Source organism: Xiphophorus couchianus, chromosome 19, assembly GCF_001444195.1.
Source record: "Xiphophorus couchianus chromosome 19, X_couchianus-1.0, whole genome shotgun sequence".
Classification (NCBI taxonomy): Eukaryota; Metazoa; Chordata; class Actinopteri; order Cyprinodontiformes; family Poeciliidae; genus Xiphophorus; species Xiphophorus couchianus.
Window position 1 is genome coordinate 8,325,849 of NC_040246.1, and position 121,896 is coordinate 8,447,744.

Here is a 121,896-nt window from a genome sequence, read left to right on the forward strand (position 1 = left end):
TGAGAAACACTCAGCCGAATGGTTATTTTGGCAAATAAACCAATTTTTTAAATGTAAGTCAAATAAATTCTGCAACTTTCCAGGACATAAAAATCCCTCAATTTGTTTTAGGTCGGATATTTCACTAATAGGAGGAGACTCTCTTTGACTCTCTTTCTCTGTGCATGCTGAGATTTATTTCTGAGATATCATAAGCCGCTTGATTCATACGATGGAGAACGTGACATCGTATGAATGTCACGTTCTTAAGTGGTGTTAAGTGGTGTTAATGATCTCATTCAACACCTTTGCAGAGCTGGTAGTTTCATATAAAAAACTGTCTATATCAATGCTATTTTTTGCAGCCCAACCCACCTGAACAAGTTTATTCCAACCTAAACTCATTGCTCTTCAAAACCCTACTGTCAATGTCTGAATTCCATTTATTCCATAGACAGTTTCATGAATTTATGGTGAATATTGTTTTATTCACTGGTATTAATCTCAGCAGTGCACAGAATGCACTTCAAAGTGCATTCTGTGGTCTGCAATGATTTAATTGGTATACTTTTGAATTTGTCTGATGCAGTTTAGGAGGCTTTATCTCTAAATGAATTCCTCTCTTGCAGAGTGCGGACAGCTCATTAGCTGTTCTTTTTGCCTGGCTATTTTTAGTGGCCAGCAAACCAATCATTTCTCTTTTTATTCTGCATGTATGATGGATCCATGAACTCTTTTTTCTTTAAAAAAAAAAAAAAAAGAATACCTAATTAAATGTTGTTCAAAAATAGCAGGAATTAAAGGAAAACCTTTAATTGTTGATATAGGTTGCTTCTTATACAAAAGCAAATCTTTATGATGAAGACGATATAAATGCCAAAAAGAACACAGAGTTTGATCTTATAAGAATAAGTAACTAAAATCCAATGATTCACTGTCAGGGAGCAATAGTAATTTGAGAAGCATTCACCTTAATGAAATCTGCATCTGTAAATGTTACCAAACACCAGACTCAACCTTTAATGTTAATTTCAGCTGGTAATTATACAATGAAAACATTGCATCACAACACCCCATGAACAACTCACACTGAATCCAAAGCCCTGCTGCTTCCTAATTAAAGTTATTTGTGGAATCGCATGGTATTTTCCCAATTAGGCTATAAAAATAAGTCATTACATCTCAGTGTGCTGTATGACTTCAAAGTGCTTGAATTTTATTTTTTTTCTATTTCTGCATACAGTACATACACTTTTTTTGCGTTGTGAACATTCTGCAGAGCCTCTTAAAGAAAAGCATTTTGCCACTGTACTCTCACTGGCCCAAAGGAGAAAGGACAGATTTGTTAAAGATGATAGAAAGTTAACAGCAGAGCAAATAAAGACATGTTGCAATAGATTCCAACTTTTTGTGATTCCAACTTTGTATGAACAAAGCTTTAGACTACATATGTCAAAGTTAAGCTCCAAGTTCGGACCCGGGGGCCAAATCTGGCCCACCATAGCTTTTTATGTGGCCCTCTAGAGGGACACATAAATAGAACATTCAGGATAACAGTTGTATTATTATTACCAATCAAATCAAATTAGTTTTTATCTATATACTACCAAAGTGTGTTAGTGTAAAAAGTTTTACACCACTTCTGTTAGAAAAAATGGGTTAAAATATCAGCAAAGTATTGTAAGAATCTTCTGGAAAGATACCCACAGTGTTTCACCCTTTACATTTGGAAATGTAATTTTGTCAAAAATGTATTCTAGAAAGCTAGTATAAAGTGGCCATATCTTCCTTTATGCAAATGATTAAATATTTTAACACCTTCTGTTTAGCTGATGAAACTTTGTCTACCATAAGCTAGAAAGATTTTGCCTCACTTACTGTCAGAAAATGGGAGAATTGTTTCTAAGCAAAAGATTTAAATGAATACATATTTATCTACTAATAATGTCGGTGTCTCTCTGTGTTAGCATACTGTTCAAGTATGATTGACCAATGGATTCGTCAGTCATATGCAAAGTTTAACTTTTATGTAAGTTTGCCTTGACTGTTCCTTTACAAAGCCAACCTATTGTTTTCACCTTTCAGCTTGGCTGAAATTAGTTGAATTTGAAATGAATCCTTCTGGTGTACAGCAATAACAGCCCACTGTATTCACCAGTCCTTCCTCTGTTCTCACCTTGAACATTTCCATATCCGTCTTTCCTCCTCCTTTTCTCGATCGGACTGCATAAGGTTGTAACTTACTAAAGGATGAACTCGAATGAAAAACCACACACTAGGATAAATTAGAGCATAATGTTTAGACATTTCTCCACTCTCCTAAGAGGGAAGATAGGGGGAGTGGTAGAGGAAGGAAGAGAGCCAGGAGGTAAAAAGCAAAGAGGAGGCGTGAGTGAGGGAGAGTCCAGGGGCTTTGTACTTTATTTGGTTTATGTCTCAATCTCTGTGTCTGCATTGCAGTCCTATCATGCTTTCATAACTTTTTCCTCTCTGTCTGAAATAAAAAACTCTCTTTTCATTTATTGTATTTTTGACACTCCTAATTTCGGTAAAATAAACATAACAGGCATTATTTGTATTTCTACTGTATTTGTATTGTACAAGTTCATCACTAAATTGATGCTTTTAATTGATCCACAACTTTCTACCTCAGATGTAAAGATAATGTGACACTGAAGACCGGTTCTCATAGCCACTCTTCAAAATGGGAAAGACAATAGTACATGCCCAACTAAGGCAAGTTAATGCTGATCTTTAAAAGTAAGAACATTCATACACAAAATAGATCTGCCTATAAGCATGCCCATATTCACCTTCGCTCAGTCTGCTCCCTTCCTCATGTTTCCAATTACCTGATTTCCTTTACCTGCATCTAATGTCATTCTACACTCATCTCTCAGTATTTAAGTTCACCAACTTACATTGCTCTTCATTGGTTCCCTTTGTTGCATTTTCTCTTACTCCTATTCTCCATCTGCATTCCTGGTCCTACCACCCCAGCATACTCCTTTGTAAGTGATCTGTTTTTTTTTGTTTATCAAAACTAAGTTAATCTCCACTCTTTTCTCTGCTTGTCTCCTCTTATAATATTATATCGGAGCCACGAGTCCCCATGACAACAGTCTACTTTAAAGCTTTCCTTAGGCTGCAAGTATTCATGAAGGTAGCTGGAAATGAAAGTCTACAGAGTATTCCATATTAAAAGCAATTTTCATGCGCTTTCAAATGTTTATGATAGTAACTGAAATGTTTCTGAGAGCTTTCCAGAGATTGTCCTGTGGCTACAAAAACGAACTTGAGTGTCATCTTATTAACTTTCTCTATAGTGTTGAAACAAAAGGTCAAATGAGGGGGCATTACCTGAGAGAGATGTGCTTTGTCCTTGAGAAAGAAAGTGAAGAAAGAAAAATTAATTTCCCTGACTGTATAGTTGACAATTCTTTGAAGGCAGTTAATTAGTCATGGCCACAACATGCAGTGGGGGAGAGTGCACTAATTCCCTTAGTAGCCATCGGTCGTGTATTGGGGGATTTGATCTTATAACCATTTCTTTAAGCTGTAATTAATTCACTCCCTTATTTAAGTTAGACTAGCTGAGTCCTCTGGCTGTTTAAACCTCATGTTTAAATTTCACTCATGAGTGGGTTTAAATTATTAATATTTTTCAGATTGCAAAGGGGGATGGGAGGTAGTGGGATGAAAGCTGACCTTTCAAATGCAGTGATATAACATATTATTGTCTTTCAGAGGTGTTTCTGTTTAAAAGTTCTTTCTGCCATCTACAGTATATTAAACACAATTAATCATATCAAGACTAGCAGTTCACAGGGCTGAACAACACATTAATCTCTGTAGCCAAACTATTCTAGCACTAAACTGCAGGTAAGTGAGACCCTCAACGTCAACAACACCTGCGCAGTCTATTACATCAAAGATCGTAATCAACTAAACAGAGAGGAAAATGGGCCCACCAAACAAGATTTAGAGTTGCTTTGTGACTGAAACTTTGATTAATTCTTCTTAAAATGATATCAAAGCCAATTAAAAATATAAATTATTTCAATCCAAAGCACTCCACTGCAGCTCTGGATGTGTGCTTGGAGTCATCCAACTTCCATCTCCTCTTATCAACTCTGACCAGCCTCCCTGTCCCTGCATGGACACAGCATGATGCTGCCACCACTATGTTTAACAGTGGGGGTGGTGTATTAAAGGTTTAGGTTTCCTAAGGCGTTTTGCATGCAACATTTTAATCTCATCAGAATGTTATGTTTGCTGAATTTTTTTTAATAGAAAACGGCAAATTGATTTATTGAGCTTTCTTTCAATAATTTCATAATCGTGTCACTTGTCCATGAAAGTTAAATGTGTTTTAACAGATTGTTGCAAATCAGCTGTCAATCTCTGCAGCTCCTCCAAAGTTGTCTGTTTCTATGATTAATGCTCCCCTAGTTTTGCCTGTCTTCTTCAGTGGACATCATGTCGACCATATAACCATCAGATGGTTAGAGGGAAGAAAATTGTTTGATATAATAGTTTTTTTACAGAAGAAAGTCCAGATGAATAATATATTTCTGTTGAACACTGTGGATATTTTTTTTATGCCTTTTACTGTGAGAACACAAAATACTTTAACAGAATTATATATCTTTCCTTCAATCTTTGCCAGAGTTGAGTCACTAGATAAATCCATTGTGAAAAATACCAAACACCTTTGAGTTCTCATATTTCATGTCAATGTAACAAATGGTTCATAAAACCGGAGCTCAGATTTTTAACTAAAAGTGTTAGAACTGAACCCAGACTGAGACTGCAAACTTCATGTACTTATCTGATTTACACCATTTTCCTATTTGCATCAAATCCATGATCTCAGACTTTCTTTATGACCTCTGACACAAATCTCTTACGATAGAGCGGCGTGATCTTCAGAGTAAGAGATTAAAATTTCCCCAGTGTATGAATCTTCAGCAGAGTTGATTTAGTACCTGTGACTCCTGCAGAGCTCTGAGAACTGTGATTTGTTGATTTAATCCGTCATCTTGTTGGAGACAAATAGCCACCTTTGGAACTGATTGATATTCATCATCTATATACAGTCCCCATACCTTCTCAGCATGTTTCAGTTTTGTATATTATATATATATATATATATATATATATATATATATATATATATACATATATATATATACATACAGTACAGACCAAAGGTTTGGAGACACCTTTTAATTCAATGAGTTTCCTTTATTTTCATGACTATTGACATTGTAGATTCACACTGAAGGCATCAAACTATGAATAACATGTGGAAATATGCACTAAAAAAAATGTGTAAAACAACTGAAAATACCCCTTATATTCTAGTTTCTTCAAAGTAGCAACCTTGTGCTGCTTTGCACACACTCTGCATTTTCTTGATGAGCTTCAAGAGGTAGTCACCAGAAATGGTTTTCACTTCATAGGTGAGCCCTGTCAGGTTAATAAGTGGGATTTCTTGCCTTATAAATAGTCATGAAACTAAAGAAAACCCACTGAATTAGAAAGGTGTGTCCAAACCTTTGGTCTGTACTGTATATATATATATATATATATATATGTGTGTGTGTGTGTGTGCATGTTTTTAAGATACAAGATAATTCAGCATATCACAATGAATTGCTTCCTTGAACATGACGGTGAGTTTACTGTTCTCCAGTTGCCGGCAAAGATAATGTACCTCAATGAAAAAGTGTTAATGTGGAATGTGGTGGAAGATGAATATTCATCTGAAAATCTACCACTAATGTTTGATGCTATCATGTAAATACATATCAACATTTCTGAGGAATGATTCTGAGATCTTGTTGAATTTTTGCCATGGAAAATGAATCCAGTGCTGAAGACAAGAGGTTGTCCAACACAGTAGTAATGGGATCTAGATAATAAAGTGACCAACTATACATGCTGGATTTAGTGATCATTTTGATAAACTTTCTATTGCTCTACATAAAATCAGTTTTTGTGGGTCAGCATTTGTAGCCTTCTTTGTTGTTATATTTATATCATTTTCTCAGTTTCTGATGCATCTTGGCTTAGCAATTAATTATGCTTGGCCAACAGCTTCTAAGTGAGATTTGATGAACAGTGATTAGGGTTTAAAGTCATTCCACATCCAACTTTTCAGTAAATTTGAGCAGGTCTGTTTCATTACATCCATAGGATTGATGGAATATCAAAGTCTTGCCACACCATGCCCTTTCCAATGAATTAAGATCGTGACTGCTGTTTTAGTTTCTATTTGCTTATTGATCTGGATTTTCATCAATCTTGAGCACTGAAGTATTGCTGAGAGGAGGGTCGTGATTCTTATGCCAAATAGCGCTGCAGGTTATAAGTTATAGTCACAGACAGTCGTTTTCCCGGTAGGAGCCCAGACTTGTTCAATCAGACTGGGTCTAATGTTGTAAATCCAGACCCAGAGCCTTTGATGGATAAGTAGAGATTGAAGTGATGATAGCTTTAATACCAACAGGCTGACCTACAGCTTAATCACAATATGCTGTTTAGACAGACTGGCGTCAACAGCAACATCTACTTACCTCTGATACACATACTCTTCATCGCGTCTCCTCATACATGGTGTTGTCCACATAAAATGCTTTCCACTGCCTTTGTGTGGATCACACCACAAAGAGCACATACAACATTTGCTCTTACTGCCTGTCTTGATTGTCCCTGGTGAAAGAGGGGGTTTCTATTACACTGACCTTTCAATATGCTGAATTAGCACATCACGGAGAGTGTATTCCTCTAGGGGAAATATCCATAGGCCTACCTGAAGATATTACTAGTGATCCTATTTTAGCATGACTGCAAGTCTAACCTACTATATTGATTGAAGTTTTACAATAAAGGACTTTTCTGTACTTTCTAAAAGCCATCAATAACTAGTGATGACTTTAACATTCTACCTTAAGTTCATATCATGTTGAGGACAAAATCAGCGTTTCACACCGTGTTTAAATTAAAACCCTACAAATGACCTAACTACTAATTAAAGTTTTTTCATAGCTGCCAGTTACGTAAAAATACCAATTCTGAAGCTGCAGCCCATATATCCTTTTGTCATTTCATGTAGTTAATGGTGAAAGATTTTGATTATTAATGTTATCTTCAGAAGGAGATGATTCAATACTTCGGAGGGGAGCAGCACGTATCGCAGCAGGAAAACTATCCTAAGAAATCAGTATGATTATGTGATCATATTAGCTCTTCAAAAGGATGTGACCCATGGTCTCTAGCTGCTATGCTGGGTGTAATTCTCACCACTTTAATTTATTTATATGGTGATTTATCCTAGTAGGAAAGAGAAAGTAAGGGTAGCTTAGTGTGTTAGTTGTTTTTGAATACCTACACACTTTTTCTTTAGGTTACAATACCTTACCTGTAAAGTCCCTTTCCTTTTCTTTGTTTGTTGTTATTGCTGTCTTTATGCGTATTTGCTTCCATCACTTTGCTCTTGATATATCTGAATTTCCACGAAGTATATTTCCAGTTTTCTATTATAGTTTAGAGACTTTGCAAACTGGCACCCTGGAGAAGGATATTAAGAAACTTTGGGCCTGATCTATAAAGATCCCAAATAAGGAGGGACATATTGCCTTTTGCAATCTATAAAGATCACCTTCTTTCAATGAGGATTTTGCATGTTCTACTAGCTGTCTTCATGGAGTGTTGAATAGCATAGCTGTAAAAGTAACATAAAGTAAAAGATCATTATGCTGGAGGTACAGTGATGGAAACAGTGATGAAAGAGTAGAACAAATAATTAAACAGACCATGAAGCCACACATGAATAGGATAATTTTGAATTTTACTAAAATAGCCTGTGAAGTCTCTAACAATGATAATTCAGCTAGAACTAGAGGTCATCAAGTGAACTTGTGAGGCTGAGATAACAAATGACACACAATTAGTACCAAGGAAAATGTACTATGAGGCAATTAGCAGACAGTGTAGTAGTTTACGCATTTTGGTAACATCAAATTACATTTAACAAGCATTTTTACCGATGTCAGGATCTTAATTTCTAATCATTAGTAATTATGTGAGAAGTTTATCTTTTGTTTTGTGCCGTTTAAAAATGTTTTTTCTAAATAACAGCCTTCTGTTTATGCATAGTTCATGTGAATAATTGGATCCTGACATGCTATATCACCATCAAAAAGTGTTTTAAGAGTTTCTGTAGGTTGAATTAGAATCATTTGTACATGGTCTCCTTGCATTGTGATCAGAGGCTCTTAAGCTGTCTTGACTGCACATGGGGTTTGGTTAGAGCAGGCTTTTGCTGCATTCCCATTATCAGGAATAAATATGCTGACAGGACATGCATAATGAATGAGAAGCAGGGGGCTATTGCAATGCGCCGTTCTGTGTGACAGTTCCCTTTGCCTCACCATTCAGTCAAAATGGACATTTACGGATTCTAAAAGTGACACCGCAACACTGGAGGCCCCTGGAAGGAGGCAAGAAGAAAAACAAGAAGAAAAAAAAACTTAGTGGCACAGAGCTATTCCGGCTGCTACTTATTGTTCCCATTTCTATTTTCACTGCCTCTCCAATCCTTTGCTTTGTCAGTCAGCCTCTGGCCCTTTAGCAAGCAAGCATCCTTTCTCTCTCCCACTGGGTTCCTATCAGTGAAGCCTGGCACTAAGCGCTAATTACCCCGTCTATCTCGGCTCCAGTGACATCCATGGTCAAGAAGAACCCTGCTCCCTGTTTTGCTAATCTAAAGCTGCTAAGGCAACACATAAATGAGTAGCTGCTGCCAGCACTGGCCTATTAGCTGCAGACAACAGTTGACAAAAACACACAGCCAAGCAACCGCAACAACTCTTGGCACAATTCCCTTGAGTGGCATGCATTCAGTGGATTTGTGACTCACATATTGTCATCTGTATGTATTCTGGATACTGTGGATGATTTGATTTGATCTACTGTCTTTTCTTGTATGTAGATTATGAATACAAAATCCTATCTAGCAGTGGGTTTGCAGTTTGCTGGCATGCACTCCCTGTCTTCTACGTTGCATAACACTAAAACAGAAGTTAACTTTTAGATCTATTCAGACATGTTGTAGTACTACTGTTGGTGAAAAAAAATATTGAAGCGTACAGCTTTTCATAGAAGTTGTCACACCCACATTCCTACCTTCACAAAATGGAAGCTTCTGGTTGCTAACTTGCTCCAATTAGACCTGTGGGCCCTCAAGAGAATTGAAGTTATTTCCAGTGGCAGTTCTTTCCCAGGGTAAGTGGAGAGGTCCCTTTCCAATATGCTGGGCATGATAATAACCAGTTACAATGGGGAAAAAATGATTTTGTCAAATATGTTAGACAACCTTTTGTTTGCTTTCTTCCAGAATTCTGACTTTTTTCTCAGATTTATGTCAGAATTCTTTTCTGGTCCAGTAACCAAAATCTTTTCTGTACAACTGTGATTTAAAGTTAGCTGAAAAATAAATTAAAATGCAAAAGCTATATATATATATTTTATTTATTTTGTGCATGATAAAAGTGTCTTCTGTTCAGACTGAGAAAGAGAGAGGCATAATAAAAAGGTTGCACAATATGAAGAGCCGTTTCTTTCTTGATGTCCCCCATGAAAATAAAATAAATATAAAAATATATATTTTAATTGGGAGATTATTTTATAAATCATAATGTATTTCTCAATTTAAGATTTTAGTATTATTCCAGGATAGCCATGCTAAGTTCAATCATATTAAAATGCCTGAAACAGATTATCTGTTGACTGTGTACTCATTTAATATTTGTCTTAAAATATCAGTACTCTTGTTTGTTTTACCTATGTCAAGTCTTATCTTAATACGATAATAACAGCTCATTAAAGTATTTTGTGCTGTTCTTATATTTTAGTGCTGAAAAAAAAAAAGAATACACCAAAATCTGTAGGTCAAAGATCCACAAATAAAAGGGGCTTTGAAAATTACCCACAAAATTCTGATCGGTGCATTTCAGTCAACAGGTATGCCATCCCCTTTAATGAGGGTTGGCTTGTAAAGGAACATGCTGTATTTTACTTCCCCTGAAGGGAAAAATATTTCAACACATTGTCAGGTGTGCTGATCTGCATACAGGTATGAGAAAAATGCATTTGTCATTCCCAGCCACATGGGGGTTGTTCACTTGTAGGAATGTAAAACTGAGCAACATTGTGGTTGCGACAGTGCACGCCATAGTTCACGGTAAGTAGTACTGAGGATGCAGGAGGCAATTAAGGACCCTACCTCTTTAAAACAGTTGCTGACCCATGTTGCATTTTGCAGTGCAGTGACTGTTGAAAATATCTGTTTGGGTCAGCTCCGTCGTCTAAGTCAAGGTGATGTAAAAGAATCCGAGTCCTGTCTAAGTGAAGCCCTGCTGATTGCTGACCTTTGTGTCTTTTCCCATCTATCATCCTGAGCAAAACCTGTATGTGTGTCAGTGGTGAAGAGTGCTTGTTTGCCTGCTGGGTGCTGCATTTGGAGGTGGATGTGCAAGCGAGAGACTTTGAAGGATTTGTCTTTGTCACAGAGTTGCGTGAATGAGCATTCTGTCCTGCTCATATTTACTCAAGCATGTCCACTCAGACAGGAAAGCTGTGGCAGTGGCAGTTTAAATCCGTTGACATTGTCTGGGCTGCAGAAGTGTCTTTGTTGAGGACTGTATCTGTTAGGATCCTGCCATCTGCAGAAATAAAAGTAGCAGCTTTCATAACAGACAGCAAACTACTGTAGATTCATCCAAAGTGCAAGGAAGCAGAGAAGGAAATAAAATTTTAGTAAATTAATACAACAGACAGGCTGAGGATAAAAATGTGGATTGGTTTGAAGCAGAATTTAGCATCAAGTTAGTGGTAACTCTGGATGGCCTAAACCCACAGCTCAGGTAAAAGAATCTGATAACAGTAAACCTTTTAGTCAGTCCCTCAACACCTAACCTGTTGCAAGATGCAATCCTTAGAAAAAAGCCCTGTTTGGACACCATCTAGTAAACACAACAAATATGTATGTGAAAGAAGGTTTTCACTTTTTAAGCTTTTGGGCCTATGTGCAAAACTTCTTTTTCTTATATAGAAAACTATAACTATGGTCACCCTAAACAAATCATGCCCTCATTGCGTTGGTAGAATCATCCTGTGGGGAATCTTTCCCTTTACAGGTATGGGGGAAAATAGTCAGAATTAAAGGGAAGATGAATGGAGCAAACTTCAGATAGATGTTTACCTTCTACCTGAACAATGAGCTCTTACACCCAGAGCTCCAATGGAACAGTTCAGACCAAAGCATATTCACGTGTTAAAATTTTGCTATCAATTTCCAGATTTACGTTTACTTCAATTTGACGTAGTACTGAAAAAATGCTGCATATATTTATGGGTGTCAGAGTAAGGCAGAGAACGTTGTGGTGACAATATAAATATACACCATGCCTTACAGATTACTACTTGTGGAAAAATACTGACAACCGTTTGGCATTTTCATTTCAAAATTATTCACTCCTTTTTGCTGCTCTGTCATTTGAATTCCTAGTAAAATTGTTGAGGTTATTATATCAGAATATATTCAGGGTATAATGCTTTAGAAAAGTACAAAATCAGGAAAAATAATGTCCCTTAGATAGATAGAACAAGTTTTATCTATCTTAGTTGTTCAAAGCTTACAATATACAAGTTTCCACAAACTTTGACCAAACTAGTTCTGGAATAAGCAAACTACAGCAACCTGTTTTGAAATACAGCGGCATTGAGTAATTGTCCACGAGCTGCTAAAAATAGATCAGGCAAGATTCAGCTTTCCAATATCTGGGGAATGCAGAGATTTAAGTGGCACCTCAGAGACAGATTAGTGGTGTTCCTGTCTCCAACTGAGATGAGAATGGTGCATTGCAGCTGATAGCAGCGCTCAGACAGACAGATATGTTATCAGAGTCTGAGGTATCCCCCAAGGTCCCATATTAATGGCAACCTTACACTATGGGTCCCTACATTGCAGTGAATGGTTGAAATATTTCTCCTTTTCTCTCCTCTTTCTCCCCCCTCTTAATTTTTTTTCCTCTGTGATAATGCCTTGCTCCTCATCCCTCACATTCTTCTTTTATAAATTGCTCCTCCTCCTTTCTCATGCAGTGATGTACCAAATGCACTCTTGGTATATGTTTGTGTGCCAAGCTTATCAGTTTGGGCTGGTTTACTACGCTATAAGGTAGACAAAGATGGAGGAAATGGAGATCAGAACTCATTGTTAGTGGGCAATGAATTCTTAATTAGGGCAACAAATGGTGCAGTGCTTCTCGAGCGACCGGAGCTCTCCCACAGCAGCAGAAATTGGCGGCCTGTCACCCGAACTCCTTTGTTTTAGCTGATTATGTGTGGGGCTGCAGCAAACATTAAAAATGCTTCTATGGCATCCATCACACACAGAATACATGGACACAGATTTGTAGTTATATTCTCACCAACTTTAAACAGATTTCAAATTTAAAATGTGTGTTCTTTTGTATTGTTTTACCAGAAAAAGCTTTAAGCAGAAGAGCCATTACTGCGAGGAATGGCACACCCCAGCAGGGTGTGAATGTAATACTCTAATACATCTAAGGATAATGGGGTATACAGCTGTTTGATGCAACAATTTATGTTCATTTAATGAGGACACTATGAATGCAGGCATTTTAAAGTGCTAAGGGACATTATTTTTCCTGATTTAGTGCAGCCTAGAAAGAGAAAGCAACAACCTAATTGGACTTGCAACGAATACTTAGAAATGTATGATTGCTGCAATTTTATAGTGTAATTTTATCATGGGAAATGATCATTAAAGCTTCTTCTGTAAAATGCAGCATGTTTTAAAATTTTCTCACTGCTATTTGAAAATAAGTGCATCACAAAAGTAGATTCATGAATTTATACAGGCAACCTGTTCAGTTAATAATTTTGCACTGAATATGAGTTCTCTCTTATTTCTATTAAATGTTTGCAAAACTCTATTAAATAACTGAACGTAAGAGCTGTGGCCATATTTTTGTTTTAGCTCTGTGTTCCATGTTTTCTTCACTTTCTCTCATACCTTCTTTTCCATCCACTTTCACCTGTTTCTTCCTTCTTCCCATCTGTCCTCCCAAGTTCATATGGTACATCAAACGTCCCCAGTGTGGCTGCGTGCTGACAGGTAGCCCACTGACAAGCTCCCAGGCCATTCTGAGGGGAGCAGAGCATCCTTTCCCTCGGCCCTCGAAGAGACAGTGTCACAGCAGATCCACTCTAGAGTCATGGCAGACTTTTTCAGAAAATAGATGGGAAACAAACTCAAAGGAGCTTTGCATCTTGGATCTTTAAGGACTTCACACAGAGCTGGTAACAATAGAGAAGCATATATTTTTGACGGAAATCAAAACTACACATGAACAACTCAGAAGTACACCATCACTAGCTGGGTTATGTATAAATCCAACCATAATAACTATCTTTATGAAAGAAACACTACAGCAAATCCTTATGAATCTGGTAGGATTTACCGGTGTTAGGCCAGCACTCGTAAATACACTGGTATGTATAATACGTACAGTCATACATACATGTCACAATACATACAGTTATTCATCATTCATGTACACACTGATGGTGGAAACCTATAGGTTAGCAACCACCGCTGCCTTGAGGACATAACAGCAGAGAGAGCAGGGATTGAACTGGCAACCCACTGACTGTGAGACAAAGTCCTACCATCGTTGCCACTGTTGTCGTACTGTCAGCTGGTTATTTATGGCTAAGGGCTTCATTAAGCAGGACTTATTCTCTTCCACTTCAGCCTCTTTGCTAAACTATACTTTTTTACAAAAGCATTGCCTCAGTAACAGTGTTGTGTTGCACCCCTTTAGTTTCCATGGCTAAGATGTCTAAGTTGCCAACTTTATGTCTTATTGAAAGACATAAAGTTGTATGTCTTTCATACAAGTTATAAAGTTTTTTACATTCCACAACGGGAATGTAAATAAATAAACATTGGTAGTGTACCAAAACAAGTAAGGAATGAGCCAAATGTCAAAGGAAACTGCTCACTCCATTTTTTTTCTGGCACTTTTTGCGAGTTGTGTTTTTCAAATCGAATCACTTCTTTTTACAAACAGTCTACAGTACATATACATCACATTCAATAAATATATGTCCTGATGAGTTTTGTCAGATTAGAAGTACTCCTTGAAAATAACAACCTTTAAGCAGGTATGAATCATACTTTTTACTAATGTGTTGTCAGGTTTTCCCTACTTAAATAATTTTTTCATGAATGGGTTCAACTTTGGTATTGTCCAACCAAAGTGCATTCTTCCACAACTTCTCAGGTCAGTGTCTCTACATGACTTGTGTTAAACTGGAATTTTAACTTCTCACGACTTTCTTTCAACAGTATTTTTTCTTGCTCCTCTTTCATAAAGGTAAAATATGTAGGAGGACATAAACTTGAGTTGTTGAATCAAGTTGTGGATTGCTGGAGCTCCTCCCAAGTTACCATAGGCCATATGGTTGCCTCTTATTAATAACACTACCCAGCCCGCTAGTTTAGCTGGGAAGCTTTGTATTGTGTATATCCTCATAGCTCTAGAGATGTTTTATACAGAATCCAATTTCGGATGATTGTTTGAAGGATTTCTAGGTGATGTGTCAAATCTTCAGATAGTATTTTTAGTCTAACACTGCTTTAAAGATTCCCACAACTGACTTCTCTAGTGTGCTATTTGTTCTTCATGTTGGAGCGTTTTTTCCCAAACCTTCTCAGAACAACTGTTTTTGTCAAAGGATTAAATTTTAAACAGTTGGAATATTTTGCAATGCTATCAATAGGTAAGGGATGTCTGGAAATACTTCCAGTCAATTAATATTTCATAACCTGCCTCTGGTGAGGGGCTGAGGTTGGAATAGGGTGGGTTGTGTTTAATAGAAAACCTTCCTCTACTCATAACTGTATTTGTGAAAGAAGTAGAGGTGAGTGTCAAGATGCAGTAAAACTACAGTACTGGCCCACTGCATCTGCTTGTCTGTAATTATCTTTACAAACACGCACACCCCAACCCACACACACACAATTATTTCTATATACATAATGAGGCCACACAGACACACACATTCACTGTAACACACACACAGTGTCATCTTCAAAGACACCCAGAAGCAACTTAGCCAACGTGACAACAGCCCTAATGAGCTTGCCTGAGTGGGTGACCGTGGTGCCTGGTGAGAGGAGTGGTGTCGCCATGGCAATGTGGAGGCGAAAGCTCTGAGTCATGGGGTCATGCAGGTGTTTTAGGCAAGGGAGGGGATGCCTTAAATTAGTTTTCTAATTCGTACATTTCTCCTTTATCCTTAGATAGAAAAGTACATATTTAAAGCCACATCCATTCATTGGCATCTTTAGAGAAATCATGTATCCAAATACATCTCCAGTGAAGCTTGTTTGTGTGGGTTTTGCTCTCTGAGTAAGTAGCCATTATTGTGCTTGACAGGCCATACTATGACACATGTAGGAATTTGAGGTGTATAATGATGACTTTCTGCTCCCCACTCTTTCATGTTCAGCAGCACAAAGAAAATGAGAGACAAAGAGAGAAGACAGGAATAAGACGGTGTTGAGGCAACAAAGGAGGGGGTACAGAAGCAAAACGCATGAAGAGACCTTCGGGGTCCTCAGTGTGCACAGTGATGATATGCAGAGTAATGAACTTCCAAACTTTACACATCAGAAGCGTGACGCTTTGCTTTACGTTGCCTTGACTGTCAGCAATTTTAGCCCTGTATCAGTAAGATGAGGCCATAATCTCCTTCCATCCACTCCATTTTGAGACTTGCTTTGCCGACTTAAAGCCTGCATTTCATTTGTCAGCCTAATGGTGGAATTTGTAAGGAGTTTAAATTCGCTGTGCTGCTGGAGGTGTCATGTGCAGTTGTCAGTGGGAAAGGAGTGGGTTGTTGCTCAGTGTAGAAAATAATCTCTTTAAACTTAGACAAGTTCAAATGCCTTCCCAGAGGTCTAGCATTCAGTGAAGAAGCATAGATCATGTTGCATTATTAATGATACAGTTCATATAAGTCAAGTGCACTGAGACAGATATTTTTCTGACCCACACTTAAAAGATTCCTTGTACTTTTTTCTCTAGTCTCCAAGAGTTGCATGTTTTTTTCAATTACAGGACTTGGATTTGTTGTTTGACCCTTAGCTTGTTCCCCCAGATAATAATAACATTCATACTTCTTTGCAACAATGATTGGGCTCCATAAACAACTAGTTTATAAGCTAGTTATTAAGATTGATATGAAGACTTTGTACACCATAAGTAGAAAGCTGACCCTACCCTAACCCAAAAACTGATTTTGCATGTCGGAAAAGTCTCTAATTTATAGCTTAAGACTACTCTTATTTGTTAACAGCCTAACTCTTATTCATGTATGTGCCCTTTATGAGGGTGTTTCTTTTAAAGTGGTATCATTCTCCCTAGTTTTCTTGCTTTGTGTTTTGCAGTTCCTTGCCAAATAGTGATTGCATGCTAATGTCTGTAAAGTGTCTTGTACCTGCCCTGCAACCATTTCTAAATGGCTTATAAAACGCTAACGGATAAATTATTAATGAATTAAAGGTAGTCTTTTAGGGTACTCTTGTTTTACAGAATTTTTAGGCTCTAGTGGCCTTTGTTTAACAGGAAATTGATAGGAAATAAGGTGGAGAAAAGGGGGGAAGACATGCAGAAAATGGCCCCAACCCAGGAATAATCGTGACTAAAACTAGAGCCTGTATTGATGGTGCACACACTCTACCAATTGAGCCACCCAGGATGCAAGGTGGTCTTGTTTTAAAGTGATACCAACCCCTCTATTTTCATTGTTTTATTTTCTTTATGATGCCTGCATTAATTTTGGAAAAGGTTTCTATGGCTGGCTTAATAACTTATAATTAGTTATTAACTTAAATATTAATTACTTATACTTTTTATTACAGTAAGTTTATTATAAATATCTATCAATAATTTTAATTTAAATGAACTTGTGTCTAAATCTTACTTACTAATAATCTCTGAATAATTAAGTTTAGTAGCTTTTGGGGATTGGTTTTTGTTAATTCTTATATTTTTGATTTGTATTTTTTTTTAGGATCAATCCACAATCACTGGGAAAGGTTGAACAGATTTGAAAGGAGTGGAGAATGATAACAAGCTGGTACTGCAGTGTACAGATGAAAGAGAAGTACGGTGCTGAGACTGGATGACGAGGAGGCGGGGGGATATCAGGCAGGGGTTTAAAATGAGATGAAATGGGTTTAGAGAGGGTGGATAGGTCTTTCGAGGTTATTGTATAAAGTATCCTGGTTTAGGTTGCTCGAAATTGATCCTGCTGTAAAGGTGGCTGTAGCCTGTGTCTTGGCTACAACTTTATTATCTGTCTGTATCTAAATGTGTCACAATTCAATAAACAAACTATTTATGATTTAGCTGTTTAAAAGTGAAAACAGATACATAGGCAATACATACAATATACAAGAAATCCAAATTTTGTTGTCAGTATCTATTTTACTGACCAGAAACATGCCATTTGAATATTTTATCATTTCATTGCTGGATGAAACAATGCACAATATAGTATATATATATATATATATATATATTATCTGTCAGCCTTAGCTATTAGTGTCACTGCTTTGCTCTTTATAATTGGTAAGAAATTAACTCAATGGTTAATCAAATATTTCAAGATCAACAGGATTTTGGGTTCATTTTATCTGTCCATAAGTTACATATATCATATTTCTGTGTAGTCAGTTATTCAAGTGAAAAAGAGTAGAGTCAGAAACAGTCTATGCAAACATGTAAACAGTTCCCAGTGATTCTGCTGTTGTCACTAGCTACTAAGCAGCACCAATTGTGTTTTAGATAATGGACTCTGCGGCTTTTATCCTTTCATGCATCATAGGCAGTTTTTTTTAGCCAAAGAAAAACACTGTGGTGCTTATTCATTTCCACCACTCAAGTACTTTAAAATAGATTTTCATCTCAGTCATGCACTGATTTACTTTTTCCTAGTGCAAATGTTCATGAAAAGAAGAAATCAGAACGCAAGTATTTCATAAATCCAACTATTTTAAAACAATATGCATATATTTATTATTTTTCATTAGTTGTGTATTAAGTATAGTATAGCTTTTAACAAAGCTATACTTTAGTAAAAAAAACACAAGATAATAAGGATTTTAATAATGTAACTGTGAAGTGATAGGAAGTGATACATCCATCCATTGTTTTGTAAGCACCTGTGCAAGGCCTTTGGGAAGGATTGCTATCTCTAACAAACGGTGGACAAAAGTGGGTTCACCATGGTAAGATTTCCAGTTCATCACATAGACATATTAGGAAAAACAATTATGCTCCAGATTTGTTAAATGGATGTAGCTGCTGATGTTTGGAGCATCTAAAATGTCACCATGGACCTCTTGGCGATTTTCTGCGTAATGCTCCCCTTGTCTGGCCGATCAATTAATGTGGAAGTCCTTGTCCTAAGAGGTTGTTTTATATGTTGGTGGGATATGAATTTATCTAGAACTTACCTGGTATATGATGATGTTCACTGTTCATAAACTTTCTGTAACAGACTTTGGTGATCTTCACAGACCTGATGTATTAATGTTGAGATGCACAAGTGAACTTCAGAAGTCAATTATTGGCAATGGATTTCTGGGTATCAGAGTGAAGAGGGCTGAGTATAATAATATGTCACACTTTTCAGAAACATAAGTCTTCATAAAATATACTTAATGGGGTTGTCATTTTACAAAATGTGGAAAAGTCCAAGGGATATGAGCCATTTTTCAATTCACTCTGCATTCGTGTGTGTTTCTACAGGACACATGATTGTGTGTGAACTCTGACATAGCTTGCACAATGTTGTCTTGGAAAGAAAAACCTCACTATGCATTATCCACAACTTCAGAATAATGCATCTTCACACAGATGCACACATACAAGCACATTTGTGACCAATGTTTGTTCCCAGACCCTTCCTGTGTAAAACAGATAGGATGGTAGTCAATATTGTAGTCTTTAATCAATTAAAGAGGCTCAAGTTTCACAATGGATTCATAACCTGTACAAATATAAAGCTATGTTTTTATTGTAAGCTTGTTTTACAGCCCAAAAATATTGTTTTCTAGGCTCTAGTGGTGTTTACTGAGCAGAGAATAGACAGGACATAAGGAGAAGAGAGAAGGGGAAGACATAAAAGGACTGAGACCGAGATTCGAAACTAGGACAACTGTGTCGAGGACTAAAGCCTCTGCACATGGCGTGCATCAGTTCTACCAACTGAGCTGCTACCCCCCAAATCCCGAAGTATAGTTTTATATATGCATGTCTGGTTTTTATATTAGACTGACGACCTGTCCAGACCTCGCCTCTGTCCAGAACTTGCCACCAGGGCGGCTCTAGCTGCCCTGGTGGCCTTTTAAGGATCAGGGTGTATGTATAATGGGTGTATGGATTCATGAATGGATGAATGGATAGATGAATCTTTGACATATCTTTACTTACATCTATATTTGTAATATAATGATCTCTTTGAGTATTATCTCATGGACCAAAGCTAAATAAAAGAAGAGACATGATCAGGTTCAGCAGGAACAGAGACCTGAATGCAGGGGTTGCATGCAAGCAAAACATACAGGAAAAAAAAAATGCAGAACTTAAACCCTTACAGTACTATAAAACACACGACTCCACCATATTAAACAATATAAAACTCACGTTTTCAATCAAAGATCCAAAGTCCCTTGCTTGCTGTGCTGCAATGTAAAAATGAGGCTCTGCATAAAATACCACATGCTAAGGACCCCAAGGTACAATTAGCTGTCTTAGCTGTTGCCTGACCCAATATTGTCTGTCCAACTATGCCTTCTAGTGGGGATTCAGAACAGCAATATAATATGTTGTCACAGAAAGAGAACATTTTATGTTATTGATTGCAATCTTCACTTTCCTCCTGTGTACTAAAATCATTAAAGTTGTATTTTTCAGTGTCTGATTTCAACAGCCTCACACACTCTTCCTTAGTTCTCTCTTTTGTTTTCACACTCAATGTCACTTTTTTCTCAAGGCAAATTAGCTCTTGGGCTTGTACCACCCTGTTCATTATATTGCAGTCCACCCTTTTGAAATCCGTTGTTAAAAACCCACATATTAGTCGCATCACAGTGTTCAAAGCATGTGAACGAAGTAGCAGCTTAAAGTTTGGAAATTCCCCCAAGAAACTATTTCGTAAATGAAGACAGATTACCAAGTAGAAGAAATAGTTGGCATATTTCTGGGAAATGAAATTGGGGAGAATATGCAGAGCTGCTGAAGGAATGCCAAAGAAGTGGGTGGCTAGCACAGCGCTTGCCCATTTAAGTGGGAGGTAGCGGCTTTGCAGAAAGATCTATTAGCAAAGCCTTAGGCTTCCTGGGCATCAATGGGGCTCAGAAACACAAAACTATGAAAGGCAGCAGAGGAAACCTCAAGATGGCGATCATAATGCTTCTTGGACACTCCGAACTATACAAATATACAGTATATAACGTTAGAAGACATACACCTGACACCAGTGCTTTCAATTATGATATGCAAATAACAGCAATTCTCTTCTACAGGTAATTCATTAGTAACTGGTAAAATCAACATTATACTTGGTAATTCTATATACCTGTGCACCTTTAACGAGTGTTGTTCATTTCCCACCCTCGCGTATAGCGTCCTGGATGTTTTGAAGTGTAGCCCTGCCTTTTTGTAGTTTAGTATTCACAAAAAATCCACCTATTCATGTTTTTTCATAGAGCATGTCTAAAATATTCAAAACAAAATGCAGCATAGTAAACCAAAATACCGAGGCAAAATGCTTCTTGACACACTATTGGCTTGGGTTTGCAAGACAGTCAATCCAGGAGCACCGTTTGTCCTCCTTGCTTCTGATTGACTGTACCCACAAGAGTGGAGATAAGGAAAACTGTAGATATCTGCTTTTGCAATAGTGCCAAGTAGGTTTCCACTGTGTGCACTAAAGTATATCGTCAGCTTGATCACCTCTCACTGATCATTGACCGTTTTTAAACTTAAAAATAAAAATATTTTCTCACACACCATTCCATTCATTCACGTCACAATGACAACAATACAACTGTTATGAATGCTGTTACGGAGGGAAGAACACTGAGTGTTGATGATTTTCAGGAATAGTAGGATAATTAAAGTCAAGTTTGTAAAAGCCCAAGAAAAAAATGCTGGATTGATTCCAGCCTTTGTGAAAATCTCAGTTATAATCAGGATTTCACTCTGGAAAATTAAAAGCACAGCTGTTTTTGTAATAATGCAATACTAATTGTGCTAATTACTAATATCAGATTATAAAGCCGGTTTTAAACATCAGCTCAATTATCATTTCTTCCTTTAAAAAAAAGTGTAATTCTGATTGACAGCCACTACTCTTTCTCTCACACTTCAACCTGATGGCTCTCTTGCACTTCAACATGATGCAGCATCTGCTCCATTGTTACTGCTCCTGGCTGGAAGGGTATAAGAAAACAATTTCAATGTTTTTTTTGTTTTTTTTTTTACCCCTCCAGGGGGTCTTTTGTGGGCTCTAGTGTCCCTTATATGATAGTGGGCTGACAGGAAACGGGGAAAGAGAGGGGGGAAGACATGCGGCAAATATCGTCGGTTCCGGGAGTCGAACCCGCGACAGCTGCGTCGAGGACTCAAGGCCTCCAAATATGGGTCGCGCTAACCACTACGCCACCACGGCACGCCCCTTCAATGTTGTTTTCATTTCTTTTTACATTATTTTATATTAAATTAATTCTGTTTTTAAATCACAATTGTCAGATAAAGACTTTACCACATTTTATTAGTGTGTATCTACATATTAATGTATTACATCATATTATATGATTTTATATGGGGTCAAAGTAGATATCTTAATACATAATATATTTAACCCACAGTCCAGAAAGCAGATTCTTCAGTGATGAAGAATCTGTTAGAAGAGACAAAACGTTGATACAAAGGAAAAATGTACTATACTTATATCAACCTATTTTATTTAACTGTAGTCATCACAGTCCTAAATGAATTTCCTTCTAGCATAACAAAAAATATATAGTTATTTAGGAATATGTGAGATCATAGCTAAGTTAAAAGTTGATCCTTACAAACTAAAGTGTGCTAATATTAAATGACTTGCCAGATAAGAAACATTTCTTCTTGGTTCCTTAAACCACACACAAAAAAGAAGGAAAACTCAAAAAGTCAGGTTAATTTTATGTAAACTCTCAGGATTACAATGAATTGAACTGCTGCTGGTGCTTATAACAAAGTAGCAAAAGCTTTTGCCCTTACAGTAAGAAAGACACCCCCAGGAACTTCAGATAAAACTGACATATACTGTATGTACTATCCTGCCCTTGCAACTCAGAGCTATCCTCTAGTAACTGAAGTAAGGCCTTTCTGTCTTTACAGTAATATGTGGGAAAACCTTAAATAGATTAGTTGTACTGCAAAGACTTCAGCATACCCTTGGCAAAAAGAACTTTTAGCCTTCGATCTATTTACTATCTTCGATCTATTTAAATCTCACGCCTCAGCTGAAAAAAACAGACTCACTCATGACCTCAGAATGATACCAGTCCTTGTGTCCGTTCTGCCTACTTTAATCATCAATCCGCAGCTTGGTTCACCAGCCGCTGGCACCTGTCAGGATGAAAGACAAGGATTAGAGATGGAGAGAGAGAAAAAGGTTGGGCATACAATACTAGCATCACGTGTCCCGTTGCCAGGGAGGTTGTGTAGGGGTGTGCGGGAGTGTGCAGGCGTGTGTGTGTGTGTGTTTTCGTGGATGTGGATGTGATTTACGTCCAACAGTACTGTCAGGGCCAGCTCCAGGCACAACAGGACAATATCCAGATTTGCTAGTGCGAGTCTGTCTGCGAGTGTGTGGGTTTCTCCAGTACTTATGTGTGGCTTATGTGATTGTGTGTGATGTGTAAAAAAGCTTGGGTCTTGCCTGAAATGTTGTCTCAGAAGAAACAACATCACCACGCATCCTTCTCACCCATAGATTCAAAGCCATAAACACACACACACACACACCCACACACGCACACACACACACACATCCAAGAGCACATCGCTCATGCTTATCCCCTCCCTATTCCACATCTAAAAATAGATTTCTTTTTTCTCAATGATCTATCTGCTTCCCAAAGCAGGAGGCTGTAAGACAAGAATGTGCACTGGGTTAAACACAGCCCATACTCTTGAGAGTGATTGCTTTCATACCAGCTCCCCCTACCCACCCACTCCACCAATATGCACACACACACCCTTGGAGCAGTCCATTCAGGGTGCAGATGGCAGCTAGTGTGTGTGATACAAGAGACCCTGTGCACATACTTACTTAACAGGGAATGGAGCTCATTGACATGCAGGCAGTGCATTTTCTCCAGTCCAGGAGACTATGCATCACTGTGAAGCCGGCTGGAAGGCCATGGGGCTCACAAACTATAATGGCCGTATGTGAATTTCACCTTAACTTCCACTCACCCTGCAATGCCCTTGAACAGGTTAATAGCATGATTACAGTCGGCATATATACATACCAGGAAATAGTCAAGCAGATAAAGACCTCAAACGAAAATAGAATAGATCATAGCCCCAAGATTTTACTGAAATAACAACAAAAGGTCATAAAATCCACTATGTACATTGATGCCTTTTAGTTGATGATTTAATATGTACAGGTTCAATGTGATTTATGAGTGACAGCGGCAAACATGCCGGTAGGTTGTGTCCTCATTTTGGGAGAACAGTGAGCCAGTTGCTCTGGCAGGTAATGAGAAGGTCATTTTGCTGTGATTCAGTCAGTTTGAGTCTAACAAGCCAGCAGGATCATCCAGCAGGATTAGCACAGGCGAACAATCTCTTCAATGTGTGCAGCGTGACTATGCGTCAGTGGAATCTGCTGATTAAAGGTACCTTTCAAAGGTTGAACAAGATAAATAGGATATAGTCTTCCCACAGTAAACTATCACATGGCTTTCTGAAGTTAGATGATTTTGTTTTATTTGTGCATACAGTGCTGTACAGTACCATTAGCAAATCTTGAGGTCTTTCAAATTTGTCATAACAACCCAGCAAGCTTACTTTTTTGTTTGGTTTTTACATAAAAGATCAAGAACAAGTGCTGCAAAATTTTTGAAGACAAAGAAAACTATGTACAGTTTACAAATTTAACAAAAGTCTGATATGCATTTGAATTCTACCCAATTACTCTGATAACCTTAAAATTAAATCTATTGTAAATGATGCTTTCATGATTACATCAAATAAGAAAATAATTCCATCTAAAATAAATGTACCTGCTCTGTGAAGTTTTGTAAAGAATATTAGGAACCAAAAAGTAAAACAAAAACCAAGGAACACTGCAGACAGATCAGTTCCTTGGTGGTAGCAATTTTAAAGCATGGTTAGGTTATTAAGCAATATTGTAAGCCTTGAATATTTCATAATGCACTGTTCAATTCTTCCATGACAAAGTTTTGGAGAATTTTAAAGTAAAGTGAAGTCATTAAACAATAGTTTACAATGTCTCACTGTACACTGATCAATGCATCATTTAAAAATGGAAACCCGTCTTCAGCTCAACTGTAGGGATGCACTGAATGTTTGGGCTAATATTGATATCCATGATAAATATTGCTGGTTATGGCCAATAACCAATATTTACCAATATCGTATCAATTATACATATTTCACAACGTCTCGGAAAAAGATGATTGCAACTCTGACTTCACTTTTCCAAGCCACTGTAACCTTTTGCCCTATTTATGGTGTGACTTATGTGCTGTGGTGACATAAAACACACACAATAAACCACAATTGCTCCCTCATACTCCCTTCTCAATTAGTCGCACCGTTTGTGTTAACATCGTCGTTAAAGTCACACACTGTTATGTTAATTACTGACGTTGTCACCCGTCATAAATTTGGATAATTCTGGACACCGTGTGCCTAATCAGAGGTCTCTACGCTTGACCTGTAGGAGCCTTATGTGTGTCAGCCATAGCTGCACTCTAACAAAGTACCATCTATCACTGTGCTCAGCCAGGCTTCAATAATAATTGTGTTAAAATAAATGGGCCATGATTTTGGAACACAGAAAGACAGAGTGCACGCGGGAGAGAGAGCAGGAGAAAAAAAAAAGGAAGACCAGCAGAGACAGTTCAATAATAAAGCCACGCCTGGAGAAGCAAGAAGCAGGGCAGTGCAGTGAGACAGAGGCTGCGAACACAAAGCGGATTGATGTTCTGCCCCTGGACAGGGACAGTTCTGAATAAAGATGTGTCTGTTACTAAGGCAGGGAGGAAGCTGTGGCCCTAAGGAGGTGAGACAGAGTGACACAGCAAAACTCTGCAGTTGTTTAATCAGTTTGCAAGGAGTGGGATTGTGAAATATAAAGCACGTTTTTACAGAGGTAGTGACAGTTTTTACTATTCTACTTTAATTTTATTTTGGAAAGTGCCCAAGTCAAGGCAAAAAATTTAAGAGATTCAGCCGAAGGAATGTCCTGCTAAATTTAGGTGGAGATCAAACATATGCTCAAACAAGAAAGCTAATCTCTGAGTCATTTTCTGTTTCATCACCTATAAGTTAATATTATGCAATCTTGTAAAACTCCCAATGTTCATCTCACAATGCGCATATGTTGTATCTAATATATCTGTCTTTTGTCTCTGTGACACTCCAGGGAGTTCATGTAATAATAAACTGACACACAGTAGTGCTTAATTGTATCATGGATTGAAAATATCAGTTTGTCCTCGACATTTCTTTTGCAAGTATAGCATTTCATATTTATCAGAAGGCTTTGTGGAACCACCTTTTGACGGATTAACCCTAAAGCATAATTCTGCCACTACCATGTTTCACCATGGGAGTTGCTGTTTAGGCTAATATGTTTTGCTAGTTTTTTCCAGATGTCAATTTTTTTTAATATGACGGAAAGTTAAATTTTGATTTCATCTGAACAGAACCTCTTCTTCTGTGTATTTTTTATGTGTCCCTTTCACAGCTTGTGGCAAACTGCAAATGGCTTTCCTTGTGACTTTATTTCAACAATTGTTTCATTCTTACCAATCTTCTGTGAAGGCTGGATTAGTGGAGTGCACAACAGACTCTCTCATCAGTGTTACCACTGATCTTTGGGCTATGAAATTGCAATGTTGCACATTAAACTTTACAGAAACTGTAAAGCATGGCAACTTAAAACACAACAATCAAAATGTTGTTTTGATCTGAGGGAAAGTTTAAACAATTCCACCATTCAAGTGCATCTCTGGCACATTAAAGAATAAAAAACCCATCTACATACAAAGAGACAATGCTGCACTTACACACAGTACACACACATAGGGTATAAAAAAGACAGAGGTACACACTGTGGCACTGGAGATTTTCTGAAAGACAAAAACACCTTCTTCCAGCGGGTTTGCATCGTGAAAGAGATTATCACTCTTCGTCTTTCAGAGCCTTTCATGGTGTGATACCGCGTATGGCTTGGATACAGAGCAGCAATGTGTTGCACTGCCTGAAGTGGGGTTTTGAAGTCACAGATAATCTCCTTTTGGAACATGAGACACTGTTGCTTTTCATTTGGCTCAGTTAAGCCAGACACCAAATAAGGAGAGGGAGCGATATTGCGGATCAAACAATTTGTGTTGAATCCCAAAATTTTGCAGCTCAATAAAGTCTCAGTAGCTGCAAAATTGTTGTCTATTCTGTTGACTTCTTTTTGGAGATGATGGATTTGGCCATATTGGACAAAGATAATCCTCAAGAAGCTCTAATCTGAAACAATGAAAAAAGTATTCATTTTTAAATAGTCATAGTATATTCTTAAATGCATGGCATTGAGGTTTAACTATCGCATTGGTTGCATTTGGCAAGAAAATGTCCAACTACTCATTCAGAGAAAGTTAAACATATGAAAAAACAAAATGCAGTTTCATACCCACTGAAAGAGTGAGATCCAGCATGTCAGTCTGTGTAGGCATAGTCACTATTTTGTGTTCATTCTAAATGTGCAACATTGAAAAACACGGTTCTTTTCATGGGATCTAGCATGCCATGAATTTATAAACCTGCCAAGTTCCTTCTTTCTTGTTTGAGTATCCATCTAAATGCAGCAGGACCTTCCTTCAGCTAAATCTCTTTAACTTTTGCCTTGACTTGGACACTTTCCAAAATAAAATTAAAGTAGAATAGTAAAAACTGTTGGACTGGCACAGATGTGTAAAAAGCTTTAAAAAATAGATTAAACAGTTATTGTAGTAGCATCATCTCATACTTATCATTTCAGAAAAATCTGTTATTTAATTTGAGTATATTGTTTAGCATGGAAAGTCACTGGTAGCTAATGCTAGGAATAACAACATGGGTTATACAACCTCAGAGATTGTAGGCGCTTTGGGGTCTATAAAATATGGCTTAAATTAAAGCAGAGAAAATTGCAGATGCTTTAATATGTAACATATGTATTTTCCCTGATATAAATCAGACAATTTGGTTTCTCTCAGTTCTGTCAAGATGCAAGAGAGGACTAAGCAAATGTATTGCTTGTATTGGACAATTGATTTAATTGTACATACAGATAATTCCTGCTATAGGACACATAGCTTTTTAAATGCTTTATGACATATTTAATTCTATTTGATCTTAACATTAACGAGGCATTCCAGTTTTTGTTGTTTACTGAACCTTCAGAAATTATAGTAGCTGCAGTTCACCACAGCAAATGAAAAATGATGCCAAAAAGGTGAAGAACTCAAAACTCCTTGAATTTTCCGTTTCTTGCACCCTTTTTGATTATCCATGAGCTTCTTTTCAATCAACTAATCCTTTGTTTCACACCACATATACTTAGGTTATGTTTGTAATGGCAGGAGTGAAAAATGTTTTTATTAGTATCACACCAAACATCTAGCTGGTGTATAGATAGCATTTAAATGTTATTATGGAGAATTATTGACCCTGAGATGAAGGGGTTTTTTCTCCTTTCCTCTCCCTCTCTTATTGTCCCTGGTGACAAGATTAATATAGATCCTTATATTTATATTGTACTTAAGGGAAACAAGAAGTCACTGATTATTAATTAGAGGCTCCTTGAAACTCAAATCAACTTAACTTCAACTCATGCTTAAACAAAGAAAGTGATTAAATTCCATTTATTTTAAATCAGTTGTGAGGGATTGCACTAATTGTGTCACCAGTGATTTGGTTGAAAACAATTATTTCTTAATGTAGGATGTTTTCCCTTCTGAATCCATGCATTCAAATTAAAGTTTGGAGTTTTCTTTAAAGTTCTTAGTGATGCAATGCTGCGGTAAATATTTTTCTTAAAGCTTTTTAATTTTGCCAGTGTAGTCAATATTTCCACCTAACACTGTAAATACTTATACAGAAAAAGTCAAACAATGTTAAACATTGAGTATGTTTGCATAAATTAAACTCTTCCAGTTCTATAGGGCTAGACTGATGCCTCAAACCTGAACATCTAGGGGGAAAAAACTGTAGATCAACAGTTATTTATATTTAATTTCATCTGCTGCAATGAAAGAGAATAAATCATGGAGTCACTTTACCCGATTCAGTATCTTACATGTTAGTAACGGCTTGTGTTTTATGTAGAATGTCACTTGTAAGCTCTTTTCCCAGCCTTTATTTGTATGATAATCTTTGAGAAGAAAACGTGGAGCCAAATCACATTTCTGCATTATGTCAACAAACTTTGCTGTGTGGAATACCAAGAGCTGGATTAGGATGAAAAGTGGAGAAAGTGACACTTCAGGATGCTGCAACATGGTTCATATAGAAAAGAAATCAAGATTATTCCAATTAGAAAACTCAAGAAGCAAACAAACAGCATTTAAAGAATGGTTGCATGATATTGTACAAGCATCACTCAGTGCTACTCCTTTTGTGTGTTAGAAACAGTAGATGCTTAAAAAGAAGATAAGCTGTAAGAGAAAGTAAACAACAGACAAAGAGACAGAAACGGGCAGAGTCCTGAGCATACATGTCCAGCTTTGTTAATGGGAAGGGGCTGCGCCTCGACCCTGCCACTTTGAAAAGAGCTCCACACCATCAGCCACGCTTTAATCTTCAACAGGTGCATAAACACAGGCTTTATAGGCAAAGACACAAGTAAGGGAGGAAATAAAGGTTAAGTGTTAAAAACACTTTACTAAATGGAAACCATAGCAACTGCTGCAGGTATAAAGTGATTGTCTTATTACATAACATGGCTAAATTGGTCATCTCTGTAATATGCATCTAACAAGCTGATTTTTTTAAAACTTCGTCACCATAACGTACGTGAGTTATTAATTCTTATGATGTCATGATTTTCTCTGTTTCTGACACGTTATTAACTGTAACAGAACTCTTCCAGGGAGAAAGACTCAAGGCAAATGTGTCAACATCATCCAGAAAATAGTTTTTTTTAATTGAATGTTCCACCCGACATTTTGCAAGTTGTGATTTGAATGAACTTGAATCTTCTCTTGAGTTGTTTAACTAAAAGATGGCATAATATGTTAAAATGACATAATAAACAAAACAAACTAAAATGTTCAGCTTCCTACAAAGCATTATATATTTGATCACTTCTAGAAAGTATTCCCTACTCAGTGTGATTATGTTTTGTTTTGTTTCTCTCCTGTTTTGGATGACTGGCACACACACAAAGCCTGATTATGATGGAAGTTGTGTGGTGTTAAAAGTAAATATTTTGTTTCCACTGTCACCATATGCTTCCTCACCATAAGGGATTGCTTCAACATCAGTAACTCAAATCTTAGATACATTTTTAATATTTAGCAATAAAAGATCAACATAATTCTATTGTATTCTATTATAATTAGGACTGAATTAGAAAGCATGCAATTAAATCTGAATCTGGCTATGTGATTGGATTGGACTGGGATGAATTAGATGGAATTAGAACCAAATTGTATTCTATACATTAGGACATGATTTCGACTAACTAATGACAATAGTTGCGAATGAATGCTCCATAAATAAAATAATCTAAACTGCAATATCCTCTTCTTAGGAATTTTGTTCACAATTACAAGAGTTCATATCCAGGTTTACCGGATGTGAGCTATGAGTTTCTATGAGTCTCGAGTGCTGAATGCCAAGTTGTGTGTGTTATGAAGTGTGGTATGTTTGCTGTCTCGATAGCTCGAGGTGATACACGGCAGGAGGGCGCCAGATGAAGAAAACTCACCAGACACAGCTGCGATCTGGCACTGACGACCAAACGTGTTATCAAAGAGACATGCACAGTTGAAGTTGCGCAGCATTTTGGGATGGGAACCAATTAACAAAAGAAAAACAACAGTTTTATGGTCTGCTATGATTACACCAACAGTGTGTGATTGACGACATGTTTTGCTTTATGTGTTTATGTATTTTACGGTTTCGCAAACAGAGCCAGAAAGATCCCAGATTTCTTTTCTTGAGTCATCTAATGGGTTTTGAGAACCCCTTCAGGCAATCCTCGTTTTCTTCCCATAACCGGCAGCTTGGCATCTCAGCTTTCTGACACAAGCAACAACACACTGAGCTGGTACAGCTCGATGCCTGTCAGGCAATCTTGCCTCTGCACTAAAAACCATGCAGTAGGTGTTAAAAGCCTATTTATTAACTAGTTAAGAGACATCTGATACAGCTGTTCTTTCAGTCATATGAAAAAAAAATAGAACAGCCTGTAACAGCCTATTTGTTTTCATGACATATTTGGAGATTTGGATATTTAGTATTTTAACAACACTTCTGATTTGCAATATAAAGAGGTTTGAAGTTTTTTTTGTAAAATGTACTAGAAATAAACAGTAAGACTGAAATAATTGTCTGAGGCTCCAGAAAGTAGATTGTAGCATCATGTTAGAAAACCCACTATAACACTAAAAAACTAAGAAATGTAAAATGCTGCCAAGATCTAAGAATCATAGCCTGTTCTAACCTTTAACTCTATTAGAATGTGTTTTTGGTTTTTTTTTTTTTTATATGAGTAAAACAAGGTTAATATTGGGTGTGTACCTGTAAATAAAGTGTTTCTTCATAAATAAGTAAATATCTATGTCTAATGAATATTAGGCACTAATATGTGAAGATTTCTTAATAAAAAGAGATGTATTAAGAATTTTTTACAATTTATTTACTACTAAAAAGCAGTATGGGCTTTTTAGACTTTGAACTAAAATAATGCTGGCAGTTTTATGTAAAATATAAGATAGAATAGCAGAGCTCAAATTTGCTCTGAATAAGTATCCATCCATCCAATCAAAAAACCAACCAAACGGGGCGTGGCCTAGGTCTCAACATGGAATAGACGTGTTTTGAGGGAGCTCCGACTCAACTCCACCATTATTTCACCCTTAATAATAATATTTTAGCTTCTGCCTATCATATTCGTAGTACACCGTTCCACTATGAACAGGACGACCAAGCCCAAACTTAATAAGAAAGATAAAAGCTCGGCGGAGGAGACCGTGGACGACCGGACCAAACTAGCAAGCCTGGAAGTGGCTAAAGCTAACACAAGCCCCATGTGCTCTCCCGGTCCATCCGCCACCAATGAGGACGTCCTATCAGCTATAAGTAAGCTTAGCAGCACGGTAGACATGAGGTTTGTGGAGCTCAACGGATCAATTTCCAGTCTCAAAGCAGCGCTTTCGGATATTTGTGACCGTGTGACATCAACCGAGGCCGCAGTCGGGTCACAAGATAGACGGATTTCGGAGCTGGAGAAAAGACACGACAGTCTGGCTGCCCAATGCTCTCTACAGCAAGCAAAGCTGGAGGATTTGGAGGCGCGCTCACGCCGGCAGAATATACGTATTGTAGGCATACCGGAGAAAGCCGAGAATGGTAGACCTACGGACTTTGTCTGTAAACTGCTGCCCAAATTACTGGGAGAAAACAATTTTGATCGGCCAATTGAGGTGGATCGGGCACACCGGAGCCTAACGCAGGCCAAAGAAGGGAAGGCGAGAGCCATCATTGTCAGGCTGCATTATTTTCAAGAGAAAGAGCGTGTGCTGCGGTTGGCGAGGGAGAAGAGTCCTCTGCAATACGACGGTCGATCAGTGTTCATCTTTCCCGACCTCACCTCAGCTATAATGAAGAAACGTCAGACGTTCCAAGCTATCAAGGAGCAATGCAGGTCCAAGAGGATTCGTTATGGATTTCGATACCCTGCGCAGTTTATGGTTACTGTGAATAACAACACCGCTAAGTTCGACACTCCAGTGGAAGCCGACAAATTCCTGAGCCGGGAGATCGGGGACTGGCAGTCTGGGACTAAATGAAGCAGGTGGACAGACTGTTCTTTTGTTGCTACATTTGAGATTTTGAGAAAGCTAGAAAGATTTTGTCATCGGGTGAGAAATGGAATTTGTTTGCTTTGATAGGCTAGTTGTGTGGGGTTGAGTGGCTGCTCTGGTTGGAGAGGTGGAGAAGCTTGTTACTTGTCCTCCTCTGGGTGGACGGGTAGTTCCAGCTTTAAGGTGGAGGTGTGGAGATACCGCTCTTGGTTCTGTTCAGTTATGTTGGGTGGTGGGGAGGGTTAGTTATGTTATTGGGAGTATTGTTTCTTGCACATCAGTGTGTTCTGAATTCCTTGAAATTATCTTCACAGTCATGCAACAGTTGGTTACTAAAATATACACAGGTTAATGTTAACTGATCCAGATAAACATAGTAGGGGCGGGGTTAATTTGATTAGTTGGAATGTTCGAGGAATAAACAGCCCTCTAAAAAGAGGTAAAGTTTATGCACATCTGCGTTCACTGAAGGCTGATATTTGTTTTCTCCAGGAGACCCATATTAAGAAAACGGCGGCAAAAGTTCTTTGCCCCTCTTGGGCTTCCCATGTATACCAGTCAAATTTCAGCACAAAAACTAGAGGGGTTGCAATCCTGATTAAGAAACATACACCTTTCATTCACAAGCAGACAATTTCGGATCAAAGGGGAAGATATGTGATTGTTAGTGGGCTGCTGAATTCCATACCAGTGACACTAATAAATATATATGGGCCTAATTTTGATGACCCCATCTTTTTTAAAGACCTTTTTAATGTAGTGCCGGATTGGGTTGGCTCTAATATAATCATTGGTGGGGATTTAAACCTAATCCTGGACCCAGTTTTAGATAGACAACGCCCTCAGTCTAATTCATTCAAGAGCGGTGAATCCCTTAAAAGTCTATTACAATCCCACAATATGGTTGACATCTGGAGACTGCTATATCCTACTGGGAGAGATTATTCATACTTTTCAGCAGTACATAAGTCCTACTCTAGGATTGATTACTTCTTGTTGGACTCTAGGTTACTAGCAGCAGTATCAAGCTGCAAATATCACAATATTCACATATCAGATCACGCTCCCGTGTCACTGAACCTTAAATTAGATTTTAAAAAGGGGGGGTGGAATTGGCGTTTAAATAACACTCTGTTGAAAGATAAGGAATTTTGCTCTTTTATTTCAAACGAAATTAAGTCATACCTGAGTGCTAATGACAGGGGGGATGTAGATGACTCGATGCTCTGGGAAGCAATGAAGGCGGTTATAAGGGGATGTATAATTTCCTTCGAGGCAGCAAGGGGTAAAGAGTCCAAGATTAGGTTGGATAAAATAGAAGGCCTGTTGACCAGCTTAGAAAACTCATACAAATTAAAGCAGTGTCCAGATACATTGAATAAAATAACAGCTCTACGGTATGAATATAACTCTATTATGTCTAGGAATGTTTCTAAATTACTGGGACAAGTCAAACAAAAATACTTCGAGTTAGGTGATAAACCTCATAAGCTTTTAGCCCGGCAGCTTAAACAATCACAGGCTTCTAGAGCCATACATCGCATTAAGCTTGAAGATGGAACTTTTCTCACAGAACCGGATAAAATCAATAACTGCTTTGTGGACTTCTATGCTAGTGTTTATCAGTCACAGGGAAAATTAGACATTGAAAATCTGGAAAGATTTTTTGAAAATTTGAATTTGCCAAAACTTCCATCAGATTCAGCTGAAGCTCTGGAAGCCGACATAACTTTACAGGAAATTGAATCTGTTATCTCTGCACTTCCCAATAACAAAGCACCGGGTCCTGACGGCTTCAGTGTTGACTTCTTCAAAGTATTTAGTTCAAAATTATCACCTCTACTTTTGCGTATGTTAAACCATTCTAAGCAAGTGTCAAGACTGCCCCCCACTTTATACAGAGCCAATATTTCGCTCATTCCTAAACCTGGCCGAGATCCGGAGGTTGTTTCATCCTACCGCCCAATTTCGTTGTTACCTCTAGAAACCAAAATTCTTGGGAAAATTCTAGCCAATAGACTCAAAGAACATATAGGTTTAATCGTCCATCCGGATCAGACTGGCTTTATGCCAGGTAGGCATATGTTTTTTTAACCTGCGGCGTCTTTTCAATATTTTATATTCAAATCATTCAAATGAGTCCATTGTTATTTCGCTAGATGCACAACGTGCATTTGACCAAGTAGAATGGCCTTATATGATGTATGCTCTCAAAAAATTTGGTTTTGGACCCTTGTTTACAGAATGGATTAAAATAATTTATTCACACCCAACTGCTTCCGTCATTACTAATCAGAATATCTCCTGTCCCTTTGCTATTCATCGTGGTACACGTCAAGGCTGCCCCCTCTCCCCATTTCTCTTCGCAATCATTATTGAACCTCTGGCCGCCAGCATTAGGCAAAACCCCTTAATATCCCCTATTGAGATGTTTAATTGTAAACATCATATTTCGCTGTATGCTGATGATATACTTTTGTATGTCTCTAACCCACGGAAATCGCTGTCTCCTCTTTTGACGATGATCAACAGTTTTGGCAGTTTCTCAGGTTTTTCTATTAACTGGGACAAAAGTGAACTAATGCCACTTACCACAGATGCTGATTTGGTATATTTGACGTCCACATCGTTTAAGATAGCTTATGACTCCTTTACATATTTGGGCGTGTTGGTAACAAAAAAACCAGAACATCTTTTACGACTGAACTGGCAGAGTAAAATTCTTCAACTCAAGCAGAATATTGATTTCTGGAAGACGCTCCCACTATCCATGGCCGGTAGGATCAATGCCATTAAAATGGTGGTATTACCGCGATTCCTTCATTTATTTCAATCTGTCCCATGTTTTATAGGTGTATCCTACTTCAGACAATTAGATTCTATTATTATTCCCTTTATTTGGGGCTATAAAAGAGTCAGAATTTCCAAAAAACACTTATGTAAACCAGGAATGGAGGGTGGGTTCTCCTTACCAGATTTCAAGCAATATTACTGGGCTTGCCATTTATACATCCTGGTGTGGTGGAGGAAGGGCCCACTCCCGTCTGATGTGACCTGTCCTACCTGGTTATCTTTAGAGCGTCTGCATTGTTGTAATTCGTCTCTACCTGCCCTCCTTAACAGCCCCATTAAAGTCAGTAAAACACTCTATACCAATAGTTTTGTCATTGGCCATACTATCAGAATCTGGAATCAGATACAAAAATTTATAAAAGCTCCGGAGGTTTACTTTGACACTCCTATCTGTGAAAATCACTCCTTTGCACCAGGTCTCAGTGACGCCGTCTTTCGGATGTGGAGAATGAAAGGCGTCAGTGTGATAGGTGATCTATATATTAATGGAACTTTTGCGTCTTTTGCACAGTTATGCTCTAAGTATAATCTTCCCCCGTCGAGTTTTTTTCGTTATCTGCAGGTTCGGGACTATGTTCAGAAAAATTTATCGGATTTTGGAACTTTAACAAAACATAAAACCCTAGAGGAAATAAATAAATTTGATCCTGTCAGTCGGGGGGCAGTGTCTCACTTTTATAAGATCTTTAATAATATATGTGTAGACACATCCAGGATTAAAAAGGCATGGGAGGTTGAGTTGGGGCAACAGTTATCTGAAGATCTATGGGAGGAAGGTTTGAAAAGTATTCAAGAATGCTCAGTCAATGCCAGACACAACCTCATACAGTTCAAAACCATTCATAGGCTCCATTATTCGAGGGAAAAGCTGAGCACTTTCTTTCCTAGTGTGTCTCCAATTTGTAATCGATGTCGGGTTGCTATTGGTAACTTGACGCACTCCTTCTGGTCATGTGTTCAGCTTCACTCATTCTGGAAGAAGATTTTTAATTTTTTTTCAACAGCTTTTGGAAAAAAATGGGATCCAGAACCTCTTATTGCCATCATCGGGGTCTCTAGTGCTTTGCAACCAGCCACTAAAAGTGTGAAAAGGGCTGTTTTGTTTGGTATGGTGATTGCTAAAAGATTGATTTTGAGATTTTGGAAAAAGGACTCGGTGCCCACATTTGATTTGTGGTTGGGAGAACTAGCAAATACTCTGCATCTGGAAAGACTGAGATACTATAACGAAGATAAGGTCAATGTGTTTGAGGAAATATGGGACCCTGTACTAAAATCCCTTCAATGAAAAAGTGTTTATGACAAACCCGTCACTGTTTAATACCCTGTATAACTGCCCTTTTTCTTTTCTTTTTTCTCGTGCGTGTGGAATGGTTTGGATCAACTTGTGGTGTTTTCATCATGTTGTCTTGACTGTGTAAGTGTTATATGATGTGCTGTTCTGTGTTGGTAAGGGAAGGGTGGGGATTTGATCCTTTATGTAAATTTTTGTATATCCATTTGGAAAATTTAATAAAAAAAAAAAATTAAAAAAAAAAAACCAACCAAACAGTCTCTCCTTATCGGAATGATTACGGGATGTCTGGTATCCATCTTCTTTTGGCCCAGAGATTGATAACACTGTTAGCACTCTTTCACAGGGCAACACAGAGAATACACATACACTCATGCCTAAGGAAGATCTAGTGGTTAATTTACCTAACAGTCATGGTTTGGACAGTAAAATGAAGCCATAGTACCCTGGAGTGAATCCACTCATGCACTATACATCCATAATGCATATACAAAGTTAATAGGGAATTTGTGCAAATTATTGCTTAAAGATTGATCACTGTATTGGTCAGTTTTTAGAGATAAGAGTGCAGGCTTAGAAAATTCTTAATAAGGTTTATTATACCACTACTAAATTTCGGCTTTGAAAAATGTCGGTTTTTTTACTTGCAAACTTAGCCGAGGTCCTGAAGAACAACAAACCAGGTCAAGAGTTGATTAACTGACAATGTGAGTCTGTCAACAAAATGTAGTCATGTATCCTGTTTAACATGATTTCCTCTAGCCAGAACTGCATGGTGCAGAATAAAATTTAACATTGTTATTTCTTTAAAATTACCTTTTGATCAAAAATATAAAACCACATGATTTTCTCAGATATAAAACAGGGCAAAATGAACAGAATGGAAAAGAAAATTGAGTATGAAAGTGCACGCCCAGGTGATTGGTTCTCTGACGGCAGACACTCATTCCTACCCAAAGCCATCTGTCTGGAATTGGACCTGGGGACATCCTGCGTCATCGGTTGTCTGTCCGCATCAGCAAACTTCCTAATTTTTTTTTTTTCATTGCAAGCTTCCCTTCAATTGTGTCCTGTCCACTTGAACAACCAAAGTGGGACACAAGCATTGGGCATAGGAGAAGGGAGAAGCTGGTTGCCTGATTGGAGATGTCAGCCCTGAGGGAACACTCTTAGCCTTTTGACGGAGAAAATGACTGACAGTTAGTGTTTGCTTTGCTGGCAGACACAGGCACCCAGAGGTGGCTGAGTGGGAAGAGCCAGAATGACGTGCCAGAATGAGGACAACAAACAAGGTCATGTAAACTGTGTCACTGTCATCCAAACTCTAAAGGACAATAGGATGTTTAAGGTGATGCTTGCATTTATGAGCACTTTTATTAATCTTTTATTGGATATTTCAGTGGATGAAACGATTAGAAATGATCAATGATCTAGCTGTTGGCTTCAGGTGAAGTAAGAGGCTGTGTAGGTATTGTTATCCCACCAACGTACCAATAATGTAACAAGGGATAATATTGTAATATCTCCTGTAACCCTAATGAATTTGACATCTTTAAATGTTAGAAAGGCAGTTAAAGTAATATCTTTCTGACAGTCTAATAAATATTTTGAGTGGATAGCATGCAATTGGGTCAACATGTTATCATATTGAAACCCTTTAAAATGTGATAAATAAACCCATTCCATAATAATACATAGGACCGCACTTCATAGAATTAAAAGTCTTTCTGTGCAGTTTGATCATCAAAAAGAAGGTATAGTGGGTATCATAATTGCTTGATACATACTCAAAAGCCTTCAGTTCAATTAAATTATTCAGGGAAATGCCATGACCTGCATTTGCCATTTTGATCACTTTGTGGAGCACAATTTATATGTAGGGCAGTGATCATGTAACCTACATGCGGTTGTTCAGTTTAACCTGCCAAAAGCATAACAGTCTTTTACATTATTGGCAAAATGTTGTTTATGACCCAAAAATATTTTTATATTTTTGACAAATGATCACATACAACATTGGTTGCCACACACATATTCACACACATATTGTTCAATGTACCACTAGCAGTTTCACTGATTCTCATCATGATGCTATTTCTACCTTGGTTCAGAGTTCAGTGTCAATCACAATCTCATGTGGCTGCTCATCCTTCCGCCCCCTCGCTCTGTGCTTTGCTGCAGCTAGCAAAGCCTGTTGTAAATGCTTAGTCTAGTTAGCATAGCTACCAGTGACGGCAGATAAACGGTTTTCCTGTAATGATAAGTTGTTTCTCCACCATTAGCACATTTAGCAGTGAGTGAATGATTGACAGCACTAAGACCCTCCTCCTGGTTCTGATTGGTTGTTTTTGGCCAGAACGTTGCATTACTTTAGCTAGCACAGATTAATAATAATCTGTGAATAATTTCACAGATTATATTTCACAGACATATAAACTGTGAAAACAATCAATCTCCCCCACCTTTTTTAATTGTTTGTTTTCACAGATTATATGTCTCATGACAAACTGTCACGACATGTTGCCAGCTTTAACAAATATGGAGAAAACATATTTTTTATTAAAGTTTTATACTGCAGCTTGAATAAAATGCAACAACATAGCAGTTTTTAAGAAGTCTGGATTGCTTCATGTATATTTTGCACGTTATCTGTGACTGTTGCTCGTGGGGAGAGACATTTCAGTAATCCAAAACTAATAGAAAAAATGTAAGCAACCTACTTGCACACTGTATGCGGACAGTTGGATGTAAAATTCATGAGCAGTAAATATTGTCCTAGTATCAGTATTGGACCAGAGAAAGCAAGGCAGTTTCAACCCTTTAAAATTGTGATGCTTTTTATGGGTCAGATAGACTCAAGAAATTGTAACAACAGTTGTGTGTGTGGGGGGGAGAGGGGGGGGGGGGGCAATTTAATTTTTTTGTCAGGGGGCCCAAGATTCCTGGCAGCACCTCTGCTTCCTGGGATCATCCTATTATTTACCCCCTTCACAGATTCTCCATCATTATCAAGTTAGGATTCATGCTGGGCCAGAACAAAACATTAACAGTACTTCCAGTCAGATAAACAAGTTAGTAAAATTAAAAGATTAGTGTAAACGTATGAAAAGTTTAGATCTCTACAAAGACAAAATGCCACTAAAGGTTACCCATAAAGTGTGATGATAGCAGCACAGTTTGGCCAGATGTGTGAGGCCTCCCAACGGGGAACCCTGGTGCTCTGTGCATCAGGATTAATTGAATAAAAGAAAACATAATTAAAATCTTCCCTCAAGTCCTGGAAATCAAAGAGATAAAGAACGAGGGAGAGGATGGAGAGACAGCTTTGATGGATAACCAATTCCAGCCCCCCCCCCAACCTTCCTCTCATTTGCACCGCACACTCACACACCAACAACGTACACAACACACGTTTAGCTCTGATGTACAGTAAGCAATGAGAATGCAATCGAAGGCCACCGTCTCTCAGATCCAGACAGTGTCAATGATTTTCCCGGGTGGCGTTGAGGTATTGAGGTGGGACAGCAGCTGATGTTTGGATTGCAGCAGGAATCAGCCATGCAGCAGCAGTGAGTTGGAGTGGCAAGTTATTTGTCTGCTAAAGATGTTGTGTTCAGAAACAGTTGGTGTTTACAGTTTTTCCAAATGAACATTATGCTTAAGTTTCCTAATATCTCACTGATCTAAGTTACAAGGTGCTCCTTTTTCCAATCCTATTTTGTGAATCTAATCAATTTGCAGCACAACATTATTCAGTTTGGGTGGTTTTAATTTACATACCATTCAAAATGTCTCATCTGCAATCCTTGTTATGACTTTGAAAACTACAAACCAAAAGTTGTTTAACATTCATGAGAGATTCTGTTGGTGGTTGTGTTAACATGTTGCACAAACAGACTTCATCAGAAGGGCAATAGGGTCATAAATGACCCCTTGCATCAAGGACACTCTTTTGTTTCCCCTTCTTTCCTGCAGAAGGCGATATAGAACACTCAAAAACTACTAGAGTAAGCGATAGTTTTCTCCCTCAAGAAGTAAGAACCAACAATAACCTTTGGTCCTGAACTTACAGAATGCAGTTCATATTTACATTTTCTTTTGTAATTTCACTTTTAATTGTATTCTGTATATATTTATCTGCTTTTAGTTTGTGTGTGTCTTTGTTATTCTTTCCCCTATTCTAATTTTGTTATGCTGTCATTTATAAGTGCCATACTGTCTCTTTAATTGTTCTCATAACTGCGAAAATAAAGTTAAGATTAGAAGAGGTATATCCAGACATGATTGTGGAAGGTACTGAGATATTTGATACATTTATATTTGATAGTAAATAAAACTGAATTGAATTACAGTGAACCAACTAGCTTTTGCATAGAGGACAGTCCCACTGTGGAGTGTGCGGTGCTGCAGGCGGAGGACTAACGGGGACAGCTGCTCGCTCAGGTCATGTGAACCCAAATCTCTGTTTGGAGAGAAACCAGCTTGTCTCCAGTTGTGCCTCCTAAGGCCATCAGAGAGCTCCCAGTCCAGCCTGAGCCAGAGCCAGAGCAGCTCTACAACGACAAGCTCTATACAAAACTTCTCCCACAGAACAGTATAATTTAAACTAGCTATTGTTATTCCATCCATGTAGCAAACAATGCAGCAAAAGTACATTAAAATATGCGATTGGAACCCTGTGTTAAAAACGTGTTAGTGAAAGCACTAGCAGGACCAAATTTGGTCGTATGTTTGCATGTTATGGTTTTTGTTTCCTACCTCATCTGAATTGAAGTTTGACTAAATTATATTTTACGTAACTTGATCTAGACTGGACATCTGCGACATCTGTCACAGTTGTTGTGAATTCATATTGTAAAGATAAAATCAAAACAAAAAATTGTGATAGTTTAAAAAAATATATTACAAAAACAGGATCAATCAATTCCCAAATTAATACATGACAGGTCATCGACTCTTGGATCATTTTCTAATATTTTAATGAGTTACCTATCATTATCATTTATGTCATTCTTTATCTTCAGTTGCCATTAGATCCTCAGTTATAAACTCAGATTACTTTTGAACAAAGTATCTACATATGTTTACAGTTTGCAACAAAAATGATTTTCTCTAAATTGACATACTTGATTTTAGCCACCTTAAAAAACAACGCCACCACAACAGCTTCATGGAGCTTAGTGTAGTGAGGAAGTCCAATATCGGCAATTTAAAAATGCTGTGAACTGAACCCTGAGCCTGAACTGATTGGGACACCTCTACCATTACCATGTTATGCACATTATGTTGTTTATCTATGTATAAGTTGGTATTTCTATACTATTTTATGTTGAAAGGTTTAATCATGCTTGCTAAGAAGACAGATGTAAGAAGTTGCACATACAAAAACATTTTTTTGGTTGGTAATTAGATCAGCTAAAGTAATTAGGAACAGGCCTCCACAATGTAGACTCCACCTGTTAGTATTGATTCTAGATTACCATTAAGCAATTTTTCATTCTGCACAATCAGTCACCTCAGGCTTCAGTACAGTAACTCCTAATCTAATGTTCACAGCCTAGAGGTGTCTTCAAGTCATCCCTCAAACAAAACAATTTGCTTTCATGATTTAAATTTTTATTAATTTCAGTTTAATTCTTTTTTTTTTTTTTGCTTCAACAGCTTTCAAATACAACTTGCAAAACATGTTATGGAATCCTGTCAACATTACATTTGATCCTAATTACAAGCAGGCATGAAAAACTCACGAATGATTCACACAGCCAATACTTTCTGCAGAAGGATTGATTTTTAATGATCAAGTGAAATTTTCTACACACATTTCAGGTCAATCACAGCTAAGACACTTTCTGGCACACGGAGTGGGATCTCTGGCTTTTGGGAGGAGGTGTTATGTGGGTGTGTGACTCTGGACGGCTTGAAGGGAGGGTCGAAGATAGGATTTCTCAGTCTAATTAACGCCTCAGCAACAACAGCAGCATACGTTTCTGCACAGATTTTTCCCAGCAGCTCTTTTTTCCCATTTGAAAAAAGCTGACAAGAAAACAGCACAGCATGTACGCTTGAAGGGACGTTAGAAAATGAGGAAACACATGCATGTAAGTGCTGCATTCTGCCATAGCATTGTGTTTGTAGATAAATGTCAAAATGCAAATTGGGTCTTCTTCCCTACCACCAGCATCATGTTGCCAATTTCCTGGACGAATGATCAGATATTTCAGTATGAAGGTTGCTGCTGTCTTAGTCGATGATCATGTGACATATTCAAAGGACCGAGTCATTCTTCAGATGCTCCAAGTGTTTACACTTTACAGATGATTCCTGTTCATATGAGAACTAAAGCTGTCTCACTGGGATTCCACAAAATAGTGACTAAAGGATGGTCTTCAAATCTGAAGACCATCTGAAGAATAGATAGGTACAGATCTGTTCAGTCCAATTATTTTTATATATTTGAGTTCATTTGTGTCATCATTCTATCCAGTGCAGTTAGATAAAAATAAGAATTTATTGTAGGCACAAATACAATCTAGTCAGCTTCTTTGTTTGAATGTCTGCATTTTTACTTGATGCTACATGAAAGACATCAAGAGATGTCAAATATTAAAAGGGTGAGGTTTAAAAAGCAACTCAGACTGTAAGAATATGATAAACTGTTTATTACCATAAGAGAAATGTAGAAACCAGCACGAGGAAAAACAAAAAGCTCTAGTTTCTACATTAGATGGGTCAACCCTAGATGAAAGTAGGAAGAAGAGTTTTCAGTCTGATTACCTTCATGTCTTTCAGGCGATGTGGTCATGTTAGCTTCACTGTTGGTGTGCTTCTGCCTCAAGGTGAAGACTTCACTGACCTTTGTTCACTGACTTACAAACAAGTGACAGAAAAGAGCAAAAATGATCAAAACTGAAATAGTTTGGGCGTCTGCTAAAGATGGATCTTAATCATCATCAAGAAGAGATGTTGAAAAAAACTAAAGACTTCCCAATACATGACAATACCGTCTAAAGTATTTAAATATTTTAAAACCTTGCTATATTTTGTCACGTTACCAATACAAGTTTCAATCTGTTATATGACTTACAACAGATTTTGCAAGTGCCTGTGTTGGTAGTAAGTGTTTTTAAAAAACAGAAAAATGTTACAAATGTGAATTTTAGACTAGTATCAGGTGTTTGGTTTCATTCCTTATTCTTCTGGATGTTCCAAACATTCAAGGTTTCAAGCAATTTGCAGTCACTTAGCAGATAAAACTTACTCACAGCACTCAACAGACAAGAAAGTGGGTGAAGCGCTGCCTGTTTCTGTTCTGCCCTTGGCCCTAAAATGACAACATTTGCCCCTGCCGGGGTTAGCAAAAATGTCACTTTCCAGGATAAGTGTCAGAAGAAAGGGCTGAGGGTATCATAGTGAGTGTGTTCCACCCACGTTGTGAAATCCTAGGTTTCCCCTGGCATATAAATTTGAATTCATCCTTCAAAACAAAGATAGTATATGTTCCTTTGTTTTTTGCTTTCCATTTGTTTGCACTGAAAAAGCTTTTTTTTTTTTTTTTTAAAGCAGCAGCCTTCCCACTCATCTGGCTCCTATTCAAGAAATTTAGTCTTTTATTTTGCACACACAAAATTCCCATAGGAGTCTTATGTGTTTTGGCCCTGAGTACTTCTGTATTCTTCATGTGCTACAGCATTTCAGTGCAGGTAATTTATACGTCTATTATTAAAGTAAATCTTCTGTCTGTCTTAGCCGTCTTGCACTATGCTGCACTGCACCTCGTACATCAAGTGCAAGTCCAACTGGCCGGTGTACAGCTCTGTGTCCAATTAAGACTTGCCAGCCACTGATTTTTATTGGCTGTGTAATGGCGCAGAACTTAAACATTTATCAGGGTCGATGGGCCACATGTAGCAGCTACAAGCTATTAGGGGACTCAGAGGATGTGAGCGAATGTGAAAAGTTTTAGCAAACTGTAAATATTCAAACTAACTGTCATCTGTTGGAAATTAAAATGTCCCAAGGAATAAAAAAAATCTGTTTTTTTTCTGTTTGTTTTTTTTTTTTTTTGCTGCGGTGTGCATTAAAGATAAACTGCTTCAGCAGAAAGATGTAATGCAGCACAACAAAAGATGTTTACACACTTTTTTAAAATTTCTTTAGATTTTTCCCTGGACCTTTATTAAAGTAGCTGCAGCATTTAAGAATTATTAAACTCCTGGAAGTCAAACCTTGGGCCTCATTGAGTCTCCCAAAGGAAAACAAATAATCATCATAAGCATAGTGCCAAAGTAGACAGGAAGTAGCTTAGCAACAACAAGGTCATTGTTTAGGTGTCGCTATCACAGCCCCTAATCTCAGTCCTGTAGAAACTTTTCTGGCAGAACTGATAAGGTGTATAACAAGCCTGACTAAGTTATACCAGTTTTATCAAGAGGATGTCAAGAACTATTGTAAGTACCTTGTGAAATGATACCCAAAGTCTTTGTTCATAGCACAAAGTTTAAGAGATAAGTTTGTTTGTAAACTTCTAAATTTGAAGAAAGTAGTCATAAAAACTATCATTATTCTGTGATTTAGCAAACAGAAATATTTTTGGCCAACCTAAGTGAGTTTAAAGAAGTGAAAGTTTAATCAAATCTAATGTCTGTTTATGAGGAACGATGATCTGTCTGTGTCTGTTTACAGTGGATGTGAATATCTGTTTTCAGCTGTGTGAAGGAGAAATAGCGTCTGCTCCTCTTTCTAATAGATTCACCCAGACTGACTCAATCCCTAATCTCCCTTACCTGTCTGGCAAATCAAAATAGGAATTCACATTCATCACTTTTTAGGTTTGGGTGCATTGTGTCCTCAACCAGGTGCTGACTGTCCCGCTGCGAACCTCTGTTTGACAAATCTGAGTATAATCCACTAATGTTCTTAATCCGGGGGGCACATTAAAAAATGGATGAGAAATTAATCTGCTGTCAGGTCTGTCAGGTATATTCTGTCAGTGCTGGTGCTTATTTTCAACCAATTCCTTCTGGGTGAGCCAATGCGACCTAAACACCCGACCAAAATCAGTCTACCAAATCCCTCAGGATACCCTCTGTCAAATGTTCTCTTCTCTGTCCTTTTGTCCTTGTTTCGGAAAGATTTCATAAAAGCTGATGAATTTTGAAAACAAAGCAGCTGGAGCACAGATGAAATGAACAAAAAAAAAAGTTAGCTCTTCTGTGTCTCTGAGCTGCTATGAAGCACAGTGGTGAGGAGGAACAGAGTAATTGTGGCTTCAGATAAAGGGTCTATTTTCCAGCTACCCTGGCAGACAGAGGTTGAAACTTGCTCCCACTGTGTAAATGCGTTTCTGTGTCCTCCCCCACAAGGTCTCAAACATCAAGTGTGTTTTGTTTCAGTTTTTGCCATATCTTTCTGTGCCATACCATTCTGTGCATACATCTCGCCATAAACAAACTAATTTCATTCCTTCCGGCTGGGTGGATCAAAAAGACCCATAGTTTGCTGGTTTTCTTTTTCTTCTTTCTTTTTTTTTTCTTTTTTTTTGCTTTCCCTTTCAAGCTGTAATCTGTGCAAAAGGCTGAATTAAAGCAGGGCTCCCCCTGAAGGAAGCCCTCTCTGTTAAGATTAGAGAGTAGGTGAAAGAGGAAAAACAGGAATGATATGCCTGCTGTGTGGCAAAGGGATTGCTGGATGAACTGTCAGGTGAAACTTCTAAAGGTTTCAAGGAGAAAGTATGTGCAAAAACAGTTACAGTTTAAACAAGCTTGGTTCTGTGCAGAAAAAAAAGTTATTTTAATATGATATGATTTAGTAGCACAAGTGAAATTAATAGAATTAATTATTTTTAATCTCGATTTGTAAAATTGTTGTGTGTTATGTCGACACAGCAATTTCTTGTAGTTCTCAGTTGAAAACCTTGACATTTCTCTGCGCGTTGCTTCTTGTCAAAGGCATTGTTTTACCAACCAAACACAGCGCCTTTTGAGAAGCACTTCTTAACAAGATTTTTATCCTTGCATTCTTTTCCTGCCCTTTACTGTGTTCAGGATTCTATAAGGCCAGAGTTGTGGCGTGCATTTCTAGCAGTTGTCGTTGACGACACAATGCTCCACATCAGCAGCTCTGAGGTCTTCACAGAACAGCTGAATTTAGGGATTTAGTTGAAGAGTTAGGTGACTTCTGAATATAACTGTTTGCACAACATTTTAATTTGGGGTATCATATTAAACATGTGTGAATACAAATACATAACATTTATTTTATAACTTTTGAAGACTATCTTTTCCAACCAACCAATCCTTCCATCGCAAGACTATATATTAATCTGGCTGGTCAAAGACATCACTTACCCCAAAAATACACTGCAATTTGTGATTATGTTCTGACAATCACAATAACACAGAAAGTACAACCAATGACCTTGTAGCAGTGAAACAAGCATTCTGACCAGTTTCCCACTGTACTGCACTAAATAAGATTTGTCACCCTAAAAAAAAGGTGGCACCTCTTTCTGCTACACACCAGAAAAGACTAGTTTATCCCAGTGTGTCATGACCTGCTCTCCAGACTGTCCTGAAAGGAACAAAAGGGACTCACAATATTATTTGTTAAGCTTAGTCGTCCATCTTACTATTCCTATAACAAGATATGTATATTTGTTCCTACAACAAATATTCCTACAACAAATATACATATTGATCAGACAGCTTAGGCTTATTTTTTTTAGGTTTCCTGTGTGATGTATATGACTGGTTTTGCCTTTCTTGAATATGTTTCAGAGCACCTCTTTTGCTGCATTTTCTGTATTAACAGTTGCTTAAATTTATTTCACAGTTTTTTTTCTGTTGGCCTGGACTTTGTTTGAAGCCATTTTGTGACAGATTTACTTTCATGTGTCTGGTCCATGGTCCTACGGCACCACCCAACTCCCACAAGACTGCCATCCAGATGATATTCTGTCAACAATGTTTGGAATTTATTTCCCGCTCGTCGAAGGCCAGCTGTAAAGATCCAGAGGCTGCTCTAAATCATTATGCTCCTGCCACCATTCTTCACTACTGGGCTGATATTTTAGACTTAAAGTTTAAGCAGTTCACAAAATATTTACCTAGAGGCATAGTGGAGTCAAAGTGCTTTTGGCTTGGTTCTGGAAAGCCGAGGTGCGAGAGATAAACTCCTGGACGCTTGCTGTGTCATACATTGTGCACTTTATATATTTATTCATTTTTCTCTTTCTATGGTATGAATCTTATTTTGACCTAGTCGTGCACAACAGCCAATAAACTTTACTGTGGTAGAATCAGTTAATAAAACTCCAAGTGGAAACCTTTAATGTATTCCCAGGTATTTCCAACAGATGTCTTGTTGGCCGGGGGTAACATTAGGGCTAAAAAAGGAAGCTACTGCACTGCCATAAATAAACACATTTAATAGAAAATAGGAAAACTCTGGATTTTAAATAAAACTCAAATCCAGATGCAGTCTGTCTATTTTTTTATTTATTTATTTTTTTTGCGTACTGTGCCTCATCTTTCAAAATTCTGCTTATTTTGCTGCTTGAGCCTCTTCAAACCAACACCTGTCAGATTATATTTTTGAGACTTAAAAGCTAATAGTCCTACTCTTGGCTTTGATCTCTGCTGACCGGAAAATAACCTTACACCTTCCTGAAAGTCAGACAAGAGACCTTTATTTTTAGTGATAGGGTATCTGGAGCGTCTTAGGTGCCATTTGTAAGGTTTGTCCCCGTTTATTCTTATTTTGGTGCCTTTTTTTAAATTCAACTTTCAATGCATTTAAAACACAATATGAATACTTTAAAGGTTTTAATATTCCAATATTATAGTTTGCATTTGTATTTAAGTAATTTGATTCCACAACACTCCTTCAGATTTGCTAATCGGTCAGAAATCGGAATTGCCTGCCTTTCATGTGCTGCACATTTATTCTTACTAACATGAACTAAAGCTGGCATTGTTATAACTGGGCTTGTTCCATTGTTCACATTCTGAATAGGAATATTCAGAATGTGAACAATGGAACACGGTACTTTTCTTTTACACACCACATAATAATGGGAACACTTCTCTTTTAATGTGTTGATTTATAACCTCTTTTCACCTGTAAAATATAAATTGACTTAAGAAAAACCCGAACTGGGAAAAGGATCTGTGCGTTTCTTGCCTCTCGTTTTCATCTTGCCATATCAAAATTGTTTACAGCCCTTTTGTAATGCAGTGATTAAAGTTTCCAAGGCATTCAGAAAAAAGTGTATTTTTTAAAATAACTTCTATATACATGATGTGATCACATTCTTCTTGAGCTCTTGATTTTCATGTAATGCAAAGTCATCAGGTTGCATAACTGGTTTCAGAAAATGTCCCAACAAGTTTGCTGCTGCATGAATCCATTTGAATGTTTCAGAGAAAATGGCTGAGAATACAAGAACTAGAACAAGAACATTCTGGTTGCACTCTGGATAAACAACTTAATTTTGTGATAGTAACGTATTATTCTTGAAACTGTAATTTTGTTCTACTGCATCCCACCATAGGCTGTTGACTTCATAGCTAATGAGGATGACAGGGTGCTGGTTCACAATGACAGTGATTAATAGGACTGCTTTCGTCTTCTCTTCTTTTTGAGTTCACGACAAAATCTCTGGTCCCTGCTGAGTTGGAGAAGGATGTGCAGGTACAGCTGCTCTTTGATTTCTCCCAGCTTTGCAGAGTCATCTTTGCGAGGCGGGTGGGGAGGGGGCAGTGAGGGTTGGGAGGGAGATGGCGTAGAGATGCCATCCTTCCCCCAGAACAACTATCAACAGCTTCAGATTTTTCATTTCATCTCCAAAGGTCTTCATTTCTTTCTCACATCTCTCCCCCCTCCCTTCCCTTTTTTTATACAGCTGAACACTTTGTGTCTTATTATTTCTCCCCATCTTTTGTTTCTGACCTTCACAAGTAGCACAACGCCCTCTACTCCTTTTGTTCTGGCTGCCTCCTTTGTCAAATTAAAGAGGATGGGATGAGCAAAGTGCACGTATTCAGAGGCATGATTAGCTGTTTGTTATCCCTGTAGAGTAGAGCACATTAATGTCACACTAATAGCCTGTGAATATGCCCTGCGACAGACTGGCGACCTGTCCGGGGTGTACCCCGCCTCTCGCCCGGAACGTAGCTGGAGATGGGCACCAGCAACCCTCCCGACCCCATTAGGGTCAAGGGTGAACAGAAAATGGATGGATGGATGGATAATAGCCTGTGAATATACATTTAAGGGCGTGCGCTAGTTTAATGCATGCTGTGTTATCTCAGAGCAAACGTATTGATGTGTCTCAAGGAAGCAGCACTAGAATTGCAACACATTGCAGAGTGGTGAGATTCTGCACCAGGTGTGTCCTGCAGTAGTGGGTGTGGCTAACATCTTCACTGCAGCAAGACACAACTTCCACCGGATACCTCTGTGATGAAAAGAAGCCACAGCAGGGAACACAAAGTACCGCACCGCACACGTTTCTGGTGTACACGAATCCCATTTTTATTTTCCACAGAAAAAAAAATGTGTGTGGGTTTTTTTCTTCTTCTTTCTGGTTCAGAAGGTTACATTTAAAACCATTCTATGAAAAACTGTAGCACCAGAGCAGATTGTAATTGCCCATTCATTGACAAAAATTCAACTTTGTGCTTTTCTTTTCAGATTTGACCAGCTGTGATTGGAGGGAGTCTTGTTATTATTATTATTATAAAAAAAAAAGAAAAACTAGCACTTCATTTCTATTCCCAGACATTTCCAAAAATAAAAGACAGGGGGAAAAAAATCAGAATATCTTAATTTCTTCAGTCAAACCACAACAAATACATTTGGAGCAAACAAAAATAAATTGGCCAGTATTGAGCATAATCCAAGCAAGGAATCAGCTTTCATGATTATTATTATCATCAGATATTTATATATATATATATATATATATATATATATATATATATATATCCATATGTATACATATATTTATAATTTATATAATGTCTATGTACAAGTATGGCACTTGATTACACGAAAAGCAAGAAAATAAACACTCACAAATAAAAGCAGTGGGCGCTTTGGTGTGTCTTAAATTAAGGAATTCACAGACGTTAGCATTTTGCAGCAAATTCACCAGATACTATTTTGCAAGTTATAGCTATAAAGCAATGGAATGGTTACATATGTTAAGGTCAGTGGTGCAACACAGGCAACAAAAACAAACAAGAAGAAAGAGTTGACCGAACTGATGTATTTTAACTAAAAAGTAAGGATCTATATATATATATATATATATATATATATATATATATATATATATATATATATATATATAATGAGTATATATAGGTCTGGTAGGAATATGCTATATTTTCCCTGTTTAATGGTGCCATGTAAACGAAATATGGGTGGAAAAAAATGTCAGCACATTTGGATACGATCAAGCTCTCATGTGTTCACCTCTTTTAGTGCAAGTTCTTCTTCTTCTTTTGCAATTGCTCTTTTCAAGTTCAGCCCAAGAAAGAGTAAATCTGCGAACACTTCAACATGGTCTCCACGTTTTAAGTAGAAACGTTACTTAAAAAGTTGCATCAGTGCATTAATAAAATAAGTAAAAGTAAACCAACGTGTGATCCACGTTCGTCTTGAAGTCCATAAAATATCACCAAATGAAAGAGAAAATAAATAAAGTAAATAAATAAATCTGCCCACTCTTTAAAGTCATGACATAAGTTTTAGGCGTGCGGAGCTGTCCATCATGCCCATCATGGGTTGATTTTTTTTTTTTTTTTTTTTTTACACGTATGCAGAGTCACTGGACTGCGTGCGGCCAAAGTTGGGCACGCTCATCCTCGGCAGGTCCTTGTTTCTGATCTCATAAATGGACTTCCGCCGGGCTTGCACGCCCCGCACGGCCGTCTTGATTTTCCTCCAGCCCAGGTGATTGAGTTCGGCCAGGTTCAGCACCACGCAGAACCCGCTGACCGCGAACATGAAGACCAGAAACACGGTCTTCTCCGTGGGCCTGGACACGTAGCACTCGACGTCTTTGATGCAGGGGTAGCGGTCACATTCGTACACGGACGGGACATTGAACCCGTACAAGAAGTACTGGCCCACCAGGAAGCCTATCTCCAGCGCGTTTCTGAACACCACCTGGATGATGTAAAACCTGGAGATGCCCTCCTGACGCCTCAGTTTGGACTTTGTAGTCCTCATGGCCGAATTTGGGATCTCCTTCACCTCCAAGCAGTCCGGCTCGGCTTCTTTGGTGGAGTTCTCAGTGTTCTGGAGTACTCCGTTCACAATGGTGTTCTTTATCTTTTTGCTTTCGTCTCGCTTCAGAGAATCTTGATCCTTATCCAGCGTCAGGTAGACCGTCGAGTACCGCCGCTCCTTCTGCTTGGCCGACTGGTGCACAGAGTACGTGATAAAGCAGAGGCTAGGCGTGCACACCATGATGATCTGAAAAACCCAATATCTAATGTGTGAAATGGGGAATGCCTTGTCGTAGCATGCCTGGTTGCAGCCCGGCTGTAAGGTGTTACAAACAAACATGGTCTGCTCGTCATCATAGACAGTCTCTCCCACTATCGCTACGATTAGAATCCGGAAGATGACCACCACTGTTAGTAGGATCCTAAAAAGCAAGAAAACAAACACAACAATGTGAAAATATGTGCAATAAACGTCGTTAGTGCGGACGCGCTCGGATGTGATCCAAGAGAGCTGCCCGGTGCTGAAACAGGGCGTTTTTTGAAAAAGAAAGGATCTTTACAATATATGTCGAAAGCAAAGCAAAAATATCTAAAAAAAAAAAAAAAAAAAAAAAAAAAAAAGAAGAAAATGTGTATAAAATAAATAAATAAATATGTGCGTTAAATGTGTTCAATGTATGGGTGTTTTGATTTAACATAAGGAGCTGTCCGTGGCGGAAACAGGGCGCTCTGGTTAATGAAATTTGTCTTTACAGTAATGCAAAACGTAAAGCAAACACATCGACGGAAAATGAGAGAGTCCGACTTCAATTTAGGGATCTGTCCCCTGCAGAAGCAGGATCCCCTCCGAGAGAAGACAGGAGTTTCTTAAAATGTCATGTCGTGTCTTTTGATGCTAGAAACCAAGCAAACAAAACATTTTTGAAAACGGGTGCGAGTTGTTGGTATTAGGAGCGCCCGGTTTTAAGTTAGTTTAACACCACTTGATTTGACATTGTCAAATGCTGAAACGGTATGTTGTCAGCCAAAAAAAAAAAAAAAAAGTGCTTCTTTTAGTTCATATTTGTGTTTGTGAGCATATAAAGCAATCAAACAAACATAACCATGTGCCACTATGTGCACGTCTATGTGTTCAGAGTAGATGTTCCCTCAGCTGTGCCGGAGCTCTCGGATTTAATTTAGTGAGCTGTCCAGTGAAACGGACGCTCTGCGAAAACAACAACAACAACAAAAGATGTGTTTCTTACAAGAATACAAGCAGAGCAATGTGAAAATGTGTCTTAACTGTTTGTTCAGTGTAGGAGCGCCCTTCTGCAATGTAAGGAGCTGTCCAGTGCTGGAACTGGTCGCTCTCTGAGAAATGCGTTTCTTACTATGAATGTCCGTGTGGTTGTGATTTAATGATCATGACACGTCAGCAATCGACGTTGCTGTGATTGTACCTGTGTGAGCATGCTAATGAAATGAGGCGATGTCTCTTTCTTGCCACCCTCCTCTGAGTGCATTACCACCACTCAAACTCAACGACCAGCCACCATATGAATAAACGGATGAATGATCACATGGAACGGCTACACATGAATTTCAAGTTTAGGCTGTTTGACTTTGCAGCACCATCCCAGGTTCCTAAAAGACAGCTGTCATCTGAGCTGAGCTGTCTCGTTTAGGAGGAAGACAAAAAGGAAGCAAAAAAAAAAAAGATGAAGACGAAGAAGATCTGGGGAACAAGACAAGAAAAATCCACAACACAGACACGAAGCATCACTGGACACCACGGCACAGACGATCCTGGAGCCACAACACAGAAACGGGGGACTGGGGTGCCATGCTAAAGACGATCCTGGAGGCTGCTGCGTTTCTTCGGTTTGTTCTTGGTTTTTGTAGATCATCTTACCTTCCTATCATAGTAGAGTGCTGCTGGACAGCAGCCTCCAGGAGCCTCTCTAGTATAGTCCATTCCCCCATTTCTGATCATCCGGAGGAGACGACGATACAAGGGCACTCTGGTCAAATCCCTCCAAAAAAAAAGCACCCGGCTTAATTTCCCCGCTCGGCCTCTCTCTGTCTCCCGATGTTCTTACACTCCAGAGCGTCCAAAACCAGCTAAAAAACGCATCCGTCACTGGATGCTCCTATACCGTCCCCGTCCCCCCCTTCTGTCTCGCTTCGCGCTATCTGGTTGGTTATGAGCTGAGAGCGCAGCGCCAGTGAGCGTCCTGCTGTGTGTGCCGAGCGCTCCCACAACGCTGCCACACTGTTCCTTGTCATGAGACTCCGAGGGCTGATTACTGTAAGCCCTCCTATTTTCGATCTTCAGATCAGGTTGATTGGCTGCGCGCTGTGTCTGGATGGAGGCAGGTTGGATTTAATGTCTTGCACCGTTAATCCGCCTTTAAGTAGTATGCACCCCCCCCCACACACACAAACGCATACACACGCACACAACACCCGTCTATGCGTCACGTACACAAAGACAAGTCGGTGTAGCTCCACCTGGAGTGCCAGGGTTTCTGACTTTTGTTTCATTTTTTTAAGGTTTTTTAAGGTTTTGGATCAGGTTCTGGACATTCTGCTCTGGCCTGGTTTGTTAAGAGTTGCACAGTCTTCATCGTCTCCACAGAGCTACTGAAACTGCAACCACTCTGTCTTGATCAACATGCTGCTTATTGTGAAGTGGAAAAGAAATTGCTTTAAACATTTTTTTTTAACCAATAAAAATCTGAAGAGTGTTTTGTATTTTGTATCCAGCTCACATGAACCAGTACTTTGTAGGCTACAGTTTTTTGGGGTGGTGTCTCTGCAAGCTTTACACATCTAAGGAAAAACTCAGTTTTGAAATCTTTTCACCAATTTCCATTCCTGCTTGCGCTTTAACATATACATTTAATTTAATCTTAACTATTTCATCATAAAGAATGTGTTTAGATGCATTGAACTCATCTTTGACCTTTGACCCAGCTGCTTTAAACTTGTTCTCAGCCAGGATTGCCCCATATTTAGCTCCATCAGTCTTTCCATCAATGCTAAACCAGCTTTTCTATCTCTACTCAAGATAAACATGTTCACAGCATGATGCTGCCACCACCGTGTGTCACCATTGGAATAGTGCGCTTAGTGTGTTGTACTGGGGGAGTTGTCTACCGCACAGTATGATGTTAACTGTTACTTCATCTGACCAGAGCAGACTCTTCCGCATCCTGTTTCCCTTACATGGCATGCAACAAAGTTTGATCAGGACAATTTGTTGTCTAATTTTCACTAATAAATTGATGGACTGTATGTATCGTGAGACTAAAAATAGTCGAGTACTCATGACATATAGGCTGCCAGTACAAGGCACCGCATCGCTGGCACAGGGTTTAATGTGGCCTTAATTCTAAATAAATAATGTTACAAGTCATCTATCAGGAAGGAGGATTGTTCTTTTAAAAGTTTACAGTAAATGGGAAGTTGTTTATCAAGATTTTGAGATACTTGTGCAAAAAAAGTAACACAAGCAACAAAATACACCATTAAAAAATCTGCTGCAATAAGTGATGGCTATCAATGTATATATGTCAAAATATAGAAGTCTTCTTCATTTGTTTACAACTAGTACACATATAAAGAAGAATGTAAAAGTATCCTTTTAAATCACTATGAAACTTTTAAATCAAGTGGTGGGAAAGTTATCTTGGGGTCCCCCTTCCTGTTTTTCCAGCATTAGGCACTTGCTCAGTTTGCTTATGCAATGTCCCAGCTTTCAATATAAGAATTCTTTCCAAAAAATATATATATAAATACAGTATATATATATTGCTCTATTTTTACTCAACATTTGAAACCCATGGAGTCGGCTCTCGGCTAAATGGAGCCTCTCCTCTCTTTCTGGTAGAGAAAACAGCTCCCTCTTTTGCCCAAAGGTAGCCCTCCCTATGTCACAGGCTGTTGGCCCGGATGGCAGAGCTGTTGTTTCCACCTCGAGCAAAGATGACGCTGTGGATACAGTGACAGAGTGAAAGTACCATCCAAGTTGTTAATCACTTTATGAAGTGGCCTGCTTGCCTCTCTGCGTCTCTCACTGAAGTCTGAAAATAGAAGCAAAATGTGATACTTTGCTCCATATAACACCCAGAGAATGTAACTTATCATGCTGCACTGGGCTTACTCTAATGAAGTGTGTTGTGTGCTTGTCTTTTCACTGCAGGTTTAGTTGGACCATCCGTCAGCTCTGGTATTTAAAGCCCATCAAGATTCGAAAGCCTACCTTTGTAAAAAGCTGCATTGTTAAACTTTCATTTGTAAGGGGTTGAAGCACCTGCCAAATGTATGAAAATCAACATAAACTGAACGATGGAAAAATTTGATTTTTTTATGTGATGAGTCTCCCTAAAATTCGATTCAAAAGAAAAACATGTACGTGTATCGTCATCTCTCCATTTGAAACAATCTATGATGTTCTTATTTTGTGGCACATACATAAAGTTTTGAAATACCAGCAAAGTTTATTTTCATATCAGATTTAATTCTATTACTAATGTGGAATTTTCTTTTAACATAAGCGAATCTATGAAAAGTGGGACTTTTTTTTTAAAGAGAGGCTTTAATTTGAAAGTCCAAACTTGCTGATTACTATAAAACCTACTTTGTTTATATTTCTGTTTTATAGCTTTATTTTTAAAACCTTAGCACGTCTGGTTTAAACCCTTTAGAAATTTAGATTCTTTTTAATTGGAATTTTGAAACTCATCTATGATCATTACAACAGAAGTGATAACAATACAAATATTATTATATTAATAACAGCATTAACTGCAATAATAATTCTAAGCATTATTCTTGTTCGGAATATTAAGAGTAATACTATTATTGCTGCCATTGTTCAGTTTCTTATTTGCTTTGTTCAATCCGGGGTTAGGGGTCACGTGACCCAGTGTTGTCACTAAATGAATGTTTCTCATGAGGTGGCTGATCCTCTTCTCTCGCTGTAATCTTTTCTAATTCAAATCTTCAATAACCTTTACTCAGCCATCACGTGAGGAAAGGACAGAGCTCAGAGAGCCACTGCTGCCCAGGGTCAAGAAAACAAACAAACAAATTCTTAAAAATGATTTATTTTGAAATATATACATATTCTGTTATAAATTCCAAATACATAAACATAGACTTTGACAAGATATAAATTGCTGGGAAGATAATAGAGGATGGTTAGAGAAAGAAAATAAAGTTCCTCAGAAGCACTTCCTGTGGACTATAGACGGTCCGGCCTCATCATATTCCTCCTTACTGATCCACATCTGCTGGAAGGTGGACAGAGACGCGAGGATGGAGCCACCAATCCACACAGAGTACTTCCTCTCAGGGGGGGCAATAATCTAAACCAAAAAACACATTTATGATGATGCGAACCTGCCCAATATAATATATAACGAGACATTTTGCAGAGAGTTGAATTACCTTGATTTTCATGGTGCTGGGGGCCAGAGCAGTGATCTCTTTCTGCATGCGGTCAGCAATACCAGGATACATGGTGGTCCCACCAGAGAGGACGTTGTTGGCGTACAGGTCCTTACGAATGTCAATGTCACACTTCATGATGCTGTTGTAGGTAGTTTCATGAATACCAGCAGACTCCATGCCTGTGAACGGAAACAGCTGAGTGTATTTTGGAATCATCTGTAGCAAGAAACATGCCACCATCAGCTGTCAGGACAGGTGCTGAATGGGATAGCTCCACTAACAGCTGCAAACATAAATCAAATGGATGCTTGTATTGTCATGAGACGGCATATCTGAGGTGGATAACCTGTGATCTTTAACTGATGACAGCCGTGCTCTGAATCCTATAAACGGAAAGTTCTTAAAAACTAACATTTAGCATTTCTAATGAAGAATCCCTTTAAAATTAGGTAAGTAAATAAATGTCACACCAGCTCAGACTTTACATGAATTTAAAAAAAAAGACGTTTTGCTTCTTCTTGATCCTTGATGTAGAAAATATAGTTTTCTACTCAGGGCACCATTGTTTGGGGTGCATACGACTGAAATGCAAACGAGTTAGCTGCATTTCAGTCTATGGGAATAAGCACTTCCCTGTGGTGCACATGGTGAAAGCAAAGAAAGAAAAAGTTGTTCATACTGAACAGCTACTTTAGTGTTTTTGAAAGCAGTAGGATAAAATCATCTCTTTTGCAAAATTTTACATAATTAGACATGTCACTTGTCAAATGAATACTAACCAGAGATATCTGAGCACAGCTTAAGACTGATTTTTTCCTCTTTGTGAAAACTAACGAACATTTCCAACTAGTTTTGGACATGAGGGTCACCTCGGATAGAGACAACTGTGAAAAGCACAGATTATGGGTGTTTCTAAATACATTTTGATACTTGTAAAATCTCTAGCTAGAAAAGGGGGCCTTCGTTTTTTTCTAAAACTGTATTGAAATGAAGGTATCCGTTCACCTTTAATTTTTATTTTCAGATTACTTGCAAATTTGTTTTAGAGAAAAATAGAGTAGAGAGAGAGGGGCGTGGCATTGCCATGGGAATTCGTATGTTGGGGTGCACACACGGCAGAAGAAAAGGGCTTTCCAGTTTATACTACAAACAAACACTCTTTCTGAATACAGTATCCAATAATCTATCTGTTTCAAGTTATACAATTCCTAAATTATTATTGCTAAGCCACTCACTTTGTTGACTATTCAGCTGATCACAGAATATGTTGGTGATATTAGTATGGGTGTTTGGATGTTGAAGTGCACGTTTACACACCAATAAAGGAGGGCTGGAAGAGGGTCTCTGGGCAACGAAAACGTTCGTTCCCGATGGTGATAACCTGGCCGTCGGGCAGCTCGTAGCTCTTCTCCAGGGATGAAGAGGACGCTGCGGTGGCCATCTCGTTTTCAAAGTCCAGAGCCACGTAGCAAAGCTTCTCCTTGATGTCGCGCACAATCTCACGCTCAGCTGCAGATACGCAGACATTGAACATTTTATAAGTTGTCAGACAATTATTAATCATTAAAGCAAAGCTTTGATTAAAATACTCTAAATCTTTTCCTCTCTACTTGCTTAATAGCTAACTGTTTTTGAATTTTCTTCAAAGAGCATTTGACATTTTGTTAAGATAATTCATTGAACAGTTAAACAATTTTATTTTGAATTTATTTTACTTGGCTATTTTTGTTCATCTAGACTGTTTAAATAAGATGCCTCATGTTGTCATCCATTAAATCTGGTGCTTTTTTTGGAATTAAGACTCACCAGTTGTGACAAAAGAATATCCTCGCTCTGTTAGGATCTTCATGAGATAATCTGTGAGGTCACGACCAGCCAAGTCCAGGCGCATGATGGCATGAGGAAGAGCGTAACCTTCGTAAACTGGTACGTTGTGGGTTACACCATCACCAGAGTCCAGGACAATACCTGCAACCGATGACCAAAGTTCATAGTCATATTTCATTTCACAAATCACTATCTGTCTTTTAAAGGATCGTTAATCTTTTACTCATCTTTATCTGTTGTGTATATTTATGTATGTCATATTTATTCAGTGGACATATCTTAAAGGTCGAAGCAGCAATTGTGAGATGCTGTCCAGATTCAATGTGAAACACTAAAATGCATTATTATTTTTTGAATACTGAATAAAAGTTTTAAAATGGATACCAACATCAGGACTTTTAACCAGCTGTGATATACAGCCATATTCCTTCAGAGCTTATACTGCGCACAGCACAAGAGTGCGCAGTATAATCTAACAAGAAGTAGAAATAAACAATTAAATGTCAAATAGTCGAGGAGAGCTTCAGGGCCAACAGTGCTCCCTCCACCCCCGATTATGCTGCCCTGGGAGATGAGCCAAATTTCTAATGTCAGAAGTGTCACCGTCTCTGTGAATAAGAAGCACAGCTGAAAATTCAGTCATACCTGTGGTTCGCCCAGATGCATACAGTGACAGCACGGCCTGAATGGCCACATACATGGCGGGGACATTGAAAGTCTCAAACATGATCTGAGTCATCTTTTCTCTATTGGCCTTTGGGTTGAGAGGGGCTTCTGTGAGCAGGGTGGGATGCTCCTCAGGGGCAACCCGCAGCTCATTATAAAACGCATGGTGCCAGATCTTCTCCATGTCATCCCAGTTTGTGATGATGCCATGCTCGATGGGATACTTCAAGGTCAGGATACCTCTTTTGCTCTGGGCCTCATCTCCGACATATGAGTCCTTCTGGCCCATACCAACCATGACACCCTAAATATGACAAACATGAGAAATAGGAAGTGATGTGTTTGAGTCCTCATGATGCGAAACAAAACCGTATTTCATTGTCTGAGCACAGAAATGAGGACTATGCATGGATTATGAACTTGTTTTGCACAACTTTACTAGTTTCTGCTGTGTAATTATTCAAGTTATGAGTTTTTTTTGTCTTTACATATGTTGAATAGTTTTTTTTACCTGGTGACGTGGGCGACCAACGATGGAAGGAAACACGGCTCGTGGTGCATCATCTCCCGCAAACCCGGCTTTCACCAGACCCGACCCATTATCACACACCAGAGCGGTGGTCTCTTCATCATCGCACATCTTGTCAACTCTGAAACACAAAGGGCAGCATGTAGCCACAATTTAGCCAACTGGAATAGAACCATGTTTGTGATTTATAGCTCTACTTTCATCAGAGATATCCATCAAAGGACACAATCATTATTGTAAAAAGAAAATGTTGGATTTAACATATTTGTTCAGAATCCAGATCTGAAAATTCAAACAGAAAAACATAAAACATTTCCATATCTTAAGAATATCTTCTTTAAATCTTATGTAATGTTCACATTTTTTGAGAAACAGAAATTTTAGCTGTAAAACATATTCTTCACAATGCATCGAACTGGGCATCTTAAAAGTCAGTCTTTGTCTTATGAAGCTAAGATTACTTATAAAATCCACCATTCGACGTTAATATGATTTGTTGAGAAGGACCAATAGTAGACTACTTAAATAAAACACTAGTGCATAAAAGGCTAGTATTTGTCAGTCTTTTAAAAGTTTAAAGCCTGCAGCCCTCAGGTCAGTACAACGGGATGATCCAGCGCAGTCAGAAGATCGCAAACAAGCTAACTGAAAGTGGAATCACTGCTATTTTATATTAAAATCCATCACCCACTTTATTGTAACAAAAAACCCCAAATATATAATCATTTAGTATGAGCCAGTCGTGTTGATACTCACCAGATTAGTAAGTGGAGGCCAGACTATGAGTACGAAAACAAGAGGTGTTGAGACATCATGGCCAGACAATTTATACCACGAAGAAAGGCCCTGGAGGCCAAGTAGTGTGACCCCCATCTCTATATTTGGAAGCCAATTGCTCCCATTGTCAACAACCGCTCCATGAATGGCATCACTAGGAAAGGGAACTCCCCAGTGCACATCTGTGCCTGCAAACCATATATGGAAGAGGGCAATGAGGTGGGCGAGACAATGACAAACCTGCCTTTGATCTTTTACCTACTGATGAGTCATTGTATCATTACAGGGAAACCTCAGTATGTCCATGATAGGTAAGACATAGTCACGTGTTTCTAATTTCCATTTCATATTTTGTAATAGTCCAAAAATGCTGTTTATCTTAACTAAATCAGGAAGAATAAACTTAACAGAGCAAGCTAAGAAGTTTCTGACATGAAACATGTAGTAAATCTATTGCTTTGTTTTTTGTTTTTTTTTTAGTTTTTGTCTTTGGACTGTCAAGACACATGCGAGCTGACAGTGCCAAACAGAGAGACCACTTGTTCCTCCAGCTGCTGTCAGCAGACGATTGACTTGGCCCCCAACCACCACCCCATGCCCATTTTGATTTTCTGCAAAGACAGCGAAGCTTTCATGCAGACAAAACATCCCTTCTCTACTGTAGTGGGATTTCAGTTTCAGCCCAGAACAGTTTTGGTTCTACAATGAGATCAATGTGTATGCATGTATTCCACAAGCAAGTGCAGGTTATATAGGTTATGTTTGGACATGTCATAGGGATTCTGCAAGGAAATTTACTCACAAAGTAAATCATATATTTACTTACTATTAGCTTCTCTTAATATAATAAGCTGTAGTGGAGGGCAATTAAGATACTCAAAAATTCCTATATATCTATCGATCTGTCCGTTAATCAATCTATCTTTATATCTTATCCTTAAAAGGTCATTTAGTAATATTAGTTGTAGTCATCTGGTGCCCAACTCCAAGGGTCAGTAACTGAGATAGGGTACCCTGATTACCAATGCTTCACAGGGCACAGAAACACACAACCTACACACACTCATACCTAAGGGAGACTTAGCCTAACAGTCTAAGCCTCAAGACCTAACAGTCTTTGTTTCTTTATTTTTGGACTGTGAAAGGAAGCCTTAGTACCCAGAGAAAACTCATTTATGCAAGGGGACAAAGACACCAACATTTCTCTTCAAAGACACTCCAAACAATCAGAAGGGGAACTTGAACTTCATCTTTTTTTTTTTGTTTTTGCTCAAATTAATTCTCTATATGTGAAAAGTGCCAGAGATAAAAACATAAACATTTGCAAATGTAATTGAGACAAAAGACAGTCCTACAAAAGAATTTTATTTGAAGGTGCTTTAAACATATTTGTTTGTTAAAAATTTTGTAAAAACTCCAAATCAGTTATTATTTTACATCAGCAAAAAAAAACAGAAAATTGAAAAATAGGTAAAACTAATCTTTTTCTTTTTGTTGTTTTTACTGAAAAAAGACTTGTTCCGGCATTATTAAAGTATTTGTTTTTGGGTAAAAATGTCTAAAACATCATGTGCAGCTTTGGAGCCACAGGTTGCAGACCTTTGGTTTATACTGTAAATGTGGCAAAACTCAGCTTGAGTTAGATAATGTAACTCAAGCTGAAATTTACTGTAGCATGGCTTTAATGTGACACGGGGTAAATATAGTAGATTTTCTATAATTATAGACCTCCACAGGTGAATCAAAAGTAACCTTGGTAGTGTTTATTGTTTGCAAGTTCCCAAGTCTGAGTAAAAAAAGGAGCATCTCATGTAGTGACATGCCGCATATTCTTTCTTTAATCCCACACAGACGGAAAAGAAGAAGACACTGAAAATGACATTGCCGGTTTACTCGCATCAGACAGAGAGCAAAACTCTGAAGGCTGTGAAATAACACTGGCTAAAAGCAGTGGATGGTCCCTCCACAAGGAGGACACGACAAAAGGGCACAGCGAGCCATGAATCATATGCTGCTGTCAACCGACCCCGAGCCATAACCCTCCACTGTGTGACTCTTTGTTTGGCTCTTATGTAATGAATTTTAGGCAGTGGTCTGCTTTAAGCGTCCTTTTGCCCCAGTATTCAAACATTCCCAACATTTTTTGACCATATCTCATTTAGGGCTATGGATAGAGAGAAACTGCTTTTGAGTTTATTGTGAAAGCTAAAAAGGATAATGGAATTTATTTATTTTTTTAATCTTTTTTTGCCTTTTCTGCAAATTTTAAAATTCAAATTGCACAATAAAAACAATAACAGACACAAAAAAGGGCATATTATCAGAAAATGTTCTTCTGTTCCCAGTGAACACAGAGGTGTGAAACTGCCTGTGTTAAACTTAGGGTTTCTAGAGGGTTGCTCAGATCTCGTAGTGTGACTTTCACTCTATCGTTTGCTACTGAGATTAAATCACTGTGGCACAATCACTCTACCACTCACGAGCCCTCAGGAGATCAGCTTCATTACTCAGCAGAAGAGATGAGATAATAAGGAACAAACTGTGGAAAACAAAAAGCATATTGATTGTCTATGGGAATTTCGCGTCTTAATCAGAGGAAAAAAGCCATTCCAAGAACCCCGAGGGGAAGTCATTTGCAAGGCTTTGTGTTCTAGTCAATAACATGCAGACATATTGGAATGTGCCTGTACCAGATTGTGGCATTTAAGTTGCCCATCAAAAACTCACTCAATACTAATGTTCTGTAAGGATTTTCTTTTTTTATTTCAACTTGTCTGCTTCATTTATAATGATTGAGGGGGCATTTAAAGGTCAAAGCAGATGGAAGGCAAGGAAAACGCTCTGTGGAAACTGGGTTCCCTTGTTCTGGTTGCTACAATAAATAATGAGTGACAAGCTGTTGGTTTTTCCTAAAGTCTTGCATGAAGTACCTCAAAGGAGTACAAGGCTCACATCGCTGTTACTGTCTCTGCAAACATTGACATGTACAGTATGCTATCGCTAACTGCAGAGAAAGTGAGATTCGTTTTCAAATGAATGCATGGTTTTTATGTTTTGATGCTTATTCAGATATGCCACACACATTTTTTGTTGACCACATGAGTAAAGGAGAGCTGGTTTTAGATGAGATGTCACATTGCAACCACAATTTTTAATGTATTTTACTGGGTTTATGTGGCAGACACAACTGTACAGTGAGAGACAAAGCAAACAAACTAAAAATCTGAAAAGTGCTATATGCATTTGTATTAAGTCCCTCCTCGATATACTGTGTGGAATTATGAAATAGATGCATTTCAGGAAAAAGACCACTCCTACTCCTAGTCCAATACCATTTTTTCTTTCACTTCCCAACAATCCATTACCCAGAGGACTTCAGGCTTGTCCAGCTTCTTGGAAAACCGAAATGAACTTTAGCCAAATGAATATCATCAGAGTTCTCCCTGTTTCTCCTAGATGTGACTTTGAGACAGTGTGGTGAATGTCAATGACTCCAATTTCTGAGATTTACAGAGAGATTCTATTGAGACTATTTATTATATCTGCAGATTAGAAAATATCCAGACCTGGATTTGACTTGTAAAATAGGGCTAAGTTTCCTAAGAAAAAGAAATAAAATAAAGATAAATAAATAGTCAACTGACAATTCATCAATGGGACAATTATTTTTTCCCATAGGGCCAAGTTGGATTGGATAGCTTTTTCCCCTTAATGAATGAAATCATCTTTTGAAAATGTTATTTTATATGTACTAAATATAGCCTATACTTTAATATTTATCTTTTATCTTTGGTAAAACATTGTATTTCCTTGTTTTTAAGAACTTGATTCCAAACAAAAAAGAAGTCAAATGTAGAAATGGCTTATTCATTGCTCTTCTGTTGGACCGCTGGCTACTTTCCTCCTCCCTTCTCTCAGGAATACACAGTTGTGGTATTTGCTGGACACTTTCAAGCATCAAGCTTTCTGAAGCTTCTTTACTTCAGCTAAACCTCCAAATCATTCTGCTGACTGCGTTAAACTGAATGGTTTCAGCTGTGCCCTACCCGTGCCTTTACTGAAACGACAATTTGGTGACGGGAAAAAAAATACTGTCAAAATTGACAGTTGCTATAAACTGTGCACAGTAGTTTAAAACAATCTGAACAGCCGGAAACTGAAAGATTTACTAACCATGACACTTGTGTTGCTCCAAACTCTTTGGCGATGGCTTGTGAATTTAATGGGGTGAGGTTTCTGAGCAGTATGTGGCTAATTGAAATGGGACATCTACTCTTGTCATTCCTTCTCTCTGCCTCTGAGGTCTCCTCGCAGCCAGACAGCATCAAACCTTTTTCATGGTCAGTCTCAGACTTCGATGAAAAATTTACTAGCTTGCCTCTCTTTAATTCTCTCAGTTCGGTGCTGTCATCTTGGCTTGAAGGCCTCCCTCCTGTGCCCTCTGCAAAGGCTTTTGGGAGGAAAAACAGACAAAGTAGTTTAAAAACTGGGCTAATTTATTTATTTATTTGGCAAGCAGGGTCTCACTTCAGGATATTTGGGAGCAAATCCGGGTAGTATATAAAAATGCAATCTAATTGGGTCTCAGATGGCACTTCTGTAAATATTACAACACACACTAGGGTCTTCACCTCTTTTTTTTTTTTAGCAAATTTATCTCAGCATGCATTTTAAAGTAAGAGTGAGATTCTGACGCTGTGTTTCAGTCAACAATAAGGAATCTGAAATTATGATGAAAAGCAGTTTGAAAGGAAAATGAAATATTCATGTGGGTAAATTTGAATAAGCTACAACACTGGCAGATTTGTAGGTAGGCAGCTCAGTAAGATTATTTGAGAGAGTATTTATGGGGGTTTCTGAGGACGGTATCCGGAGCTATTTTGGTCCTGACTCAGGCTGTGTGATGCCAGTCAAAATATTAAGACAGCTTCTAAGTTGTTAAGCAAAGTACCCTCACACCTCACCTTGACAAATACAGTTAAACAGAGTTTTGCTCTACTATGTGCAGAAATACTGTCAATGTGTTTGAGTGAGCCTCTATTGCAGAAAAAAAAATCTGTAATTCTCATGTTGAGGCAATTTTGCAGCTTTTTTGGCTTCAGAAAAGCTGTTATGAAAGCCAGTCAGCATCACACATCAATTGATATCAATAAGAAAACAGATCAGTTGTATTTATCCAGGTCCATCGGTTTAAAATTTCAGGGGCTTTATAAGGTTTTCATGGAACAGTAAAAGTTGGAAATGCTGAGGAAAAGGGGCCATTAACTTTAAAGAAGCTCTTTCAATCAAATAAATGGCTAATATGTTGTTAATGTAGTTAGTAACAACATATTAGCCATAGCCATATTAATATTTCTTTTGTAATGTCAGTACAGGGATCTGCACTGATAAGTGATACATTTTTTTGGTGGTCTAAACATGTTCATAGACTCATTTCTGTAACAAAAAAAAATCTACCAAGCAGATCCATCCATCCATCCATCCATCCATCCATCCATCCACCCACTCACTAAAATAACTCACACATAATCATTTTTTGTGAGCACTTAAAACTGGATGAATGTGAACGTGCAGAAGACAATCGGAAGCAGATGGAGTATTAATTAACGTTACAGTTCTGAGGAATTTATCTGGACATCAGTTTTTACTTAGAGGAACTCAAACTGTCAAAACTTTAGCCCAAAGCCCAAGAACGTATAACTGCTTTCAGGCTTTCGTTTTATTAAAGCACTCAGTTTACTTTCAAGAAGTTTTCCCTTAAAAGATGGAAGCGTGGATATGTGAACCAAACCATTAGCCAGGGCTTTCAGAACATTTTTTTCCTGTAAAGTCACAGTTAGTTATAGTCGTGTGTATGAATTAGTCAATTCCTAAAATAACATGAAAAGATGTTATGATGTGCGTGTGCTTTGAAAGATATTCTGTTTGGGTCCCAACACTATAGCTTTCCCTTTGAAATTTTGCTGGAAAGTCTTCAGTTTACTCTTCAAGTTTAATAGCTTTCTCCCCCTTTGTGTTAGTAAGATTTCAGCTACTTTGGAAGTGCTTTTGAATGCTAGAAGAGCCAGTTTGCAGCTCCTGTCATACATCTGTGTCAGTGTAGGCGGTTCATTGCTGGACTGAACCAGCAAAGAACCTGATAAGGCAGACAGTGACATTTCAGTACAGCTTCCACCATCGCCACCATTTAGTCTATATCAGAGAGAGGAAGTAACAAAAAAAATCGAATCACTCTGCACTGCAGTCAGGAAGAGAAAAGGTTTCCAGGATTTATGTTGAACCTTTAAATCAATTAAGAAGATGTAAGCAGAATGCGGCATTCACTAATTTTACAACTGTCAAATACGCAAAAAAAAAAAAAAGAAAAACCAACAAAACATTCTGATACAAAAACATTCTGACGATGAGCAAACTCATCATCAGAGTTTGCTCTATCGTTGGCTGTCACTTTAGCATCCATCATGGGGTCATCAGGGTCAAAGTCTGGCATAAACATCTAAGGTCAGGATTCAACTCAAATATTCTATAATCTATGTGAAAATGGAAGTTTTGTAGTGCCATCTGGTCAGCTTGATTCTTGGTTTGTGGGTAGATATTTGGATATATGGCAGGCCATCAACTCAAATATACACAAAGCAGAGTTAGACTTCTTTTCCCTCGGTGGTCTTAAAAACATTTTATGTTGCTGTTGCTGCTGTAGCAGTAGGGAAAGAGCAGACTGTAGTTCTTGTAAAAAGTTAGATCCTTCAGTGTTTTCAGTAAGACGCTGTAGGTCTATTAGTCTGTTGTGGACAGTGTTATCTCTTCTATCATCATCTGTTGAGGTAGCAGCATCAGAGCCAGTGACCTAAAAAAGGTCAACAAGCTGATGAAGAATTTCTCTGTTCTGATGACTGCTATAGAACCTCTGGAGATGATTGTGTAGAGATGAATTTTTCATGAAACAAACATTACATCAACCCTGAGCATGTTCTTTATGAGGCTGTGATGCAACAATAAGGGGTTTTCAGTCAGAAGCTTTTTAAGAACTGATGTAATACTGACAACCAGAGAAGATTCTTACTACCTACAGACATCTATCTATAAAAACTCTTTTGAGAAATATGTATAACGCAAGTTACAAGAACTATTTTTTCCTTTTTGATTAGTATAGTATTTTAGTATTGGAATTGAATTGAATAAATGAATTATTTAAACACAGCATGTGTGTTATAAGAATTAAAATGTTGTTCATATGTCAAACTGTCAAATTCTTTTCTGTTTGCTTCCTAATTAAACAGTACACGCTACGAGTCAATCAGCAACCACAGAGGACAAGCTTAAAGCAGTTTTAATCGCATTCTAGGTTTCAGTACAGTGCTTTACAAGTCTAAACAGTCCTATTGTTAAAATGCCATTTTCATTCTTATCTTCTGCATGCAGTGTCACCATGAATTATACAGAGAGCATGGACCATGAATGCAAAGCCTATTTTCTTGCACACAAAACTGAAATCCGAGGTTAATTAGGTGTTAACAGCAGAGGTGGAAACCAGTGTTCAAACTTTTTGGTAACAGAGGTTGCAAGACAGAATGCCAGTTTATCAAATGCCACTCATTACAAAATAAAACAGACACCATCGGCTCCTATCTCTGTGAAGAAGCTTTGTTGCTATAAAACGCGAGTTGCCTATGACCCCTGTGTGATCAGGTCCTGATCACTCAGGGTGATTCTCAGCACAAAGGCTTGCAGTGCCTCATGTTGTTGGCACAGGTCCGGCCTACGTTGGCCCCCTCCAGCAGTAAGTCAGAAAGTCGATCAAGGCCAAGGCAGGTGGTGAGGGGGCTGATGAGACCGTAGAGGCCGCCTAAGGTGATGCTGATTGGCCAGCCAATGCACAGGAGTACCACCAGCCAAATGATGCACCAGAAACACGAGCCACAACTCGCCATCCTGGTCTACAGGAAAATGAAATCAGTTAGAATACAAATTATGGTCTTCAAAATGGTAATGCACACATTCTGTATATGTTAACTAATAAGTAACACTAATTACTAACTCAAATATAACATCTTTTACAGTAAACTTTGAAGAAAATGTGTGTGAGTTGTGAAATGTATTGTTCACAGATATATTTTATGGGTCAGTGGCACAAATAGTTTTGTATAAAAAATTTTTAAAAACTCACATTTTTAACTCAGACTGAACTACAGAGGAGAGGAACAGGAATTTCACATATGTAATATTAATATAGTAGATGTAAAAAGTCTACAGACCTCTGTTGAAATATATTTTTCTTCATGTACTTGGAAATTGTTTTCTAACCTTTTCCTGACTGATACATTGTGATAATAGCATCCCTCTGACTGCTCTTTTTCTATGGAATTCAATTTGAACGTCATTTGTCATTTGTGGTTTTGGTGTGTACTCATTCCTGTTTGACACCAGGTGAGAATGTGGTGGTTATTTCGGAAAGCAGACATATTCTGCGTGGCGTAGGAGAGCATGCAGACTCATACAGTCACATTATAAAAACATCATAAAAACATGGTACGTTAGTATGGGTGTATAGGCTTCTTTTTCCACTGTATGTAGTTTATCAACGTAACAATTTAACAATATCAATATTTATATATTTTGTAACGAGTTTAATTTTCACAGTGTGTGACTCTATCACTATGAGTTCTTGCATCTGGCTTTAAAAAATAATTAAGGTTGACTATTTAGATTACACAGGACAAAACGTTAATGTTCTTCTGTTGTGATGAGGGATTATCGGTATGAGATGGGAATTGTTGTTGATCTAGAAGTGCTTGTCAGGATCAGACAGTCGCTTTTATAAAGCACGATATGCTGACAGCTTCAAGCGATAGCCACCATGCCTGTCTGACTGTCGAGGTCAACTGACCATTGAATGACACGGTGTTGAAGAGGCACGTTAGTCACCCACTAATAGCAGATCAGCAAACATCATTCAGGACCTTTATAATAAGCATAACTGTCAGCACAGATAAACAGCAACCAGGAGTCGTAATGTGCTGCTATTCTCAGCCTGCTGCATCACCTGCAGAGACAAAGTTTCACTTGGTAAACTGTGCAGGTCTCAACTTCCCTTTTCACCACTTTCTAAAGGGTTTCAAATAAGAAGTGTGGCTTTAAGTATTTCCTGCGATAAAATCCACCAGAAAAATCTGGCCCGCGGCCCAGCCTTGAAGTTAAGATAGTAAATCTGATGGTTTTATGAGTGTGAAAGTATTGTGTGCTGTCAGGCTGATTCTTTAAGCTTGTTAAAGCATTAAGACACAATGGTCAGATTTCTCCCCCCCTAACTCCCTGCAGGCACTGCTGCCTTAACTCTGTGCAACGTGTAATTTCCTGTTTTGACAGCACTGTCATGTAGGGTTGGCCAATAAATTACATGTTCTTGCACGAGCGTGTCTCATGGTGTATCCCGTGCTCTTAGTAAACACCAGCACATTGAAAAGAGAGGGAAAACACACATAAATGAGCCACAAAATTACAAGTTTTTACAGTGGAAAAACATTAGAGTAAATTACAAGAATATTTCTGATATTAGATAAAACATTCAATTTAAAACTTTGACATTTTTACAGCTGCAAACTCTTAGATATGATGGAATTATCGTCTTTTTTCAAAAAATATCCCACAAAACATTTAGTAATAATGAATCTTCTCATTATACATCACTCCACAGGAAGCGCAGCAACAATCAATCTACTTTTGTTATGTTAAAGGCGGTTAGTGCAATTTTATATCTAAGCAAAAGGTTAGGAGTGTCAGCTTTGCAAAAATATCTATTAACCTAGAGTATACCTGTCCTGTGAGTATAAAAGACATGTTCACCTTCTGCACAGACAAGGTTCTGGAGGAACTGAGCGGCTGCTTTCCTTCTCGCACGGACAAAACTCTCCCAGATGCTTCCTCAGACTTCCAGGGAAGATGTTTGTAAGCAGTAGTCACTTCCCACCAGTTTGCCTCTAATTTGCTCCAACAAGGTGCCACAGCAGCTGGACTGTCTAAGGCCAGCTGAACGAAAGCTAACGGGAAGTCTGATCGGAGGGAGGCTGTTGCACAATGAAGCTATTCATGTGACTCAGGGGAAAGATTTGCCTGGTGTCATGAGATTTCAGCTCTTTGGTGATATAGCGAGATGTCGCGAACCTTGAGGTTTTATGTGACTGACAAAGACAAAAGAGTGGATAATTGTGGGGTGGAAAGTAAATGATTCATGGATTTTTCATAGGTTGTGCGTTTTTATGTAGCCTCCCTGACTTCCACTTCTTTGCTAAATAGCTCACGCTCTGAGTGGAGATGATTCGTGAACATCAACTTTTGAGATATCTCAATTGGACTTAGATCTATGCTTTGACTAGGCCATTAAAATATGCTTTCAATTAAACATTTTTCCTATCAACTGTAACCAGCATTGACGAGAAGTTAGTAATTGTTATAACCCAACCCTGAATTAAACCTAACATGCAATGGACTTTATTTAGGCTCATCAGAGGGGCAAGTACACTGCTCAAAAAATAAAGGGAACACTTAAACAGGTGTTTAACACTTAAAGTGTTCCCTTTATTTTTTTTGAGCAGTATAGTTTGAATGCACAAATTTTCAGATTCTTATATATTTAAAAAAAAAAAATTTTTATCTTTTGTCTTAAACTCTACAATTATGCACTATTTTGTGTTGGGTGAGTATGTGAAAAATTCAGCAGATTTCCCTTAATCTTATAAATAGTTGAATAAAAATGAGTCTCTTATATGAAAGTCCTTCACTTACTCAGTACACAAAATACTTCTAAACCGTCATTCCAATCCTTACTCTAGGAAACATAAATCCCTACCTACTACTGCTCCAGCAAAGTCCACTGAACCTTTACCTCAACTGCCCTAAATTTACACAATATGGCGGAAGAACAGAAAAGAATTTTTATGGCTTTACAGTTGACTGCAGAAAATGTGTCTCTCCACATTTATCAGCCCATGGTTCTCCAGCAGGTCCCTGAACTGGCCGAGGCACAAGCAGCTGTGCAGCTGACCTGCTGCGCTATCAGGCAGCCTGAGGTGTGATGTAACAACGACCAACCTCTCGTGCATGATAATGACTAAATTTCCAGTCTGCGTTTTCGCCTGCAGGGTTGTGAACCCCATTAAACTCTTAATCATAATTAATTTATGTTTAAATGGTCAAGCATTGCTTTAAACCTGGATCATGGATATTGCTCTTTATTTTAACACCAATATTAAATTCCTTCAGCCGATCTCATCCCTTATAAGAACTGTTCTGCAACATAAGTGTGTCTTTGGTACTGCACAAAGATGTATGAATGGTGAAGGATTTACTGTTGCTGGTTGAGTGACTGTGCTTCTAGAGGGCAGGGTGAAATCCCCCGGCATGCACACGGGTTCTTGGGTGAAGTGACTGACCTATAAATGCAGCTTAGTAGCAGCCTGCACTGCTGGTTTGGGTTGAGCCAGTCACAGCAGAGTTAAGATTACCATGAATGGATGAGCGTATCATGACAGAGGTTATTTGATAGAGTGAGAGTGCAACAATGATTATGTTTGGAGACAAAGTACATTATCAGCTTTGGTAGCTGCACATAAAGAAACAAGCCAGTATAAATAAAACGATTTTAGTTTCTTTAATAAAGTACTAATGGTTACAAAAATCATCTGCTTTAAAAAAAGGTAGCAAGAAAACATCACAAGGATCTTTGAGAAGCAGAAAACAGATTCAGTATCAATGTCATCACATGTTTTCAATGAAAAATATAATTTCTCCAAGTGTAGTAGTCCACTAACGGGTCCTCTACTGCTCTTCGTCATCCTCCTCCTCCTCACTGTCGCTGTCTCTGCCTGGATGCTCTGGCATCTTCGTGTGGTCGACTGTTTCCTGGTCCCCCTCTTCCTCCGTGGTCTTCTCTGCGTTTGGCTCAGGGTTCGCAGCTCCTGGGGTTTCCTGCTCCATGGGAGTTTCTGGCTGTGGTTCTGCGGAGCTACCCTGCTTTGTCTCGACTGCAGCGTCCTCCTGAGATTGTTGTGGAGGTAAAGCCAGTTTCTGCTGTTGCTGCTGAGAAAGATAAAAACACAAGGATTTTTAACAAATGAAATATTTTCACAGTAATTTTGGTAAAATGAAAAGAGTTGTTCTCTATACGTATGAATATAAATACCATTTATTTCTTGACTGGACATTTTTTAGAATAGCAGTGTTAGAAGTGGTTACAATTGGGTTTTTTTTACACATTCTAAGATAATGGTCCTGAAAGGTGTTTACCTGTCTGTACTTCTGGGAGGTCTGGATCATGTGCATGTACATGTTGTACACAAAGTTTGTCATCTCTGGCATGTCCTTGATGATCCGGTCGGGCTGCTCATCCCTCTAAAGGAGAGGAAGGGGGAGAAAAAGGCAATTTGATGTTTCAGAATAGTAATGAAATCAAAAACTCCTTGTATCTTGTTAGGGATCATTCATTAAGTTACCAATGGAGGTTTTATGGATTTACAGCAAAATCAGTGACGAAATTACATTTCATCCCCGAACACAAATTTTCCTTGCAGCTCCCACTTCTCACTGGCTAATGAAACCAAGTGCAGAATGCAGAGTCAGTAATTCGACAACATTAGCATGCAGACCATTTCTTGCAGCCTAAACTGCAGAGAGAGATGAGCAGAATATTTTATCTGCTGATAAGACTTTTGCTTTGCTAACAGAGAAGATCCTCACTGGAATCCTGCTGGCATCACGTCAAAGTCAATGAGACACTTGATGACTACAACTTAAATGTGGAAGAATTCTCTGTAGCGAAAAGTTAATAAAACTTGTTGCTTTACTGTAATTCAACTCACTAAACATACAGTGCCATGAAAGAGTAACCGTTCCCTTATATAACGCTTCTATTTTTGTCACATTTAACCTCTTCAGATTGCAGAACAAATTGTAAGAACAGACAGAGTAAATACAAAAAGCAATTTTCAAATGATTATTTCAACCATTAAGAGAAAAAATCTCTCCTAACCAACCTGGCCCTTTGCTTAATGAGTTAATGATTTACCCAACCCAACAGTTTCCATCCAGCAGTTGCCACTCATTTTTTCACAATATTTACCTGCAGTGACGTTGTCAACATCCTCACCACTCCGAGGAAAGTTCCCCACTATTTCATGCGTTCTCATTTTAAATATAATGGTTTTCATTGGTGTTTCCTGCTGTCCCAATCTAAGATGATTTTATAACCTTTTTCAGATCAATATGTTGGTGACTTTAGTTCTCATCTGTTCTTAAACGTCTTTAATTCAGAACAGAAACAAAGTTTTGAGACTTTTGGTCACCTTCATGTTGTGCAACAGCTGCTATTTGAGTGATTTTTATTAGTTAGTTGTTCCCATATGACCATGATAGTCTGGATAGCTTTTTCACCTTAATTAATTTAAATGATCTTAAAACATAATTAGTTATCTGTACAATGTAAACACATTGCTGCAACATTGTGTGCAAATACTCCTGTGAACCAAGTCAGCTTGCGATTTAGTAAGGCCAAATTTCTTGTTATCCTTGTGGTCGTGCGTGTTAGCAACAAAGGTTTAGCAACTGTAGATGGACAGGCTAAGCAGGGGCCGCATGTGTGTACCCAAAAGAGCTGTCCCTCGTGGGGATGAACACTCGAGATTCAGAGAAAGTGTCAGAGGCTGTGGGGTATTTTAGACTGCCCTGTTGCCACAGCGCGCCAGCCACTGAGATGCAGTGACCAGACAACAGCCGTGTCACGCTGGTCTGGCCCAAGGTTTTATTGTTAGATCTTTGGGAGTTAAAAATAGCCAGGCCTGTGTTTCCCATGCTCACAAAGGGCCCCTGCACACTGATGTTAACAGATCAATCTCTCTGTGTAAAGTAGCAGAAGGTATAATAATGACAGAGTGGCACCGGATGGAGAAATAATTTAAGGAAGAGGAGACTAGCATGGATCTCAATGCATTTGCCTGACTCATGATAAGGAAGGTAAACAGATTACGAGAGAATAATTGATCCAGAGAGCAGAGCATGCATGTGGATGTACATACAGGCTGTTCCTGGCTGTAGTACTCGTGCGATCTGATGTGTAGCTGCAGTGGTCTGGCAGTCAGTTGCTTGAAGGCGGGAGTCAGCTCGAAGCAGTTCTCGAACAGTGACACCCGAGCAAAGATGTACAGACCCAATCTGGCTCTTGACATGGCGACCACAAGACGCCTCACATCCCTGTGGAGAGAGAACAAAAAAAAAACACAGCTGAGAATTGGTTTGACATGAAGTGGGGGGTGGGGGGGCAATATTCAAAGAGACATGAGTGGGAGGGGAAGAGGACTGTGAAATTATCATGTGCAGAGGAATAGCTAAAACTTAGATCAGGGTTAAAGGATACAGTAGAGACAGAGGAAAAAAAGGCTATGTAGCGTGGGAGGAAGGAAGGTTTAAGGAAGGATAAGAGGGACTAGGTGAGTGGGACAAATACAGAAGATGAAAGAAAAATAAAGGAAAAGGAGGCAAGAGGGAACATAAGCAGAGGAAGTGGGAGAGTAGAGGAAGGGGCAGATTTAGGTTACTTTTTCTTGCCATCTAAGAGAATTAAGAGATTAAAAAAGACAGAGGAGTAATTTCTCTATGAAGAAAGAAAAAATCCCACTTGGCTTGTTCTAACACATTTGTTAATATACTCTGCTGTCAAGGAACGCAACAGAAAATCTAAATACAGCCCCCCTTCAAGAGTATTAGCATTTCTGTTTCCAATGTTAATTCTACTAAAATCCCTTTTACGTAGATGCTGACAGACACAAATTCTCTATTACAGATACTAATTTTTAAAATTCAGGGTGGCTTCTTGCCAATACTTAAGACCAAGTTTATTGTAGCTAGCCTTTATGATTATTGTCACCTTTAATTTATTTTTTTTTCTAAGGAGGCTGGTTCTGTATGACATCATTACCTCTTTTGGTTGTGAATGAGCTTCCCCTGCAGCTCACAGAGCCAATGTTGGTCAGAAACTATTGTCAACTTGATTACATCTACCTAACTAAAGGCTTTGCAATGAATCTGAAGGTTTGGGAGGTTGTCCTCTAAAAGTAACATTTATATTTAACAAACATTTAAAAGGCTCTAAAAAATATGAATGAGTCTTGACATTTTTACTGGTAGTGCTTTTCGGAAGTTAGAAAAAAAGATGACAAAACATATAGATGTGTAAATCTGTAACTGTCATGTTGTATTTACTCTAACTTATGATTTACAGTAATTTTTCTATATTGTCCTCATACTCTAACGAAAGAAAAAAAAATGCTACACTGCTCCAATTAAGAAGAAATACAAACAGAGGGATGAACTCCATCCACATCGTCCCAACATTGTAGTTTGTGACAATGTTTGAGGGATATAAATAATGTGGCGAAGAACTGTTCTATAATTTCTCCTTGACAACGCAGGTTTGGAAAGAAAAACAGACAGACCTGCATGTGAACACATCATGAACCCAAAGGCAAGATGCACAAAAACTATGCTGAAAGTGAACTGTATCCACCTACTCTACTGCATTACAATTAATTCAATGCAAATCATACAAATCCAAGCAGAAACAGTAAACTATGTTTGTACTTTTAGTCACTGAAGAATAAGGATATAACTCAGTTATGATGGAGCATTTATAAAATCAAGGACCTTTTTTTTTTGAGAATATGGAAATGTATTCTAAAGTGTAAAATAAGTCCAGCTGAACAACTTGGCAGATTAAGAGAAGTAATCCTTTAAATATGCATGATGAGTTTCATGAATATGCAAAAAAGAGATTTTTGTCCAAAAAAAGAAAAAAAAGGCTTTTGGGAGCTGCTGTGTGGCATTTAGTATTTTAACAGCTCATACCGGCATAATATCGAGATTATTGCAGAAATTAATGCATAGTTCAAAAAAGAGGTTCACTGCTACAAACTGGAGAACTAAATGATAATTTTTTTCATATGCAAAATATGCAATAAAGAGTCTGAACCATGGAAGACAATACTGTGGAGGACATGAGCCAATCATCGTAGCCTGTGGACATGGCAGTGTCGAGAGATGCCCACCTGGGCTGTGACACGATGGGGCAAAGTGGACGAATAGCTACCCTTTGTGTGTCCACGTGTTTGTGTGCATCTGTGGCCTGTGTGCATCCCTGTCAAAGTGTGTGATCCTGTATGCGAGTGTGCCAGTGTGTATCAGCAGGAAGGTTTCTCCTGTCAAAGCCAGGGTCAGTTCATCATATGGTCAGCTGTATGCCGTTTGGTTGTCACGGCAGCAAATTGTCAAGAGGAGAGATGCAGGATCAGAGGAGAGGAAGAGGAGCATGGCTTATGAGGGTGAAGTTAGTGGCAGACCACAGTGATCCCAGTATATCTCGGTGATCCTTTCAGAGGTAACTGTGTCTCTAACATATGAATGAATCGCAAGGAAAGTAGTGTAAAAAGTATTTGCTGTATCTATATTACTGTGATTAAAGAATAACTGTTTGAGATGCACATTTAAATATATTTTGATGGATAAGAAATCCTATGAACAAATATTTTAAGATTTTAAAAAAATTAAGTATGAGACTTATGTTTGCTAGTAATCATAACCAACGTATGCTTAGTGATCATAATGAAATGTTGGACATTAAATAGATGAAGGATGATGATAAAAGGACTAGTAATAAAAAGAGGTGAATAAGATATATTCTGCATAATGTTTTTAAAGAAAATATGTGATTATGCTTCTTGACCTTTAAAATAATTTCCTAAAGCTAAATCAATAAAAAAGCCACAAATATTTTTAAAAATTGCTTCCTAGTTTCTGTCATTTTCAACAATTTCTCTCTTAATAAAACTACAAAGATGAACCTCTCATTACGCCGCCACTGGCTGTTCATAAATCACCAATCAAGATCTTCATGTTCCACACACATTAAAGCATTCATAAATAAAGCTGGCTTAGCAGGACCACAGGAAGGGTGGAAAAAACACTCCTGTTCTTCAGGATAAAACAACGTTATTATTCCATTGTTTAAAGACATTTTTGATGCACAAGTTATATGCAACGCTGCACCCAGTAGTGTTCAGGAGAAGAGAATTGCTGAATTTGACTGCAGTGAATGATGACAAAGATCAAATTGCAATACGCTGTGTGTGTGTGTATGTCTATATGACTGGGTTTGTATTGGATTGATTTGAGTGTTAATTAAATAGTCTATGACAAACATTAAGTAGGATTATTTGAGTTTGGATGAAAAGAAACATTTGAATAAGATGAGTCAGCTAACTGTTAGTCCCAATTTCCTAATATGATATTCTTGCTTTGGGATTGGCTGAGTCTGATAGTATTCTTTATTTTACTGTTGTTCCATGACAACAGTAACTGAGGTAAAATTACAGTATTGCCTTGTTTACTTAAGTCTCAAAAAGTAGCAATCTGAGGATAAGAAAAAGTTTTTTTTAATAATTTCATGCAGGCTCCAAGTTGATGAAATGTGATGAAATCTGGCAGGCTTGGAAGCAACACTTTCTGCAATATTCTCAAATGAAATAAGAATGCATGCTTTAATATTGCCAGGAAAATCCACATTCATGTTGAGTGTTATCACCAATAGTATGAAGCTGACTGAAAACTGGGTTTTGAGGACTTTGATGTTCAGTGCTGCCATAAATCATCCACAGAACTGCTGCAATGCCATCCACTGACCAATCAGAAACACTCTGAATGTGGGCATGGTAGGGTGTGAAATGTGTGCAATAAGATCAGATAGATGAGAAAAAGAGAGAAGCATGCACTGCCAAAAAAGATAAAGTATATTTATTGTCAGGGACATCAAGTCAATTCCCTATCTGTGAGATAAAAAATGGCCTTTTAAGCGTCTTGTTTCTGCCACCTAACTGGTCCAAGATGAGGGCTGATGTGCAGAGAGAGAGAGAAAGAGAGAGATAGTACTCAGCTCTAAAAGGAATGGCGTGTTATTTGCTCTGGAGTACCAATTTGTTGGCTGTCCAATACAGCGATAAAGCTGTGAGCTGTGCAATTCCAACAGTAGCTAATGTATATCAGAGCAAATATCCAGCATAGCTAACTGAAGTGCAGTGGATGAGTTCAGCCTCAGCTCCCTGATAATAAACCATGTGGCATATAAAGTGTAAGGAGCTCATTGAGATTTCATGGCAGCAGAAAGGCCACTAGACCACACATCAGTGGAATAAGGAATGAAGGGAGAGAGTCAGGAGCAAACGAGGGTCTAGGCCTAAGATGAGGGGAACGTAATGGGACAGTCATGGTGTTGGAGACAATTTTAATCTTCTTTTGGCTAACTTTCTTGTGTAAATAAAGAGGTTCCAAAAAATCTTTTGCAGCTGTCTCTATGGTGATCAGGATTTAAGGATGGATGGCTTGAAGGATAACACTTCAGAAAAAGGGAGTATGAAAATCAAAATATTTTTATACTATTAAAAATTAAATCTATTAAATAAAAGTATAAATAAACATTCCCATAAAGACATAGCATAAAAAATAGAAGTTGCATTTGCATAGGTAATATTGTAGAACAGCTACTGAGATTTTTTTTTATATCAGGTACATTTATTCTGCTTTGCATGCACTGGAATAATCACCTTAGGTGTCCCACAGCTTTGGTACGAACCAGCGAGAGGATGATGTAGTCATTCTGCTGACCCTGGAACCTGTCCACTGTTGTAATCTGCACACACAAGCACATTTTTTATTATTCAATAAACCCAAAGCACATCTGCATAAATTTGAAAGATTTGCTAAACAAGCTTCAGCAGCTAAGATGCTTTGCAAAGTAAATGAATGCGTTTTAGCCAGGTGGAAAGTTTTTTCCTGAAATGTTAAAAGAAAATATGAGTGAGCCTACTTTCCCTCTTCGCTTCTTCTTTTCTGGTTTCTTTCTTTATTTTTGAGAGGAGAGTGATAAGAAGCCGGCGTCTTCTTGATGGGCTGTTATCGCTGAGGGCCACATGGGCAGCCAAAAGAGTTAATGCGGCTTAAAGGGCATTTGCTATCACTAGCCTCTTAGTGGGGCCTCCTGAGAACCAGATCCAAGGTAGTAGGGGGCCATGCGGTTAGCCTCAATCAAAGGTTATTTTCAGAGGAGAGAAAATGCCTGAAAAGTACTTCTATGTGAGACTTTTCACTTTAATTCAAGCTGCTGGCAACTGTACTGACTTCAACACATAAGGAACATAAATGTCCCTGTGCTTTTATGCATTACAAAGTAAAGATATGGCTCCTTGTAAAATCTGAAGTAGTTAACTTACACGTTCCCTTGGAACTAATAACATTATTTAATACACATAACATACACAGTTGCATTATCTAATGAAAGTTAAAAAATAAGACTTAATTTGTTGACCACCAAAAATGTGTAATTGTACTTAAATGTTCATTTCTGGCACTCTGATTTGTTCACAAATGAAAGAAAGATTTTTTTGGATAAACACCCCTGGAAAAAAAACACCAGACTTCTGATTTATAGAAGTCAGGCATGAATAAGCATGCACTTTAATGCTGTTTTTCTTTTTAAAGTTCATAAAAAAATCAGACAAAAGTCATGGACCTTTGTCAGATTGTTACCATATGGATAACTGATAGTAATACTTCTGTGAAGAAACTAATACATGTATTTTTTTAAAACATTTAATGGTTGGTTTAAAACTAAAATTCTGTAAATTGATGTAGCACTGTCTGTCCTTAGAAAGAAAACTGAAAACAAAACTTCAAACCTCAAAGAAAACCTGGTCAGACCTAAGCTGAAGAGAGATTAAAAAAAAAAAAACTGAACGAACATTGGACATATGTCTAAAACAACATTTTTCAATGCCTCTTTTTGTATTGGCACCATCCCCGAGTGAAACAGGTGTGAGAATACACAGATAAATCCAGATACAGAGATATACAATATAAGATAACATTTATTCTCACTGTCTGACTTAGCTTAAAACCAGAAAAACTTTTTCTGCTTTAGGTGAGAAACAATTTTCCATTGTTACAAATTTCATCTGAAAAGCCACTCATGGAGGAAGAGGCCCTTAAACAAAGCAAACATAAGAAAAATCCAGATTAAGATGATGTGTGGATTCTTTAAATGGCAATTTTAAAGTATAAAACCTGTGGATAAAAGTAAAGATATTGTGATTCTGGGTTTTCTCAAGATCACAAAGAGAACCATTCAGCTAAAGGGATGTTTTTAAAGAAATGTGCTAAATGACATTTTATAAATCCAAGAGATTTTTACACTACTCAAATAAAGAAAAAAAGTGCATAGACAAAAGTTGCTCTTCGGAATCATTACTGTATGGAACACGTGGCTTTACAATAGCAATGTTCAGAAGAATTTAAAGCCCAACACAATGAGGTTAGTTTGTCCTCTATAGATGCTCACATTAGAACAGATCAATAGACCTCCATCAAGAAGCTGCACAGTGCTGGACTGGATACCTCACTCATGTTATATAAATCTTGCAGTGGCTGGAACTTTCTCCAATCTCATAATCCAAAGTAACTTGGAACTCCCACAGAACACCCTATCTTCGGTAAAAAGTAATGTGTTGAGTGTGTCTGTATGTGTGCTAAAAGGTATTTATTTATGTCTTCCTGATGTTTACGTTTTTTGCCTATGCAAACTCACCGGCAAAAATATGTTGTGTTTTTAAGCACATGAGGAATCGTGGACTGTATGTCTGCATGCATAAACGTATGCCTCTCACACCACGAGATGTGAGAAGCTTTTGACAAGTAGTTATTCTTGGCCCGGAGACACGGACGCCTATCGACATTCTCCCAAAGGTATAGCTTTTTGCATGGTGTTTAGTTATTTATGAGAAATCTTCCTGCGAGAGAATCACAGAGGTCATGTCAATGTGACACACACACGCCTGTGGACATGCAGGAGCACCATTACCTATACTGTGTGAGACACACACACACGCAACGCACCCGCCCACACACAACTATTTACAGGGGATCATTTTCTACCATCTTGTCTTTCTCCTCATTGTCAGAACAAGAATGACACACTGTCTTTCAGCTAATAGACAACCATGGAGTGTTGCACTCTTTTTGGTTATTTAATCCATTCTGCTACGTAGCATTCATTGTAATCACTGCTGGGAATGTGCAGATTAAGTTAGATTTTTAAACTATTTACGAGGCACGAGGAACAACAAAATCAATAGTGTGCCTTATTTTTGTGGGCTCTTGATGAGTTACTATTTATGACTTAAAGTTTTTAAAAAAACAGAACAAAAACAGAATGCAGGAAGACTTTCCTCTAATGACTACTATGCAGCATTTAGACATCCTGATTCATATTTTATGAATGAAAGGTATGCACCTTTCTTTATGTTATTACATTTACTCTCTCTCTCCAGTAATATAGTTTATGATAACTTAAAAGAGCCAGAGATGTGCAGAGAATGAGAACAGAGACCTTAAGTAAGAACACTCCATCATTTCTCTTCTACCCATGTTATATGTAAGAAAATAAATGGATGACTCACAATTCACTATTCAAGCTTTGACCTGATGATACAGATATTAGCCATTTCCAATTTCACTGTGTGAAATTTAAGAGAAGTAAAATATTGTTCTTAAGTAAAACAACAGTGCTAAAAGAATATTTTATTTTTATATAAGGAGCAGGAAACAGTGTTTCACTGTAACAAAATTTTATTAACAAGTTTTAACTCACTGGCTTTAGGATACAATATTAGCAACTACTGCATTTAGTATTATTAAAAGGTGAGTCTGTCAGTCAGATTTGTATTCCCCCAATAAATGTAAACCCTTAGATTAACTAAAGATTTTAAAAAAGGCTACCAACATTTCCAGATGTGGAATGTGTTCAAATACAGGACAAATCAGATAATTTTTTTCTGGTATTCCACTCAGCCTTCCTGTTTTTTTCTTCAAGTCTTGCTTCATCTTAAACTTAATTAACTACAGTCATGACTAGACTCATCCTGAAAAAATATATTTTCAAGCAAATAGCTTCCTATAACTCTGTGCTTTCATGAAACAAATGAAACACCTTGACATTTTTGAAAATAGCAAACCTTGAGGGGTTTTATTCACAAGAGTTTTGAGGTCAATGTGACCAGAAAGAACTGTGTTTGGATGGGGGAAAAAAAAAAACAAGACAATCATCCAGTTCTTGTCAGGAACAAATTTCTTAGTTGTATATCTATATAAAACTTTAATATTGAAAATCCATTGTAACACTAAGCAATTAAATGTCAAAGTAAAAAAAAGAACTTTGTTGAAAGTATAAGAAACTGGCTTATTGACATTCAAATGGAAATGTAGGCTAATGCCTCTCCTTTTGAGACTCCAACTGGTGCTAACCAGGATTTCCCGTCCTACTGAGTCTAATTAAAGCCATCAAAGTAAAGTAAGCAGGCTGCTGACATTTGCTTGGTTTTAGCAATTGTGACACACTGTCAAACACACTGTGGACCTGGTGCTCAGCGCCTGACCTTTCAGCCGCTCAGCATTTTTCTCATAAGAGTCCCTCTTTCCTTTTCATCAAGCGTCCTGTCTGGCCATCCTTCATTTCAGCACATCTAGCAGCCTGTCACTCTTGTCACTGTATCACTGGGTATGCACACTGACTAAGGATGCGAGCACTTTGACTGATGCTTTGTCTTGACTTTGCAAGACATCTTACATGGCTAAGCACAATTTTGGGCTCACTGTCAAAACAAGGAATATAGTTCAAGAGAAAGGATGGAGGTATGGTTGCACAGCAGAAGCTTCAGATAAGAATAAGAAATGGAAGTAAACACTTTTGCCCTGCAGGTGTCCAACGCACCGTTAATTTGGCACTCAAACTGATACCGTAAGTGACTCAATGGGATCCACGTCCGCTGACCCATTTTCACATTTTAAGAAATAGCTAAGAGGCTGCTTGAAGCTTAGTTAGAGATTCAGTTAAGCCCAAATATATTTGTACCCTTGTGCAGATTCATAATTAGGTAATCTTCTAATTTTACTAACATGTTTATTCAGACTGAAAGTTGAAATGACCTAGCCAAAGGGTCTGAAACTTCAATGACCAAAGACATTTTTGCCCCATAGTGGGACAGTTGGCAGCACTGTTTCCTTGCAGCAAGAAGGTCCTGGGAATTAATCCCAAATGGGACCTTTCATCCAAACTCTGCATGGAGTTTGGATGTTCTCCCTGTGCATATGTGGGTCTTCTCAGGCAGGACTGGCAACCTGTTCAGTGTGTATCCTGTCTTTCGCCCATTGAATGTAGGTAATAGGCCTACCCTGAAAGGACCAGAGGGTATACACATGTAAGGCTAGAAGGATGGGTAAAAATATCTAACACTGGAAATTTGTTGTTACGTTTAAAGAACCACCACTTTACCTCCACTTTTAGGCTTTAAAAAAAGATGAAAACATAAAAACCAAAGGATGATGAATACGTTTTCTTATATGGGATGTTGATATTTAAAAATAATTATGTTAAAAAAGATGCAAAAAGTTATTCCTGCTACTTGTAGTGCCATTCTATTGTGAAAATTCAACCTGGATCTGGAAAAAGAGGGTGCAGATCTCTGACCCGGTCAGATCCAACCATTATCTAATAGAAAAAATATTAAGAAATTTCCACTGAGGTCGGTGCGGTTCAGTTTGCTGTTATGGTCCGATGTATTTAGGAGAGCATTTCCACTTCCAGTTGGACTCTCACTGGGCAGGAGGAGCTAAAACCAAACGGCTAATGTTGAGTTATACTAGTGCGATGACTCAAGTAACCCACTAAAATGTCTCGTGTTTGTCGCAGTCAGTGACGTTTTTTCCGACCCCTAGTCACTGCATTGTTTTGTGTGATGCCAGTAACTCCGCCCTAACTACTGTACCATTGTCTTTTACTGAAAAGGACAACTGAAGGTCACCAAACTGACATGTAGGGATATAGAAGCTATGTAGAGATTAGGGTGATAGCAACAAGACCTTCCAACCTAAAACACTTCAAGCTCATCGTAAAAAACAAATGGTTAAAAAATGCTACCAGAAAAATACACAAAGCTTGTCAGTCAATTCATTATATTTTCACAACCTTTCAACACCTTGAAAACAGACATTGCATCTCTGCTTCAGTTAAACAGCCCACAATCCTGCACTACATTACCAACAAGGTCACATTCAACAAATACCACACGGTCAACTCAACACCCTCCTGCCCCTCGCAAAACACAAACACCAACAGCAACAAGATGGAAATAAACTGGATTGTTAATACCAGCCCAGTTTTACCTATGGGGCCGATATTGATATGTTTAAAAGGTGACCAGCATCCATCTCCACTTCCATCAATACCGATGTTACTGTCAATATATCTCTATTCCCCATCGTAATTTTCAGACCTTTCTCCAAATGTTAGCAATCAATGAGTGTATGAAAATATTCACGGCCAGTAAAGTAACAGAACTCAAAGAGGAAAACATAATCTTTGAATTGAGCTTAATGATCCAAAACAAAACAATTAGAACAGTGGGGGGGAAAAATTGCCAACAAGGTGCTGAATAATCATGTTAGAAAAAGAAAATGAAAAAATAAGGAGACAACAGCAGAGTAACTGATTAACACAGGCTAGACGAATACATCATAATAGTATTTTTTAGAGATTAAAAAGGGCACAATTCACATTCCTGCACCCACAATCAGTCAGGTGGTTAAAAGAAGGATTCTGCTTCATTTGGTCTCATGACCTGCAGCTGTTCCCAGAGTCTCATGATCTGATACAACTGAACAAAAAAACCTTTTATTGACAAAATTTTGTCTCTTGATGACTCACAGTGCAACACATAAAGACTGAAAGGCAGTGAAAATGTACAGCTGACAAATATTCTTAAAAGTGCACATAGAGCAATGTGCTTTTTTCATTTTCTATGGCTGAAAACAAACACCAATAGCTTTAAGATAATTGGGGATGGACCTCATCTCATATATGAGGTTGTGAAGTAAATGCCAGTGACCATATCTTGTATGTTAAATAGGTTTACGCATAAATGAGGTATAAAAATGTCTTCTGGGATTGAGGATTCCTTCAACATAAGGCATAAAACATATATCACCTTCAAGTTATATTACCCAAGGAGTGGATTGTGTTGCAGAGCTGAAACACTGCAACACAACGAGTAGTGGTTGTTGAATGCCTGGCAACTAGAAGTGAAAAACATCCAAAAATGCTCTCCCTAAAGATAAAAGCTGTTGTGACAATTGGTACATTTAGAGACTTGCAAGTCTCAGGATACCATCCCAAAATATAGAGTAAGAATAGAAGCATTATGTTATATGGGTGTAGGGTGTCCCTACGCTCTTTCAGGTCTCATACTGATGTTTCCAGTTTTGTTAGAGCCAAATTATAGACAGCGTTTCACCAGGAGACCTAGAGTGAGGAGCCCCGCCCCTTTCCCCCTTGCGCCTCAGACAGAGTTTGGGGAAAAAGATGGCGGTCGTTCTTCGTTCGCTAAAGCTGTTCTTGTTTACAGGCTTCCCACTCAGAAGAAAGGAGAAGAAGAGACAAAACAAAACAAACATCAATTGTTACAACTCTTTCAATACAGCTGAGACATGTAACATAGGTATAAAAAATATTTTTTCTGAGGTAACAGCCTGCGACGTCATCGATGACATCACGTCCGTCCCTGACTGTCACTGATGACATCAGACCGACAAAACGAACGTGATGTCATCGATGACATCGCAGGCTGTTCCTTCAGAAGTGCTTGAATAAGACGACCATGTGGTAATGTGAAGGCCTGTGAAGGCCTGGGATCCTTCAAGGACCTGGCCTGTGAAGGCCCTCGCACCGAACGTGGACGCGAGGGTCTGTGAAGACCAGGGATCCTTCAAGGACTTGGCCTGTGAAGGCCCTCGCACCGAACGTGGACGCGAGGGCCTGTGAAGGCCAGGGATCCTTCGAGGACCTGGCCCGTGAAGGCCCTCGCACCGAACGTGGACGCGAGGGCCTGTGAAGGCCAGGGATCCTTCGAGGACCTGGCCCGTGAAGGCCCTCGCACCGCCACGTGGATGCGATGGCCTGTGAAGGCCAGGGATCCTTGAAGGCCCTGGCCTGTGAAGGCCCTCGCACTGCCACCTGGATGCGAAGGCATGTGAAGGCCCTGGCCTGTGAAAGCCCTCGCACCAGCACCTGTATGCGAGGGCCTGTGAAGTCGTGTAAAAGTACCTTTCTACCGTTTCTACTCTCGGCTCCTTCCCTGCGTTGCTCTAGGGCAGTGGTTCTCAAATGGGGGTACGTGTACCCCTGGGGGTACGTGGAGGTACTGCAGGGGGTACGTGAAGCTTTTCAAAATATCTTTAAAAAATCAGTAGGCTCCTCATAATAAGTCTTGGGAAAAATTATTTTGTGAAAAGTTCGATAAAATATAAATGTGTGTTCATGCACTGAATTTTATATTCAGTATTTAGTTTCAATATCCTTTAAAATAAAACGGTTTGACTGGTTTTATACCTTCCTGGTGGTCACCGTCTTCTGTTTTTCTTTTTTGTTTAACCATGCAATGTTTGCAATATGGATGTATTTGTCAGGTTCACTGATATAAGTTGTTTGGCTTTAATAAATCAGACAGTGATTTTACAGCACTGTACCTCTTTTTAATTCCAAAAATGTTTTGCCCGTGTCAGGGGGTACTTGACTCAAAATATATTTTTAAGGGGGTACATCACTGAAAAAAGTTTGAGAACCACTGTTCTAGAGGGAATCGAGACCATCACAAAGTAAATGGCATCCGAAGGAAAGTAGCATCTGAAGACATCAACCAGGAAGTTAGGAAATGAACACAAACTGGTCTTTCAAAAGGAAGCACACTGCCAAAATAGTAAAAATGGCTTAAGGACAACAAATTGTCCTTAAACTAATTAAGGACAATTTGTCCTTAATTGGACAAATTGTCCGTAATTGCCTATTGGAGTAGAAATCACACAGCTCTGAAAATGTGTGGTCAAAGCTGAAAAGATGTGTCATAAAGGTCACATACAAACCTAACTTAGTTACACCAGCTTTGTTTGCACTGCTTAAAAAATTACTGTGCAGTGCATGTAAATATAACTTGATTCAACTGTATGTATTGTTGAAACCAGGCTCAGCAGTAGGGATGTAATAATACACCCAGCATGCAAGACAAGGCAATATTTATTTCCCCCATTTTTGTGCTTCCACAAATAGTTGATGTATCATGTATCAAACTGTGAAACTTGAATTATCTGTAATCACTGTAAAAAAGACAAATCAGTTTAGGTTTGACAAGTTCACTTACTGTAGTCTTTATTTTTGTCTAAATCCAAAGTGGCCCAAATGTCAGAAAAGTATTGAAACACTGATGGTTCTTTTATTTACATAGTCAAACGTTCTCCTAAAGCAAACACTATTCTGCTTTAAAAAAGCTTTTAATTTATTATGCATTCTATGAGAACTATTACGAGTTAAAAGATATTGTGTTCAACATTATGTAAAACATTTTTAAAATAATAATAATTCATGACACAGACAATTTCTTAGTGTGTGAAAAACACAGGTAGCAGCCATTCCCATTGATCTGATATATTATTTCTTTCTTTGTTCTTTACTTCACATTTGTCAGGATATAGTTTTTTTATTCATATGGTGAGTTACCATTGGGACCTACCTTGTGAGGCTGCCCAAAGTAAGGGTTTCCAGCACATCGTTGGTTAATAACATCTCTGATCAGGTGCTTTTGTCCATTGTAGGTAGTGAGGATGCTGATTCGCTCCGATGGGTAGCCCAACATCCTCATATACATAAAGAGAGCAACAGAGTACTCCGACTCAGCCAGGTTCTTCACAGAAAAGAAAAATAGGTAACAGAAAGATTAGAATCCGATTATTCATATTCATTTGATTGAATGCTGAATAAAGCACCACTCAGACAAAGAGTGAAGAGGCAAATGAATTTTTCCGTGTCTTCTAAATCACTTTGGAGTCTGTTAACACTTCAGCAAATTCGAATTTAAGATAATTTATCTTACTCCAGAGAATAAACTCAACTACACACATATCATTTACTTTCTGTAGAGAGTTTTGCAGATATAGAATTTCTTTTTTTTTCCAACATACTGCTATGATTTCACATCTGCTGTTCAGTCAGATAAAGCCGAGCCAGAACACAACTAATTCGAACTGGAAAATCAGAGGTTTAAAGCAGGTGAAACTGAAAATAAAGACATTTTAATAACAGTTAAACAATGATATGTGTTAAGTAAATATATTCAAATTAAAATTGTTCTTGAAAGAACAGAGTGTCCATAAAATAAATTGTTGTTGGTCATTTACTAACTTTCCAAATGACACATTTCTCATCTCTGTGTCCTGGCTCCAAGATCGTTCTTTGCCTTTCTAATGTGACCAGAAAAAGAAAACAAGCCAACTGTATGCATTATTCATTCAGTTTCAATTAAATGTGGACTGCAGCCTCACATCTTTGCTAGTAATTTATGCAGCTTCATTAACAGCTTCTGATCCAACTTCAGTGGAATCAACACATCAAAAACAATGGGAGCCTTTGTTCATTTTCTCCCATTACCTTCCACCAAATGAAGCATATACATGTACTTATTTAAAAAAATCATGTTGGATCTTGCACGTTTTAAACTTTGCAATTATATACGCTATCAATTTGGCATCCTTTAGAATTGAGAACAATTATAACAGGTGGGATATTTGATTCAAGCCAAATCTCTCAGAAAATCTTAAATATTCATCTTGCCTTGAAAAAGAATTATCTTAATTTCCCTCAAGCAATTTACAAAAAGTCAGCTTCAGCTGTTCTGGTTCTTGCAATATCACAAAAGAGCTATGATACCTGAATCACAGTATGGGGTTACAACTCAGAACAAAAAAATCTGCCAGAAATCTTCTCAATTATTATATTTTAAAAGTTGGATAAAGACAACTAAATGTTATATCAGATCTAGTTAGGAAAAGCTGGACATATTTTGTTGACTTTATGGCTGCAAATTGAGATAGTTAAATGAAAAACATTTTAATACGACCAAGTATTAAAATGGTTGTGCTCCAAGTGTGGAGCACTTAGAAACCAAAACAAGCAGTCCGAATGTAACTTCATGCAGTTGAAACCGGCCCCCAAAGAGAACATAAAGACAGGAGGTTATGAAAGAATGTCACAGTGGTGGAACAGCCACGGATGATTTAAACAAGTTATTTTCTTTTAGCCTGTTGTGTTTTAAATACACCAACCGGACCAGATATGGGCTGTGAAACTAAATTATGAGCGAAATGTGGATTGGAGAGGACTTTTCAAACAAATAAGAATCTTGCTGAAGTATCAATAAACTGAAAACTAATATGGAAAGTGCTTTAGCAAATGAGGTGAAGAAGTAACGCGCTACACTTTCTTTATAGATGATCTGTTCAGAGTTAACGCACAACAATGGTTGTAGTGGTGTTTGCTCAGCTGTGGGAGGTATTCAACAGGGACTGGAAACAACAGCTTCTCTTGTGTCAGCCATATTCCCCACCGTTTCCTAGCAAAGTTAATGTGTGTGCATGTGTGTGCTTCAGAGTGATCCTAGTAATTCCCTCGAGGAACCTGGAAATGGCAACAGCAAATGGAGTTGAGTTGCATGTGACCTGGTGCTTGAGAAGTGCACATGCTCTGCATTTAAGGACAAAAGGAAGCTGTACTCCTCATGGAGCAATATGATTAAACTAATTGGACAGACAAGTAAAATATTAAAGAAACTCTTTCTATTTTATTTTAAGAACAGTTTTTTTTTTCTGAAATAAGACCCTGCAGCTGTTCCATATGTCTTTGTTTTCATCAAAACCATTTTGAATCTGTATGTAAGTAGTTTTGCATCTCGTCGTTTAAAACGTTGCTGTTGCCATCTGCACATTTGTAAATCTTCTCTTATTGCAATAATATATTTGGAAATAATATGTAGGAATAACATTTGACATATTGAAGAGGTTGGTGCAAAAGAAAGAAGAGCTTATGAACCCAGCCCACTGCCCACGCTCTGTCTCTGAGTCTTAGCAATGTCATGATGAAATGCAATCTGGCTCCGGTGTAAAGGACAGACCCACTGCTCTGTTCTGGACAGCTGTGGGCAGCACACTTGGCACAGTGATCAATATAGCATATAAACTGATAGAAGAACCACTGGAACATAAAAATTAATGAACTCTTGTCCAACCACCAATTTAGAGGACACACTTAAAGGGGAGTGATGGAGATGATTTCATGCTACATCAGTTTTAAGTCTGCAGGTGTGTTTGCCTTTGTAAAAGACAGTAAATTCTGTTCTGGAGGAGCACAAGACATTTTAGCTGATTTGACATTATGTTGCCAATGCTCCGCAGATGTTAGGGATAGAGATGTTGTGCTTGTACTAAAACTTTACAAGCTGAAGAAACAAATCAATGTGGACTCGTACTCGTAAGTGTTTGAGGATAAAAATGCTCAAACACTTTGTTTACCTCATCTTAAACCCCAATAATTAAGATATTTGTTTTGATCCAGCATGCAATGTGCACATTAAAATGGTTTTAGAACAGTTGATGATGTTTTAAGGATGTTGCATACTGACCTGGTAAAAGTAAGGGTTGGGTTCAGATTCTCCCACCCCATTAAAGTCCTCCACATTAATCAGCTGGAAGTCAAAGCTCAAGCCAGGGTTGGGTACCTGGAACTCAGGAAGCTGCTGAACGTGAGGCAGGTTTCCAAGGTGTTTATAGCGCCAATTGTAAAGGTTACAAAGGCTGAGGAGAGAAAACAGATGTATAGAATTCAAATTCCAAATTAGATCAAGCCAAATTACCTCCTGCTCTTTCTTTAACTATGACCTACCTTGCACGCGCACGGCCCTGTGCATCCAAATCTACGGTAGGAACCCCCAACCGCACAAATCTGGTGAACAGAGACTGCTCCATGTTGGAGTACTTCTGGAATGCCATGTTCTTGATTACTGGGGGCAGCTGGTGGTGGTCTCCGATCATGATCCAACGCTTCAGCCTGCTGTAGCCATCCTGTGGGTTCTACAGACAACAGGGGATAACAAGTTGGAGGCATTTGCACAAGTTTAAAAATACACTTTTTACACATGTACTTTAAGAAGAATAGGTAATGTACACAGAAAAATAAGTGTTAACACTTCATGTATCAACATCCGACTTGAAAAAGTATAATCAGTGTGAACATATAACATTTAACAGAATTTCAGTCATCTCATTTTGTCAAACTCTATTAATTTTTTTTTTTTCAGATAATAGTAAGTTACCTGCAACAGCAGAGGGATGAATGTCTCAATCTCAAGAATCTGTGCAGACTCCTCCATCAGGATGTTGTCGTACTAATAAATAGCACAAAAATCTGGTTTTACAACCCAAATTGGAGGTAAATATATACATTCCTCCTGGTTGCTATCAAATTAGAAACGTTACCTTAAATCCTAGCTCCACCAGGTCATGACGTTTGAGTGCAGCGTGTGTGCAGGTCATGGCGATGATTTTAGCTTCCTTCACCAGGAGATACTTGGAGCGGTCCAGTCCACTCCTCAGCAGCTCAAAGGCCCTGAACTCCTATCAGATGAGAACGAAAGTAGTGATACAGACTTTAAGAACTGTTCATTGTGGTATTTTAAAAAGTGGGTGTAATAAATGTTAATTTTTGTTACATGTATAACTTTGCCTTTTGCGATTGTTGCCCAATCCCTTAAAAGTACTTTGTGTAACACGTATGCATGTGAAAAGCGCTCCATAAATCAAATCTGATTTGCTTAATAAAAAAAAAAAGAAAAACATTATAAAAATGACAAGAAATTCAAAGCTTAAAAAAAAGAAACAATGACAAATGAGGCTGGAAGAGAACTGGGTTTTATTTTGAAGTTCTAAAAAAAAATGCAAAGCTCACTGTTAAGAGATCTGCAGCAAAAAGTGATTATAGGGGTGCTGCTGCATACATTTTTATCTAATGCATTTTTTTTAGAATTGAGGTCATATTGTGGTGCATTGATTAAAAAAAATCCAACAAGCTCCACAGTGTGATAAATCTCTCAATATAAGCGCCCTACAGAATCCTTTTACAGGCAGGTTCTATTGCAAGGTGAATGCAAAAGGAAAGTTGTTCAACCTAAAATCCACAGCAGTTTATTTTAACATGTCAATATTGTGATGTTACAGGAACGCTGAGGAGTTAAAGGAGTGCTGGAAGAATTTGTGTGTTTTCATGCAGCCCCAGGAGCTGGGGAAGAGGGAAGGGAGGGCGAGCGACATTCGGACAGCGCCGTGGTATAAATATTTGATGTGTTACTATTTTAGCATTAATATTAAACCAATCAAAACATGCAATATTGATGAGGTCTACTTTTAACCATCATGCCTCCAGACTGAGGAGTAAAATTAAGATAATAAGTATTTGCAGAAATTGATGAGTGGGCAAAAAGAATGAAATAAAAAAGCTGGAAGAACTATAAAGGAGGTCACATATCTCCACATAAACTCCTAAGGAACAATAAATCCCAATATGTTACAGAGTACTCTCATGACAACTTATTTAAAACTGCTTTTCTATTCAGAAGTGAAGACAGATCAGCAACTGCAGCAGGATGTTACTTTTGCTACCTTGCGCCACGTACAGCACCCTCTCTTAATGGGCGAGCAGATTTCACTGCAGCATGGGTGAGGCCGAGGGAGGAGGGAGAAGTGCTGCGATGCAGTGAAACAGAGGCCAGCCAGATAAATCAAGGTCACCACACGACACATGTCGGGATATTACCTCCGGCAAATAACTTTCTTTATTGCTTTTTGGAAACCATCTAGGTGTTCCAATAAATCAGAAATGTTTTCAGTTATTTCTACAGAAGTAGATGATAAGCTGAGAGAGAACTTATGATAACACTTATTCTGGTAGGTGTTGCAATGTGTGAATTAGTATGAAGACAAGTGCAAAGCAACTAATGGAGCCCTTATTATATGGTTTTGATGGTTATTTTTTTCAGATTCCCAAACATAGCTATCAATGTACAAAAATATTGCTGAGCAATCTGCTTACATAATCATGAATAAGTGAAGGAACGAGCAGAACTACAGCACAAAAGCCCTGAAGAGACTTCGTCTTACTAGTCACCAATAATCAACAGCATATATAGATAGGAAAAGCAGCAAGTTATGCATGGGAAAATGTGCAGCATTTGGGCCCCTGGCTAACAACTTAGGAAAAGAACCAAATGCAGCTGGCAAAGCGTTTGTGTTTGAACAAAAAGAACAAGAAAGAAAGATGTTGGTCACATATATGCAGGAGCAAGTGAAAGTATACGTACATCCTGAACTTTTACACATATTTCATTACAAACATTGATTTGAATATACTTTAGTTTAATTTGATATGAAAGACCAACACAAAGTAGTATACAATCATGAAGCTTCAGGAAAAATCATAGATAGTTCTGTAAGCCTTTTTCAAATAAAATCTGATAAGTGCGGCATGCATTTGTATTCAGGCAGCCTCTGTGAATACACACTTCATAGCGGTCACTGCTAAAAGTCTTTACATGGCTCTACCACCTTTGATCAGATCTGGACTTTGACTGGGCCATTCTGACATATGAATATGCTTTGATCTAAATAACACAAATTTGTACTGTATTTTTTGAAGAGGAACCATAATACATATGCAAGCTTCTCTTTTACAATTTTTTATTTGTAAAAGACAGTTATAAACTATATATAATTATTATACCACTTTACAAATATTCCTTTATTTTATTTAATCAGGTAAACCTCGTTGAGATCTAGATCTCATTTTCAAGAGGGACCTGAAACAAACTTCACTCCCCGTCGGGGAATCGAACCCCGGTCTCCCGCGTGATAGGCGGGGATACTCACCACTGTACTAACGAGGAGTTAGTTAAATATGTGACGCTTCGCATTGAACTCTCAAAATCCCACAGATTTACACTGAAGTTTGTGGTTGTACTACAACAAAATGTGAAAAGGTATGGATACTTTTGCAAGGCACTGTAAATACAAGCTGTGATGTGTGCTCCAGAAATAGAATTACTGTTCTCAGATAACCTCTATATCTCACAGAGTTTTGCTCAGTAGTGATGAAACCAGCAAACTCTTTTAAAACGTCTCACCTCCAGCTGGGTAAATATTTTCTTGATGTGGCGATAGCAGCCCTCCGCAATGTCCATGTCCTCCTCGTACGATCGGCCCTTGAATACAGGCTGCGGGGCGTTGGAAAAGTACTTGTGGAAGGGAAAGTGTGCAGCAACAGTCTCCACCTCCACCTTCTTGCCCTGTTTAGGTTTGACTTTGCTCATGTACTGCTCCCAGCGAGATATCACCTGTAGAGAGGAGAGAAATTGGAAACATTTTTGAAAGACCTCCAGATTTGATCACTTTTTGATGCTCACCAGTACACAAATGTGCAGACACTTGCAGGGCTTTGTTTGTCCAAATTAGTGCCTACGATTTGCTTTCTATAGTCATTGTGGTATTGCATAAAACAGCACAAAAGTGAACAAAAGAGAACAGATAGTCTCCTTTTAGCAAGGCTTTCCTGCTGAGAAACTAATAAAGCAGCTTCAACCTAACAGCAGGTTGTTCTATAAATAGCCCGATAAATTAAAAAAATGTAGAGAGTTGCTTCAGAGAGGCACCTTGGTGATTTAACTGGATGCATCTGTCTGTATAAATAATTGTGACGACTATGGAAACATCTAAATACACACCATATTGTTATGGGCTATAAACAAGTGCTTAACTGATTGAGAAAGTTTTATAATCTACTGAAATGCCACTTTTATTTTATTTTTACTTTAAAAGCAAAGAAAGTGTAAGCATAGTAAGTCCATTTTCTATCTAGCACCAATTAATAAAGCAAGAGAGAAACACCTGGACTGTGACAAGTGTATAAATACCTAAGAACAAGTGGAAATCATTGTGACTTGGTGAAAATAACACCAGAAAAATTAGAAAAAAATAAAACAAGAGCTGAGGGATCAAATACAAAATTTAATAGCAAGGCATACTCAGACTTGACTAAGATTCTCATGACCTCCATGACTGTTTGAACACAGCTGGATTCTGGCAAATCTTGAGACCCTAACACGAGTGTGAAGGCAATCATAAAAGTTATGTACTCTCAGTGCTCTGCAAATAGTTATTTCACGTTTGCTTTTCCAGTCATCCAACAACATAATGCCACAGCTCTGAGTATCACAGCAGGACTGACATGTTTCCTCATGATCTCTCTGATTTCACACTCTCTCTGCAGAGAACATCCAAGTTCTAGCTTTTTTATAAATGTCAGAGTATGGTGTTAGTCTCGTGTGCTTATATAATATAGGTAAAAATTAAATGATCAAAGTAAAAAAAATACTTTCTCCTAAAGCAAGGGCTCAACATTACTGTGACATTATAGGACAAGTAAGGCAAACTGAATGTTTTGGTTTTAGAATAAAATTAAATAAAGTTTACATGCTCCCCCAAAAGACTACACTCACAGTTCAAAGTAAAGCATGTCTATTCCAGAACTTATCTTGTAAAAAATATGAGTGAAAATAAATTATAGTTTAAAATTCCAGTTATTTTGGAGTCTGAGTATGCATAGCATAGCATGGGGAGTACACCTCAATAATTCTACAATATTTAGAACTCTATACAGTTGAGAGAAATTAAACTTCTATTATGTTAGGAGTCAACTGTTATAAGATTTCTGAGAAAAAGGACAAAGCTGCATTCAAATAAATTCATCAAAATCTCTCTGGAGTCTTTGTTGCTCTGTAGCTCAATGACATAATCCAACACAAATGTCAAAGATATTTAGCTGGTTGCAGAAGAACAGAAGAAGGAAACTGAAAAAGAACAAAAAAAATCAATTTGGACCTCTGAAAAAGATCACTAAACTTGTAGTCAAAAACAAATATTGTTTGGAAAACAAAACTATTCAGCTACTTGGACAATTAGTGCCAAATGAGTTAATGTTTCTCTTTGAGATGTCAGAAGCACTCAATCCTAGGGTTATTTTTACCTGATAGAGGTAGAAGTGCCCTGCAGTCTCACAGGTGTATGACACGTCTCCTGGGACGTCCAAGCTCTCCTGTAATCTTCCCACCTCTCTGAGAAGCTCCAGTCTTCTAGCAAGGACATAGTTCACTCTGCCATATCTGTAGAAAAATGGAACATGATTAATATTTGTTGATTTGCAGAATTATATTAGACTGTTCCTTTTCACAGAATAAAGCAACAGCCTTGTTAATTTGAAATTGAAGTCATGTTTACATGTAAAATTATTCCAAAATGTACAGAATAATCAACTTTAAGCAAATATTTGGTTCTGTTGTTATTACCGACTTCTTTATGTGGACCTGTTAAAATGCTGAATAAGATATGTTAATTATATGTTAATAATATTCAGATATTACAGGATTAATTTCTATTTTATTAATTCATGCATCTTTTTGTGCAGCTAGACAGTTCTGAAAATAAATGAGCCATCTCAGACACACACAGAGGAAAAAGGCAGGGTCATTAGGGTGATATTAGAGGTGAGTGCTATTTTTAGACCATCTTCAAAGATCATCAGTCAGCAAATGACAGAAAGAGGATCATATAGCCCTGCCTGTTTGGGAAGAATAAAGTAAAAAGAAAGGAAAGTGAACAAAAATCTGACAAATCAGACCTATTTTCTAGATCATAAAAAACCCCAAACATATTGCTTTGTTTAAATCTCAATAAAACCAAAAATATTTACCATCGATTGCAAGAGTTTGTAGTTTCCCCTTTGGCAGGCACTAAGTGTAGCTTTGCCATCCATTTTTTATTTTACCTTGTAGAAAGTGTTAATTAAAACCCTCTGGCTCTCTAGCTGGTGTCAGCGGAATGGAAGAAGTGTGGAGTCTGCATGTTGAGAGGCAGCAAAGCAAGGGGAACATGTCGGATGTGGCTCACTATAGCTCTTTCTTTAGCATTTATGGTTTTGCATAATTTAAAAATGCTAGTTACTGCTTTTGTGTCAAGATCCCAGCTCACATACAGCACTGAATACAACAAGCAGAAATATCAGGCACATCCATGGGAGACACAAAAATCTCCCCACCATTCTTCAGAGGAACTCTAACAGAACATAATTATTTGGGTAATAAAGCCAGTAAGGAAGCTTTAAATAGTAACACTATAGGAACTAATATTCTGTGATATGGGACTATTTATATACAAAAAAAATTGCTAAAAGAAAAAAAAGAAAAAGGTTCTTATTTGTTCACTGACTGTGTTAAATATAGCAGCAGTCATTGTGAGCTCTAAATGCTTTGAGCATCTTGAGCCAAGTCTTCTACAAGTCAGTCATGAGACTTCATAATACATCATTCTCTATTTCACCGAGGATATGACTCACTGACCTTCAAGGCAATTCACACACACAAAATTAGCGTTTACAGAGCTGCAAGCAGTTGTGGGTTTTTAAACCAGACTTCAATTGTTAGTTATTGGCAATGCAAGAAGTTTGGACTAGTGTATTGTGTTATTTGCACTGGAGACAATGGTAAGGTATTAACAAGAGAAAGTGCATTTCAGCCTTAAGCCTGATGCACATCTCTAGTTTAGCTTTTGGACAAAAAAGAAAGAAACAAAAGATCTTCATAATTGTTACACTGCATACAAAAAAACAAGAGTCATTAAGACACAAAAATGCAAAACAATACAATTATAATGATAGCATCAAGACATATATATATATATATATATATATATATATATATATATATATATAAAATTGTATTGTTTTGCATTTGTGTGTCTATATATATATATATATATATATAATGCTGGTGATCAGTTATGTAAGAAGATCTGCACTATGCATGTTAGAATTAAAACATGTTTCATTTAAAACAAGCTCCCTCGCCTGAACCTAATAACCATTTTAATGATTTTTAAAGAAAATTAGGTGCATTTATTTATGCAGTCACTTATGAATGTATTTATTTCATTATACCATTGCACTCTTTAATTACCTATCAAATAAATATAAATGAAATACCCTGTCAGCAATATCCAACCATTAATAAATAACAATCAAAACAAATTGCAGCTTGTTTCTTACACCGACTAAGGTATAATAAAGTTGTTTGATACAGTGCTTTATACATTTTTTTTTGTGAAAAACTACAATATATTAAGTGATTTTTAAAGGCAAAATGTACTGAGAACAATTTCTGATTATTTAATAACAAATTATTAATCCATTTAATCTCAATTAATATGAACCATCTGTTAATATTGTGCTAAAATCACTGAAATATTATGAAGCATAATTTTTAGATAAACAATTATGAAGCTACAAAAAAGGATTTATAACTTAAACCTAAAGTCCTGCTCCAAATTCTGTACACTGACATAACTTGAGCTGTTTTTTAAAATGATTATTATCAAAGCAGCTTTCATCGTATGATGTTTATTGCTCTCCAGCGAAAGAATGCAATCCATTGATCAAAGACAGAGTGGAGGAACAACATTTTTTGATTAGTGAAAAGGCCTATGTATGCAGTAAAGCCTAATAAAGTAAAACAAGGTCTACGGTGTGGCACATGAGGTTATTAGGAAGTCCAGTCACTGTACAGAAATGAATAAGAACATGGGCAGCTGTTTTCTGGACTGTGAGAGACATGACGTTTATACACATTCATGTCTATATGCCATCAGTATGTGTGTGTGTTTTTTCCACTGGTTTCTTGTTGTCCTCACCTGCTAAAGTCTTTCTCTGTTTCCAGTTCCTCCTCTCCGTGGCCCAGACGCAGAAGGTGACGCTCATCAATGTCTAGAGCCATAATCTTTTCAAAGAGCTGGTTCAAAGCCTGGTGTAGCAGAAAACATGCAAGAAGGTTAATTTTGTAAGTATTTGATGTTTGTTTTAAGCCAGTTAGATATATATTAACATTGGTATAAAGTTAGATTCTACAGGGAATAAATACAGGAGGGGGATTATTATCAAGCTATGTTTCTGATGAATAAGGTTCCTTCTGGTAAGCATTCACTGGTGTAAAACAAGAGCAGATTACTTTATGATTTAATACTTAAGGGGAGGGCTGTGGCACAAAGGAGCTTAAGTTTTTCCTTCATGGTATAAATGTGACTGTTGCCTTATTAAGCTGTGAATTCTCTAGACACTTATTTCAGCAGTGTTTGCAAAACCGTTTTTCCATGTCTTCGAGTTTGAGTGTGCTGACCTGATTAGAGTGAGTCACTATGAGAGTCCTTTGCTCAGGAAAATTGTGATAGAGGTTTGAGATGATCTGAACAGCCACATCAGTCTTTCCAGTGCCTGGCGGTCCCACAACCTGCAGGCAAAAAGGAATAAGGCAGTTATGTAGAAAGAAATTAATAACAGTCAGACAAAAAGACATGAAAAGGTACATTAGGGAAAAAGCAGAGTATGCATTTCCATAATCGTACTCATATTTCCAGAGTTTTTAGTGCTTTTCTATGATATGCACACAAAATGAACAAGGACTAAAAAAAAGCGTCTTTCTACAGATGTCAGGCCTGAATCTTTGGACAAATAGGTGGATGACCAGATCGATACACTATTAAAAGGAATGACTGGATAAATGGAGAAAGGGATTGTCGAACAAATAGACAAATGGATGCACGGTTAGACGGATGGACAAATAGACATTTGGAGATAATGAATGGACAAATGGATGGCCAGACATTTAGACGACTAAACAGATGGATGGACAATGGGATGCAGAATAAATTGGGGAAATGTAAAAGATTCTTCCATACTTATTGACACCTGGAAAACACTGAGATCAAATTCACCATTTCCCCTGATCTGTCCATATTGTGTAGGAATCCTGAGTTAGATCCAAAAATGTATTTTGACAGCTTGATTTTAAGTATTTTACAGCAACAAGATTTGTGCTTCAATGAAGTGAAGCTCAAATGGAAGCAGTGCATTACAGTGCATCCTGGAAACAAGTCATTTTGAATGCACATGCAGGTAAGGACAGAGAGCCAGTGGGGGGAATAAATTACACTTCCAGTCTTTCTGTTATACTTACTATGTAAATATTACTGCCACTTCACTACTGAGCTCAAGTTAACATGATAATAACCCCAAGCTCTATTTACTCAACTAACAAGAAGAGGGCGATGTGGTTATATCTAATATACCAAATACATATTCATAAAACAGGTTGGTTTTAGCATGAGTCTCTCAGGTGAGTAATCTCGGCTAAAAATAGTAAGCACAATTACATATGCATACATAAATCTGCACATAATCAGCTGGTTGGTTTCCCTACATGAAAGCCAGCTAAACAAGGTGGTAGAGAGTGCTTGTTCTGTCTGCTAATGAATATGGTGTAAACCAAGAAGAAAGGTTAGATGAGGACAGATCAAGATAATAGCATGCATGTAGAGCTGCCTTATGACCCTGATGAGAGCTTTCAGTCACCACAAAGGAACATGGTACACCACTCTTCATATCTAAATACCAGGCTGGAGTTAAACACTGGTGAATATGGGAATAAGTTGAGGAAGCCATGGTTTCATTGTTATTCTGTTTTATGTTGACCATTTTATTGCCTGAGACTTCTCACTGCAGAAATTTGTATTTTTATTTATTTATGGGTTGTTGTTTTTTTGCAGAGACAACCTTATTACCATTATACACCTTCATATTTGTGCTAAATTTTATCTTATGCATCATAGACAACAAATCTCAGCAAACAAAAAAAATCCTTACCATTGTTAGTCCTGGCTGCATCCCGGCTCGAATGGCTTCAATCTGAGTAGGTGTGAACTGAATCGTATTCCTGTAAGGATTTTACATTTCTGATGTTAATAATCCTGATGACATGTTTGCATGTTTTATGCTTCATCTGTCACTTTTGAAGATCAATTTAAGTATTACCACAAAACACTATGCTGCAGAGAGAAGTCTGCATGACATAGCTCACAATGACAAATGTCTTATGGGTGCAGTAGTCATTTTGTAGAAATGTTACAAAAAAAATGGTCCATAATAATTTTAACATATTAATATACATTTGAAGATGTCTACATGTCACATTCAATAAACCACTTAAAAGATATATACAAGGCTAAAAACAATTAAAGAAACATTGAAAACACATCAGATGTTCTTGGGAAAAACATCACATGTAATATTTATACTGATATAGATTGGCTTGTGTGTTAGGAACGTATGATAACCACAAAATTAAACTTAACCTACAGAACTCAAAGACAACTCAGAAATCCTTGTGAGGAAAAGATGAAGTAAGCTAGTTTATTTTGCCAATTTTTTTTGCAGAAATTTAGAATGATACTCAGCATTGAGCCCAATGTGCTTGAAAACGTCCATCAAAACAGGGTGTGCTCCAAATGAGACTACAGCTGGTGTCATGGATAATGGTCTTCCAGATCTGGATCAGGGCATTAATGAGTTCCTGGAGAATCTGGGGAGCAACCTGGCAATCAGATGGACTAGAGGTGTTCCAGGGGATTTAGGTCAGGCCAACATGGGGTCTGGTCAATGATATCCTCCAGAAACTCCCTCCATTGTTACCACGTGAGGCTGGATATAGTTCTGGAACCAAGAGGAACCCTGGACCTAACTCTACCATCATAGGGTCAGACATTGGATCCATGGATTTCTTCTCTATTACTGATCCATGAATATGTCTCCGCAGACCATGACTGACCTACCATCAAACCAGTCATGCTCAATTGTTTCAGATTGTTTTTGACTGTTGCATGAGCTCAAAGTTAACTTATTTTCATCTGTAAAAAGCACAGTGTATCCCCAGTGAACCAGCCATTTCTGATATTATAAATCCCAATTGGGCTACAAGAAGCCATGCAAAAAGACATCAAGCTCCCAGGCCTCCTTGATGAAACCTGTTTCTGGTTGTTGGCCAGAGAAGTTAAAGGTCTGTTGGAGATCATATTCTAGTAGTCCTCACACAGTTCATCTTTCCACTAACAGAACAGATACCAGTCCTGCTGATTGGTATCTGTTCTACAGTCTTCTCCTGAAATCTCACATGCTGAGATTGGGAGATGAAGCAAAGCTCCTGGGAATAGAAAAAAAAATGTTGTGCCACCCTGCAGGAGTTTGGACTACCCCTGTGAGGTTCAGGTCTTGCCTAATGCAAGCAATAGTGGCACTGATTTTTGCCAAAAGTAGTGGCACTGACTACTTTCTGCAAAAACAGTCAGAGAAAAACAGGAGGGCTAAATGCCAGCGTTCTCCAACTGTAAAACAAATCCTGTTTAAGATGGTTCCCTCTCCTTTATCAAGTAATGCATCAATCAAACATTAAGATTGCCAATGAACAAAACCAACAGAAAAATCAATACTAAAACTCCCTCAATTCAGTCTGTTTAGTGTTATACATGGCTATTCACTTTCCTCTTAAACGTTAAAGATAAAAAAACTACTAAGCACATAAATGCCACCAAAACAGCAACACAGCAATATTTAAAGACATTTCAATTGGTTAAAACTTAAAGGACGTGATCAATCATTTTAATAACTGATGTTTTAGTAGGAGAGAGGTGCTCTCTGACCTTTTGGGCTGGTTGTAAGGATATGGCCCACGGTTGGGGGCGACATATAGTTCCACATTTAGGGTTTTATCTTCCTCGCTGTCCTTCTCTTCTTCATCAGCCTTTCTCTTCTTTCCTTTGTCTTTTGTGGTAGAGATGGGAAACTTGATTCTGGGAAGCAATGGCAGAGGTTATTATCATGAATTGTAAATGAATTATATATAATGCTGAATTCCATAAATTAAATCAGATTTATTCAGAAGGTAAATAATGGTAATAGTTATATAAACCTGCATTAAATCATTTTAAAATGTATTTTTTGATTTCTACCTGAAAGGAGGAACTTGGAGTTCAGGATTCTCCTCCAGAACCTTTATGGTGTAGCCAGGAAAACACGACCGTAAGTGGTCCAGAGACAGGAAGGTGTCGTTGAAGTCCAATGTGGAGATCTGATTGGGCATCTTGGAATAGTGGGCACTGCCTGGGTCACCGTAGCCAAGGATAATGTCATGAAGCCAGTCAGGCACAACACATTCTGTGTTCATCAGGTGCCTGATTGTCTCCAGCACCGCCTGAAACACAAATTAAAACATATTGAAGGGGCAAATCAGAAAAAAAGAACCGTCATCTCTCTAAAGGTGATTTAGCAGAATAATAATATCTGACAAAGACTAAGTTAACATGAGGTAATTTTATGGCAGCAAATTATGTTTTGACAAGCTACAAATTTCCTAAAAATGTGACCATCAAGTACTAACAGTAAAAATATTTGTTCCCATTTTGTTCTAAATTTCCCAATTTCTCAATTCTTTTTGGACAATTTTTAAAGTATATATAGAAAAGCTTGCAGTGATATGATATAAATACAGTTATGGCAGAGATTTCGTATAAATTATTTGACAAACTGAGAACTGAATAGATACCTAAATACCTTAAAAAAACTAAATTAAATTAAACTGGATACTATTAAAATGACATAGAAATCATAGGAATTGTTTACTATTTGCATTCAACAGCAAGAAAAAAAGATTGTGTAGGATTGTTTTATGCTTCATATGTGAAAATTTTGCTTAATGGACCAAATCACAGTACCCAGGTAGGATTTAAATTATTAATTTAATTACAGCTTGGAAAAAAAGTATATTGTCATGTTCTTGTGTGTATAGCTACATGCTTTTTTTAATTACTTAATCATAATGGCTTTTTACAGAAAGAAAATGGCTCTTTGCATGACTTCTATTACAAAGTGAGTCAGAGACTAATGCCAAAATTCAAAAGCAAAATTATCTTCAGCTTTTAGTCTTTACCTTGAAATTGTTCTCTTTGGGTTTGCGTCTCATGATGATGTTGAAGGTCTCATATGGGTCTTCAGTTCCATTCTGAATGCTGCTGGTCATGTCCTGCTGATACTGGTTCGGATCGAGCCAAACACGAAAAGTTCTGGTGTCCCCACGTAGCTTGGGTTTGGGATCAGGTCCTGTTCAAGAGGAAGAAAGAAGAAGACATGTTTCTCATGCAAATGCATGCAACATTTTGCACATACTTATTAGAAAAAAATAAAAATGAAACCCGTGCACCATTTTACTTCCATGTGACAATTATGTACTACTTTGTGTTTATCACAAAATACCCATTACCATATCTTTAAATATGTTTTAATGTACTAAAATTGTAAAAAGTTAAATGTCTTGTACTACTTTTGCGAGGCATTCTGCATCTAAGCACAGTATGACAATACAGGGTTGAAATAATGTGTGCAAGTGGTCATAAACTTGAACTTTTATTTGCAGTTATTAAAATGATCAGAATAAAAACTGGTCAATTATTTATCAACACAAAAAATATGTTTCTCTAAAAACAGTATTACAGTATTTAGGCAGTGTAACATCTTCAACTGGACAGGACAGTCAATGATAACTAAAAAAAGCAGATATTTTGTTTACTCATACCTAACTTAACCCTTCAGCAAATGCTCAGTGATTTATGTGACATGGACACACGACGCAGCTAACCACAGAGCCACTTACCCCTGTTGGGGATCTGAAAGTTTAAGCAAGCCCACTCTGGCAGGACATGTCTCCTGGCATTGTGTCTACTTAGAAAACCCTTCCTTCTCCATATTTGATCAAAGCAGATGAGACAAGATAGGGAGAAGGGTGCTTCAACAAAAGGACACATGCTCTGAGGGAAGACTAAGAAGATGCTTGGAGGGTAACTTGGGTGAAGCTGCAGAAGCAAACCACTTCAAAGAAGAGTACAGCAGGTAGCAATTTACCGCTCAAGTAATTGGCAGATCTGTCAATAGCTATTATTTTTTTATAAATATGCTTTACTCATAATTATATAGAATGTTTTCACTATTATTTTATATGTTAAAGCTGTTTTTATGCTTTATACCAACAGGTGAAAAAATACAAATATGCTAATTTTCTTTCACTTTTTTGGGTTACCATTACTTTTAAGTACTTTAAGTACTAAATACTTGTATTTCTTAAATGGCAGATTTGAGCCATTTAAGGATTTATTTGTGCTTTTCATATTTCAAAAACACAAAGAAATCGTAATGATTCAGATTATATTTAGTGTTGTAAAACAATTTTTTTTACTAAAGACATGTTTCATTTTCAGATGAAGGAGGGATGAATTTGTAAACTGTTCTGATAATGATTTTTGGGAGTGGTCAGCTTCTCTATTTATATATGAGAAAGCATGCATGGAATGCATTTCAAAAGGGTATTTTAATGGCACCAACTTCTTATTGCAACACATATATACTCTAATTTAGAAGAAAATATATCAGAACAACATTTTACTGATTTGTAAAGCTTAAATGTAAAGCACTTATGTAAGAACATTACAGAAATGTTTTTTAAAAAATGGAAAACAGAGGAAAACAATCTACAAACTTTAATTTGTTTAATTTAGAGAGTAAGGAGGTGATTCAATTGCACCAGTTGCATTGAAATAAAACTAAGCAGCAAAAAATAAAGACTTAATCAGCTATAAGCTGGTCCTATTGCTGAGAAAACAATCTATGGTAAAATATATTACAACTGGGAAAAGCATTGTTGCAGATCTAAGAGCTTACTGATTTTCTGCAGCAAATGCTCCTGAAAAATTAGGCAGAACTCAGGATTGTTGTTGATCTAAAGTTGATGAAATGTTAACACTAACATACCAGGTCTAAATTAAAATTCTACCATTAAAAACACAAATCTGACCCATCCTGAGGATTTGCTCATAGTAATAAACACTATGGGTACGCCTGGTTAAATGTCTCATGGCTTTCTGGTGTGTTTTCATAGGTAATTGCTACTTTACCTTCTTCAATAACACGGCCCTTTTCATCCAGCATACCCTGGACCTCGCAGCCTCTCACATACACCAGGCCGGTCTGGTCCAAAAAGGGCTGACGTCGGTCGAAGCGAGTGCCGTAGAGCAACATGGGGCGCACTGTGATCAGAAAGCAAACATCGTGCTTTCGCAGACCTGCAAAGAGGGGAAACAGAGAAGGAGAACTATTAGAGACAACAGGAAAATGAAAACTTAAATTTAAACATGTTTGTATTTCTTGAGATTTACAGCAACCAATAAAAGATGAAGTGTATGTGGATCTAGAGACTTAATCTAATACTTACATGTTCATACAACCATTTCACTCATCTACATACATTTTCCCAACTATAAATACCTTGAAGTTATAAGAATACCTTCTACAGAATTAACACCTCTGGAAGAGAACCACAAAATCAAACAAGGTGAGACATCTGTTATCTATTTATTTTAAGAAATGCTTAATGGGGAAACACATGGCAGAAATGTTCTATAAAAATGTAAAAAGTATTTAAGTTGGATCACGGTCAGTTTTTACCTTCCCATTCTTGTTTGATGTGATCTTGGACATTGAGGTTAACTGTGACGTCAGCCCGTACACGAGCAGGCCAGCTCTCTCCGATGTTGGGCTTCGCAACTTCAACGATGGAAAAAGTAGTGATAGTCTGAGCCATCCGAGCCCAGCCTCCAAACACCACTCCACCATATTCTGATTGCCTGTGTGAACAGAAAGACAAGAGTCACCACAGGTGCTGAAGGCTGTTTAGAATTGGAAATGAGTTTGATCTAAGGCAACTCATGACTCTACAGCTTGCTTATTTAGTTCTGGTAAAACACAGAGCAGGTTGCTGTATCACTTTACATACTTTAATCACTTTTAAAGTTAGTGATTAAGTAAGTGGCAAATTAGGATCTGCCACTATGTTTCAATGTGACGGCATCTACAGACAGGAACAGACACGCTAATATTGATCCGTGTTTTACCTGCTATTCTGAATCAGTTTACCCACCATGGTTTCATTCTCCACACCACATCTTCAATGTCCTGTCTGATCTCATATGTGGACTCCAGACGAAAGAGGTTAAAGTTCCTCAAAAGGTAGTCGTGAAGCGTCAGGAACTGGAGATTCAGCTTTGGTAGCGCCAAGCAACCTAAGAAGGTCAACAAGTCAAACAATAAACATGAGTAAAAACAATGGATTTAACAAAGATTTTGAGTAAATTATGCAGATTTTTTTGTAATTGTGTCACCTCTAAATAAACAGGATTAAAACAGAAAAAGGTGCCAAAGCCCTGCAGGCACAGCACTTCACATGAAGCACAATACAATATGTGGGTGTAAAGGCACTCACCGTACACAGTGCATTAATGAAATCCCAGTTCACACATATTTTTCCTACCTTCGCCTGAGTAATACTCCGTTGGGACGATGTTTTCATCCCAGATTATCTTCTCTGTTGGATAAAGGGGCATCTGGTTCAACTGCTCAATCTGAGAGATTCTGCGCTCATGGCGAGACACCTATGGGTGATTGAGATAAAACGTAGACAGAAATTCAAGGTTAATAATGTAAGGAAAAAATTCTGCTGCTGCCTTAGCTTCATGTTTATTATCTTTGTTATAACTAAGAAAACACCTGCTGATATTTCACTTTTAAGGTGCAAAGGAGGTAGATTAAACACAGAGACATAAAAATAAAAAATTTTCCATGTTATTTTTTTATCTATTTTTTTATTTATTTATTTCGGACATGATATAAGTATAAAATCACACACATGAACAAGGAATGCAAAAGACACATATTTTTCTACCACAATAATCTTAACATGCTCGAAAAAGAGTAGGAAGAAGTAAGAAACTTATGAACTCCTACCCCACAAACTCATACCATATTTTCAGATGGACCCTCATTATTAAATCAAATTAAAAAATAAACATAGGTTAATTAATTTTCCAATTTATCTGGGTTTATATATGTCTAAATATATGCAAAATATATTGTTGAATAAATATTAGTCTCAATTTACATACACATTAGTGCTATATCTCACCCATATTTCTACATCTTGAGAAAATGACCTTCTTATATTTCCTTTTAAATTGTATTAAATTTTGACTTTGTCTGAACTCTTCATTTAACTTGTTCCATAATTTTACACCATGAATTGAAATACAATATGTTAAAAAAATAGTCCACAAACTATTGCCATGGGAACTTTCTCATCAGTCAGTTAAGCAACCAACACTGACTACATCAACTTAAAAGTGTAACTAACTTAAAAGCACAAAATAAACTAAATAGATGTTTTTTCAGAAAAGAAGACCTGCTTCTTGCAAAGTGACATTTTTCTCTTCAGTTTTAAATTTTTAAAGTTACACACATTTACTATAGCAGTTCAAATGATGACATTCTCACAACATCTTAAAACACTGAATCCTACCATCATCTCGAGGAGAAATTCTTTCTCAATGGTTGTGTCTTGGCCTTCAGGTAGCTCAGGCAGGAGACACAGGTATGAGGCCACCCGGTGGAGCATGTTGGGACTGCAGAGAAAAGGAAAAACAATTGGTTAGTCAGAGAAAAAATGAAAACCGGAGAAAAATATTTCTGTGGTATTAATTTAGCTGACACTCATCCAGAGTATGCAGGATTGAAATCAGATATTAGCTTACTGGAGTACTGAGATAATGATTTTTGGCAATGGCTAAAATTATGACGATTCAGAGGAACAACAAGGACAACATGGTTTTTACCCACATCTGAGAGATATAAAACAGCATGATGCTTGTGCAAACCATATCTATGAAGAAAAATCTGTCTCTCTAGCACTTTTTGAAACTACATTCCTGATAGACAAATGTTTAAAATTCTGTCAACACTGTCTGTGTGACAATACACAGCCTTATCAAATAATTCATACTTATTAGCACTGCGGCACAAAGCAATTTCTCTGTTTGGTTTGACACGGCTCTTCTGCACCGTCAGCATGTGAGTTAAGGGCCGAGGGCGCACTCAGAGACAGGATTAGGAAAACCAAAGCCCATCTCAGGCTGGGAAAGCTGAGGCGCGGCTCTTTGCATGCAGACTCGTTTTAATCAGCCTTCCACACTGTGACACAGGAAGACTCTGGTGAACAGCAAAGGACAGGACCTGGACACGTTGTGACAGGCCTGGACAGCCACACGTGGCACTAAGCAACTGCGACCGTGCATGTGCACCCACACACTTGAGCAGCAGGGTGGCAATTTTGCCAGTGTTGCACTTTGGTGGCCCAGTGAATGACCTGGCATGGCTCGCGTGGAAGTTCCTTCCCTCAGCAACAAGATAACGTTGGCACAATAAGTCAGTCGGGGTAAGCAAGATGACTGGATCAGGTCCTGACTGACAGCGGAGACACTGACAGGGTAGAGTGAGGACATTTTAAGAACAAGGTAGAACGGGGACATATCAGGAACTTTTCAATAGTAAATTGGAAAAGGATTTAATCGCCTCCCTTTAATCTAATCATCATGTCATTTTTATGTGTGTAGAACATATCATGTTATTATGATACAATCACTATACTATGCAAACCTGGGAAATATGCATGCTGTATTAACTTAATATTGTTAAAATGTGAAAATTTATTGTAATAACATGATAAAACATTTTCGGTATAATAAAATGTTCATGTTCTGACAGGATATAACTGTGTTTTTCTTCTGCTCGGGTGGTAGCTCTACGTTTAAATACAAATGCACCAAACACTTTCTTGATTCTTCTACTTTGAGTTGTTTTATAAAATGCAACAAAGTTTTATTGTGATGAGGCAAAATGCGAAAAGGTTTAAAAGCGTATGACTACTTTGAAAGACCTTGTAAGTTTGATAAATTTTTTTGAGTCAAGTAAAATAAATGTCTCAGTATTTTGTCACTTTCCTATGACAATTTTGTATTTAGCTAGCAAAGGAGGGTTCGTATTCAGTAAATCCACCAGTTTGAGGACAACAATCACAAGTACAGATGTATTCCTTTGAGAACAAATACTGCTACCACTGTATTTCATCATGTAGTTAACTTCTCTTCTTTGCCTACAATGCATTTGCCATGTTTGAAAGAATTGACAGTTTGTCTCCATGCAGGCAGACTGGTGGGAGTGTTTAAAAGTGTGGGCAGACTGTACAATAAAGGTGCATTTGTTGTGTGTGAGGCATTTAGCGGATAAATTCAGAGTGGTCGTTGACTGGGAGCTTAGCCTGTGTTTAGCACAGCTGGAATAAACTGGCATATGGATGAGTTGTTTGGGCGAAAACTGCATGGCTAAATTTGATCGCCACATTTAGAGTTACTCAACGGTTGCTTCAGTGGCAGCTAGGAAAGATGTGGAAAATGCAGCCTGTTCAATATTCACACCCAAATTCTGGGAAGGGAAAAAAAAAAATAGTTTCTACCAACATGTGAAATGGCTCACACTGTTAAATGTGTTATAGGGTTAATGCACAGTGATAACATGTACTCAGGAAAATTACAATGTCAAAACACATACATCTAATAAGTTTTTGCAGATCAGCAGCATATAAGCGATTATACAGTTATGTATACCTAAAGTTAATCTAGATTCTCACAGCCACTGAGACACAGGACTGCTCATCAAAGTGAGGGCGGTTTTTGGCTATTTGGCCAGCTAATATGATTTGACAAACACAGCTGTTCAAAGAGTTTATTCTCGAGCCACTGCAAATCGATTAAATTAATGAGGCGTGCCTCTCTGGCTTGTACCAGCTGCCTGTTCAAGGGTTCACTAGCCACCTTTTAGCAAGGAAGTCAGGCAGCAATGGCAGCTTGGCTATATTACAACACAGCGGTAACTTAACTGTAAATGTAGGGCCTGAATTTTGACTGCGACTTCTGTGACATTTTGATTAGGTAACGTTCCTCCAAACACAGGCTTTTATGGATTGTCAAGTCCTTGACTTCATTTAGCCTGGAAAATGTGTTAAAAACTAAATATTTTGTAGTCTAAATGTCTGGCCTAAATTTGGCCACAAAAAAGAGACTAGGTGTAATTAGCTGATTTGATCACATTTAACAATGTGTCAAGCATTTATACACTATGTGCACAATTATTAGGCAAGTAAGCATTTAGACCGTATTTTCAAACTCAAAATTATATAAACTAAAATGCTCACTAGTTTTAGACATATTAGGTGATGTGAATTTGTTTAATGAGGGAGGGTCTGGTCTAAAGAGATCAAATCTCTTTCAAAGTGTAAATAATTTCTAGGAAGCTTAAAGTGCACAGGCAAAAGGGGCCATAAATCATATCTAACAGACCTTCAAAAAGGCTGTTCAGAGAGACGCAACCCTTTTTAAATTGCCAAAATGTTGTGCGGTGATCAAAGAACCACAAAACGGGGGAAAAAACCCTCACAGAATGGTTTGTTGCAAGAAACGTGTTGAGAACTCAAGTTACAAATTAAGTGAAAGAATTTGAGAAAAATCAAACGTGAGGCTGTCATGTTCCAGAACTACAATGTATCTGGACTTCCAAAGAGAAAAGTGTGTTCAGTTTTCAGTGCAGGGAAGATTCAAACCCACTAAACACTAAACAACATCCCACGATAAGACTGGGCTAAGAAATATCTGAAGACAAATCTTTCAAAGGTTTTGCAGACCGGTGAGATACAAGGTGGAGGTAGGGTACTAGTATCTGCATGGGTTAATAAAAATTAGCTAATTGCACCTTTTCAAACTGAAGATCAACTCCAAAATCTACTGCCTTCTTTGGCAGTGCTTCCTTTAAGCAGTTATATAGGAAAACAAATTTTTTTATAAAGATGAAAAATGTTGGAGAAACTTTTTGAAAATAGACACACACAAAAAACAGATGTCTTTGATCTTGTCTTACAAATTCTAAATCTGAGTCACTCTTCTTTCTTTACCTGAGATGCCCAAAGAGTTTGGTCAAAGACTCTCTCGTGTCCACAGCAGCAACATTGGACAATGCAAAGTCATGCAACTCTGGGAAATGAGCAAAGGCAGCTCTCTGAAAGGAAAATTAAGTTGTGAAAAAGTAATAAAATGTTGTATAATTACACATCACCAGTGAGAAGATGTAATATATTGTGATATATAATATCTTACCAGGAGGAATGACCCACAAAATTATCAGCAAAAGTATACAACTGCGCTGTTTTGTTTTATTACCTGGAGTGAAGTGATTCTGTCATAGTGCAGAGTGGTCATCTCTTTCTCAGTCAAAGCATTTCCTGTCTGGTCATTGATCTCAAAGCCAGTGTAGAATTTCAGCATGTCAAGAAGCTACAATCAGAAGAGAGGATGAAACACTGAAATACTTTGTTTTGGTAGTTTGTTTGAGTCCCCCACCTGTTTCTGGTAAAGATGTGTACAAAGGCCTTAAAATAAGAAGCTATGAATACTCTGACTATAACATGTCACTCTTTGCTCTAGGTCTCCAACAAAGAGCTAACTATTCAGCTGTAGAGATTTCCAGACCTAAGGTCAACACATATATTGCATTCATTTTTCAATAATTGCTAAGGAAATTAATGAGTGTGCCACCATTGATTTTGTTGTTCATATTGATGGATAAGGTGCACATACTGTAGGTTTATGGTGATTTTTAGTGATTATAGTGAAAATTTTTAGATTTTTAGTGAAAATTATAATAAAAAGTATTGAAACATCCATTGCAGTTTCATTGGTAATGGATTTAATGGCAGCATCTCCACTTCACTGGGGCCAAAGCCCGACTGCAACACAAATACTGATTTAAAAAAAACAAAAAACTAAGAAGGCTACTTATGACTTCTATTACATCAAATAGAGCATTTTGTTCAAATCAGCACACAATAACTATTTAATCATATATGTTTCCAAAATTTTCTGAATCAGGTCATGCTACAGAAATAAAAGTTTAATTAAATTTAAGGCTTTTTACACCTCTTTGCATTCCCCCTCCATGTCTGTAGAATTGAAATCTTTGCAAGTTTTGTACCTGACAGAAAAGGTGTCCTTCCTTCTCTCTTTTGGTGAGACCAGAAAGCTGGCAGTTGACCAGCAAGTGGGAGTTGTCCAGCACAGTATTGAACCAACGCCGTGTAGGAAGGAGCGCCTAGACAGACAAGTTCATGTACGTAGTCATTAAAATGATTGTCAGGTTATGATTAGCAAGATGGGATAATGCTTCTTTTATGTTTTAAGGTTGACAGAAATGAAAAAAATAACAACACTGACAGTAAGACAACAACATACGCAAGTCAACTCCCTTTACTCTCACTAGAATAGAGGGATAAATAAAGCTTGTTGTTGCAGAAAGAGAGGAAATAATATGATACGATGCTTTGTGAAAACTCTGAAAATGCTTAAGGGCAACTCAGAGTAAAAGCATGGCTGATACATATAGAATCAAACTACATTAACTGAAAAAAATACTCGGGCAAGAAAGCAATAAAGGTAAATACACTAGAAACGTGAAATTCTAAAGAAAGAAACAAAACTAAAATGGAATCATCCTTTATTCATTTAAGACTGTTCTTCAGAGGTAGCAGGTGCAGCGAGTTACACCCAAACACGAGCTGAACAGATACTTTGATATCCAGCACTGTCTTTGATCTCAACACGGTCCTTGGAGCCAGCATAAAGAAAGCCACACAGATCTTTTTCCTGGGCTCTCATTTCCAGGTCATCACTGTGGAAAGGAAGTATGGACTCCATGCAACCGAGTCTTTGTAAAATGATATTGCTGAAGGACAGGGGAAGTCTGCAGAGACAGTCAGCTGGCCGGCCACTCGACGCTGCCAGGAACTGCAAGGCCAGCCTGTCAGCAAACAGCCACATGAACTCTATTCACCGCTAACAGCAGCACTAAAATCAGTTTTATGGGATGATGTGTCATCACCAGCCTCATTGACAAATTTACATTCCCAGGCCAGTTTCTTTTTATGCAAACAAATGCAATTAAATTTCACAAATGACATGACAAAACAAAGTGATTTTGTCACTGGCAGTTCTTTTTTAATTGACTGTTATCAAATTTCCAAACAGCTCATCAAACCAAATAAAATTAAAGAAAAGAAGATCTCAAAATTGCAAACAATGATAAGAAAAAACACCAGCGAACAGAACTGTAACATTAATCGTCATACCACCACGTTCACCAGATGCTACAAATTTAAAAACTCATGTACCTGAAAGTAACTCCTCCTTGACTCAAATGAAACACTCCTGCTTCAAATACTGGAGGAAAATTGTTTACAAATGTTTTTCCAACTCAGCAATTTAAAAACTGGCAGAAAACCAAAAGATTATTGACTGTAACTGCAGTGGAAGGTGATTCTACAAAGTATTCACTTGGAGGAGCTAAAAACTGATATCAGACCATCAAGTTTCAACTGTAAAATTGTTATTAATTTGTGAATGATAAGCTGTTACACTGTAAATTTCAAATAAAACATGACAGATATGCTTGAATAGAGACATTTTGTAAGACTGACTAAGACAGAATGTGAATACATGATGTGTCTTACCTCTAAATCAATCAGCAGCTCAATGAATCTTTCGCAGTAATGCACTTTTTCCATGGGAACAGGCCCTGTGAACAATAAAAGACACTGTTGAATGCAACTGCAGCTTAGATCTAACAACCCACTTTTAAGAAAGATATGAAACACTGAATGTTGCAGTGCTGTAAAGGACCCATATTTTCATTAAAGAAATGCATGTGGACAACAATGAAGGTGTCATGCTGTCCGAATGGACCTTTCTATAAGATGCTGCATGTTCAGCAGAGCGGCATGCTGGGACCCAACTCCACATTAGGCGAGCGTGTTCTGCACTTATAGTCGACGAATGCAGCAAGGATGCGACTGAAGCGTATCCCGCTGGCCTCTAGATCATAATCTAGTATGTCAGCGTTGAATTCTACCTAAACACAGATTCTGTTTTTAGCATTCAGGTAGGGGGTCTGTGTGTCGGCCTGCATTACCACACTCCGTGGTCGGTGCCAGTGGGTGTACAGTGACTGAGTGAATGCTTCTTTGCCAGCACTCAGAAGGAAAGTAGAAAGTAGTGCAACTCAAAGCATGCATTAAAAAAAGTGATATTTTCAATAGAGTTTATCTGTTGTGTATCTTCACATTTGTGGAACTTTTTTCAATTAGCGCATAGCTTTAGCAACATTGATCCAAATGGAATAGAAGGGGTCCAAGTTGAAAACCGTACAGTTCATTTAAAATGCCCCCCCCCCCAAGTTGTTGTATTGCCTACTAAATCAAATGGATACATTTGAATACAATATTTTTAAATACACTATCAGTGTTTTTTTTTTTCTATCCCTTCAGAATGTTACTTTGTAGTGTTTTTCATTGGGTGCAGATATTTTTCATCTATTGTTTATCTACCAATCTGCATGTAATAAATGAATATATATATTTTTTGGTTGAAGAAAATAAAATTTCAGGTGTAGAACAATGTGCAGTTTCTCCTAAATAGCTAAAAAGATGTAGGACTGTGCCATGTTATTAATAATTTAAAATGCAGTGATCAATAACAGAGATGCAGTTTTTTTTTCTAATTTGATTTCATCCTATTTTATTCTACCCAATAAGAACCATTTCCCTAAAGAGCTAAAAGCATTTCTTCCAATTACCCTCAGCTGGAACTGACATCAGAATGACCCGAAACTTTTTAATGAGAGACGAAAGGAAAGTCCTTTCCTTGGTTGCTCTGGGGAAGACAGAAAGAAAACAAATCAGTAGCTGCAAATCATGAATTATAATGTCATAATAACTATAGATCTTCTAAACGTGCTTAGCAAAGAAAATTATATTACTGCTCCACTGCTTCGGCATCCATCTTATCAAATTTTTTCTTGATTAGATTCCAAAACTTCTGCAGCTTGGGAACTTTCTTCAGCTCTTGTAGGAGTCTGGACTATAAACACACACACACACACACATACAAATAAAAATAAGTCTGCATGGGGTAAGACTGAAATAAAAAAGGGAAAATTACTTAGTCAATATTCACCACCAAAATGTAATTATGGCTATGATTTTAATCTTACTGGTAGGAGGCACATCCACATAGGCAGAGAGATGAGCTGCTGCACCTGTTCTCTGATCAGATCCACCTCCTGGGAAGAAGAGAGGGATACAAAGAGATAGGAAGGGGGAAGGAGTTGTCAGAATGCACAATGCATGACAGATTTTTATTGCATCTGGACCCTTAATAAAAATCTCCAAATAAAATATTTACAAGCCTTTATAGGATGTGATTTCAGGCCAGCAAGCTATCACAGCAGATTCTGAGGTGAGACATCTGCAGCGTTTCCCTGTGGTCCCATGCAGTTATTTTGGGAAATGACAGAGTGCTTGCAGTGCTTTATCTGTTACTGCCACTTAGTGGGCATTATAAGTAACTGCCTCAAATCTTACTGCATCTTTAATATCCGGTTTTATCTACCTGTCTTTAAACGGAGAAGGCTTTTTAGTTCAGTTTTAAACAATAACATTTTTGTAAATCAATTAAATTAAAAATAATAATAACAATAAACGTTTTTGACCTGGACTTAATATTCTGGGTTACATATATTTTACATCTCCCTCTCCCCAATAATAGGGAAAATGTATCAAACCATTTTAAGGACATCTTGTCTGGATACCTATTTGACTAAGTAGTCAAATTTTGGATGTAAGAATACATGCCACTCATGTTGTGTTCTTTCCTTCTTATCAAGTAAGCCAACCTTAAAAGACAGGTATTCTCATTTTCATAGTTAAACATATAGAGGGGGGGAAAAAATCAGCAATTGGTCCAAAAATGGTTGAAGTTTGTCATCAATATGCACACAACAAAAATTTTGAGGTTTACAGAAATCTTAGAAAAGTTAAATTGAACTTTAATCAGCAATTGGTCCAAAAATGGTTGAAGTTTGTCATCAATATGCACACAACAAAAATTTTGAGGTTTACAGAAATCTTAGAAAAGTTAAATTGAACTTTAGTCTCAATTTAATCAGCTTTAAACTTTGAAAAATGAGTGTTTTCCATAGATGTGTAAAATAAACTGGTAAACATTTAGTCAATCAATTAAAACTACAACAATGTTGTAATTTTAGTAATAATTTTTATAAAGGCCTCACTGCTGACTATATTGAAAAATAATAAAGGAATATTATCTGAAGGTCTACTACCTTGAATCACCTAAAATAATGTAAAAAGGCATGGTCCATTTCCCAGCGTATATACAAAACTTTTAAAACGTTTAAAAACTGCTAAAGATTTTCCTTCATATTGTTTCCATGGGCTGAAGTCCATTTAAAGATACACCAGAGAAAATAGCAGAGTGAAAGCAACCCGACTCTCTTCCCTACTTGTTGCTGCTCACTGCCATTCAGTTTTTTGAAAGGAGGCTAAACATCTTTGATTGACTTAAAATAAAGACATAGTTTAAATATTTATGAATGTTATGTCTCAAAAAACAGATAATAATCTAGAACCGTATTTACAATATTTGGTGTGCTACCAGCAGGATGGATACCTAAGCAGTCAAATCAAAAAACTATGTTCTAATTTCAGCTTGTTACACAACAAAAACTTATTTCCTGCACAGTAAGCAAATACATCAGACATTTGAAGAAGACATTTGTTAAATATATTTTGATAAATATATTCCTGACCTAATCTAAAGACCATTTCAACTAATTTCATATTCATGAATAAATCACATATGAGGGTTATGAGGGTGGTTGGTTATCCATCCATCCATCCATCTTCTTCTGCTTATCCGAGGTCGGGTCGCGGGGGTAGCAGCTTCAGAAGGGAGGCCCAGACTTCCCTCTCCCCGGCCACTTCTTCCAGCTCCTCCGGGGGAATCCCGAGGCGTTCCCAGGCCAGCCGAGAGACATAGTCTCTCCAGCGTGTCCTGGGTCTTCCCCGGGGCCTCCTCCCGGTGGGACGTGCCCGGAACACCTCACCAGGGAGGCGTCCAGGAGGCATCCTGACCAGATGCCCAAGCCACCTCAACTGGCTCCTCTCGATGTGAAGGAGCAGCGGCTCTACTCTGAGTCCCTCCCGGATGACTGAGCTTCTCACCCTATCTCTAAGGGAGAGCCCAGCCACCCTACGGAGAAAACCCATTTCGGCCGCTTGTATCCGCGATCTCGTTCTTTCGGTCATGACCCAAAGCTCATGACCATAGATGAGGGTGGGAACGTAGATCGACCGGTAAATCGAGAGCTTCGCTTTTTGGCTCAGCTCTCTCTTCACCACGACGGACCGGTACAGCGCCCGCTTGTCAGCAGATGCTGCGCCAATCCGCCTGTCAATCTCCCGCTCCCTTCTTCCCCCATTCGTGAACAAGATCCCGAGATACTTAAACTTAAACTTAAAGGGGTCGGGTGCACTGTGTGATGGGTGGCGGCCTAGGGAGGGGACCCTGGCGGTCCGATCCTCGGTTGCAGAAACTGGGTGGTTGGTTAACTGCAGTTTAATGATGCGCATGCATGACCCAATGCTTTTGGCACTATAATGTAGATAGATCTCCCCTCTGAGACATGTGGAATGAGTTTATTTTTTATTTTTTTTGTAAAGAAAATAATATCTCTGTGCCAAACAAATCACCACACTTCCTTCTGAATTTCATTGTGATTTACCTGAACTTTTTGTTATAAATTCATACGTTTTTTTGATGGAGGTTCTTCCTAATTTCAGACCATGTTTACATGAACTAAAGGATAAACCTGCGATTTGGAATGCTCATATATAAATGTAGAAACTATCTTTTGCTTTCTTAGGGAGGTTAAGGTAATGTAAGGTGTTATAATAATACTACACACCAAACTGTTGAAGCAGTGGTCCAGGAAGACCAGAAGTATGGTTTGCTCCTTTAAGGTGAGACCAGCCTCCTCGCCTGCCAGCACAGCTTCCATCACACGTTTGAAGAAAAACGGGAAGTGTGTGGGCTCCTTTTTGAACACCTGATAAACACCAAAGAAAAGACAAGGAGAAAGTTGTAGAATGACAATCTGTTTGGATGTTTGTTTTTTTTAAATTGTGTAAATATAGTTTTAAAGAAGGATATATATCAAATGAGAATTTGGCACAACATGGATATAACAATTCTCTTACCTCCCAAGCTGGAACGTTTTCTCTGAACTTCTCATTGACGATGCAACAAATGGACATGATAAAGGCTTTGCTGGAGACCTCAGGTGTGTAATTCACCCACAGATAATTTTCAAGGTATTGACTAGGGTGAGAGGAAAATAAAATACAGTAAATATTCAACACACCAATGGATGCTTAATGTGTGAAGTAAGGAGATAAAATGGAAATACATTAACCTGAATTCAAGTAGCATAATTTTTCTGATGGCGAATCTGTAAACAATTCAAGAAGGCAATAAGGAGTCATTTTTTATTCATCAGACATTTAACTGCAGTTTAAATAAAAAAACAAACAAAAAAATATGTACTTACTTTGATGAGAAAATCTCTTTTTCATAGACATCTTCCATCACCTAAACATAACAAATAATATGTCATGGGATGAAGGAAGTTACATTCTTTTTGGCCAAAATGACATAAGTTTAAACTGATACCCAAATGTCATTTAACTTGCTAATTGGAGACTCTTTCCAATAAATGGTCACTAGTCACCAAATAAAGGAGGAGTGGGGAAAATATTAATTTACTGCTTTGTCGCAATATTTACCACTAACATCGCCATTCCGCGATTTTCTAATTCAATGTAGTCCTTTATCGTCTCATATGACAGAAAACCATTATGCAAAAGGACTAAAGTTATGGCTAACCGGTACGTTCAACATATTTGCAATAAACATAAATCACATAATTATCTTTAAGATGCCCCATATGACTCACCTGAGCGTCAAAAGGCAGCTTTTCCTTTACATGGGGAGCCCAATATTTATTAGCCAGCTGATAACAAGAAACAAGACATAGAATATGTAATGCCAATTATAAGTACACATTCATACAATGTTGTTTACTGAGGTACGGATCTTATCGGTCCTTGCATTTAGCTTTCAACAGCTACTAATATCTGCTTGTTAGAATAAGTGCACATATTAAAAGCTGAGACTTAAGATAACATAACTCGTTGGTGTACGTGGTTACCTGCGTGACATATTCAGCATTTATTTGGGACACTGAAGGCGCTGCAACCTTTTTAGCTGGACTCTCTTTCTCCGTGGTGGCCATCTCAAAAGGCTGCCATTTGAAATAAGAGGAAAACAAAATAGAATAAAATAGCTATTGGCGCAATAGTAAACAATACAGCAGAACTAGGCTCCTGATGTGGATACTACATATGTATAATGTTAAAAGCAATAATACAGTAAATAAAGAATGGGAGGCAGAAAGAGATTGTAAGTCCGGGTCAGAAGTAAAATTATTTAAAACGGATACATTAAAGTAAATGCAATAGAAAAACGTAATGGAAATAAATACCGAAGTAAGCTTACTAACCTTTAATATGTTTAATCAACATGAGCGTGACAAAACGCGCTGAAAGCGTCTAACTTCCTGAATGGGTACGTCCAGATAGTCGTCCCCAACTACAAACAATCCGCTCTTTCGTTCCGCTAAGCAAGACGTTTATTCAGTAGAATATATGAGTTAAAACCAGTTTCACCACGTTTCTTCTTCAATCCACCTTTTACTGTCTTTATCAAGTCTTTCATCATTTTATTTGGCAGTATTCAGCATATGTTGGCAGCCAAAAATAGCTCTCGTCTTTCTTGTTTTCTTAAAAGTCACAACTTTACAAATTACATATTTTTCTTGGTTATCATTTTTAATTCAAAGCAGTTCAAAATATTATGACAGAAAGAACTA

General features: G+C 37.9%; 3 protein-coding genes, 1 long non-coding RNA gene and 1 other non-coding gene across 6 annotated transcripts; all 5 read right to left on the bottom strand.

The window, feature by feature from the left end:
• Nucleotides 1-50,118: 50,118 nt before the first annotated feature.
• On the bottom strand, nt 50,119-54,224 carry gjd2b (gap junction protein delta 2b). Its single transcript, XM_028001507.1, has 2 exons — nt 53,745-54,224; nt 50,119-52,272 (listed from the first exon to the last, which is right to left on the bottom strand). Exons 1-2 carry the CDS (start codon nt 53,813-53,815, stop codon nt 51,429-51,431), a joined length of 915 nt encoding a protein of 304 aa, XP_027857308.1. The 5' UTR covers nt 53,816-54,224; the 3' UTR covers nt 50,119-51,428.
• Nucleotides 54,225-56,925: 2,701 nt separating this feature from the next.
• On the bottom strand, nt 56,926-61,215 carry LOC114134391 (actin, alpha cardiac muscle 1). Its single transcript, XM_028000999.1, has 7 exons — nt 61,068-61,215; nt 60,294-60,432; nt 59,762-60,086; nt 59,096-59,257; nt 58,607-58,798; nt 57,287-57,468; nt 56,926-57,204 (listed from the first exon to the last, which is right to left on the bottom strand). The coding sequence occupies exons 2-7, from the start codon at nt 60,420-60,422 to the stop codon at nt 57,061-57,063; spliced, it is 1,134 nt and encodes a 377-aa protein (XP_027856800.1). The 5' UTR covers nt 60,423-60,432; nt 61,068-61,215; the 3' UTR covers nt 56,926-57,060.
• A 7,185-nt stretch (nt 61,216-68,400) lies between these two features.
• Nucleotides 68,401-71,177, bottom strand: LOC114134392 (uncharacterized). The gene is made up of 2 exons (XR_003593383.1): nt 70,932-71,177; nt 68,401-69,025 (listed from the first exon to the last, which is right to left on the bottom strand). It is a non-coding gene; the product is annotated as an uncharacterized LOC114134392 (long non-coding RNA).
• A 1,535-nt stretch (nt 71,178-72,712) lies between these two features.
• On the bottom strand, nt 72,713-121,630 carry aqr (aquarius intron-binding spliceosomal factor). 2 transcript variants are annotated; one of them, XM_028000870.1, is made up of 36 exons: nt 121,528-121,630; nt 121,177-121,269; nt 120,922-120,978; nt 120,517-120,557; nt 120,382-120,417; nt 120,167-120,287; nt 119,875-120,015; nt 117,103-117,171; nt 116,869-116,969; nt 116,686-116,762; nt 115,565-115,629; nt 114,034-114,150; nt 113,223-113,336; nt 112,958-113,061; nt 109,478-109,580; nt 108,437-108,557; nt 108,047-108,188; nt 107,575-107,753; nt 107,025-107,192; nt 105,011-105,180; nt 104,034-104,275; nt 103,725-103,874; nt 101,896-101,965; nt 100,373-100,483; nt 99,891-100,000; nt 97,177-97,312; nt 95,279-95,488; nt 92,583-92,720; nt 92,420-92,491; nt 91,990-92,177; nt 91,730-91,901; nt 88,790-88,960; nt 79,727-79,812; nt 75,155-75,329; nt 73,371-73,475; nt 72,903-73,163 (listed from the first exon to the last, which is right to left on the bottom strand). In XM_028000870.1, exons 2-36 carry the CDS (start codon nt 121,258-121,260, stop codon nt 72,903-72,905), a joined length of 4,407 nt encoding a protein of 1,468 aa, XP_027856671.1. In that variant the 5' UTR covers nt 121,261-121,269; nt 121,528-121,630. The 2 variants fall into 2 exon arrangements, with proteins under 2 accessions (XP_027856672.1, XP_027856671.1); XM_028000871.1 differs by lacking the exon at nt 121,528-121,630 and having other exon boundaries at nt 72,713-73,163; nt 121,177-121,260.
• On the bottom strand, nt 94,970-95,041 carry trnad-auc (transfer RNA aspartic acid (anticodon AUC)). Its single transcript has one exon. It is a non-coding gene; the product is annotated as a tRNA-Asp (tRNA).
• Nucleotides 121,631-121,896: the final 266 nt, after the last annotated feature.

Bases quoted from the DNA above. Each gene is read 5' to 3' on its own strand.
- gjd2b (XM_028001507.1), bottom strand. From the start codon at position 53,815: ATGGGGGAATGGACTATACTAGAGAGGCTCCTGGAGGCTGCTGTCCAG. The intron at 52,273-53,744 runs GTAAGATGATCT...CTTGCTTTTTAG, and splicing joins CACTCTACTATGATAGGAAG to GATCCTACTAACAGTGGTGG.
- LOC114134391 (XM_028000999.1), bottom strand. From the start codon at position 60,422: ATGTGCGATGATGAAGAGACCACCGCTCTGGTGTGTGATAATGGGTCG. The intron at 60,087-60,293 runs GTAAAAAAAACT...TGTCATATTTAG, and splicing joins TTGGTCGCCCACGTCACCAG to GGTGTCATGGTTGGTATGGG. The intron at 58,799-59,095 runs GTGAGTCTTAAT...GCGTATCTGCAG, and splicing joins ATATTCTTTTGTCACAACTG to CTGAGCGTGAGATTGTGCGC.
- aqr (XM_028000871.1), bottom strand. From the start codon at position 121,260: ATGGCCACCACGGAGAAAGAGAGTCCAGCTAAAAAGGTTGCAGCGCCT. The intron at 95,489-97,176 runs GTAAAAATAACC...TCCTCTCTACAG, and splicing joins GGCACTTCTACCTCTATCAG to GTGATATCTCGCTGGGAGCA. The intron at 92,721-95,278 runs GTGAGACGTTTT...CTCATCTGATAG, and splicing joins AAATATTTACCCAGCTGGAG to GAGTTCAGGGCCTTTGAGCT.